Consider the following 144,179-nt stretch of genomic DNA (forward strand, 5'->3'; position numbering starts at 1 on the left):
GCCCTGGCCTCTACCCCTGGCCGGCCCCTGTTTCTTCCCTTCCTTGACTCCATCCTGCAGCATGAGGGGCCATGCATATGTGCATGGGGACAATACAGCCAGGAAATTCAAGCTCCATCTGCTCACCCGGCACTTCCCACAAACAGCTGCAGTTTGGTCACTGCCCAGACCTAGGGGTGTGCACACCACCAATGTCATTGTGTGTGGGAGAATAGACCCTGGGAAGACACTAGAGCAGGCTCAGGAAAAAGAGCTGGGCTATTTGGATGGTGAATTCTGGTTCTCAGGTACCTAGCATAGTCTAAAAGGGGGGCGGGCATATCCCTTTGCCCTCCCAAACATCTTATCCATAAGGAAGGACATGGCTAGAGTGGGTCAGACTGGGAGCCTCTAAAGCAAGGCTCTTTCTTACATGGGGCTAAGGGTCATACTCCTCAGAAACAAGCTTCAGAATCCTCTACTACCCTTTCCCCTCTGTCTGCTCTTTGTGTCCTATACTTGGACACAAAAACAACTCAAAATTCTTTTTCTCTCATCATCTCTAATGTTACCACAAGCACTTCATGCTTTGGGTTTCGCACCTGTCTTCTAGCTGCTCTTCTTACTTTAGTCCCTTTACCTCTCCCGTCTTCCCTGAACATCATTACCAAATTAATCTTCCTAAAACACAGCATTCCTCACATCTACCCATGTATCAAAGATTGCAATGGCTCATTGAAGCCAGCATCCTCAGTTTCAAAGTCATAGCCTTTTGTTAAGTCTTTCCATTGTAACTTTCTTGCCACATTTACCACACTACTTCAGCCAGAGTCTTTGAAGTGCCCTGATTATCATCAAGGTCAAACGGAAGTGTGTTAGATGGAGTTTTAATGTTGAGTGTGTATTAACCCTTCCAAAACTGATGAACCATGTACCAGATGGATCATAAAGTCCCTATTAATCAAAACCTTTAATTAGCTAGCATTTTCTGTCTCACAATTGTGCTGAATAAAATAAGACTGGCCATTTCTTTGGACCAAGGTCTTGGTTGCTCATATCACGTGGGGGGTAAGACTGTGTTCCCCTTCCACAGAGCCTTTTGACACCCCTCTCTGAAGAAGATGCCACTCACATGCTTCTACCCCCAGAAAACCTGCATTTAACAAGTCCTCGTTGCAGACCGTGTTCAAGGCATAGAGGACACAAGACGAAGAAGTCCCTGTCCTCACAGAGCTCTGTTCCTGAGGAAGCTTACATTTTTCTGGATGCTACCTAGAGGAATTTAACTGGAGGAGCAAATATCCCTACAGTTTCTGCTGCTACTGGAATTCTGGGTTGGAGTGACAGTTGTGAGGACAGGAATACCTTCCAGAGACACTCACATCTGAACATGTAGGATGAAGCTGCTCAAGTCCATATGGCACCCGAGTCATTTTCTCCCCCTATTTCCTGTTCTTCTGAGATGCAATAACTCCCACACAGAGATGAAGGAAAGTAGAAAAAATAGAAAAATAATTCAGTGAGTGGCACTCGAAGGACACTGTGAAACCTAGAGTTAAAAGGTGTCAGCGACTGCAAGGTGATGCCCACACCTCCTATCCAGAGACCAGCAATGGAGCCCATACTCTCTTTCTCTCTGGGCCATGTTGCTACAGCGTGGTGCGTGCTGAGAGTTTGCACACAGGATAACAGGTCTGGGAATGACCAACTTAATTAGATATTGGTGGCATCTTTTTTTTTTTTTTTAACGGTGTTAATTACTTGAGAGAGAGTGAACACGGGCTGGCACATGGGTTGGTGGGGGATGGGCAGAGGGAAAGGGGAAAGCAGACTCCCCACTGATCAGGGAGCACTGAGATCAGGATACAACCTGAAGGAAGATGCTTAACTGACTGAGCCACCTGGGTGCCCGGGTGACATCTTTTCAAATGAATAAAAATATTAATAAATATAAGATAGTTTTCCGCATCCCATAAATAACTAGTGGTGCTAAGGAGACAGGAATAGAAGAGGCATTTGAGAGGGGAGAATCATCAGGGAAAATTTCTTAGAAGAAACCAGTTTTGAAGCCAGTCTAGAACGGAAGGAAACTGAGTCCCATCTGTTTTGGCCAAAGGAAAGGCTGAAGGCCACATCTTCCTCTACCCCCTTTATCCCTAAGGCTCATCTGGCTTTGGGTATCCCGAAGGATACATCAACAATTTAACATCAAGGTTTTACATAACTCCTGAGATTCTCTTCTCCTCAGATATTTCTGGGAGGCTGCTTCTCGGGCCAAGCCTCAGCAAGCCTGCTCTGGGGCTCACCAGCCCGCAGGGCTCCTCAGGGTGAATTCTACCCTTCTCTGGGCCATGCTGCCTGGTGTTCTCCCAAAGCTGGAAGGGCCACATGAGTGTCCCCAGTGTCTCTACTGAAAGGGGAAGACTGCCTCTTCATAGAGCTCCCAGTCTTAGAGTAGAGCGAAGGAGTGACTCTTCTACTGTCTTCTCAGTGATCCTACTGAAATTCTCATTTTAGCTCCAAGCCTCCACTCCAAAAACCAGCCCCCCGCTCCTCGAGGCAGATCGCCTCTCAGTCTGTCTGGACTACTGGTTGCAGCCTCGCCTGCTCCATCTTGGGTAGATTCCTAAGAAGTGAATTGCTGCATCCTATGGTATATTTGTGTCTAATTTTTTAGGACGCTACCAAACCTTTTGCCAAAGTGGGTCTAGCATTTTACATTCCCACCAGCAATGCAAAAGAGTCTTAATTTATCTGCATCCTTGATAATACTTGGTATTGTCTTCTAAATTTTTATTTATTGTAAAAAATATTTTATTTATTTAGTTAGTTAGTTAGTTACTTACCTAGAGAGCAAATGAGCAGGGGGAGGGGCAGAGAGGGAGGGAGAGAATCTCAAGCAGACTTCCCGCTGAGCAGGAAGCTTGGCTCCCAGGCTCAAAGGCATGATCCTGAGGTCATGACCTGAGCTGAAACCATGAGTAGGTCACTGAACTGACTGAGCCACCCAGGTGCCCCAAGAATTCTTTATATACTTTGGATACAAGCCTTTTATCATATATATGATCGGTAAATATTTTTCCCAGTTTGTGGCTTATCTTTTCATTTTTAATGATGTCTTTTGTAGTGCAAATTTTAAAATTTCAATGAATTCTAATTTACTGATTTTTTTCCTTTTTATGGATTGAAAGCTATAAATTTCCCACTATAGCCTTAGCTATCTCCGATATATTTTGATCTGTTGTGCTTTCATGGTCACATGATTCAAAAAATTTTCTAAGTTCCCTTGTGATTTCTTCTTTGATCTATAGGCTATTTATTAATGTGTTGTTCAATTCTTAAATATTCAAGGACTGCTCAAATTTCTTTCTGTTGTGACTTTATTTATTTATTTGACAGAGAGAGAGATCACAAGCAGGGGGAGCAGCAGGCAGAAGAAGAGGAAGAAGCAGGCTTCCCGCCCAGCAGGGAGCCCAGTGCGGGGGTCCATACCAGGCCCCTGGGATCATGACCCAAGACGAAGGCATACGCTTAACCAACTGAGCCACCCAGCTGCCCCTCTGTTGCTGATTTCTAATTTAAGTCTACAGTGGTCAGAGAATATACTTTACATAATTCTAATCCTTTTTATTTATTGAGACTTTTATAGCATAGAATGTGTTCTATCTTGGAACTATTCCATGAGTGCTTGAAAAGAATGTGTCTTCTCCAGTCATTGTGTGGAGTGTTCTGTATATGTTAATTAGGGTGCCTTGGTTGAGAGTACTGTTAAAGTTTTCCTAATTTTAACTATTTAAAATTGGATTTTGTATTTTTTAAGTAAACTCTACCCCTATTGTGGGGCTTGAACTCATACCCCAAGATTAAGAGTTGCATGTTCTACTGACTGAGCCATCCAGGAACCCCAAAACTGGGTTTTGAAATCTACAACTATACGTGTATATTTCTCCTTTTAATTCTTTTGGTTTTATTTTCATGTATTTTGTAAGGTCCACTTACACTTACAGTTGTTACATTTTATGACATAGATGTAAGGGCCTGGTTGGCCAGAGGGAGTCATTTTGTGTTTATGCAGTAAACTTAGATTGACCCTATGCAGTAAACTTAGATTGACCCTGCCCCTCCCAGAGGAACTTACTTGCAAAGCCTAGATACAAGGGTGGGTCAGGCCAGGTGAAGACATCCAATCAGTGGAGCGCGCATATATCTACTAGGGTAAGTTGAAATTCAATTGGCCACCCGTATATTACCTAGCAGTTTTTTCTGTGTGTGGCAGACCTAGCATGACTGTGCAGTTTTCTCTGTGTATTGCAATCTCATTGGCCACCTGTGTATAGCCCGGCTAAACTATCTCTATAAAAGTATGTCTGTGAGGCTGGGAGGGGTCGCCTCTTTGAAAGAGACAGCCCTGACCGGTCAGTTTCATTCTCGATGCTTGGCGGGAAATAAAGCTTTGCTTGACCTTTGCTTTGTATCAGTCTCTCTCCTTTGATTATGGACCCTAACAATAGAGACCCTTTTTATCATTTGAAATGTCTCTTTTCGTCTAACAATATTTTTGTCTTAAAGACTACTTTAAGACAGTAACAGAGGTGTGTATATTCAAATTTTTTTAAGGCTGCTAACAAAATGGGTGGCTTAAAACAACAGAAACTGATTCTCTCACAGTTCTAAAGCTGGAAGTCTGAAATTAAAGTATCATCAGGCCATGCTTTCTCTCAAGGCTCTAGGAAGGAATCCTTCCCTGTCTCATCCTAGCATCTGGTAATCGTTAGCAGTCCCTGGTGCTTTCGGCTTATCTCTTTCCAATTTCTGCCTCCACCATCCCATGGCATTCTGTCTCTCTGTCCTAATTTCTCTCCTCTTCTAAGGACATCAGTTATTGAATTAGGGCCTACTCTAATCTAGGATGACCTTATCTTAACTTGATTACATTTTTCAAAGATCTTGTTTTTAAATAAAGATGCTTTTGTAGATTCTGGGTAGAGATGAATTTTGGAAGGACACTGTTCAAACCAGTAAAGCACTTACTCTCTTTTGGTTCCTGTCTGTGAGGCATAGCTTAAACCCATCACTTTACTTCCCACCCATTTGTGTTTTTGAATCAAGTCTGTGTCTCTTGTAGATAGAATTGGGTCTTGCCTTTTTTTTTTTAAGGTTTATTTATTTATTTCAGAGAGAGAGAGAGCACAAGTGTGAGTGGCAGAGAGAGGACGAGAGACTCTCAAGCTGATTCCCCTCTGAGCGTGGAGCCCAAGGTGGGGCTGGATCTCACAACCCTGAGGTGATGACCTGAGCTGAAATCAAGAGTCAGTTACTTAACTGACTGAGCCACCCAGGTGCCCCTGGATGTTGCTTTTTTATGCTGTCAATCTCTGTGTTTAGATCAGGGTATGTAGAGAATTCAGATTTAATATAATTATTGATATTAGCTATACATTTGTCATTTTTCTATTTGTTTTCTATCTTCTCCTTGATTGCCTTCTTTTATGTAAAATAAATGTTTTTAGTATGCTATTTTATTTTACTTTTTAAATTAAGCTCTCTACCCAACATAAGGCTTGAACTCATGACCGTGAGTAGACATGCTCCTCTGCCTGAGCTAGTCAGGTGCCCCTAGTGTGCAATTTTAATTAATTTTTGGTTAACTTTACTGTTTTTAAAAATATTTTATTTTGTGGGGAGTGCCTGGGCGGCTCAGTCAGTTAAGTGTCCAACTCTTGGTTCTGGCTCGTGTCTTGATCTCAGGGTTGTGAGATCAAGCCCCGTTTCAGGCTCTTACTCTCTACACTCAAGGTGGGGCTTGAACCTACAACTCCAAGATCAAGAGTTACATGCTCCACCACCTGAGCTAGCCAGGTGCCCCTTTTATTGTTTTTTCAGTTATCTTCTTGGTGTTTGCAATTGGAATTATAATGTGCATGTTAACTTTGAAAAAAAAATCTGCTGCAAGTTAATACTATTTTAATTCTGGTAAAATAATGAAAATTTGCTTTAATGTAATTCTATTCTCTCTCTCTCCTCCTTCATGCTCTTTTTCTTGTAAATCCAACAATACAGTGTTATAGTTATTTTACATAATCTTATATTTTTAAATCTGTTAAGAGAAAAGAGAAAAATGTGTGTATGGTTTTGATAATAACTTATGTAAGTAACTTTATAGGACTTCTTCATTGCTTTCTGTTGGTTTGAGTTAACATCCAGTGCCATTGCCCTATAGGCTGCAGGATAGTTTGACTTGTGATAAACATAGACTCTCCTGCCTCGGGGAAGTCGCTTTCAATGGTAGTGATCCTGGGTGTCATCATCCACCGCTCCAAACTGAGGGAATCCCTTTCAATGGCAAGAGAGAAACTACTGGTTCTTCTGGACCTCCGTCTCTAGCTGAACCCCTTGTTGATGGCTTAGATGGAATCAGCCCCAGACTGGAATGCCATAGAGCTCCACAACGTCCAGCAAATGCTCATGCATAACCACTCCTCAGATTGTTTTTTTGCCTTTGGTCAACTTCCAGAGTGCTGAAATGGTTGTTTTAGGGCCATTTCGTCCATCTTTGGAGTTGCTTCTGGGGAAGAGGATTTGACCGTCTCCTCACTCAGCTGTTACCAGAAGTCCTGCCTCAGTCACCATCCTTCCCAGCGCTGTTGTCATTAATTCCTTGAACCAAATTCCCTCTATTTTAAATACCTAAAGTGGTCTCTGTTTTCCTGACCAGACACAACTCAAACATAGTAATTTCTAGGAACTTACTAAAAGTCCAGTAATTTGAATAGGAAATAATTCTCAGAAACTTGGTACTATTCATATGCCCCAGTCTTTAGTTTCTTCACTCATAAAGTGAACTTAATAATACTTACCTAATTAAATTATTCTATGGAATAAGTGAACTGATATGTGGAAAACACCTGGGACACAATACAAATTAATATAAATTAAAGTCTATTTTTCCTCTAGTTTAAGCCCCAATTCCTTTTTTGTTCCAAGAAATAGCCAGAATATTCCCTCAGCAAATTCTTGTGAAAATCCACACGAAGGAACTAGAAAGAAGCCAAGTTAATTCAACTGCTCAGTGATTCATCATCTGCCTTTTATTAGCCCTAGTGCCAAATTTCCTTTTTGTTGCCCACAACAAAACTGTCCAAAGACTCATAGTTGAGTTTTATTTTTATGACTGGATTGACTAAAACAAGTTAGCTTTTTTCTCATACTTGAACCTCGTTCTTATTCTTGTGGATAAGCAGGACTTTTAATACTGCAGAAACAGCAGACCCTCTCTAGCTGCATGCATAAATTATGATGTTTGCTTCTTAGCAATTCTGCCTGTGACGTCAGTGGCAGAGTCAGCTAACAGTTGCTGGGCAATGCCACAGTCTTGAACTGTACTGTGGATGTAAATAGATTCCTGTTGCTGAATTAAATAAAAAAAAAAAAAAGACTCAAACTGGGTTTCTTACATTTAGAGTGAATTCGGGGGTCTTCTCTTTGGCTTAGAGAGTGGAAAGTATCTTCTTATCAAGGTAAGCAAAAATGTCCATGTTTTTCTCCCTTGTTGGCTCCCTATGCGTGGCTACACTCTTGTAATTATTGATCAAAAACATTTCAGTACTGGAATTTGTCCATTTGCCCACACGATGCTTGAAATTTCTATATACTATCCTCAAGTTGTCATTCAGCCTTGTGTACTGCCAGGGAAAGGAAGTTTATTTACCTCCAAGTAATAGGACTCGTAGGGTCTTTGAGAATTTTTATTTGAGATGTCCATTCAATCTAAGTGAGAACTTTCTCTTGCCATATGACTTTCATCCCTTGTTCTGAGAAGCTCCATAGAATAAAAGTCAGGCAAAATTTCTTTCTTTGAGGGATCCCTGGGTGGCTTAATCAGTTGGGTGTCTGTCTTTGGCTTGGGTTGTGATCCCAAGATCCTGGGATTGAGTCCTGAGTTGGGCACTTTGCTCAGTGGGGAGGCTGCTTCTCCCTCTGCCTGCAACTCCCTCTGCTTGTGCTCTCTTTCTCAAATAAGTAAATAAAAATCTTGAAAAAATTTCTTTCTTCTATTGTATGTAGTTCTCCAAATAATGAAGACCTCGGTCATGTCTTCTTAATCAGATTAACCACTGCTTAAACTGGTCTTTTTGTCATACAGTTTGCATGAGTGACTCCGTTTTCCTTCCTATTTGCTCTGAACCTGTCTCAGGTGTCCTTCTTTTACTTTTTTTTAGCATGTTGTTGCTAAGCTACAATATATTCTATACTTGTAGGGTCCTGAAAATTACCTCCACTTAGCCCTTTAATACTTTGTAGATTTCTTTCCCACTGTAGAGGTAAAATTAGATGAACATCAAGTCGGAGAAATATTTATACATGTCAGTCAGCATGGGCTCAGATCACGTCATACTTCTGTTCACAGACTGGAAGAGATGGAATCTTTCCTCTTGGAAGACATTGGATCCATGATACAGAACAGGGCCATTGAGAGAATCATCTCCCCAATGACTGTCCAACTTTGCCATCTGATCATTTCGATGGAGAGGAAAGATATGGAAAATGAAGTATTCGCCTCTTTGGAGAAGATGGCAGAGGAATTGGCTCAAGCTAGTGAAGACTTTGTGCAAGTTGCCAAAAGGTAATAATTTCAAGGAACTCCAGCCTTTTTCCCTGACAGGATTGCCAAAGAAGAGGAGTGTTAACTAGAGCCTGTTATAGTCTCCTTAAATGCTTTGGAAAGAAGTCAGTTGGGAAAATAAATCAGTATAACATAAAGCAAACCTAGTTAATATATTGTTACTTATTAGTTGGGGTATACTTTTTTAAAAAAAATTATTTATTTGAGAGAGAGAAGGGAGGGACAGAGGAAGAGGGAGAGAGAGAACCTCAGGATGGAGCCTGATGCGGGGCCCAATCACATGACCCTGAGGTCATGACCTGAGCCAAAACCAAGAGTCAGACACTTAACTGACTGAGCCACCCACGCATTCTGGGGGATACTTTCAATATACAGTCATTTCAGGATTAGTTCCGTTTTGCACTAAGAAGCCATTTAATGTTCTATCAAGAGGTTTCTTGATTCTTTCTTTTTTACAGGTTATTCTGTATGGTAGAGATAAGAATTTTCAGAGTTGTCTCAACAGGATTTTCATTATCTATTGTTTATTATCTGCCTGATATTAGCAAACCTGAATGCAAATTATTTCCATATTAAATTTAGTTCCAGGGTCCACATAAAAAGAGCCAGTTATAACAGCAAAACTAAATTCTATAAATGAAACAGAGGTAAATACTGCAACAAAAGATTTACATTTCACTGTCCCAATCAACATACGCACAGCAGCTAGACTGCCTGTGTTTGAATGCCAGCCCCAACCTCTTGCTGCTTGTCTAGCCGTGGTTAACATCTGAAATCTCTGGGTGCCTCATCTGGGTAGGTAGAGGAAATAACCAAATCTCCCTCACAGGACCGTCATCAGTGTACGAGAGTGGACTGCCCAAGTCACTGAGCACAGTTCCCAACATACGGTGGCTGATGACCAATTGCTTCATATAGATCTTTACAATAAAAAGAGGCATCATAAATATTTCTCGCTCTCTCTCTCTTTTAAGATTTTATTTATTTATTTAAAAGAGAGACAGAGTGGGTAAGAGAGGGAGACAAAGGGAGAGAATCCCAAGCAGGCTCCCAGGCATGGGGCTGGACGCCACAACCCTGAGATCATGACCTGAGCAGAAACCAAGAGTCGGTCACTTAACTGACTAAGCCACTCGGGTGTCCCAGTATTCTTCTCCCTCATCCAGTAAGTATTTATTCACCACGTGGGAAGGGGGCAGGTCCTATCCTAAGTGCTGAAATGAGTAAGTGAATAGGACGTTCACAGTTCCTGCCTTCAGGAGCAGGGGAGCAAACAGAAAAGAAAAACATACAAACACGTAACTAGGGGTGCCTGGGTAGCTCAGTCAGTTAAGCATCTGCCTTCGGCTCAGGTCATGATCCTGAGGTCCTGGGATCAGGCCCTGCCTCGGGCTTCCAGCTTGGCGAGAAGCCTGCTTCTCCCTCTCCCCCCTACCCCCCCGCTTGTGTTCCCTCTCTTGCTATCTCTCTCTCTGTCAAATAAATAAATAAAATCTTTTACTTTACTTTTTTTCTTTGAAAGATTTTATTTATTTATTTGACAGAGATCACAAGTAGGCAGAGAGAAGGAAGCAGGCTCCTTGCTGAGCAGAGAGCCCAATGCAGGGCTCAATCCCAGGACCCTGGGATCATGACCTGAGCCGAAGGCAGAGGCTTTAACCCACTGAGCCACCCAGGCACCCCAAATAAAATCTTTTTAAAAAAGCACATAACTACATCAAGAAGGAAAGAACAAATATATAAATAGAAAAATGGGAAAAAGGTATTTCACTGAAGAAGAAATTAAAATGAATTTTTTAAATGAAAAATATATTCAATCTTAGACTCAGTAATTCTATTTATTTATTTATTTATTTATTTTGAAAGAAAAAGAGAGAGATAGAAAGAGAATCTTAAGCAGGCTCCATGCCCAGCACAGAACCCAACATGGAGCTCGATCTCCTGACCCTGAGATCATGACCTGGGCTGAAACCAAGAGTCAGACTCTTAACCAGCTGAGCCACACATGCGCCCCAGACTCAGTAATTCTTTTACCAAACAGTTTAGCAAACAACAAAATGCAAATTACAATGGTAAGATACTATTTCTCTGACCCCACATAATTAAAAACTGTGACCAAGCAGAAACAAGCTAAATGCCCTTGTCCAGTTAAGCATGATACAGCTTTATGATGAAACCTAAAACACAAAACAGATGCTAAAATTGTTGATGAACATTAGCTAATTAGGGGCAATCCGTAGCATTGCTTTATGTGGAGAAGCTGGCTACCAAAGAAAAATGTTAAGCTAATAGAACTAGAATTGATACTGACAGAGCGTGCAACTGTCATAACAACTCTTCCAGGCAAGGGTCACCTGCGGATGTTGAATTGGTGGGCAAAGGTTTAAGAGGAGCAAGATATGTTTATTGTCTCAAGATGTCTTCTGGCAAAGGTTTTTATTAACTACAAAGGGGACAGTAGTGGTTTTAAGGAAGAGAAGCCTGGCAGGTGTAATCAAAGTTAACATCACTATATTGGGAGAAAAACACAATGTACCTGCTGATGTGGTGCCCGGCACCATTGTTTGGAATCAATTCCCAAATTGTATAACGAGAATCTATTCGTGAAACGGACAATAACTACGAATAACTGGCTTGTACTCGTCATAAAATGTCAGGAGTCAAGACAAAAAGCCTCAGGAACTGTTCCAGAGTAAAGGAGACTGAGGGGACCTGAATTAGTTTCCTGCAGGGTTCTCACAAGGGACCACCAGCTTAGGGACCTAAAACAACACCAATGTGTTGTCTCACAGTTTTGCAGGTTGGAAATCGGTGGGCTTGGCTGGTTCCTCTGTTTGGGGTCTCACAAGCCAAAATTGAGGACTCTTATGTAGAGGATCTGGGAAGAATCCACCTCCAGGCTATTCAGGGCATTGGCCAAAGCCAGTTGCTTGTGGTGATGAGAGTGAGGAATCCATTTCCTTGCTGGCTGTCAGCCCGAAGCTGACAGTCTTTGCCCTTCAAGTCTGCCTACATTCCATGTGTCCCCTCCAGTGATGGCAGGTCAAGTTCCTCTCATACTTCAAACTTCTCTGACTTCTCCATCTGCCTTCTTCTATTTTTAAGGGCTCATGCGAGTACACTGGACCCACCTGGGTAGTTCAGGATACTCTCCCTGTTTTGAGTTCAGGTGGTTATTAACATTAGTTACTTTCCCAAAGCCTCTTCACCGCAGTACCAGATTAACACATGATTGACTAGCTGGGGGATGGGAATTTGGGGGTGGGGGAGTGCATTTAGAATTGCCCACCACAGGGGGCGCATGGGGGGCTCACTGGGTGGTTCGGCTCAGCAGGGAGCCTGCTTCCTCCTCTCTGCCTGCCTCTCTGCCTACTTGTGATCTCTGTCAAATAAATAAATAAAATCTTAAAAAAAAAAAAAAAAAAAAGAATTGCCCACCGCAGGACTTGACGGTTAAATTTCATGCATGTTCTCAGACTGGGGACAACTAGCAAAATTTGAATATTGATTTTGGATTAGATAAGAACATTGTACCAATGTTTAATTTCCTGATTTTGATGATAGTTTTGAAAGTTAATGTCCTTGTTCTTAGGGAACACGCATTGAATCATTTTGGGCTAAAGGAGCATGGTATCTGGAACTTTCTCTACACACACGCACACATGCACACAGACACAAAGAGAAGAGAGAATGATAAATGTGGCAAAATGAGAACAGTGAGTGAATCTGGTTGAAGGAAATATTAGAGTTCGTCATATAATTTTTGCAACTTTTTTGGAAGTTTGAAACTATACAAAAATTAAAAATTACAAAAATATTGTTGAAAAATGTCCATGCTCAAAAGTCAACTGAATTAGAAACAAAGAGGATTCAAAGTGGTACATGAGCCCTCAATAAATTAAAAAGGGAATTACCATGTGGTCTAGCAACTCCACTTCAGGGTATATATGCAAAAGAATTGAAATAGCTAACAGATATTTGTACACCTGTGTACAAATATCTTTTTTTTTTTTAAGATTTTATTTATTTATTACACAGAGAGAAAGAGTATGAGAGGGTCAGGAGGAGAAGCAGACTCCCCGCTGAGCAGGGAGCCTGATGTGGGACTCGATCCCAGGACCCTATGATTGTGACCTGAGCTGAAGGCAGACACTTAACCAACTGAGCCACCCAGGCGCCCTAGCATGATTTTCAATAGCCAACAGGTGGAAGCAACCCACGTGTCCATCAACAGATGAAAGCATAAACAAAATGTGGTGTACATATCCAGCGGAATATTATTCATCTTACAAAGGAAGGAAATTCTGACAGCTGGGATGAACCTTGAGGACTTTATGATAAGTGACATAAGCCGTTCACAAAAAGACAAATACTGTGTGATTCCACTAAGATGAGCCACCCACAGTAGTCACATTCACTGAGACAGAAAGAATGATGGTTGCCAGGGAAATAAGCAAGAATAGGGGGGATGGGGAGTTAGTGTTGAATGGGTACAGAGTTTCAGTTTGGGAAGATGAAAAAAGTTCTGGAGAAGGTTGGTGGGGATGTTTGCACAGCAATGTGAATGTACTTAATGTCACTCTAATGGTACACTTAAAAATGGGTAAGCTGGCGAATTTTGTTAAATTTGTTATATATTTATATACATTTGTCATACGTATTTCAAATAGATACATATATTATATATATTTTAACACACATATACAAAAAATACAGAGCCGAAGACTGCATATATGGGATTGGACTCCAAATACGTAAAAAGAGAAACATTCACAGAAAGAAACTTGCTGGAATATTTATAATAATGTACCTAAGTGTTTTATAGTAATTTAGTACTCTTTGGTACATTTCAAGTTTTTTTTTTTAATGCAATGCATTTATAACTCCCCCAAAAAAGCACACAAAATTTTGGGAGTAGGTAAGCTTTTTTGTCTGTTTCAGTATGAATGTCTTTGTTGTATGCTCTGTTTTGAGCAAATAAATTATTTATAAAGAGAATTATCCATGCTCATGACCATGGGAAATGGTCCAGCTCACCCATCAGGACAGTACTGCAAATAATTCATATTCTGACTTGGGTTTGGCTCCATTGGCTTTCAGGGCAGCTCCTTAAGCACTGCTCAAGATAGGCCAAAAGGAGACAGTCAGCACAAAACGTGGTTAAGTGTTTGGCTGGCAAGTTCCTCTGTCTCTGTCTGCCAGGTAAGCTCTCAGGAAGCCAAAAGAACTTGCCACATCAGTGGACTGGTGTTGGCAGGAAGCTAGGGCTTCAGAGAAGACCCCACAAGAAGAGGTCAATACAAGTATATGTTTCCTTTTGCTTAAAAATGTATTTTATGAGGAATATTTAGAAAATATGAGTGCAATGAGGAAAAAAGTAATTGCCCATAAGCCTCCTACCCAAAGATAACCACTGAGAACATCTTGGTACATATTGTTTGCAGGGAGTTTCCCTTTCTCTCTCTCCTTTGCACTTCCTCTTCCCATCCTGTTTTCTTTCCCCATCTCTCCCTCATCCTGTGTAAGTCAGTCTGTCTGTCTGACTATCTATCTCATACTCATATGAGATATAAGACAGATATGAATCCTGACTCCCTGTCTCCACAATATGTCCACTTACCTGTTCAACCCAGGAGTACTCCTATGTAACCGTAGGAGAAATAAACTGACTAACTAGAGAGCAGTATTCCTGTGTAGTTCTTACTGTCTTTAACCTGCCCCTAGCCAGGAAAAATACTGTTCTCCAAAGTTACTTAGGTTAGTTCTTCCCCATCCCTCTTGGAGTTGTTATGTTACCCATCTGTATTCATATTAGTTTTGTACTGTTGCATTACAAATTGCCACAGTCCAGGGGTGCCTGGGTGGCTCGGTGGGTTAAAGCCTCTGCCTTCGGCTCAGGTCATGATCTCAGGGTCCTGGGATCAAGCCCCGAATCAGGCTCTCTGCTCAGCGGGGAGCCTGCTTCCCCCTCTCTCTCTGCCTGCCTCTCTGCCTGCTTGTGAGCTCTCTGTCAAATAAATAAAATCTTTTTTAAAAAAATTGCCACAGTCTAAAATAACACATATCTATTATCTCCCAGTGTCTGTGGGTCAGGATTTGGTCCACTGCTTTGAGTCTCAGCAGACGGGGTGAGCTGTGTGATGGAGGTGGTGGCTGGGGCTGCAGTATCTGGGGCTTGGATCCCTTTTCTAAGCTCACTGGTTGTTGATAGAATTGTTCCTTAGGGCTGCAAAACGGAGGCCCTGACATATGGTCCTCTCCACAATGTGGCAGCTTGTTTCTTCAAGGCCAACCGGAGAGTGTTCTTGCTGCCTCAAATCTGTCTCTTCAAGAAGGACCCGCACACCCTCTTTTGAATGCTCACCTGATTTTGTCAGGCCCACCTAAGATATTCCCCTTTTGATTAACCAAAGCGAACTGATTAGAGACCCTAATTACACCCCCCCAAAATTCTCCTTTTCCATATAGCATAACTTGATCATAGAATAACATCCCATCCTATTTTTAAGTCCCACCCACATGTAAGGGGAGGCCATTATACAGGTGTGCGCACCATGGAATTAGAATTTTGGGGCCATCTTAGAATTCTGACAACTTTATTAATAGTTAGATTCCTTTTCATATTTCATTTTGGGGTTTCCCCCCACATGCCAGTTAATTTTAACACGTGTATTTTCTCAGGGGCTCATGGGTGGCTCATTCAGTCATCAAACTTTTGTTCTCAGCTCAGGTCTTGATCTCAGGGTTGTGAGTTCAAGCCCCATGTTGGGCTCCACACTGGGAACAAAAGGTAGCATACTGTAGACATTGTTTGCACTCTAATTATTTTTTTTAAGATTTTATTTATTTATTTGACAGACAGAGATCAGAAGTAGGCAGAGAGGCAGGCAGAGAGGATGGGAAACAGGATCCCTGCTGAGCAGAGAGCCCGACGCGGGGCTCGATCCCAATCACGACCCAAGCCAAAGGCAGTGGCTTTAACCCACTGAGCCACCCAGGCACCCCTCTAATTATTTTACTTAAGAATATATCGTGGAGATCACACATATCACTTCATAGAAATTTTCTTTGCTTTTTTATATAATAGCATACCACTCCGTTGTGTGTATGAGTATACCATAATTTATTTAACCACTTTCCTATGAATGGGCATTTAGGTTCCCAATATTTGAAGTTACAAACAATGTGGCAACAAATAACTTTGTGCACATTTACTTTCATATTGTTGGAGGTGGTAGTTTCCTGGTAGTGACATTGCTGGATTAAAATATATCACATATTATATATTGAATATATTGAAATCTATAATATGGGTTTTAAAAAATTATTTATTTATTTGCCAGAGAGAGAGAGAGAGAGAGCACAAGCAGGGAGAGCAACAGGCAGAGGGAGAAGCAAGGAACTGAGCAAGGAACCAGATGTGGGACTTGATCCCAGGACCCTGGGATCATGACCTGAGCCAAAGGCAGACACTTAACCAACTGACTGTCCAGGCATCCCTATATAATAGGTTTTTGTAACATATTTTGGGACTGTATTATTAACCCAATACTCACATACAGTATTAAGTGGTAAAAGCAAAGTGTACAATGCAAAGCTATATTACCAGGTTTATAAACATTGGTTATATTATATAATCTAAAGTTATTACTGTCATATATACTGAAAATATCTTTTCCCGGCTTGCCATGTCATTTGACTTAAAAAAATTATTTTGCTATGCAAATTAAAAAAAATTTATGTAGTTAAATTTATCAACCAATTTTTATTGCCTTTGAATTTTTGAATCATAGTAACAAAGGTGCCCTATACCAAGATTAAAGAGGCATTCATTGGTGTTTTCTTCTAGTACTTGTATGGTTTTGACTTTACATTAGATTCCTTAATCCACTCAGAGTTCAATCTTGAATGTATATTTTTTAAAAAAGATTTTATTTATTTATTTGACAAAGATCACAAGTAGGCAGAGAGGCAGGCAGAGAGAGAGGAGGAAGCAGGCTCCCTGCCTAGCAGAGAGCTCGATGTGGGGCTCTATCCCAGGACCCTGGGATCATGACCTGAGCTGAAGGCAGAGGCTTTAACCCACTGAGCCACCCATGCGCTCCTTGAATTATCTTAAAATAATAATCTGACTATGTTTTTCTGATGGCTATTCAGTTTTCCCACTATTTATTATAAATTTATTTGCCCACTATTTATTATAAAGTCTATGTTCACCCAAATAACTTGAGCCACCTTTATTTTTTGATGTGGGGGATAATTTTGAAAAATTAGCTACAGTACATTATGAATGAAAAATTTTAGCTCTTCTATGAAGTATTGTCTCCTTCTAGAGAAAGTTCAATTTATTCTGGTGGGCAATTAACATAGGGAAATGTCACACCCAATCAAAGCCTTGAGACGATTCAGGACTAATTTCACTCTTTGTACGAAGATAATTATTTCTGACTTGTTCTTATTCCCAAGGTGTAGCCTTTTGGGGTCTCAGCTAAAATCCTGGGGGTGTTCATCAGGTTCCCTTCACAACAAGACCCAAACTCAAATTTTTGTTTTCTCAGAATTGTGTTACAGCTGCCATTTTGTAATGGCTTTTCTGTCTTTTGGCCTGTGTTACTCAGGGATAAGTCCTGGTTATCTTGGCTGTTCTCTGGGTTTAGTATACTGTTTTATTCATCTTTTATAACTGTTCTTGATGAGCAGGTTACTCTGATACTCTCATGACTTGACACAAAAGCTTGAGAATGTTTATAGTTATCCCTTCAATCATGATCTGAAGGATTGCCAATAATACAATTCAAACCAGAGAGCAAAAGCAGAAAGATAGAAGTCATGCATGAAGAAACAGTAGAACTGGAGGACAGATCCAGGAGACCCAGCTTGCAAATAATGGAGCTTCTAGAAAGAGAAAAATGAAGACATTGAGGAGAAGCAAAACTTCAATAATAGAAGAAAATTTCTCTGAGCCTGTTAATGACCCAAATCTGTCCACAGAAACTGCTCCCTCGGTTCTCGGTGAGACTGTGGAGAAAAGATATATCTAAAGCATAGGTGGTAAAATTCCTGAACTCTAAGTACATTCAGACACAGGAAACAAGAATTACTCACAAAGGAGAATCAACTAGACTGGTATCATATAGACTGGCCTCAGATTTCTGACCTGTACCTCTAGAGGCCAGAAGGTGCTGGAATCGAGTCTATGGGCTACTTGGAGGAAAGGATCACCACAAAGAATGGTCACTTACCATTATATTTCCTGCACCCCCCACCCCCAATGCAAGAAGGACATAAACAGTGCAGATGTGCAAAGACGTGGTGACTATTACCACCATGTACTCCAATTCCAGAAACCATGAAAATCAAGAAAAATAATGATTAACAACACTACACAGAAACCCACAAACAGAAACCACAAACAGAGACTTCAAGGTAAGGGAAGATGAAAAAGCCAAGAACTTTGTACAGGACAGTAGGATCGTATCTTGGAATGCCTTGATGATCAAAATTCTTGGAAGAGAAAATGCAATGCTAAGCGAAATTCCAACTGTAGCTTCAAATGAATAACATTAAACTATCTCAGCCGAATCTGAAAGTAGGGATAGGAGTTCGGGCTGAGGGGAAGAGAGGAGCATGTTCCCCAGGTCTCAAGGAAAAGGGAGGCGCGCAGGGAAATCTGACAGGTCATGACAGGTGTCTACTGACCTCTGTGTGAAGCACTTTGGACTCAAGCTTATATTGGGATATAGCCATTGAAATTTCCTTAACACAGTGCTCCACAGCCTCAATTAACATTGACAGGCCTGATGTTCGATAGCTTTGTTTCTCTCCTCTCCTTTTGACATTGGGAAGTGAGAAAGGCCAGGAGGCCAGGCTGCATTGGGGAAGGTCCCAGCTCTGCAACTGAACAGCTGACAGGATGTGGCGAGTCCTATTTACGGGCTGAGCGGACTGCATGTCAAGTGCAGCTGAGGAGTATGTTCTCCAAAAGGAGTGAAAAGTAAAATAAGGGAAGGAGACGGCTGTCACACATTCCTCGCCCTTAACGTTTCAGCATTTCGACATGCTGGGTTGTTTGGCTTATCCTAGTCTGCACGAGGGGAACTCAAGGGTTGCTGGGATGTTTGGAACAGGCTGGGATGAAGGGGCTTTGAAATCAGCTGCCACTATGTAAGGGACCAAAAGCAGAGAGGAGATTCTCAGTGACTACCCCAGCTGGCACTCCTGTGTTCTCTCAGCCTACATTTCCAAAGGCACAGAGCTCAGCTTCATTTACAAAGAATAATCACAAGGGGGCCAGAAGACTTGTTCTGCTCTGTGTAATCAGGGATTACTGTTGAAAGGGAAATGTTTGCATCACATGAAAACAGTTGCTGTGGACATCTGTGTTCATGGAAATTGATTTTTGTTATGTAAAACCTTTCCTCTTGATAACATGGATTGAAATGAGATTCTAGAGATTCTTTCTTACAAAAAGAGGCTTTGGGTTTTTGTGTAATTATACATGTTCAGTGCAGAGAAAATGAGGACAATTCAAAAAGGAATGAAGCATATTTTTATTTTAAAGATTTTATTAATTTATTTGTCAGATAGAGAGAGAGAGAGAGGGCACAAGCCGGGGAAGAGGCAGGCAGAGGGAGAAGCAGGCTCCCAGCTGAGCAGGGAGCTTGATGCGAGACTGGATCTCAGAACCCTGGGATCATGACCTGAGCCAAAGGCAGATGCTCAACTGGCTGAGACACCCAGGCATCCCAATGAATGCCTGGCTATAATGCCAAGCTATAACCACAGTTTGATGATTATCCATCTAGATAGATAGTTCTTTATGTAGATATGTACATAGCTGAAAACTCATGAGATCTTGCCATACATGCTATTTTATAATTTGCTTTTATTTACTTAACAATATGTCTTGGAGAGGCTTTTATCACCATTAATATACACCTACCTTACCATTTTAAGAGCTCCATAGTACTCTGTAAATTCTATGTATCATAATCTGCTTATGGGTATGTTTCTTTTTTGTATCATTCCATTCATGGACATGTCTGTATTGCTGCCTGAAAACATGTCTGTCCAGGCTGGCAGAAGACCCTGCAGAGGAGTGGCTCTGGGAGGAAATGGGGCCTACTGCTGAGTCTCTGAACCTGTCTGGGAGGACCATCATGCTGGTAGCTCAGAAGCTCCATCTTCAGCCTGAATGTCACAGCCACCAGGAGGAGCTAGTGACTACAGCTCAGCAGATCTTGGTGGATACTACCAAGGTGAGGCTCATATCAGACCTGGTTAGCTGGTTAGTGGGACATAGCTCATTGCAATGAACCATGGGATGCGCACTTCATTCCCACAGTGGATGACCTTTGCAGAGAAATCCCCTACCCAAGCTTCCAGTAAGATCACAGCACGACTTCATTACCAATTTAATAAATGCTAAATGTGGAAGATGCCATAGAGAGCCAGTAGACCTACTAAATTAGGGTCTATGGTCTTTTTTTTTTTTTTTTTAAAGATTTACTTATTTATTTGACAGAGAGAGACACAGTGAGAGAGGGAATACAAGCAGGGGGAGTGGGAGAGGGAGGTGCAGGCTTCCCACTGAGCAGGGAGCCCAATATGGGGCTTGATCCCAGAACGCTGGGATAATGACCTGAGCTGAAGGCAGACAGTTAACAACTGAGCCACCCAGGAACCCTGGGGTCTATGGTCTTAAACACATATGTACCTCCTTACCCCCCACACTTGGTTTATCAACCTCTAATAAAAAGGTGTCACTGAGGGGTTCATTTTTCACCTGGCTCATGGCCAGGAGCTCTGCGGGGAGAGCCTGCTGAAACCTCTGTGAGTCTTAACCTATTTGGCAAATGTGGCTCCAAAATGAAAGCTTTCCTGGAAGGATCTTGGGGGCGGAGGGCAGGATAACCTCTTGGCTTCCAAATACTCCCCATTTTCCTGACATTCCACTGTATGGCACAACTCTTGTAAGGTGGGGCATTGTTCCTGAGTAGGATCTCTATGTCTTAAACATTACAATATTAACATTCATCGTTAAACCTTTAATGATGGGGGTAATTCCTTGGGGACGGCATTGGCAACTTAACAGACCCTCATTAAAGTGAGACTGGAAATGGGGCGATGTGAGAGGCAAAGCCATAAGGCTTTTGGGCGCCTGCTGATGGGAGGAGCATAGGGGAAGAAGGGCCGTCTGTTGGAAGTGTTTGGGTACCTGCTCTGTCACTTCCTAGACAGGCCATTTCTCCAGCCCCCATCATCCTCATCCAAATAGTAAGTCTCTCCTATAGTCCCTCTTATAGTCCTCCCAACAGTAGGTCCCTCCTAAACACTTGCCCCTTAGTTAGGTGTCAGTTACCACATAGACAGTTGACTGCTCCTCTTCTAACCTAGAGATGCCCACTCCAAACCCAAGTTTGACCTCCCATTAAATGGAGCTCAAATTTAGGAAGCCTCACATTTTCAGCCAAGCCAAGTATTTACTTTAAAGGTCACTCCTAGATACCTCGCGTTGTTTTGTTTTGGCCCTGAGATTCTATACTCTGCAGCCTTGGGATGTTGGGGGGAACGTCTATTCGTAAAACTGGGGCGGGGTGGGGGTAGGGAAGCAGCTGCCGCTGTCTGCTGTCGCTCCTGGAACGTGCCAGCGTTTTTAAGCACACCACCCCCACCATCTGTCCGAACAGGTCCTGCTCCTTGAAGACGCGGTGATGGCGAGGAAGATGGTGCAGGCGGCGGGGTGGTGCCTGACCTGCCTGGATGCGCTGGAGTACGGGGAGGACGCGGCCTCGCTGCGCGGCCCCTTCGCGGACCTGGCCTCGGCGCTGCTCCGCCTGGGCGGCCTGACAGCGCGCCGGCTTGGGGAGCACCTGGGCCGCGCTGGCCACCTGCTGCGAGGCTGTGTCCTCGCGCTGCTTGAGGCCGCCCGCGGCCACTTGCAGCGTCCGCGCGACCCGCAGCTGGCCGCTTCCCAGCGCCACACTTTGGCCCAGACCAGGAAGATCCTCGGCGAGCTCCTGGCGCAGCTGGAGCCCCGAGCAGCGGCCCCAGCGGCCGGTGCGCTCACCTGGCGCCTGCGGCGACTGCGCGAGCTCTTGGCGGCGCCCGCGCCGGAGCGCATGCGCGGCGGCCCAGAGGACGCGCTGCTGGCCGCAGTGTTGTGGCACTGCATGCGCCTGGCCGCCTGCTCAGCGCCACCCGAGAGGCTGCGCCTGGTGGCCCCCTGCGGCCAGCTGCTGGAGCTGCTGGGCGCCCGGCGCCTGGGTCGGATCCAGGGGCCTCCCGGGAACCCGGAGCCAGGGCGGGAGTGCGCGGCGCTGCAGGCCGCGACCGAGGCCCTTGCCCAGGGAGTCCGGGCTGGGCTGCTGCACCAGATCCTGGACACGTTCACTGACACGCGAAGTGCCCTTCAAAGACTAGTCCAGACCGCCTTGGCTGCTCGTCCATTCGGATCCCCGTTCCATGCTGAGGCCTTGTCGAAGAAACTCCAGCTTTTCCATGTTGCTTTCCATGACCAGGCCAAGCAGATGCTCAGAGTGGCTCACTTGGTTTTGGTTTGCTGCCCCCGACAACAAACCGGCAAAGACATGGAGGTCGCCATGGCAGGACTTTGGGGGCTTGTGGTCAGAGCACAACAACTTTTTTCACAAAGCCCCCAAGGGTCTGGTCTGGACTGGAGCCCTGCTGCCTTGCAGGCCCTGCTTCATGCATGGACCAAGGCCTCGGAAGGCCTGTTGGCATGTTTCGATGACGTTCTCCGTATTCCTGAGTTCCTGAGTGTGTCCATTCAGGAAATGACCAACCACTTGGACTTGTTTACATGGGCTTTGAGGAGTGGAGATTCCAAAGAGTTTCCCGGCCTTGTGGCATATTTACAGGGTCGAGCCACACACATAGTGCAGGTGATGAGCAGGTATGTGGACCAACATCGAGATCCCATTTTCCGGAATGGCCTGAGAGTCCTGATCCAGCAGCTGGAGCAGTCTTCCCTGTTCTTGAGTGCAGCTGCTGAGTGCTGTTCAGGTGCGCACAACGCTCAGAGCACAGATGCGTTTCTAACCATGGCAAAACATCTGATCTCTTCAGCCCAGAGCATCCAAGAGGGGCTGGATGGGACTAACCACCCAGATATCCTCAGCCCTCTCCGGAACCAGGTCCAAAGGTTTGACCCCACTAAGAAACGACCTTACTTTTTTCTCCCCAGCCTTCAGGACTCTACAGATCCTGCACCCAAACACCAGGAGGAACCTCAGTTGGAGAAAAGCAACTCAGGCACTTCCTATCCACCGAGGGACAATCTTTCTTGCTCCCTGATTCCTGACACCCATCCACAGAGGAGGGAATCTCTGTTACCAGCCATCAGCAAACTCATCCTTGATGTAGAGAGCCAGGGCCACCAGGCAGTGACCTCAGCTAGCACCAGCTTGCAGGAGCAGGAGGCAGCTGTGGATGTACCTCAAGAGGCCCTGGCTGGGGAGGGACCAGTGGGGTCAGAGACGATGCTTGGATTCCAAGAAACCCCAACACTAGCACCTTCTGTTACTGACCTAGCAAAGGAGCTAGCACACTGCACAACTGCTAGAAGTGATGGGCTTCTGGAGAGACCCAGGGAAACTGGGCAGGATTTGGTGGCCAGGGCTGGTGACTGGTACCTTTTGTGTCAACAGCTACTTTGTCGCAACCCAGCAGCTGATCTTCCAGGGAACATGGCAGTGTTCATGGAGCTTCAGCAGAATTTAGCCTCAATGGTTCAACTAGCAGCCAAAAGTGGGCCTGTGGGCTTGAGGAAGAAGGACCATGCCTCGACTGGGCATCCAGAAACACTTTTACAAATGCAAGGCAGATTCGAGGAGGTAGAGACCCAAGCTAAACAGCTGTTGGACAAGATTCTGGCTTCTGATGGTCTTCAGACCCCTAAGTCATACAAGGAGAGCATGGACGATGGGTGCCTTCTATGGTCAGTGGCTGTCCAAGACCTACTCCAGTGCATGGAGAGACTCAGCAGGAGACAAGGCCTGTTCTTATTGCCCCTGCGACAGGCCGTGAAGGACCAGCAGGGACTGCAGGAAGGGTTGGCCCAGGCAGCAGATGGTTCTCAGAGGCTACAAGAGGCTGCCAGGCTGTCTAGCCTCCTGTGTGGGGATGTGCATGTAAAAGGTGAGGTCTCCTTTTTGCTCAGGGAAATTCACGTGCTCACAGATGCTGTGCTGGATGTGGCCAAGATCCTGGTCTCCTCCCCCAAACCATCTCCCAGCCTGTCAACACGCTTTGAACTTCTCTGCTTGGAGCTATCCTTTCAAGCCAAGGCCCTGACAGGCCACCTCAGCATCATCAATGCCAACTATGAACATGCCTTCCAAGATGCTGTCTGTCCAAGCCTCCCTATCTGTGAAGAACCTCAGACCAGACCAGAAAGCTCCCTGGAAAGAATGGTGTCTGCTATCCAAGCTGCACAGGGAATCGTGGCAGGAAGTCAGGAGTCTGGGCCCGGCCAGGAAGATCTTTTTATGGCTCTGGAGAGCATTCTCATCCTTACCAAGGAGGTGGCCCAGAGGGTCCCAGTACTCCAAGAACTCCCAGAAGAGTGGAGAATGCACACCCTGGACTGGCTTCAATGGGAGTGGGCAGCCAAGGCCCATTGTGCTGTAGCCCAGCTCCAGGCCTGGAAGGGTGGTCACACGGAGGCCTGGAGACTCCTGGCCCAGTGCCTGAAGCCCATTGAGGAGACAACAGTGATGAAACCCAGGGAAGAACAGGACGCTGCCCAGCCCCAGCTCCGCTGTGACGAGGGTGCATCAGGAGCTTTTGCAGTGGGTAGTGTGGATTCTCAGGGTGCTGCCCCCCAAAATACCCCAGGGATATCAGCAGGGACCTGGGCTGCCGATCCAGCCATCCCTGGGACAATCGCGGCAGAGCCGGAAAAGGTAGGGTAGCCAGCATCTTTCTTTCTCCCCCACCACAGCCCTCCTTCTAGTAACCACAGGCCACTGCCAGGTTCCAGAAAAAGCTGTCTTGGTGCCCACTTGTGTAATTCACATCTGGCAGGCAGTAGAGAGTAGCGCAGCCTTTGGAATCTGAGATCAGGAGTCTCACTGCCCGGGGCTCTGCCTGCCTCCAGCATTTCATAGCTCTGAGACCTCACCGAAGCTTCTGAGCTGGGTTGGGAACATTGATGTTCTTCTGGCAGAGGGTTAACGAAAGCTTCCATGTAAAATCCTCACACTTGCCTGGAGGGACATAGAAAGTGTCCTTCCTCTACAAAGTGGCTGTGATTGTGGACCTCTGTGAAGCTTTTCCCCATTGCCCCGACTGGAAGTGGTTCCCCTCGCTGTGACCGATAGCACCCCTCCTGTGGGTCAGACTGCCTTGTGCCGCCTTGGCCTCTGAGATCTTACCTCCCCGCCCCAGTCGAGGTTCTTCTGTTGGCAAATGGTAGGGACCCAACTTGATGCAGCCTAGGCAGAAAGTTTGTCGGAAGGGTGCTGGGTCTGTTGGACACCTTCCACACGGAGACATTTCCAGACAGGACATTCTAGGGCACCAGACAGAACATTCAGCCACTGGGGAGCCCAGATGTTTGATTTACTTAGACCTGCTGTGACCAAAGTCAGTGGTAGGTACAGTAGGTTGGTGATGGCCAAAAAATCCCCTAGCAGGTGTGCTCAGCCCGGCGTTTTATGCACAACTCGATCCATACCCTTCATGACCTTATGCTTAGCTGCGTGGGGCCTTCCAAGCCCTTCCCAGGGCCTTCTCCCAAGGAAAAGCTGACCAGACCATGTGCCTCCACCCCCTTTCTCTTTAATTCCTTTCTCTCCCTGAAGGGTCATTACCATGAGAGGGGACCCTCTTCCCAAAGTAGCTGGGAGGAGAGCAGGCACAGTGCCTTTTCCTCTACAGCCTAAGGCCTCTCGCCTCGGATTCCAGCTGTCTTTTAGGCCTACCTTGCTCCATAGCTGTTTGTCTCATGAAATCAGTAGCCTGCAGTCTCCTCCTTATCTGTTTCTGCATGACGCTTACTTGTTGCCACTGGCTTCAAGAACATTCTATTTCTCTCCATTCCCCTGATGCATCCCCTTTTGGTCAAAACCTCCTGTCAGGAGCCTTTCGCACAATTGCAGCAGGGCAGGTGAGGCCTGCCACCCAGGTCTGACACCCCGGTGAAGAGAACCCTTCAGCCTTCATCACCACTCCTGTCCACGAAGGGGCGTCATCTTTCCTGTTGGAGGCTGGTTTCCCCCGTGCAAGGAGCAAGGCCTCATGTTCCAAGGTTCCTATCCCAGAGGAAGCACGGTCCTATACACATCACTCCAATAGGGACAGTGGCTCTGCCTTTAGCGCCCTCCCCTCCCGCCCCACCATGCGAGAGCCTGCAGAAAAGGGAGAATCACCATGCATAGTATCTGTCTGGGCCACTGTCCCACCCCTGGGGGGCAGAGACACACCCGCTGTCTAGCCCAGATCAACACCTCAAACAGTGAGCCCGAGAGAACCTGCTGAGGAAGGACGTGGGTTTGGGAAGCGGTTCTGTGTCTTCTGGGCACTTGGAAGTCACAAGTGGAAATTCTTCATTCCAGGTAAGGGGATCTTACACACAGTGCTAGGCCTTTTCCCTTATTGCAGAGCCTGGAGACTCTTCAAAGCCAGATATCTGGCTTTGGGTGCTTAAAGTCCCTGGCAGTTGAATATGAGACACGAGTTGAAAAGAATTATTTTCTGCTTTCTTAACCTTTGACTCAAGGACCACAGATCGCACATTTGCCATTTTTGCCCTTGTTTGCAGTCACTGTGGTTGAGTCTTGGTCTAGGGTGGATTCTCTCCCTTTCTCTCTCTTCTTCTCACCTACTCCAGGGCCCCATCTGGGTAAGCTGAGGACCTCAGTGTAATTTGGTCCTTCTCCAGAAAAGCTCACACCTCCCAGCATTCAGGGGACATCCCAGTCTGTCTAAAAGAAGGCTGACAAACAGTTTTCAGAAGGCAGGGGACTATTTAACTGAAGAAGCGGCATGAAACAATAACGAACCAGATGATTCCTCCATGTGCACAGACACAGAAGACCTCAGATAGATCTGTTACTAGCGTTCAGGCCTCAGTCTTACTCCTTCAGATCCTTCAAAGCAAGCACAGATGCTGCTGCTTTGCAGGGCCCACTAAGTGATTTTACCTCTTTGTAAGGATGCTAAAGACAGACTACAAGTGTGGAAGGGGCTCAAGTTCAGGGCAAAGTGGTCGTGGAAGGAATGAAACAGGAGTTCTAGAGGTCTCCTAAGAGGAAGGCAGTCTCCAGTTGAGTTTTAGAGGAAGCAGGGGATCTGTCTTGTCCGCAAGTGTGGCGAGGACTCTCCAAGCAATAAAAGCTCTAAGGAGAGCTCGTAGCCGGAGGGCCTCCCAGTGCCTGTGCTGAGATGTGCTCCTGGTGTGAAAGGGAATACTTGATGGCTGGAGAGAAAAGCAGCTTGAACATAAGTCTTCACTACGGAACTCTGTACCACCTTCAGCCACGCGGCTGGCTGGTTGCTGTTTTCCTCACCTGGACAGCTTCTGAGTCGAGCCTGAGTCGAGACATTAGGATGCTTCCCACAGCCTTAACAGCTGTTACCTCTGCTTCCTCCTGGGCCAAGCTTGGCACCAAATGCACGGCTTTGGAACACCCAGATCCCAGGGTGGGTCCTCTGGATCTTGTCCGCTGCCGTCTCCTGGCCGCAGACTCATGCCCCCTCGTCTGTCGCAAGGCAACTTCTGTACCCGCCTGAGCTCTGTAGCAGCAGCCAAATGGACACAGTTCACCCCATGCCTTCCTGGGATGGCTGGTCTCCTGGTTCCACACCATTAGCTGTAGACCCCTTCCTGTGTGCTTAGCAGTGGGGGAGCATGACAAAGACAGAACGTAGCCACCTACCAAGGCGGGAGTGGAAGGGACACGGGGAGGTCTCTCCACAGGACTGGAACGCTTAACCTTTGATTTCTATTCCTCTTTTGCCCAATCATTTGTTACGTTAACAGCCTGCGACCAAACAGAATCAGGAACTTCTATCTCCCAATTTAGATAGAATTTATCATGCTCAGGACCTCATACTTTTCCAAAAGCGACATCTAATAGTTCTATCCCTTCTGAGGCATTAGGATGCTACTCCGGGGTATTGGGGAAGAACAGGTATTGGGGGCAGGCCTGGAGGTCCCTCCCACCCTGTTCCCTGCCCACCTATACCCTTGCCCTCAGTAGCTCAGGATCTGGTGGGTGGGGTGGAGAGACATCAAGGCCAGTCCTGATCCTCTGCTCTTGGATTTGGCTCGAAGCCAGAACAACTTGTCTCAATTCCAGAGTCTGGAAAAGGCTAAGGAGAGGCTCCACGAAGTATCCAATAAAAAAAATTACCTGGCCTAGCTATGCATGTCTGCTCACTTCTGGGTGCCAGTGGTAACTCTTTTTCTCACTTGAAAAAATAACACGTCCATAGGAGAATATTCCTAATTATTCATATCAGAACTTCAAAGTCCTTTCACGTGGAGTGATTGGTGAGAAAGTGTCTGGGTCCCCAAAGAATACTCAAGGCTTCCCAAATTTCCTCTAGGAGCTATAGAGTCTCTCTTCTCCCATGTAAGGCCTGACACTTCACAGAAGGAAGGAAAAGGGGATATTGGAACCATACTGGGATCTGAGTATACCAGGTTCCGGTTTATGAAAGTTCTGGATGAATGGAGCATCTAGTAATAGGGATTCATGGTTTTCCTATGTACTTAGAGAAAACCACCTCGAGCTGCTGGCATGCGGAGAATCAGGAAGCCGTCTTGACTCCCATTCTTCCTTAAAAAGTGGTGAGAGGGCGATCCACCCGGTAGTTGAAGGCCTGGGCATCTGGAGTCTCATTAGGTGTACCTGTCCTCTTGCAGGAGCAGCCCGGCAGCCCCACATCCAGCTCCCTGAGTGCCCTGGCCTGGCTGAACCCTGAGCTGGACCAGCCCCTCCTGGAGGATGGCGGCGCAGACGGGGGGAGCAGAATCATCCAGATTACCCGCGAGATGGCTGCAGAGGTCCTCCTGATGGCTGAGAGTCTGAGGAGGAGAGGACCCATCTTGGTACTTGGCCTTTTGCCGAGGTGGAGGGGCTGGGCACCATGGGGGCAGTGCACCCCCAATGGCTGATGTGGGAGCTGGGACAGACCAGGCCGGGCAGCTCCCAGAAAAGAAAGGCCAGGCTCTGGGCTGATGGGCACATAATGCTCTACCGTGCTCTCTTCTTTCTCTATCTGGGTGTGTCCTAGAGTTCACTGCTCTCTGCCCCTCATCTTTTGGGCTCAATCATGAAGTCTAGGTTTTACTGCACCAGGAAAAGATCATTTGTCAGAAACTGCAACTTACTAAAATCAAGGACTCGTTCGTATCCCCAAAGGATGAACTGAAGGGGGCTATTTACATCTTTAAAAAATTCCCCCAAATAGGGGCGACTGAGTGGCTCAGTGGATTAAAGCGTCTGCTTTCAGCTCAGGTCATGATTCCAGGGTCCTGGGAATGAACCCCGCGTTGGGCTTCCTGCTCAGCGGAGAGCTTGTTTCTCCCTCTCCCTCTGCTGCTCCCCCTGTTTGTTCTTTCCTGCTTTCTTTCTCTCAAATAAATACATAAAATCTTAAACGAAATTCTCTCAGAAGTAACAGAGCTGTCACCTTCCGACGGATAGCCATTCGGGGCCAGCACAGCCTGAAGAGGAAGGGGCTGCTTTCCACTGGCGTTTGGAGGCCAAGTTCAATCACGTGCGGCTGTTCTAGTTCTCTTTATCCCTCGTCTTGCAATCCCAGCAGCCCCACACCACACCCAAGACTCAGACTTTTCATTGCCCTGCTCAGTTCAACCAGCTTCTTTCTCACTGACTACCCAGGGGTCATTCCCTCAGAAGGGGAAGTGGTTACTTTTCACTGACTCCCATTTTCTTTCCAAACATCTCAGACAGTCTCATTTATATAGGACTTGGGTGCTGGCCATGCCGTGTGGCTGAGGGACCAGGAATATGCTTGACCTTCCACCTCGTGGAGTTCCCTGGGGAAATGTACACATAAGGGGAAATGACAGAACAGTCAAATGATGGTCTTTACGGGCGCCTGGGTGGCTCAGTTGGTTGGACGACTGCCTTCGGCTCAGGTCATGATTCTGGAGTCCCAGGATCGAGTCCCACATCAGGCTCCCAGCTCCACGGGGAGTCTGCTTCTCCCTCTGACCTTCTCCTCGCTCATGTTCTCTCTCACTGTCTCTCTCTCAAATAAATAAAAAAAAATCTTTAAAAAAAAAAAAATGATGGTCTTTACTAGTGAGCCCAGTGCCTGGGAAGATGGAGTCCCTCTGCAGAATTCTCCCACAAACCTCCCAAATCTGTGTTAATACCTTCCAGATTTTAACCACCAAACTCAGTAAGAGAAAACAGTTTAAAATAGCTGGTGAGGGGGATACCGGCAGCCCCAGAGTGGGGGACCTAGGGTTTCCTGAAGCAGAATGTTAGACCCGTGACACTAACCTAGAACCAGCCATGTCAGCCACGCTTCAGCCCAGAGGCTGGGGTGGAGGTAGAGGGAACAAGGAGGAAGATGGGGTCCACTGGAAAGACAGAAAAAGGACGCACCTCCTTTCATGGTGGGGGTCTACACAAGGTTATTCTCATGCGGTTCGTGGTTGCTTCAGCATTCACTGTGATGTCTAAGATTTTATTTGCATTAAAGGTTCTGTTTTCTGTCTCTAGCCCATTAGTGATTGTTTCCCAGCTCGGAAGCTCTACACGGGACTGTAGTCCTTTGCACCTTTGCTCCAGCCGAGATCCCCTTCAGCCTGGATGTTCCCCATACCTGACTGACCCTTCTTAGCGGCCTCATCTCTGCCCTGGGTCTGCTGAAAGTACCCCGAGCCAGTGCAGGCCATGGCTCCTGTGGGAAAAGGGCTGCCTTCCCTACAGCGGTTTCCCCCCAGGAGCCTGGGTGCGGACTGCTTCATTCCGGGGCTTTCAGGAGAGTGAGCTTCTGCATGGCTGGTCCTGAAGCCTTTGGAGGAGGTTCTGGAGATCATGGATTTAGACCAAGCTAAAATGTGTTCATTCTGGGGCTGACGTACCTTGCGGACAAACAAGTTTTGGATGCTATATAGGCTATATAAAAAAATAAAATATTTTTATTTGTTTTCATTTAGAGAGAGAACGTGCAAGTGAGTGTGGACAGGGGAAAGGGCAGAGGGAGAGGGAGAGAGAATCCCAAGTAGACCCTGTGCTAAGCGTGGAGCTTGACTCAGGGCTTGATCTCATGACCCTGAGGTCCTGGCCTGAGCCGAAACCAAGAGTTAGTCGCTTAACTGACTGAGACACTCAGGCGCCCTGCTGGATGCTTTCTAATTCGCCACCGATTTCTTAGGGAAAACCTTCGAGGGCGCTGTTGATCGACTTCTAACCCTCCCATTCCTTTGATATAGACCAAAGATCAGCTCATTACCTCTGCCAGGAAAATTGCAACTTCTGGAGAAAACTTCGCCAGACTTATCCGCATCATTGCTAAGAACTGCATCGATCAAAGATGTTCGCAGGAGCTTTTGTGTGTGGTAGAGCAGATTCAGATGATGAGCAACCAGCTCCGCATCATCTCCAGGTAGGAAATGGTTTTGGGGGCCACGGCTGTGCTCTGCCTTCTCGAGAACCAGAAGAAGAGCTTAGGAAGGGGGGAGATTTTCTTTTGCTTTTGGGGTTTTTTTGTATACTTTTAAAAATGTTTCCTCCAAGAGTCTACATTTATGATGAAAATGCTAAACAGAAGTTGAAAATACAGAGAATTATTACAGAGGACCAAAAAATATATTTTAAGTCACGGTCATTTCTCCTTTTATCCCCAAAATAGTATATCTGGCAATATACTTAAGAAAAAAAAAGAAGAAGATTTAACATGCCAAGCTAGATCCCGAGGAGGTGTGAACATAAAGTAGCTAAAAGGAATGTTTAAAAATCAGACACATCAGAACATCTGCTCCCCTGCAAGGATCCCCCTCCGGTCACGGCACCGTGCACCTGCTCCAGCCGTCCGCCCTTGCTCACATGGCGTCAGAGTTCCTCCAGAAACAGAAATGACTCATCTCTACTTTGTAATCATGTTTACGTTTTGAGCATTCGTTCTCTATTTGTTTTTATACCAATCATATCTAATAAAAAAACCGGTTGTCTAAAAATGCCTTAATTACAAAGTGAAAGCACTGTGGATGTCATCAGCCTAAGGAAAACTGTAGCAGTACAACACTTACGTTAAGATCTATTCATTAGTCAGCATAATCTCTTCCACTCCCGTCCATGTTGCTACAAAAGTTGGGTATTCATCCTTTCTGATGGAGGCATAATACTCTATCCCCAGGGGTAGAGGTCTGTGAATCACCAGGTTTACACACTTCACAGCACTCACCAAAGCACATACCCTCCCCAATGTCCATAATCCCACCTCCTTCTCCCAAACCCCCTCCCCCCAGCAACCCGAATACTGTTATGCTGGAAAAAAAAAAAAAAAAAAAAAAAAAAAAAAAAAAAAAAAAAGAAACGGTAAGATAACAAATGCTTATTGTCTTAGGCAAGTAAGTTTTGAAGTAATTTTTATGCAGAAATATATATGATATAGCAAGTCCCAGTAAGATATAAATTATATATCATGACTCAATATACACATATATATGTATGTAAAAATACAATAAATTTTATGAAACTGAAAAAAAAAAAAAAAGATCTATTCATTAGGGCACGAGGGTGGCTCCGTCTATTGAGCATCTGCCTTTGGCGCAGGTCATGATCCCAGGGCCCTGGGATCGAGCCTGCTGCTCTCCCTGCTTGTGCTCTTTCTCTCTCTCTCTGACAAGTAAATAAATAAAATCTTAAAAAAAAAAAAAAAACCCAAACATCCTAATGTAAGCATGGGACGGTTTCCTTCCAGCCCAAGTCTTCCAACACCCGCATTGGCATATTTGTCAGTACCAGACCCATACTCGTAATATTCTTATATTATGGGAAAGCTTGATAGTTAAAATTATTATCAGTCGCTAGGAAGCATAAAAATAACATTGCCAAGAACAGGGTATGTGAATTTTTTTAGACAATTCTTTAAAAATAAAACGTGGCTCCTGTTCTCTGGGAAATACTATTTCAGGTACACAGTCATTTCAAGGATAGCTACCCAACCCTTTGTACTTAGGGTACAGGAACTGCAGTTAATTTCAGCATTTCAGTTATGGGTACTGTTACAAGGGTACTTGGGATTTGTTTCTATCAGGTACGGTAAGATGTGGAAATGTGGAAAAGACTGGCTTGGAAGAAGAAGGTCCCTAGAAACAGGAGGCATGGCACACCAGGCAGGGCCGCACAGGGAAGCACCATGGTTGGTCAGAAAGCAGCGGGAGCCAGGGAGAAACAGGATGAAAGCCTGTACTGGGGTTTTCGTGGGAAGAAATAGGCAAGGCAGGGAAAGGAAGCAAACAGGTTTAAGACAGGTTAGATTGAGTATTTTCAAGGGGTCCCAGGAATGTAGAGATGATCTCTAATCGGTACCTGGCCCTGGGGTGATAGGGGCTGCAGCCTCCAGGGAGAGAGCGCCAAAAAGGCGGTGTTAAGGGCATGGGCTGGTTTGCCTGTGTCCGGGTCAATGGGTCGTTTACTCTCTCTGGCCAGTGGCAAACCCTGGGAGGGGCGGTCGTTCCAACGTCAGCAGGGCTCTAAGAGTCAATGCATCTGAAATACGGAAAGTCCACAGGCATGATGAATACAGATGTATTTATCAAGCTCCCAGTCTTCCAAAGCACGTAGGTCTCGAGATTTTACCAAAGTTAAATGAACGTCCATTTCACATCTGTATTTGCCTTTGTGGAAAGCCAGCTTGTCTAACTCAACCCAGTTACACGCAATTTAAACAAAAGTCATCGAGGTGTGTAATGGAATTCGTGTGATCTTGGAGAACATTGAAGTCCTGAATGCAATCCAGTGCGAAATCTCTTGTTCTGCTCAGCATCTAGAGATGTTGCCACGCACTCTGCTGCTTTTCTTCCATTATTTTCTAGAAAAACACGCTTATTGAACTGTAGGTACTATACGGTTCATGCTTTTTAGTGTTAACATATAAATTTTATTGTAACACGTGAAATTTTGCCTTTGGGGTATTTTCTTCTCAGAGTCCCAATAAAAAGGCATCCCAGCTTTCCAGAAGAGGCTCCCATGGTAGAACCTTCTGGTATGGGTGTATTTGAGATCGCTCCTCTTACCTGGTGTAACGTTGTCTGCTTCCCTCCCCTAAACGCTCCAGCGTGAAGGCCTCGCTGGCGAGAAGCAGGTCCTCTGAAGAGCTCCTGCTGGAAAACGCAGAGCAGCTCCTGCGGGCTGTCTCCAAGACCGTGAGGACCACGGAAGCTGCGAGTCTCCGGGTAGGTGCTGACCCCAAAAGCTGGCATTGGCAGAGACTGCACGCGCACGGCACCGGGGCTTAGGCTCACCGGTTGAAGGGAACATTTATTAAAATGTAAACTGCATGTGTCCTTGTGATGAGCCCTGGAGATGGATGGAAGTGTTGGATCACTCTACTGTCCCCCTGCAACTGAAATTTTTTAAAAAGTTGACTCCATGAAGCCACTGACCTAGAATTGTGGGCTGCTGCATGGAGGCTAACTAAATCGAAGGAGAATGTTCATGTCAAGTTGAAGGAAACCTAGTACCCGTTAAGCACAAAGAGCACGTAGGATATGCACACCCAATGAAAAACATTTGAAAAATGTGCCTATTTTAGCTATAGGCTCCAGTCTCTTGGATATAAAGAATGCTGGCAGAAAAGCTCAGGCCTGGCCCCTCGGGGAGCAGTGTCTGTCCCTCCCTGCTGGGTTGGCCACAGTCCCAGCCCCACAACAGCACCCCACAGCCCAGCCCTCAGGCTGCTTGAGTGCTGGAGAACTTGAGAGTGGGACTGGGTCCTGGCAGCGTGCGCCTGTGTCCCAGTTCCGCTTAGGCCACGGGCCCAAGACCCACGGATAATTCGCATAAAGCAAAATGAATAAAGCAAAATCCCAAAGGAGGCAGAATTTGGGGTAGAGAGAGAAATCTTTAATTGGCTACGTTCTCAGAACCTTTGATGGTGACCAACATAGGATCCTTTGCTCTGTTGTACTTCTTTCCCGAGTGAGAGAACAAGTGGGCTCTAATTCAGAAGACCTCTTCAAACACAGTTCCTTGACCTTTAAAAAAATTTTTTTTTAAATTTTATTTAGTTACTTGACAGAGAGAGAGAGAGTGTGTGTGTGAGCACAAGCTGGGGGAGTAGCAGGCAGAGGGAGAGGGAGAAACAGGCTGCCCACTGAGCAGGGAGCCCGACATGGGGCTTGATCCCAGGACACTGGGATCATGGTCTGAGTCGAAGGCAGTCGCTTAACCAGCTGGGCCACCCGGGTGACCCAACCTTGATCTCTTTTAAATTAGGGCCAGTGGTGCCTGGCCTGGCTCAGTTGAAGAACATGTGACTTTTGATCTTGGGGCCATGAGTTTGAGCCCCATGTTGGGTGTAAAGTTTAATAAATAAATTAATTAATTAACTGGAAAAAAAATTAGGGTTAGAATGTCAGAAAATCAGCTCCACCCTCTCTCAGCGGAGTCCTGTAACCAAGCCAGAGCTCCAGTGAGTGTGCACGGTGCCCCCTAGTACCCAAAGTTACCTCTCTCTCCTCCAGGGCTTGAGACCACCTTCCTCAGACCCAGAAGAATTGGAAGTTGCCGCCTTCTGCGTGCAGTGGAGAAGAAAACTGCTGAGGCACTGACTTCGAGAAACTTCAAAGCTGGACTGTGATGAGCTAGGCCTGTGGAAAACTGGTGCGCGAGGGCCCCTGTCACTGGCAGCCCTGGCTCAGGAAGGCTTATAAAGGCTGAGAAGTATTCCCTGAGTCAGACCCTCTGTAGATGTGGACCTCAACCCTGAGATGAGGCGCCCACAGTGGGGAGTGCCTTTTAGGCGGAATCAGCCTGCGGGGTCACAGGGTGACATGGTGGGTTGGGCAAGGGCCAGGTGACGGGGGCCGGGCTTCGCAGAGAGTTGCCCTGGCTGCGTTCCTGGTTCAGGGGGACTGTCCCTGGGCCTTTCGTGAGGCCGATCGCCTCCTGGGCAGAATGCTGTTTCTGGGCTTAGAGGGAACATCATGTATAGACTGTGGAAAGAGGGGGAAAACATCCAGGCCGCATCAGCTTGAGCCCTTATTAAGGCATTGCAGAGTGAGAAGAGTCCCAGTTATACGGAAGCGGGGTACGGGAAGATACATAGGCTAGATTGGGGAGGTCGGTCGAGTTCAAGGTACGGGAAAGCTGAGGTGGTCTTAGCCTGGGATGGGGTCCCTACAAGGGCTGCTGGCATTGTTGTGTGAAGATCAGTTAGCATTCTCTAGGATTTTTTTTTTTTTAACAGATTATTTATTTATTTATTTGACAGAGAGAGATCACAAGTAGGCAGAGAGGCAGGCGGTGGGAGGGAGGGCGGGGGGAGCAGGGAGCCCAATGCAGGGCTGGATCCCAGAACCCTGGGATCATGACCCAAGCCGAAGGCAGAGGCTTGACCCACTGAGCCACCCAGGTGCCCCACATTCTCTAGTAGTAACATTCTTTCTTTCCCCTCTGGCTTCTTTCCTTCAGCATGATGACTGTGATGTAACTCTTTCCAGCTCCCAAGGGCTCTTTGCAGCACCTAGGTCATAAGATTTCCTCTGATGTTTTCTTCTGAAAGATTGATGTAGAGATTTCTCCATTTTATGTGCGTTTTTAAATATCCAATTTTTAGTTTTAATGACTTTCTCTCTTAGATTTCTGTTTTCTACTTCATGGATTCCTTCTGTTTAATATTTCTTTTCTTATCATGACTTTGGGCTTAACCTGTTCTCCTTTTCAAGTTTCTGAATGTGGAAGGGGGGATTGTGGTTCTGTAGTGTTCTTTTCTTTTTTGAAGATTTTATTTATTTGAGAGAGAGAGAGAGAGCAGGAGCTGAGGGAGGGGCAGTAGGAGAGGGATAAGCAGATTGCCTGCTGGCGCCGAGCCTGATGCACGGCTCTATCCCACAGCCCTGAGATCATGACCTGAGCAGAAATCAAGAGTTGGACTCCTAACCGACTGCCCCACCCAGGCGCCTCTGTTCTTTTCTAACATAAGCTTTTAGTGCTCTAATTTCTAAGCATGACTTTAGGATTATCCTCCAACTTTTATTGTTTTCTTTTTCATTATGCATTCTAATTTCCCTTCTGAATTCTTTGTGGATTATTTGCAATTGTGTTGTTTAGTTTCAAAGTATTTGACGGGGGGTGGGATTCCAATATTTTTGTTTTGACTTCTGATTTGATTCCTTCGTGGTCAGAAAACATTCTTTCTTTATTTCTTTTAAAGATTTTTTAATTTATTTATTGGACAGAGAGAGATCACAAGTGGGCAGAGAGGCAGGCAGAGAGAGAGAGAGAGCAGGAAGCAGGCTCCCTGCTGAGCAGAGAGCCAGATGCAGGACTCGATCCCAGGACCCTGGGACCATGACCTGAGCCAAAGACAGAGGATTTAACCCACTGAGCCACCCAGGCACCCCGGTCAGAAACATTCTTTGTGTTATTCGAATCCTTTTAAGTTTTTTTTTAAACTTTGTTTTGTGGCCTGGCTTAGAATCTATCTTGATAAACGTTCCATGTGTTCTAGGTAAGAATGTCCTCCCTGATGTTCCCTCTACTTTTTCCATTGATTTTGGGAGGGGGTTGTTGAAACTGGCAACCAGGAGTGTGAATTTGCCTGTTGGGTTTGTTTCTTAGGGACCACTGTTCTGTGCTGCCTGGGGTCCAAGGCTGAGGCTACTGGTTTTGTACATTTTCATCTGGTGGTTTTGTGCCTCCAGATGGGGTGTGTGTGCACAGACTTGGTCTCTGATACTCCATCTCGGCCAGCAGAAGTACTCACTTCTCTTTCTGAACTACCTTTTCTCTGGCTCATGTTCACGTCTCCTTTTTTTTCAGAAACATTCCCTGGATGTTCTCCTGCTATTCAGAACCAAGTTCCTATAAATATTAGTCTCCCTCCTGTTTTGTTTCTGTACCATCCACTAATTCTTCAAAAATCTGGCTTCGTTTTTCATTGTTTTTCCGATGTGCCAGATGCAGTGGGCTCTTCCCAGAACTCAGTCTCCCGGAGTTGTTGACTTCACACTCTCTCCTCTGTGGGCCTCCTCTCTGTAGTTTTCCCCTTGGTTGGCTGGGCCTTTTTATGACTTTTGTCCCACCCCACCTCCCCCTATTCTCTACCCCGCACTGTTGCCATTTTATTTTATTTTATTATTTTAAGTAGCTGTGTGGAGCTCCACACAGGGCTTGAACGCATAACCCTGAGATCAAGGCCTGAGCTGAGATCAAGCACTCCTGGCACCAGGCCACTCCAGGCTCCCCCTTGTTGCCATTTCACCTCTCTGATTTGCAGCGTCAAATCTCTTTCTGAGGACAGGACAGAGCAAGAAGGAGTCGTCAGCCTGCAGCCCGCCCTTTAGTCCCTGCTGAAGAAGCAGCAGCCCTGGGAGGCCAGGCTTGTCTCCTCCGGGAAACCCCTCAGGGTCACAGTGAGGAGGCAGAGGGCCCTTCCCCGGGGGCCTCCAGACACTCGGGAAGGAGTGGCTTTTGGAAAGGCGTGTGAGGGAGTTACCAACTTGGGGGTGGGGTGAAGCCGGGGTGAATCTTGCCGCAGGCTGGGATCTGTCTGGTGTGGGTCTAATCAGTTCACCCCTAAGACCAAGCCCAGAGCCCAGAGCCTTCCCTGTTGCGGAAGACGGGGGAGGGGATGGATTTGGTACTGGCTCCGTGAGCCGTTACTCGGCATGGCCTCCAGATGGCGGGCAGACTCAGCTGTCCGGCCCTGAAGGGGCTGAAACAAGTGCAGGCCAAGTTCCTCCCGGGAAGAGAAGGAGGCTAGCCGCTGTGTCCTTCCCCCAGCACCCTTGGGCGCAGCAGCCCTGAGAGATGGCACTCAGAGCCCTGGAACTCCATGCTTACTGCGCGTCAGGCTCCTCCGTTCCTCTGTGAACTCCAGGCCCATCTGCCCCATTTCAGTCTGACTCCCCAGGGCCCACTGCTGAGCCTGACAAACAAGGCGCTTCCTATTCGCTGCATGAATACATAAAGCATGTGTAGTTCTTTACAACGAGCTAAAATATCTTACTGTTCAATAGGCTATGCACAAAGCACAGAAAGCTGTGCAGATAGACGCACCATTTTTCTTGCTGATGCAGATATATAATTAACCCTAGTGAAGATCCAGGTTTATAGAATAAGCCCAGTTTCCTCCCTTCCAGGATATTCCTTGGTTTTCAATTCTGGATTGGAAGCAGGGCCCCATGTTGACCTCTAAGTACTCTCATTTCTTAAGAACTCACTCTAGCGTCATCAGAGCACCCATCTTCCTTCCACACTGTGTGTGTGCGTACATACATTTATGGATGTGCTTATACGTATGTGTAAAATAGATACTTGTATAATTATTCATTATAAACATGAAAATATTTGATAACTTTGCTTTCAAAATTAAACATTTCACTTTTACAGTTTCTTACAGCATTTTGAAACTGAAATTCTTTTTCAAGTCTCAAACATTTCTGTAGACTTGTGAAAACGCTGTGTGACCTGGGAGTGTGCCACCTATATGGATAAAGGCCTCTGATTTGGAATCCTGGTCTGTTTTGTTCCCAGCGATTACTGACGGAGCTCCTCCTGGGGAACAGAGCCTGTGTGTCATCCCTTGTCCCAGGGAGACAGAGGCAAATAGAAAAAGAGCTCACGGTGCAACAGAGGACAAACTTCCAGCTCATTCACGGAGAGGACAATTCGTCCTCTGCTGACCCAGCGTTGTGACAACGAGAGGAGGGAAGGCATCAGGAAAAGAGCCTGGACTGCCAAGCCACCGAGTTTGGACTTTTTGGGGCAGATGAGGGAAATCCTGGAGGGTTTTTAAGGCAGTGAGTGGCAACGTGATAGCTAAATTTTACAATGAGAAGGTTGCCATTGTGGGGGGAGGGATTTAGATGAGGGCTCTCACAGGCGTTCCTGTTCCTTTGAGGTGATGTGCATGTTGGATCCAGCATGCCACCCCAACTTCAGCCAGAATGTCTCCACTTGTATTCATTTTGCAGACTGGGTTTCCATTACATTTTTCTCTGGGGAAATGTAGGCTATAAAAGCAGTCCATCCTACCCATATCTGTAACCCAACACCTAATAGCATATGCTACGTGTTCAAACAGTCTTTCTTCAATGAGTGATGGATCCCGATTTTGTCGATGAGGAAAGTGAAGCTCAGGGAAGTCCTCACTTGCCCAGGGTTCGACGCTCAGGGTAGTGTGTGCCAGGACCAGACGGCCAGCTCTCAAAAAAGACCTTTCCATGGAGTTGCTCAATAACTAAATCCGGGAATCTGCTAGGCCTCCTTATTCGAGATAATGTTTCCTTGACCATCGAATGTTCTAGAACAGAAACTAGAAAACCTCTTTTGATGAGGCTTCCAGACCTTTGAGGGATGCAAGATCAGTGAGTTCTTTGTTGCTCCTGATCTGGAAGGGAAGGGCAAACCCCATTCCTTCCTCTGCAATGAGATTTGTTCTACTCTGGTCCCGAAGAGCTCCTGCTCTGCTCTAAGCAGACCATTTGCCAGCAACCTCTCGGAGGTTTATTTTCCTTTAGCTGAAAATTAATGTAAGCTAACGTACGAGCTGCTTACATATCAGAATGAAGGCAGCATCAGGAAATAGGACTTTAGATATTATTAATCTGTGTGGCTAAGTGAAGCATAATCTTTGTGTACTAACGGTACGTTGAAGGACTGCCATCCCGTTTTTAGGAAGGCCTGCAATAGGCCCCATTTCTAGGTTCTTATATGAGTACATGCTCCCCTGTATTCTGTATCTTTTATTATTTTTTAAAGATTTTATTTGAGAGAGAGAGAGAGAGAGAGAGAGAGAGAAAGAGCACAAGTGGGAGGGGAGAGGAAGAGGGAGAAGCAGACTCCCTACTAAGCAGGGAGCCTGATGCGGGGCTCAATCCCAGGACCTCAGGATCCTGACGTGAGCTGAAGGCATATGCTTAACCAACTGAGCCACCCAGGTTCCCTGAGATTTATTTATTTTAGAGAGCGAGAGACAGCAAGAGCATGCATGAGCTGGAGGGGAGGGGGGATTCTCAAGCAGACTCCTGGCTGAGCACAGAGCTGACATGGGGTTTGATCTCAGGACCCTGAGATCATGACCTGAGCCAAAGTCAAGAATCAAACGCTCATTCAGCTGAGCCACCCAGGTGCCCCTGTATTCTGTCTTTAAATGATAAAGATTTGTTAAAGAAAAGCAACACAGTGCCAGACAGATATTATCAGAAACATTTTTATTTAAAGTCAGACGATAGAAAGGTGTCACAGAAAAAAATTACAGAAACTTGCAACAACAGAACGTAACTTGGAAAGTTATTAGTAAATGAAAAGAAATAATATTCCTGATTTTACCAAATGATTTCTTAGTTCTTAAGTAGAATAATTTATCAATTCAGCAAAATATACCCTGCTGGTATCTTTTGAACAGGGAGGAGATTGACAGTTCAGTTAATTTACTAAATTGGTATCTACTAAAACCTTGCAAAGTGAAACAGTCAAGGCAGCATTTCCCCAACATTTGAGATACAACTTGGGGAATTGAAATAATACCACTAAAAATTTTTGCTTTGTTTTAAAATCCCACCTCATTCTCAATAGGTTTAACCTGCATTTTAGCCCACAGATGGTGCTTGTGGGTCTGACAGAAAATGGATGGTCCTAAGCCTGGACATAGAACATCCTCCCCCCGCCCCCTGGCACACACTGCATCCTAGGACACAAGTGCCACCCATGCCTTTGCCAAGTGCAGGCATAGAAGCCCTGGACTAAAACCAAAATTACCTGGGCCCTGGAAACCTGGATCTATGCTGAGCCCTTTCTGAATACTGGGTGGGGGAGCAGGGGATTTAGGGTCAGGAATGTAAAAACCTTTTTAAAACTTTGGCAAGTAAGTATACAAATGACTACTACTTGATTGTCACTTTTATAAGGAAATATCATTCCACCTCTTGAAAAGATATTCTCCTCTCTTATTTGACTTCCTCTCAAACAACTGGAGGGCAAACGTCTGTAAAACAGAGGTGGACAAAAACCTCTTGTAATAATGATTAGTTTATAATTTTTCACTTTCTCTATTTAAAAAGCATATAAAATGTATAGTCTATCACTGACAACTAACACTAAAATATTGCTCATAATGGAGGTTTGGGAACATGGCTAGATTTTTTTATTTGGGTCTCTATATATTTAATTCTTTTACAATAAACTATGTATTAGACCTCTGACAAAATAATAATAGCTAATGCAAATTCTACTGCTCCTCTTAACCTTAATACCCTCACAGAGGTATTAAAATCAGTAATGAACCAGGAAGTATGGGGCCTGGTAATTCACAGAGCTAATATTTTTCTAAAATGCTCTAGTTAGCTATATATTAACTCTTTCCTAACAAATTCAAAGTCTTAAAAACAAGAGATTCAAGGATAAACAAGACTATAAAATACTAGTCTAAGAACTCACAATCTTGTTTGAAGAAATAGATTTTTCTCTGTGCCCACAATGATTTTGCCCACTGTAACACGTGACAGTTCTATTCCAAAGGCTAACGAATGGTATTAAGGAACACACAAGACCCAATGTAGAGTCCAAGTCATGACTTTAAAGGGTAAATTACCATTCAAGGTGTTGGGATTTTAAAAAAAATTAAATGCTATTGGAAATTCACTAGGGTAGGCATAACTTCATAATTGTGGCTGATATTTTGAGAATGGGAAGAGAGAAATTAGATAAATATATTTTAAAATAAAAATATGGCTCTGATTATGCAGTTCTTTCTGGCTGCAGAAAGAATCCTTCATAGATCTACAGGAAGAAATTACCAATCAATTCAAACTTCCACCATGAAGGAGTAAAGTTACCTTGTAAGTCTGGAGAATTCTTAGAGTTATGAATTATTGTAGAAACTTTTAACTCCTAATTAAAGCTGCCATAACCCTACCTTCTCATTGTTTGGTTGGGAGAGGGGAGGGGAGACAAAGAGAGAGAGAGAGAAGGTAGGTTCCTGTGTCTACTGCAAGAGGTATACTTTATGAATTGTACTCTTGGATACAATCATGGAATGGCTGTGCCACATCAAAATCTAAACTTCGGATGGATGTTGGGAAGCAGTTAACAAGCAATTAATAAAGCACCCACCCTGTGCCTAGAACCAGGCTTGTTGCTGTGGGGAAGCAGCAGAGCAAGGAGGCACATACTGTCCTGCCTCCAAAAGCATAAAATACCATTTAAAATGTGCTTTTTATTTCTTATTTAAAAATTAGAAATTCTAAATATTATGTTGATATTAACCTAAAGTCCCTTCTCAGGTCTGCATCCTTTCCAAGGAAAGCAGGTTAATTTGGGCTCTGCTACAGCTGGCAGATACTGCTGATAAAGAACATACTCAAAAACAAAACCCCAGCAACTTGGTGATCAGTAGCTACTGAGACTGGTTCTATAAATCACATTAAACTCCTTGGAGGAAAGGCATTACCCAAATGCCAAATCTCAACACAGATGTGAGGAAAACAGCTTTAAACCGTCAAGCCCTGTTCGGTTACATTTTGTTAAAGCTTACATTTCCTAACTAAGCCTTATTTAAACTAATTATTTACTAGTGACTTACATACCCTACTAGATTTAATTTTGACCATAAATATGATCAAGAGCTGCCAACCTACTTCTGAAAAGATAATTTACAACTCTTCATTTTAGATATCCACAAAAGCCCAGTTCCTGAAGTTTGCAGGGGCCCTATCAATGGACCACTTGCCTGCAGACCATGCCCAAGTCTGCGTCTTCCACACAGACCACCTCTCTGAGATGTAGCCCTCAAGCCCAGAAGGGTAAACTCAGGAAGAGCATCTCTACCTTGACTTTGTGTTGTGCAATTGGGAAGATTTTGACAAGACCTCACATCTAGGTCCCTAGGAACTTTCAGACTTTAAGTTGCCATGAACCAAAGGAAAACAATACCTTTATCAAAACAAGTAGTCACTCCAAAAGATCTCCATGTCATGTGCTAGCAGAAATGTACACTAAGAAGTGGGAGTAAACATCTCTAATGTTTCTAAGAGCTAATGGCTTTTATAATGAATACACTGGCCACTCTGCCTATACGATACATGCTATAATTGAAGCAAATACACCATGCAATATGGACTGTCATAGCATTTTTAACCCTCCATCAATATCCAACTTGAATAAAATGGGCAGTCAGATCTTGCACAGACGCTACAAGTCCATACAGCTATAAATTACGAAAGTCCTATGTCTTACTAACAACACACAAAATGTTAAAGGGAATTGCTAACTTGATGGGTTCGTATTCTCTAAAACAACTTCTCACGCAATCCTATTGTGTCTTCAATATATATCATCTGAAACAACATAAAATTGGCAAACCACACAAATTATGTTATTTGGAATTTGTACAGCTTAATGCACCCTAGTGGAAGTGTAATGTTTATGTCCATAAAAGTTATAAACCAATTTTACATTTAAAAACACTTTTATAATTCATTCACTCCTTACAGCAAGTCTGTGAGCAGTCAAAATTATACCCATTTCACAGATAAGGAACTGGACATTGAGAAAAAACACCTACAAATCACTTCAGAACAAGAATATGAATTTATTATGTTTAGGCCACCAGCCCTCCTGAGTTCTCCTCTTTTCCTCTATTTCTTCCAATTAATTGAGTGAAGTGGCTTATATGTACACTTATACAGGATTTCTTTACTAATCAACTGTTCTTCCACTCTAAAAATAAGCAGGACAAGCAAGGAAAACTAGTCCTTATGGTAGGGTAAAAGACACACAGAAACTGAAGCAAACATCATCCCATCATTAGGCTACTTCAGTTGCAACCTAATTCTGGGGTTTGGCACACGCAGCTGGGTAACACCAGGGTCCCTACAGAAGCAGACATAATTGCTGAAGCAGAATTTGAAATCACTCCAGTATTTGGTTTACTTTTAGGTTCAGAATGAGGTCCTAACTGGGAAAGCTCCAGAGACAGGAGTTTGGAGCAAAAACTAAATATAAAATGTGGGAAAGTAGTTGCCCAAACTAAATTGTGGTCACCTGGGTATCCAATTCAACACACTGATATATCCCACTCTACTTGACAGCACAGTAAACAGGTATAAACCTTATGTCATAAATCAGTATGAATAGTTAAGTTACACCTCAATCGATGAATCTCATCAAGACTCTTCTAGAGCACAAGTTATTTCTGTTACCTGTAAATGTTTGGCTTATAAAAACAGGGACACAAAGTATTTTCCAGTGTGCTAGTGTGAATCAACTTACATGGATTCTAACAAATACCGATTCATCTTAAAGAAGACCTCATTCATCAGGAAAAAGGGCTACTTATTAAATTTTGGTGAGAAAAAGAAAAAAAGAAGATTAAAATAATCGAAACTGACAGGATACAATAGATTACCTCCTAAGCTAAAGTTATCTCAATTAAAAAAGACCACAAATTAAAATCATTATTTTAAACATAAATAACACATTTTCATATAAAATATATTGTTAAATTTGAAACCATGCCTACACTTTCTTATAAAATAGCCTCTAGGACACTAGCTGACATAATAGAGACTCAAGAATATTGAACAAATGGACATGATAATTTGCATTCATTTTTAAACCTTATTTTTTAATAATCTTTCAACATCTCTCTTAAGTAAAAAGGATCTTCTGTTAAGGATTTGGATTCTATTTGGATCTTTAACAAGCCAAATTATCTTTTTGTATGATATTTAAAATATGAACATTATTACTTAATGTAATTATAAAATATACGGGGGAATTAAAGATTCGCTAAAAAATTTCAATTTAATTACTATAATTCAGCAATTTTACTGATTTTTTTCCTGATAAATATTATATATTTGTATGCATAGAAGTGTATGTGTGTATATACACACACACACAACTTTTTTCTGTCAGTTTTACCATTTATTTACTTTTCAATTAACAATAAAAGTTCATGTGGACAGTAAATCAGAAAATACTTTCTATGGTGGCTTTAAAGTACATTTTTTAAACCCAAAAATGTTATCCAGAGCCATTTTAGGCAACAATGTAACCAAAGTATAAAGTATAAATTCGCATCCCCTTGAACAACTGTCCTTCCACTTAGAACACAACGAACTCCTTAGTTCATTGTGAGCAGAGTTCCTGTTCACTTAGCTGCAACATCATTTAAGTATGGAATCAAAGCAAAAAAAAAAAAAAAAGGGAATAGAAAAATATGTATTAATATTAAATCATATGCTAGCTGAATGTTAGGTTCCCACAGAAATATTTTGCCGTAAATTTCTAAAATCACTTCTCAAGCATAGCTATTTTCATCCAAGGACCAATTTCCTTTACTTCCATTATCTTTTATAGTGAAATGCTCCATCTCAACTTACTTATCGGAGCCATTACCAGCAAACATGGTCACACACATCTAGTTCAAGATATGAATATGAGTGTAATACTTACTTTCCGTTATAAATTTGTATAAAACAAATAGGGCTGCCATTACTTATATACTGCACAAAAGACACAAGAATGAATACAAATTATTTTTCATAAAAATGAAATTTCTAATCAATTTAAGAGATTTCCAACTATGAGGACATTAAATACTTAAAATACCAGGCAGTCTCTTCTGTTACAGAATGCCAGTCAGGAGAGATCTGAAAGAGATTCTTTATTGGTAGCCATATACAGTTGATTATACCATCTCTGTGTTTTCTTGCTATTTAAAATATAGAACCTGGACATTTAAAACATTACCAATGCAATAATCACTACAGACTGTCACTGGATCTTTTAAAAGTTTGTTAAAAATTACCAAAGTCATGATGAATACAATTATCGCAGCTATATCATTTGAAAACGTAATATAAATTATGCTGCTAACGACAAAAACATTGAGACACATAAACATCACAATGTAACACAGCAAGAACTCATAACTATTTAATATGAAAATTAAATTTAAAAAGTTATGTTAGAGAACTTGGGGAATATTTCATTTTAGCAAAAACAATCTATGTATCTCCAACTTCTATGATACAGTATGCAGTAAAATACTTTTAAAAGATATGACATTCAAATGCTTCATTTACACAATATTGCCAATACTAATAAAAGTGATGCCCTTAAACACAAACTGCTCTGCTGATTGTGATTTTAAAAATGTTTTCTTTACTTCATTTTACATTTTAGTTAGCAGTTAGCATTACATATTAATCAGTTCTGTTGACAAACAGAGAAGATCCTAGTCAAAATACTGTTGCTCAAAAGTAATGTACATCATATTGCTTGAAACTAACAACCATATAAAAGTGGTAATCATTTATCTAAACATTGATTATGAAAGACGACTGGCATATATTTGGGCAGAGTGTCAAGTTCATGATGGGTTATTTACGATAAAAGTACTTTTACCGAAGCTAACATGATATATAGGTTTCTATGTCAATTACTACAGTCTCTTAAAGTTATAAAAATATTATATAAAATACCACAGGCTTTAGAGGATATAACTTCATGTGGTTCTGATACTAGCAGCTGAAAAGTATTTATAATTTAAAAATAAATAAACTATAGAGGTAAACCAGTTACAAAACAGCAGAGGACTGCAATAGTCACAGAGTGAAAAGAATTGCTTAATTACACTATAGCTAACAAAATGGTGAAGCAGTCGGATCAAAAGTTTTAAAAACCTCTTTCAGAGATTTGTCATCTGGTTCTCTACTGGGATCACTTTCCGGGGTGGGACTTGTATGCCCTGGCTGCCTGGACTGCCTTGGATCGCTGTACTGTGGTCTAATTAAGCCTGTTAATGCCTGAATAGGAAGACTGTGCACTGCTGGGACCTGAACTGTACCAGGACTCTTGAGGGTGTCTGCCTGTGGGTCAGCCGGCCCATCCACGGCGACTTCCACATTTGCACTGGTTTTCTGTGGCAGGACTGCTTCTCCAGGAGAAGGCTCATTTTTGTCACTACTTTTTAAACCACCACTTTTTTTTGGGTTCTCTGTATTTTCTGCTGCTAGCTCTGACGCAGATGATGAAGCATGCTCCCTAGGGTCATACAAACTAATGCCACTAAGAACTGAACTTGGGGTTCCCAGGGGAAGGCCAGCTGAAGAGGAGAGTTTAGGGGCATATGGAGGCAAGGCCCCCGGCCCGGAACTGCTAGTCACAGCCCCTGAGGGCTGCGACGAAGCAAGGTTAGATCTGGCTAAGTGAGGGGTGCCCTTTAATGTATGTGAGTCCTTCATAACCGCTGGGTGAGACTCTGTACTGTGCAGTCTATGAAGTCTAGGATCAAAATTTTTTTGCAGCCTAGGATCTCCTAATTTACTTCCTGAACTATGTAAGTCTCCAAATTGTTCTAGGTAGCCTTCTCTGTTTGCGGTGTTCACTTTGGCTTTGGCTGCTGATTTTGAATCAGTGGGCACTGTATTCTGATGAAGATCGCTTTTTGTATTCCACAACCTACTGAGCCTCTGGTCAGCTATAAGAGGGGGCAGAGGTAAATTGATTGAAGATACTGGGTCAGGTTTAGGTAAAGGGACTGGAAGTAAGTCTTCTGGAGCCCACACGATGTGTTTTGCGAAGTTGGGTTTGGTTAGGATAATATCCATTTTAATGTGACTGAACTGCCTCAGCTGTGACCTCGGATCCTGGAGCATTATGCCAGGGGAAGAATCCAAAGGTATTAAGAAAGCTTTTTCTCTCAATTCTCTTTCTGTATCTTCATCATCATCATCTCCTCTTTTGTGTTTGACAGAGCTGGGATTTGCATGATGCGAATCAAATTTTGTTCCACCAACAGACGATCCTATGTGACCACTTCCATTCCCCCTCAATTTCCTGGGATCCCATGCTAGTCTAAGATCCAGTGGGGCAGACTCAGAGGATTTTCTCACGTCTTGCCTTGGGATAGTCCTAAGTCTAGGGTCAACAACTTGGTTTCCTTTGCTTTTCTCTTTAGCGAGTCTTGGGTCAGTAGGAGTGCTGAGGTCTGTGGAAGGCTGTTGCTGATTCCTTAAAGTTTCTGTTTGTTTCTGTAATGTTTTCAGTATTGACTTCACACTGCTTCCTTCTTCCTCTTCACTACTGGAATACCAGTTAACAGTATCATCTAAATGCAGATAAAAACTTATTGTAAAGAATGAAGCATTCATATTTTACCTTAATTAAGATAATCGAAAAACATGCAATATTTCTAGAAAAAGTGTAGTCTAACTTCAAGAAAATGCATCAGAGAAATGCCAGAGTTTCAACACTGGAATAAAATTAGATGCGGAATGACAATAATCAATTCAGTCATCATACTCTATAGAGAAAGAGGTGTGATATTAGAATACGTGTAGCGTCCTTCTGGTCAGGGAGAAGTCAGGACCTTTTATTCGGATTGGCCAAAAGGGAACTTAGAGTATGTGTGGCATGACAGAGTTGGGGAAGGAGGGAAAATACTCTTGGAAAAGAATACTAAAATGTTTTGGATCTCTTTAATTTAAGTAATACTTAAGCTTCGTAGCTCTGCATTTATTGAGATAATAAGGATGCAATGTTTTTTAAAAATCTGCAAAGAAAACAAAACAATGAAGTACAGGTTAAGGGAGCATTGGGAAACAAGCAAATGAGAGATGAGGTAGAGATTTTTCATCTATAGCTTATTATATTTCTAGAAGTTTGACATATGTGAATATATTAGCTATTTAAACATTTTAAAGTAAAAATAACAAAACTAACAACCTGAAATTTATATACTTTAACTTTATGGGAACACTTTGGGCCGTATTCCTAAAGGCTTATATTTAACCCTAGTGTGTTAGACACCCTGTTAAGAAGCTTAACTGTCAGAGGTGTTCTTTCTAGTAGTACAGCAGGGATTATGAACTGATGCTACAGGAGACAGTCCTTCCTTTCCATTAAAACATACACATGTTAAAAAAAAATACATATGTTGACTCTGACTTGGTAACACACACACACACACACACACACACACACACACACGTATGTGTCCTAGAATGTCATGGATTAATAGAATTTTGGGCATATTCTCATTTAACTCATCTCACTGCTCACTAACACGTTTCTACTACACATAATTTCAGTGTTACACATATAGTTTGAACAGAGTTACAAAACAGGCATTGATATTTAGGGTGGAATTATGGCTTAAAATCATACAGACTATATACCACAGTGGAAAAAAGTTTTGGCTTGTTTTTAAAGTTTTCTTTTTAAGGAATCTCTCCATCCAAAGTGGGACTTGAACTCACAACCCCAAGCATCAAGAGTCTTACGCTCCACTGACTCAGGCAGCCAGGTACCCCAACCCAATGGAAAAAAGTTGCACTCATATTTCGATGTCAGTGTCAGAAAAAACTACTTCTAGACACTAGATCTCTTTTCTTCCTCTCTTTGACCTTGGGAAGACCAAAGCTGAACTAGTGATTCACTTTAACCTGCTGCCATTATTTTAAATATTTCTGCATAGCAATTCATTTCTCACAGAATTTGTTACTTGATCCAAATATGTAAGATGATCCAAATCTGACCTACAAAAGGAAGATGCTATTTTAGTTTGCCTTTCTTATCAATATATTTCCTAAGCCATCTTCAATCATTTCTGGAATGAGAAGGAAAGCAGACCAATGGGTAGGCCAATGAAAAGGAGATATTAGATAAGAAATGACAGTTAACAACTTTTTCAGCTTTTTATCAAAGGAGAGATTAAAATTATAAGGGCATTACAATTTATAAAAATGAACATGAACACACACACAAAAATCTAGCTGTTCACTACTAGGTATTTACCCAAAGATACAAATGTAGTGATCCAAAGGGGCACCTGCACCCCAATGTTTATAGCAGCATGTCCACAATAGCCAAGCTGTGGAAAGAGCCCAGATGTCCATTGACAGATGAATGGATAAAGAGGAAATGGCATGCGCACACGCGCACACGCGCGCGCACACACACACACACACACACACCATGGACTATTAGCCATCAAAAAGAATGAAATCTTACCATTTATAATGATGTGGACGGAACTACAGGGTATTATACTAAGTTAAATAAATCAATCAGCTAAAGACAATTATCATATAATCTCACTCATATGTGGAATTTAAGAAACAAAACAGAGGAGCACAGGAGAAGGGTGGGAAAAATAAAACAAGATGAAATCAGAGAGATAAACCGTAAGAGACTCTTAGTCAGGGTAACAGGCATTAAGGAGGGCACATGATATAATGAGCACTGGGTGTTATATACAACTGATGAATCACTGAACTCTACCTCTGAAACTAATAATACACTATATGTTAATTAACTGAATTTAAATTCTTAAAGAAACCTAGCCATTCAAGATTTTTTCTGGACACAGAGAAAAAACCTTCATAAAACATCACCAATTATATTACTATAGTACAAAATTTTATATCCAGAAAAACTGTAAATTTTCTTATTTATGAAAATGTAAATCTAAGACTTTATAGAAAGATAATCATCAAAATTTTTTTTTAAGTTTAAGCACTTTAAGAAGCAAACATAAATTGTATAGAAAACTAACTTATTAGGAATCCCTAATTTCCCTGTGATGTTAAATAAATGAAGTGTTAATGCTACCTTCTTTGAAAAGGTAACAGATGTTTATATAATAGCTTGTAGCTACCTAATGTTACCCAGTTTTACATATTTATAAATTTTATGCTTAAGAGTAGGTCAATGGGCACCTGGCTGGCTTAGCTGGAGGAGCATGAGACTCCTGGCCTTGGGTCGTGGGTTTGAGCCCCATGTCGGCCATGCAATTTGCTTAATTTAAAAAAAAATACACACACACCAGAAAGTGGGCAAACATATCAATTCTGTAATTCATAAGAAGAACTGGATGTGTTAAGCTTTCTCTCCTCAACTGAATTAAGTAACTGTTATATACTTATCAATATCAAAAATACTAAGGTAAACTTGAGGTTTCCACATAATCTTTTATGTTAAAAATAATATTCCTTCATAATATAGTAGAATACAACCTATGCCCATAAAAACTCTAATAACTGAATCATTTTAAACTTAGGCTAGAAGTCAAAATTTCTGCACTGGAAGATGTCTGGTTCCTGTTTTATTTCCTTCTTCCATAAAAGGCTTCAGCCAGGCCTCACACTATAGCTTCCGATCTACTCACTGCTTCAGGTAAAATTCTTTGCAATTATAAAGCATTAGTGACTCTGGAAACCATGACCAATTCCAAGCAGATAGAAGCTACAAGATAAGCTGGAAGTAGAATAGATAGTTCAAAGGAACTTATTTTTCAAATTTTAACCTATTCAAGGGCATTTCAGGAACTGGGTAATTCCAAAGTAAGATACTACCATAACAACTGACACACCTTCGTCCTTGCTTGGTGCCCTTTGAGGTTGGGTGCTGCTTGGTTCATCTTCTTCTTGGTACTTCTGAGTAAGTCTGACAAAAAGAGCTCTCTGCACTGCAGGGAGGAGGCCTGGAGCAGGCAGGGGGCCGTGGCCTGCCGTGTTGCTGCTGCCATCAGATCCACTCCCACGGTTAGGGGAGGCTTGAACAATGGGAGGCTGATGCTGGGCAAAGTCAACATGCCACATCCCATCTATACACATAACACAGAAAACACAGATACAGAGTGCCACGGTCAGTTACAAGAAATTGAAGCTTTAATAGTAACTACATTTGATTACCGTATTACTATGTGATTGTAAATGTTTTTTTAAAGATATTATTTTATTTATTTTAAAGATTTTATTTATTTATTTGACAGAGAGAGATCACAGGTAGAAGGAGAGGCAGGCAGAGAGAGAGAGAGGGAAGCAGGCTCCCTGCTGAGCAGAGAGCCCGATGTGGGACTCGATCCCAGGACCCTGAGATCATGACCTGAGCCGAAGGCAGCGGCTTAACCCACTGAGCCACCCAGGCGCCCAGGATATTATTTTATTTATTTTAGAGAAAGAGAGCATTGAGGGGAGAGGCAGGGGCAAGCAGACTCCATGTTGAGCGTGGAGCTGGATGCAGGGCTCGTTTCATGACCCGGAGCTTATGACCTGAGCTGAAATGAAAACTTGGGACTCTTAACTGACTGAGCCACGTGGGCACCCAATTGTAAATATTTTTTTTAAAGCTATCTAAAGTTCTGGTGTAGCAAATGTTTGGTTAAATTTAAAATATATTTTATGGCTTCAATTTCATTACATTTCACTTAGCTTTATTAAAAACACACATTCTTATCATGTTTTCAATGAAAAATAGAGAACGCCAAAGATTTTAAATTAAAAATGAGTTGGGGCGCCTTGGTGGCTCAGTCGCTAAGCGTATGCCTTCGGCTCAGGTCATGATCCCAGGGTCCTGGGATCAAGCCCCGCATCAGGCTCCCTGCTCAGCGGAAAGCCTGCTTCTCCCTCTCCCACTCCCCCTGCTTATGTTCCCTCTCTTGCTGTGTCTCTGTCAAATAAATAAATATAATCTTTAAAAAAAAAAAAAGAAAAGCTAAGCTTAAAAACAATTAAAAATGAGTTATTTGAAAAGGTAAACTCACCACCAGAGTTACTAGGTGGCTGAAAATTAGGTACAGCATGCTGTGAATAGTAATTATCATAAAATTCAGCTGGGTTTTGTAGGGACTCATAACTGGTGTTGAGCTGCATTTCACCAGGACTTTGCAGGTATGAGGATCCTGGAGAACAGTGATTCTCTCTGGGTACTTTCATCATGTGTTCTGGAAAGCCCGAGCAATGGTAAGCACCACTCATATTCTGTGGTGTCAAAGGTGCATCTGGTTGAACAAGTACTCCAGCTTGACTGTGAGGACCTAAAATCCCAGGCGGAGCAGGCGGCAAAGGTGGGCTGTGTGGCACTGCGGCGCATGGATGATGTCCGGGGGAGCCCGGGTGCATCACAGGACTACTGTGTCCCTGAGACATATTAGGTCCAGGACCCGGACTTGATCCAGAACTATAGATATGCTGAGGATGTGGGCTGCTTTCCTGAAACTGTGGTCCTGGTGGTGAGGCACTGTTATAAAATGCTGGTGGCCTGTAGACAGAAAGAAGAGTATTTCTTAGTTCAAAGAAAAGAGGCAAACAAGAATGTTATATTTTAAATATGTGTGGTTAAGTGTGTTTTTCTGTATCAGAATGTGTTTTTAAGAAGCAGTTTATTCTACATTATCTCCAAATAAAAATGCAAATAAATGCATCTTGCCTTCATTTTAGCCCACAGTCTTAATCAATTGACACTATTAGCTGTTCTAAAGCTTACAACTATTTTGAAAAATACAGAAAAGGGCAAAGATAAGTAAGAATCACCTCTAATCCTGCCACCCACAGAAATATTTTTTGGTTAGTTATTATTTTTTGGTTAGACTTTTTTCTAGGTATACATGGACCTTTCCTAAAATATAACAAAGTAGAATTTTACTATACAAACACACACCTTTTCAATTTCTAACGGATTACTGCCGGCATATAAAAAGACCTTTAGGTTTTGAGTGTTGTTCTTCTTTCTGGACATCTTACTAATTTAATTACTATTTCTAATAGTTTTGTCAGTTGATTCCTTCAGGTCTATTGAGGGAGACCACCCCAAAAATGAGCTCCCTCTCCATTTCTTTCTTTCTTTCTTTCTTTTTTTTTTTTTTTTTGCCTCTCCATTTCTATCTTTATATCTATTATGTCTTTCTCTTTTTGCATTGGCTCGCATCTGATCTACAGTATTAGAGTATTAGCCAAACAATCGACATACTTACATTCTTCTTGACCTTAAGAGAAATAATTTTAATGGTTCACATTTCCTGTCAATTTCTTGTTCCTCATTTACTGAGATCTCACTGATTTTCTGAGTGTTCAGGGTTAAAATAATCAACAGTGGGACTTGCAGCCCAGGTGCAAAGACTCTGGGAAAGGGCAGCAGGAATGGAATGGTGTTGTTAGAAAATGCAAATCTGGATCCAGCTTACCAAAGGTTTTCCTCTAATAGCCTAAGGAAATATTTCTCTAAAAGAATCAAATATTCTGGAGACATGCTAATGCCACTATCTGAAGATGTTATCAATGCTGAATGTAGCCTCCTAATGAATTGGGAGACATACCAATTCTAGCCACCGGGCAGTGTCTCTCAGGGTTACTCTGTGGAGAGATTTTTAAAGCTGTTAAGGATTCCACAGAGAGAAACACTGATGGCATGCAGCAGGGGACAGAGACAAAGGAAAGCAGGAAGAGCATTTGGGGTGAATGCCGGATATCTGCTATCTCTACCTAAGTTTAATTACATGATTAACATGGAATACAAGTTATTTTCTCAGTAGGAAATTTTAGAGGGAAAATGATGCCATTTTTGAAGATTTTAACTTACTTCTTCCCAATCTTATGTGCTAAATCCACAGTAGGTTTTACAACTATTTCAAAAAGAGATGGGATTTTCTTGAAATCATCAGAGAGATCTGTCTGAAAATCATCTTCAGGATCAGAAAAGGGAAAATGCTCTGGTGGAGTTGGCAGAAGCCCAACTCCTGGAGGTGGTTTGGGAAGAGGAGTTATGCCCCGTTTTCGAAGTTCTTCTAATTCTCGTTCATCTTCATTTGTGGCTTCTTCTTCAGTGTTCAACACCTAAAAATGATTGGCAAAGATTACTATTCCAAAACAATCTTTCTTCCTTACATTTAAAAACTGTGAAGACTTCAATAAACCAGTTTTGTTATGAGAAAAATATCATTCTGAAGTCAAAATGGGTCAGAGAGAGCTAACTCATTTTTGATAAAAAGGTTCAAAGTGGTAAAAGATATTTCTCAAAGTACATTAGCTTTTTAATGGCAAAACAAGGCTAAGAATGAAAGATTTTAATTCCTAGTCCAATACTTCTGCTTTTCTAACATACTACACTCATAGATTAAAACATAAAATAACAAATCCTTGATTTCTCAGGAGACTTTTCTGAAATATGATTTATAAAATATGATTCAAGACAAATGACTCTGGTGAGACCTAAGAAATAACTGAAGTACAAAAATATTACTTACTTTGTCCAAAAGTTTCCTTGTTTCTTTAGTCAGATCATCATGTGAAAATTTACAGTTGTCTCCTTGATAACATTTTGCTCCACTATGGTAGAACTTACACGGAAATTCATGTAAACAAAAATATTAAGGAACAGACCAAGTGACATCAAACTCTAATATTTTGAAATCCAAAAACATATCGGTGCTGAGTCAGTAAGACTGCATTACTATATATTGCACTGAATTTTTTACACACGTCATATTAGACAATTTTTAAGATGAAATATTTCAATTATGCAGCAAAACATCCAAAGATTTTAATCTTCCTTACTATATTAAGCTAGAAAATATTTTAAAGAAAAAATAATTGTTATAGCAAATACAACAGTATTTCAATTATGTAAGTTCTGTTACTTTCCACAATAAAAATTGTAGACAGAGCAAATAAATTTTGTAGCAAGAGCTTTTATCTATAAAGGAAACAAAGGGGCTTGATATGTCATATTAAAGTCAAATATCCCAACATGAAAACTATAAGCTAAGCTACCTCATGATTTGGGAAACAAATTTTAAACTTCTAAAGAAAATTTTAAATCCAGAAGTTTATTGAAAAATATGCCATTTTCAGGTGGCTTACATTCAGGGAATTTCTGAGGGGTTTTAGGAAATTTATTATTGTAATCAACACTTTGACAAGATCAAGAGGAAAAAGTCATATGACCATAGCAGATGCTATTTTAAATTTAAAACCAAAGTAGGTTTTCTAGGGATTTTGAAAAACTTCAGTAATGTTTTATAATCTCAATATTTTGGTTAACATCTTTTTAATAAAGGATATTATGCATATAAATGCAGTTCTCTCCTTTGGTACAATATCCTTGTAAATAAAACTTGCAGATCTCCTTTCTCTTCTCCAACTCTGCATCATGATCAAATTTACACTGATCTCCCTGTCACAAAAGAGAAAAAAAGAAACAATTGAATTTTCTCTATGGTGTTTCATGGTGGAACTACGGCCATATCTTCAGTGTTTAAATCATGATCTAATAATAATTCAAACAATCTCTTGGAAGTCTTGCCCAAGTCAGTGGGTGTGGCTATGCACAGAGGCAGAGGCAGCACGGAGAGCATGGCCTCAGAGCCTACTGCCCAGGTTCCACCAGCACTCACCGTTTCTAGCTGAGCCACTAGGGACACTTATTTAACCTCTTGGTTTGGCCATGTTTAAAATGGGGCTATTAACAGTACCTACTTCATAGGTTTGCTGTAAAGATTAAAACATTTAATATTAATAATCCACTTTAAACAGTACTTGCCACACAGTCAGCATTTTGTGTTTGTTAAATAAAATCTGGGTTCAACAAATTATATTACTGCCCCAGAACAGAATTAAGTATGCTCCGATGTACAGTATTTCCATAGACACACTTTGAAGATACACTTTGAAGAACCAGCTTTATAATTACAAGTATATGAGAAATCAAAAAAAAAAAAACCCTAACCACCCCCTAAAAAGACTTTACATGTTAATATTTACCTTAATACATCTCCCTTCCAGAAAGTATTTACAGATTTGTTTTCCTTTGTGTTCCACTGTGTGCTGATTAATGAATTCCTGAGTCATAACCTTCCATTTTTTCCCTGGTTTACTATACTGTAAGAAAGAAAAATTCATTTAAATACAACATATAAAATATTAAATATGTACTAAAATGGACAGTCAAATGGATTAGGAAAGCAGTACAAATGACTATTTAAAGTGGTCAAGAGTGGACATTCAGATACTATTCATTTACTTGCAGAGACAGGCTTCTAATACACTGTTCATTGCTACTAGTGGTTGCAAAGAACCTATTTCTATTTTAATGAGGAAGTACAACTACTTTTTAAAAATAAAATTATGAAAAGCCTGAAAATTAACAATAATACTCTGTTGGCAAAGATGTTAAATATGCTTTCTTGTGATTTGCTGATAGCTATGTTATAAAAGATTAATAATACCCATACTGTTTGACAAAATTTGTACTTTTCAGGAGTATTCTGAAGGAATTATCAGGGAGGCACATATACTTTATTCACGAAAATAATTACTGCAGAATTACTTTGCATGATAAAACAGACAGACAGACACCTAGAAATTACACATCCCAAATGATGAGACTAGTCAAATACATTAAGATATAGGTCAGTGATAGATTAGTATGTAATCATTACAAACCGAAGAGATGGAGTGACAATTTAGGAACATAAGAAAATGTTCACGATACTTTAAGTATCGTATTATCGTATCGTAAGTAAGTATCGTAAGTATTAAATGTTCACGATACTTAAGTGGAAAACTGATCTGATTTTATAATAATAAAGACAAAAGATAAAAGACTCAAAGAATATATCCCCACATTTAAGAGTGTATGTCTCTAGATGGATCTCCAAAAAATCAGAGATTTTTTGCATGTGTGGTTATTCTGTACTTCCTTTAGGAAAGAAAAAAAAAAAAGGAGGGAGGATGTATTTCCTTAAACTTTTAAAAAATAACAAAAAGAAGTATATGGTAGAAAATCTCACAGCCCTACCTGTTTTCCTTACTTCTCCTTAGACCCCTGTTCAACTTTTGCTGAGTACAAGAAAATTGAGTAACATGAGTATGATGCTTAGCCAGGCTAAGGACTTACATTCATGAGCTCTATAAAATAGCACTGTTTTTCAAACACCCGGTATGCATCATACTTTATATATAGCAGGAGTTCACAATAACTATTTGCTCTTCTAATCTGATTTGTTTCCCTTTCCTTCAGTTTGCTAGGAGATGGAGAACAAAACACAACCTACTGAAAATAGGAAACTGCCTCACAGCAACCACTTGAGGCAAAAGATGGCTAGACTTAAATCTGATCCTCAGTGCTCGCATTTGAAATATATGTTTTACTGTAAGAATTCTGGGGAAAAAGTACAAAAATACCAAGAACACAGATAATCCTATAGGTTTTTAAAAAATATATAAGTATACCGAAATTGCCCCAGGAAAAATACAATAAAATTGTTTATGCTATTCTCTAATCAGATCATTTAAAATGTCTTAAATTTATGTAAATTTGGCTCACAAACATTTTCTATTTCCAGGCTCATTTAGAGCAAGAAGATATAAGAAAATAGGAAATCCAGGAGAATGCATTATACAAAATCAACAGGCCAAATAGAATATAACAGAAATTAAAAAGTAAAATATTAGGTAATCACCAAAAAAATCCAAAACCACCCTGAAAAATGCACCAAGTTGTACCTATATTTCATCAATAATTCATTCTATGACTAATGATGTGCCTCACTGTTTTAATAGAGGGTTATGGGTTTTTCTGTTTTGTTTTTTAGTTTAGTTTAGTTCAAATGAGTAGAAAGTGTATCAGTATTTATAACCATGAGAAACCTAATTATAATGAAGATACTCTAAAAAAATCTAAAGAAACTTTAACAAAATTTTAGGAGAAAATAACATGCCTAGAAGATCTGATCTTTCAAGTCTAAGCCTATAGAAGCAACGTGAATGTCCTCTACCGTTAAGATCTCTTGTAATAAAGGAGTTGGAAGAACCACAGAAATCATTTAGTTCATCACCCTCACTAGACAAATGTGAAAAGTGAAGATTAGAGAAATTAGTGACTTGCTAAGGGTCATATGGCGAGTCAGCAGTCAGGGTAAATAGAACTCTTTGCACTGTATTATACTACCTCTAAGAAAACACAATTCAGGGCTCCTGGATGGCTCAGTTGGTTAAACAACTGCCTTGGCTCAGGTCATGATCCTGGAGTTCTGGGATCAAGTTCCACATCGGGCTCCCTGCTTGGCATGGAGTCTGCTTCTCCCTCTGACCCTGCCCCTTCTCATGTTCTCTCTCTCTCTCATTCTCTCTCTCCCTGCCTCTCAAATAAATAAATAAATAAAATAAATAAAAAGAAAATAAAATTCAAGAAAGAGGGAGGGGGGAGAAAAGAGGGAGAGAAAGGAAAGACGAAGATAGGGAAAACTAAATTATCTACTTGGTTATTTCAAAATGTACTTCCTCTAGAAGATGTATTATACTGGCATAAGAAACAAGAGCACAAAATTTTTTTTGAAATATATAAGGAAGAGGGAATGAAAAGATTTGCTGGCAAAATAATATGTATTTACAGAAAATGTAACAGGTGTTATAAATACAAAAAAAAAGTTAAGAGGTTTTATGGCCAAAAGACTAAATAAGTTCTTAAAACCTATCAAACATTTTCTTGTTCTGTGACCACCCTGGAGTTTTCAAGACAGTTCATGTGAACATGCAGATTATCTGCGAATTTATCTGGCTTTTAGAGGATCTCATACTCCCTGGAAAAGATGAAAATAGATGTATGTTGGCCACTCTAGCATGTTCACTGTACCCTCGACAGGTTTGCTCCAGACCACTCCTAAATATAAGCTACTTGCTTGGGCTCTGGCACTCTGTTTGAATCATAACAAGAAATCTCTCTTGACAGCCAATAAACTGACACAGTTGATAACATTTTAATCTTTTTTTTTTTTTAAGATTTTATTTAATTATTTGACAGAGAGATCACAAGTAGGCAGAGAGGCAGGCAGAGAGAGGAGAAAGCAGGCTCCTCGCTGAGCAGAGAGCCCGATGCGGGGCTTGATCCCAGGATCCTGAGACCATGACCTGAGCCGAAGGCAGAGGCTTTAACCCACTGAGCCACCCAGGCACGCCAGTAACATTTTAATCTTAATAAGCTAAAGGAAAAATATTCTAAATCTAATGAGTGCAAAAGAAATAATTTATTCTGATTTTCTATAACATGATAAAGAATTTTTTAGTTGCAACCCGGATTTTTAAACATGTTAGTGCTTGACAATCTCCTTAGAGTTAATTAAACACCATACTTTCATTTTATAGATTAAGCAAACTGAAACTCAGAGACAGGTAGTAACTTGTTCAAAGCTACACTTTGTTGGAAGCTAATTTTTTTTTCCAAGCATAGTATGTACCTATTGGCTATAGGAGAGAGCTTACTTTCAGACAGCATTCATACTAATATGGTCTAGGGAAAGCAATATACTCTAGAGGAATATAGGAAAATGGACAGGCAGGTTACAATCACTCAGAAATTCTAAATTTGTCTCCAAAGCTGCTATTCCATGGAACAGTGAGTGGCTCAATCAATGTTAATAGATTGGGCAGGGGTTGGGAGAAGTTCAGGGTCAAGTACAATATAAAAACAATTGAGGGGCGCCTGGGTGGCTCAGTGGGTTGACCCTCTGCTTTTGGCTCAGGTCAGGGTCTCAGGGTCCTGGGATCAAGCCCTGCATCAGGCTCTCTGCTCACCAGGGAGCCTGCTTCCCCCTCTCTCTGCCTGCCTCTCTTCCTACTTGTGATCTCTCTCTGTCAAATAAATAAATAAAATCTTTAAAAAAAAATACAACAACAACAAAAACAATGGATTGAACAAAGTAAAATAGGCTTTTTTATACCTAACTTGCAAGAAGCCTTTAATACATTAATGTCAACTTAGAATCCCCAAGAGTAGACTGGCATGTGCTGGGTTTCACAAATTTATTTGGACCTGAACTTCTTTTTTTAGGTCATACCTATTAACATCTCCTTAAATAGTATACTTAGAGTACATATTAAGAAATCTTTGCTCCTTGGGGCGCCTGGGTGGTGCAGTTGTGAAGCGTCTGCCTTCGGCTCAGGTCATGATCACAGGGTCCTAGATCTAACCCCACATTGGGCTCCCTGCTCAGTGGGGAGTCTGCCTCCCCCTCTCTGCCTGCCTCTCTGCCTATTTGTGATCTCTCTGTGTCAAATAAATAAATAAAATCTTAAAAAAAAATTTGTCCCTTATTTAAACCCAGACATCAGAAAATCAGGCATTTTCAAATTACAATATATAGCTATCCCTTTGCTTTCACTTAAGGTTGTAGCTTTTAATACCCTACTCTTGCTCTGCATAATTTAATCAGTCTTGCTGGAACAGTGTCAGAATACTAGATTTGGACTACTTTAATCCCAAGAGTCTGTACAACAAGGCTGAAATGTACATGTTCAGAATTCAATTCAATATATATTTATTCAATATTTACTATACATAAGGTACACAAATTCATCTTTCCAACCATTTATATTGCCTTTTCTTCTCTTTCAATGTTTTCGGTTCTAGTAAGCTAATTTACCACTATAGTATCTCCCTTCTTATTAGCCATGCTTCATATTGAGCTATTAGCATTTTATTGCCCTTTGCATCTGGGATGACTCCTAGCAAAGGAAAGTACAATGAAGAACTACTAGGGTCACATTTTTGCTTTCCAACATACCAGTTTTACTTGAGGTGCTTTCAAACACATTAATTTTATTTCGAGGTCACCTAAATTTGCATCTTTATACTAGTATCTTGACTAATTAAAACCATAATTCCTTTAATTCTTTTTTTTAGAATCTATCTACACTCATTTTATCTTAGCTGGAAATTTTTCATTTACTAGGAAAGTAGCATTAAAATCACAATGCTTTCTTTGCAGCCAAATAGGTTAAAAGATGGAAAAGCTCTCCTCATTATCTATAAATTCTCAGTACCTCTTGATAGTCATCCATTCCTGAAAAAATATTAGGCCCTTTATTGGTTCTTCCCCCACGGTCTTTGCGTTTGATTTTCTTCGGCAAACCACGTCCACGACCAACATTAAAACTTTTAACCCTCTGTTCAATACCTAAAAGAGTTAAAATGTACTTCAAATATTATAGAAAAACAACATACCTGTAATCTATTAGTTTATAGGGAACAGCATATTTTAAATAGTCTATAATATACAGTGCATTTTTTTTTCCTCTCTAGATTCAATGAAAAAAATTAATTAAATCTTTACATTTTACTTTCCAGGTAGTGCTTCTCATTCTTTTTTTTTTTTTTTTTTTATGGGATGTTAACAATAATAAGGAGGGCAAGGCACAAGAATACATATGGCTACAGAAGTCAAAGGTAGTTTTGTTCTTTCCAGTTTTCCTTAGAATAAGAAATAACAAGGCTTTCTGTTTTTAAGGGAATTAAATTTTATATTCATCCTTAAGGAAGACATTGTAGGTATTAGTGGTTAATTTGACCAAATTGAGTTTCTAGTGATAATTTTGAGTAGTACTATGTATATTTCTAAGTAAAATTTATACCTATCTTTTACTTTTTAAAACCTTGGCTTAAATTTAAAAGTATCTGAAATTGCAAAAATTATGTATTAGGTTATAAGTTACTATATAGAGTCATTTCTCATTTTACCAAATTCACATTGAACATTTTCTTACATATTAAGTGATCTTAAACCTACAAACAGCAAATAAATATATGAAAAAATGTTTACTTCATTAAAAGATATTAAAGAAGTTAAAAATTTTTAAATAACATACAAATTTTTACCTCAAAGAATAGCGTTGGTAGGGAGTTGAGTAATTGGTATTTTCACATACTGGCGGGGTGTTATAAATTGGCCTATCAACTTTTTGGAAATCAACTTGGTGAGTGGATCAAAAATCTTCAAATGTGTGGCTATAGTTTTTGATTCAATTCTGCATTTCAGAATTTATTCTTAAGGAAAAATATTCGTGAAGATGTTCTCTGAGACATGTATAAATATACAGGGTTAATCACAGAGTTAAGAAAAAACTTGGTGTCAAAAAAAAAAATCTGGGTGCAACTTAAATATCAAGTGATTATGATCACCCAAACCTAAGAATCTATTAGGCAAGCTACGGTATGTCTGTTTAATTGAACAGAATGTTGTTGGCATTAAAAGCTACTCATTAACGTAAGAATGACTGAGATTCAATTCACAGTTAAGGGAAAAAACAAGTTAAACAGTATGCATAGTTTTTTGTTAAAAATAATTGTCAGAAAAATTCTGGAAGAATGTACACCAAAAATATTAATAGTAATTATTTCTGAGTGTAGGGATTCAAATTATTTTTGTTTTATCTTTGATCTTGGTTAGGTTATTGTTTCCACACATAGAAAAAGTCTTCTCCATTTGGCCATATATTACTTTCATAACTGAGGGAGTAAAATGAATGTCAAAAATAAAAGAATACTCAGTTATTTAACAGAACAAACAGGAAAAGATGAAAGGGAAAACCCCAGGTGGGAATGGATGAGCAAAACCTCTCTATGTTCCCTTATTCCCCAAGTGGAATGATTCCTGACACCACTATGTCTAGACTTCAGGAACAAACTTACTAATTACAATAGCATATGTACAGACAAATTCCTTTCCATTTTAGGTCAGCAAAGCCTGGATTCATATTTTTCAAAGGAATTTTGCTAGGAAATCAATAAAAAATAAAGTCGTAAAAACAATCACATTTACGCATAACTGGTTCCTTTTTTCAACAATATAGAAAGTACAGTGACATTGGGTTTGGGGCTCACTCCTTCACCTCAGCCTCATCTTAGTCCAGTTTTCTTGAAGCAGACATTGAATGGACAATTCAAAAGGTTGATGTGACTTTTATGTGATCTATAGTTTCTATGGCAACTTGCCCTGGTCTCTCCAGGGATTACGTCCCTCAATACAGCGGATGAAGTGATGATCACTCCAGAAATTTCTTTAGTTTATGTTCTTATTTACAATCTTGAAGGATATCCATATTTCCAATCTTGAAGGATATCCATAATCCTAAGTATAAGTACATTTGCACAGCAAAGATGATCATCATCTTTTCAAGTCTAATAAAAGAAAAGCTACCCAGAATTCTGTCTGTATGGGTCTAAAATAGGCAATGTTTAGAGTAACAGAAACAACTGAAAAATGTAAGCCATTTTTTTCCAGTATACAGATATTATACAAGGAAAGGGAAAATATGTAATGGGAAAGTTGTTTTTTAAAAATTTTTATATACTCTAAAAATATTAGCATATCTTTCTAATTCAAATATTAAGTTATCATGCAGCCTGAAATATTTGTAGATGTTTGTCCTCAAAATCTATAAAATAAAGAAAAACAAATGCAGGAACCATGGGAATAAGCTGATCTTGAGAAGGGACTAAGAAATTTAAGTTGTTACTCCACAGTTAACTGCTCAAAAACACTGACAATTTCACACTTACCTTGCTGAACTTTCATTCTTTGTTTTTTCCCTGGTTCTTTAGAAAATGATGATCCTAAAGCAGTAGTTGAGGTTTCTTTAGCTTGTCTGTATTGTTTCAGCTGACTGGCAAAATCTTCCTCTGTTTCCTGACTGTAGGTACCGAAGTTGTCATCGCTGTACGTACTGTACTCATCATATTCTTTACTTTTAAATTTTTTGTTATGCTGACTCCTCTTTGATGTCATGTAGCTTCCTGATAAGTGTCCATGCTAAGTGAAAATGGACAATCATTATAAGAACTTTTCAGTTAAATAAATGAATTGACAGTAACACAGGATATCTTTTTTCCCTCAGAAATTTGGAGAAAGAAAGGGTAGATTGTTGTAGTTCTGAGTCTTGGTTAGTATCTGCCTATGATGGTATTTAAAATTAAGTTCAAAAAACTAACTGCTACTCTGGGGCACCTGGGTGGCTCAGTGGGTTGGGCCTCTGCCTTCGGCTCAGGTCATGATCTCAGGGTCCTGGGCTCGAGCTCCGCATCAGGCTCTCTGCTCAGCGGGGAGCCTGCTTCCCCCTCTTTCTATCTGCCAGCCTCTCTGCCTACTTGTGATCTCTCTCTCTCTGTCAAATAAATAAATAAAATCTTAAAAAAAAAAACAAAACTAACTGCTACTCTGGTATTATTAAATATTATAAAGTTCACAGATCTTGCTGGTGAGTGTGTTCTGTTCAATTTTTATTTTCCACCCGTGTCTCAATATTTGTACATAAAAGTATACTTAGAAATCCACACCATTATACATGAATTCCTTCTCCAAAATATCTAGTCTTTTTGAAAATATGGAAAATACAGTAAAATAGCTTGAAGTGGAAGAAAATATATATTCTCCTAATATTGTCCCAAATGAAAAATTTAAACATATTATACTTAATAAACAGAAATATGTGTGGAAATTTTAGAAAGAAGAAATATTTATATCAGAGGTCTAACAAGGACTTCCCTAAAAGTTAAAAACATCTAGTGGAAACATTGCTTGTTAGGAAATATTTATTATAATACACATTATTAATTTTATTAATAATTTATTTTACTAAGGCATATGAAAACTTAGAATATACTTTAGTCCTCCAATTTTTTGTAAAGTAGCATGGAACCTAATGTGGGGCTTGAACTCATAACCCTGAGATTAAGACCCAGATACTTAACCAACTGAGCCACCCAGGTACCCCTAGTCCTACAATTTTATTTAATGATAGTATTCAATTCTATCTGTACTCACTAAAATATTTGTATTAGTTCAGTCATATCTTCTGTCCAATGCTTTTAAAAGGAAGAAAAAATGTACCTAATTAAAGTTTGAAGATCTAGTAAAACCCAGACCATGACTCATCTTCAGCTTAGCACATTTAAAATATAATATAAAAAATACTGTCTGCACTGGCAGATTACCAACATGAAACTTTGATTTTAATAAAATGCAGGGAAATATTAAGATCATTTCAGTAATTATAAGATAGAGAAAAAAAAACTTAACTAAACATACCAAGAAAATCAATTAGCTCAACAATTTTAAATTTTAGAGATATTTTATTAGGTATCTGACTTATTTTAAGCAGTGTTTTCAAAATTTTTTTTGTTTGTTGTTTTTAAAAATCAACTGTTCTCATCTAGCACTTTCAAAATTCAGAAGGGGATTTATAATTGTAGCCAAAAGGCAATGTTTCTGAAATTTTTAATAAAAACACTATTAAAGTAAAATAAAAATAATTCTTAGATTAAGGTGAAGATTAATTAATTAGTTGAATGATGCCGACTTTTCTTTTTATTAAAAAATGTGATTCTATGACACACTAGATTTAACAGATACATTCAGAACATTCCACCCTAAAACAGAATACATATTCTTTTCAAGTGTACGTGGAACACTCTTCAGAGTAGATCATGTATTACATCACAAAACAAGTATCAAAAATTCAAAAGACCAGTTATACCATGCATCTTTTCCCACCATAATGTAAACTAGAAATCTAGAAATCAATCACAAGAAAAAAATCTAGGGACGCCTGGGTGGCTCAGTGGGTTAAGCTGCTGCCTTCGGCTCAGGTCAGGATCCCAGGGTCCTGGGATCGAGTCCCGCATCAGGCTCCTTGCTCAGCGGGGAGCCTGCCTCTCTCTCCACCTCTGCCTGCCTCTCTGCCTCCTTGTGTGCTTTCTCTCTCTCTCTTTCTGACAAATAAATAAATAAAATCTTTAAAAAAAAATCTAGAAAGAGCGCAAATAGGAAATTAAATAACATGCTACTAAACAATGAATGGGTCAACCAAGAAATCAAATTAGAAATCAAAAAATAAATGGAGACACTTGAAAATGAAAACACAATGGTCCAAAATCTTTGGGATGCAACAAGAGCAGTTTTAAGAGGGAACTTTATAGCAATACAAGTCTAACTCAAGAAGCAAAATCAATCATGAATCAATCAATCAATCAATCAATCTCAATAACCTCATCTTATACCTAAAGGAGTTAGAAAAATAACAAAACCAAAAATCAGCAGAATGAAAGAAATAATAAAGATTAGAGAAGAAATAAATGATATAGGGAACTAAAAATGCAACAGAACAGAACCAGGAATTGGTTCTGTGAAAAGACAACAAAACTGATTAAATCTCTAGTCAAACTCATTAAAAAAAAAACCAAAAACACAGGACTCAAATAAACAAAATAAGAAACAAAAGAGAAGAAATAACCAATACCACAGAAACACAAGAGACTGTAAGAGAATATTACGAAAAATATGCCAACTAACTGGACAACCTAGAAGAAATGGATAAATTCCTAGAAACACATAACGTACCAAAACTGATCAGGAAGAAATAGAAAATTTGAACAGACTGATTACCAGAAATTAAATTGATTCAGTAATCAAAAAACTCCGAATAAACAAAAGCACAGGACCCAGATGGTTTCACAGGTGAATTCTACCAAACATTTAAAGAAGAGTTAATACCTGTTCTTCTCAAACTTTTCCAAAAAATAGAAGAGGAAGAAAAACTTCCAAATTCATTCTATGAGGCCAGCATTATCCTGATTCCAAAATCAGATAAAAATACCACCAAAAAAGTGAACTACAGGCCAGTATCTCTCATGAACATTTTTGCAAAAATCCTCAACAAAATATTAGCAAACTGAATCTAACAATACATTAACAACGACATTCAAGTGGGATTTATTCTTGGGCTGCAAGCGTGATTCAATATTCATAAATCAATGTAATACATCATATCAATAAAAGAAAGGATAAAAGCCATATGATTATTTCAATAGAAGAAGAAAAGCATTTAACAAAGTACAACATCCATTTCATGATTAAAATCCTCAACAAAGTAGGTTTATAAAGAACATACCTCAACATAATAAAGGCCTTATATGAAAAACCCATAGCTAACATCATACTCAATGGGGGGAAAAAAAAACAGAGCTTTCCCCGTAAGGTCAGGAACAAGACAAGGATGTTGACTCTCACCTCTTTTATTCAACATAGTACCAGAAGTCCTAGACACAATAATCAGACAAGAGAAAAGAATAAAAGGCATCCAAATTGGTAAGGAAGAAGGAAAATTTTCACTATTTGCAGGTGACATAATACTATATACAGAAAACCTTAATGTTCTACCAAAAAACTACTAGAATTAATAAATGAACTCAATAAAGTCAGAGAGCCTACAAAATCAAAGTATAGAAAATATTTTCATTTCTATACACTAATAATGAATCAGTTGAAAGAGAAATTAAGAAAACAATCCTATTTTGGGTTATACCAAAAATAATAAAATACCTAGGAATAAACTTAACCATAGAGGTGAAAAACCTGTACTGAAAACTATAAAACACCGATGAAAGAAATTGGAAGATAAGGGGGGCCTGGGTGGCTCAGTCAGTTAAGGATCTTGTCTTAGGCTCAGGTCAGATCCCAGTGTACTGGGATCAAGCCCCACATTGGGCTCCCTGTTCGGCGTGGAATCTGCTTCCCCTCTCCCCTGACTCATGCTTGCACTTTCTCTCTCTCTCTCCCCCTCTCACCCATCTCTGAAATAAATAAACAAATAAATAAATAAATAAAATCTTAAAAAAAAAAAAAAGAAATTGAAGATGACATAAACAAATGGAAAGACATTCCATGCTCATGGATTGGAAGAACAAATATTACTAAAGTATCTATACTACCCAAAGCAATCTATAGATTTAATGCAATCCCTATCAAAACACCAACAGCATTTTTTACAGAACTATAATAAACAATCCTAAAATTTGTATGGAATCACAAAAGACTTTGAGTAGGCCCAAATAATCTGATGTGATTCTATTAATTCTTCAATGATATATTTCAATAGTCTATGACTAAAGAGTACTCTTTAAAGAGTATGAATTTTTCTTTGAAGATTAGATGCTTATTATCAAAACTTCTAATTCTTTTTTTTTTTTTTTTAAGCAAGCTCCATGCCCAGCATAGAGCCCAATGGAGGGCTTGAACTCACAACCCTGAGGATTGAGACCTGAGCTGAGATCAAGAGTTAGATGCTTAACCAACTGAGACACCCAGATACCCCCCACAAAACTTCTTTTTTTTAGCAGGCTCCATGCCCAGCATAGAGCCCAATGGGGGCTTAAACTCATAATCCTGAGGATTGAGACCTGAGTTGAGATCAAGAGTTGGATGCTTGACTGAACCACCCACAAGCCCCCAAAACTTTTTTTTTTTAAGATTTTATTTATTTATTTGATAGAGAGCACAAGTAGGTAGCAGTAGGCAGAAGGAGAGGGAGAAGCAGGCTCCCAGCCAAGCAGAGAGCCCGATGCGGAGCTCCATCCCAGGACCCTGAGATCAAAACTGAGCAAGAGGCTTAACCCACTGAGCCACCCAGGCGTTCCAAAACTTTTAATTCTTAGTTTTAATTTAATTCTCTGATTTTTCACAGCTTTTACAAAAATAATCTCCACATTCTTACTTTTCAAAATAGAATTATCCCTAAATGTTCTATTAATCCCCCTAGCCAGCTTTCCCAATTGCAAGTATTCCTAATAGCCCTCTAATGGTGTAAACCTCCCCACATCCCAGGGCTCCTTCTGCAGTGAGACTCTAATGTTTGGGTCTGGGCATCACCCATGCAGTGCTAGTGCTCCACAAAGCACTAAAACGATGACATTACAGGAGCAGCCCCAGGTCTCTAGGAGACTATCTCCTTATACTTCAAATGTTCATCATTTGGAATGAACAAAATACATCCATCACCAAGGATCTAGCAAGTATTTCTTAGTCTTCCTGCAAGACTTAGACTTCCTCTTAGACTTCCTGCAAGAAGATAACAAAAACGCAAAAGTCTGTTAAGTTCTTCCAAAGGATACAGTTTCCCCAATTACTTCACTGACTGACTACTGGGCTATACTCTTGGTTAGAATGTCTGCAGGGCAGACTGGCTTTCTGTAAAATGAAACTGGTCCCATGACAATAACTGTAAACATGAAATAAGGGAATGGGAGGCCTTGAACAAGGATGAGGAAAAGGGAAGATACACTGACTCAAGTTTAAAAGCTAGATGTTAATACGATATTCTATTTTTGGCCTAAACTATAGAATTTATACATCAGACATTTGTTAAGTAGGAAAACAGAATTTTTAGGATGTACTTAGGGTATTTTCTAATCTCAGTGAGTCAACTCTAAAACAGATGTGGAGGAAATGGTACTGAACTTTCTTTCTCCTAGCAGACTAAATAAATTCAGATCAGTTCTCCTCCTAAAAACTGCAGTAAAGATAGACACCATATTTTTTAGATCCACTATAAACATCAGAGAGCTATCAAATGTGTGAGGGATTACTAGACCATTAATATTTGTGGAGTAGATGAAAATCGTGAGAAATGAACAGCATCTGGAGTAGTTTTTGTTCTCAAAGCATTAGTCTGACATGAAAAATCAGCTGAAAGGTTCAAGAGAGCACTCGTAACTACCCCTTTAATCTATGGGAACAAAAGAAGAAATTCAGAGTCCAGAAAAAGTAGAAGCCTTTGTAATCCCCATTTTGGGTCAATCTCAAAATGTGGATTGGAGGCTACAGTCCAACCTGTCATCTGGGTGGCCAAGAAGAGTTTCAAACACTCGAGTTAGAGTTAAGTTTGTAAGGGTCACTAAAAATTTGTCACAGCAAGTAAGAATCTTCTCTGGAGGAAATGAATATCATCCCAGGCTTCAAATTATTTCTACAAAATGCACCATATTTTGCAAACACAATGCTCAGTACACAATACAAAAGCAAACAAAAAATGCAGTCGTATGAGGAGACAAGATCAGCAACAAGAACAGTGAAAAGCAACCAGTAAAAGAAACAGACTCCAGGGGTGCCTGGGTGGCTCACTCAGTTAAGCGTCTGCCTTTGGCTCAGGTCATGATCCCAGGGTTCTAGAATCGAGCCCTGCGTTGGGCTCCCTGCTCAGCACAGGGAGTCTGCTTCTCTCTCTCCCTCTATCTGCTACTCAGCCTACTTGTGCTTTCTCTCTCTCTGTCTCTCTGTCTCTCTGTCAAATAAATAAATAAAATCTTAGAAAAACAAACAAACAAATAGGCTCCAGATACTGAAATTCATGTGACACCGATGTTAAAATATCTGTGCTTGTTATTTTCAAGTAAACGACATGAGAATTTTAGCAGCAAACTGGGAACTATGAAATTACCCTGATGATTTGAAAAAAAAAAAAATCAAATTTCTAGATTTGAAAATACAAACACTGGAATTAAGAACTTAATGGATGGGCTTAAGGGCAAATTAGAGCCTCTAATGAGAAGAGAAAAGAAGAGAAGAAAGGTAAAGGATAAAACAAAGCATATGCAGTAAAATGTTAATATTCTGGAAATCTGGGTGAAAGATACACAGGAGTTCTTTGCACCATTCTTGGAACTTTTTTACAAGTCATTATGACAAAATTAAAAGTTATTAAAAATAACAGTAAAACAATTTCCCCACATATAAGAGCTAAGAGATTTTATTGATAGTGAAACTGCTCCACAAACAATGCTAAATAAAGACTAAGTTTTTACATTTAAAAAAATTGATACCAGATTGAAATTCAGATCTACACAAAGGAACAAAGAGCACTGGAAGTGAAATGTGGGTAAATATAAAATACCATCCTTTTTCTTTTCTTGATTTCTTTAGCTGAATTTTTGAAACAAAAATAATCACACTATATTTGTAGGGATATATAATAATATAATGACAATAAGTAACTATAACGTTTGAGGAAATACGAGTCAGTTAAAACAAATGTAATGTTGTTTATACATACAAATTGATTTTATCCTCCAGAGTAGCCCCCATAGAAGGCTATATATTTATTAAAATACTTGTGCCACTGTTTTAAAATATTCTATACTTCCTTTTCCGGAATAATTTTTAGTGACAGCTTATGAATCAAGAACTTATACATCTCACTATTTGATACTTTCAAATGCTTTGCTATCTGAAACAGTAACAATCATTCTGAGCATTTTTTCATTGTTTGGAATAGTCTCTAAACAAGTTTTGATTATTTCTAAAAAAATAAGTCTACCTGCAAATGATGAAATTTAGGTATCAAATCAGTGTTTGATACACTTAAAAATTTTGTCATTAGCGATAAAAATAATTCTAATGACTGTTACACTGTTCTGAGAAATGGAAGCTCCATTTACTCCAGAATCAGCAGACACTGAATATACAGATACATTCACCTAACTTGATAAAATTATTAACTAGAGTAGAATTCTTTTCAAATTTTAAAAGATATTAAAATAATCATTTATTCAATAAATACTTACTGAGCAACTTCAACTATAAAGAAGGGAATAGAGAAACAGAAGGCAATGAAAGAACTCTAACACACACAGTATTTTGTTTTCTAAGCTCATAAGAGATTAGGAACATCAAATTAGGAAAAAGAGGGGCGCGTGGGTGGCTCAGTGGGTTAAGCCGCTGCCTTCGGCTCAGGTCATGATCTCAGAGTCCTGGGATCGAGTCCCACATCGGGCTCTCTGCTCAGCAGGGAGCCTGCTTCCTCCTCTCTCTCTGCCTGCCTCTCTGCCTACTTGTGATCTCTCTCTGTCAAATAAATAAATAAAATCTTAAAAAAAAAATTAGGAAAAAGAATAGAACTCTGTAGACAAGCATATTGACAGATTGGCAGAAATCAGAACTCAGAAAATCTGTGCTTTTCAAATAAGTGCACATTGATCTGAATATTCCCCAGTGTTCCTGAGAGCATCCTGATTTTTCTAGCACAAAATACTATTTATATTGAAGACTGTTCATACAGGACAACATGCCTGACAAAGATATAAAGTATATCATGTTCTTTTCTATTTAAAACACTTCAAATAATTTTTGCACTTAAAGAGATAGATGTCACAAAATTCATGTGAAAGCCCTAACCCCTCCATACCTCAGAATGGATTTGGAGGTAGGGCCTTTAAAGAGGTGATTAAGTTAAAATGAGGTTGCTAGAGTGGGCCCTGATCTAATCTGACTCATGTCCTTATAAGAGGAAATTTGACACACAAAGACCCTAAGGGTGTGCATGCACAGCAGAATGACCATTTAAGGACAAAGGAGAAAGATAGTTGCCATCTACAAGCCAGGGAGAAAGGACTAACAGATCTTTCCCTTGTGGTCCTCAGAGGACACTATCCCTGCTAGAGTCTTGATCTGGCACTTCCATCCTCCAGAGTACTAGAAAATAAACTTTGTTGTTTAAACCACTAGTCTGTAGATTTTGTTATGATAGACCTAGCAATCTAATATATTATGAATGATTTCCAAAGATTTAAAATTTATAGCATCCATCTGCATGTTTCTTTTTCTATATTGAAAAATATAAAACATTTTTTCAAAATATCAGAAGGCAAAGAATAAAACTGAAAATTTTATTTTTCCCCTTAAAAGGCAATACCTCAGGGGTGCATGGGTTGCTCAGTTGGTTAAGTGTTTGCCTTCAGCTCAGGTCATGATCCCAGGGTCTTGGGATCAGTGCTGAGTTGGGCTCCCTGCTCAGTGGGGAGTCTGTTTCTCCTTCTACCTTTCACCCCTGCTCATGCTCTCTCTCTCTAAAATAAATAAATAAATAAAATCTTTTTAAAAAAAGGCAATACCTCAAAATCACAACGAGAGGTCATTTCACACACATTAGGAAGACCATTATAAAAAAAATTAAAATAAAATAAAATAAAACCAAAGCAACACAAAGCAAAAATAAAAACAAAAACAATCACCACCCAGAAAATAACAAGTTTGGCAAGGATGTGGAGAAACTGGAAAACCTCATGTATTCTGGTGGTAGGAATGAAAATGGTGCAGTTGTTATGAGAAACATTTTGGTGGTTCCTCAGAAAATTAAACACAGAATTACTATATGATCCAGCAATTCCACTCTTAGGTGTTTGTTCCAAGGCACTGAAAGCAGGGTCTCGAAGAAATATCATCCACCCATGTTCATAAAGCAGCATTATTCACAACAGCCAAAGGGTGGAAGCCATCCATCTGTCCAACAATAGAGGAACACACAAAATATGGCATATACATACAATGGAATATTATCTGGCCTTAAAAAAGGAATGAAATTCTGATACATGTTAGACAAACCTTCAAAAAGTCATGCTAAATGAAATAGGCCAGACAGAAAAAGACAAATACAGTATTATCCCACCTATATGACTATAGAGTAGACAAATTCATAGAGACAAAGTAGAATAGTGGTAACCAGGGGCTGGTCGGGAGGGGGAAGTGAGGTGTTATCGTTTCATGGGTACACAGCTTCTATAGAGGATGATGAAATGGAGAGTGGTTACAGTTACACAACAATGTGAATACACTTAGTGAACTGTATGTTAAAAAATGGTTAAAATGGTATGTATATTTGATCACAATTTTTAAAAAAAGGCAATACCTGAGAAAATGGAATGTCATAATCCCTGTAGAAACCAGCTCTTTTTTTGTGGGAACTTTCTGTATGTTCAACATCTGAATCAAGGCTGTAGTCTGAACTATCATCACTAGATGGAGAATTATGCTAAAAGAAAGGAAAAAACAAATAGTTATATTTGCAAAAGGAAAAAAATTTAACTAGTAACTAGATAGGCTTGTTTCAGCCCGAAATGCCAACCATAGATTATATTATCCTCTAGTAGGTTCTAAAGTATTAACCCAAAAATCCTTGTTCCGGGGGCACCAGGGTGGCTCAGTCAGTTAAGCGGCTGCCTTCAGCTCAGGTCATGATCCTTCTCCCTCTCCTCTCTGTTCCTGTTCCCTCATTGTCTCTGTCTCTCTCAACTGAATTAAAAATATATATATTTTTTTTAAAGTAGAGTAATTATTAACCTGAAATTAGCAGTTGGACTATATTAAAAATAGCTAGTAAATAGAATAGGTATAGATATGGTATATCACTTCTGAGATTAGGTTATAAAAGAGCCTAGAGCTTTCATCTTGGGTGCTTTCTCTTGTTCTCTTTCACTCACGGTTCACCTGCTTTGGGGGAAGCCAGATAACATAATGAGGACATTGACGCAGTCTGTAGAGAGGTCCACACGGTGAGGAGCTGACACCTGCCAAGAGCCACGTGAGTGAGCATGGAAAAGGACCCTGCCTTAGTCAAGCCTTGAGATGACTGCAACCCCATGAGAAAAGCTGAGCCAGAAGCACCTGGTTAAAGCTGCACCCAGATTCCTGACCCACAGAAACTGGGAAATAAATTTCTGTTCTTTTAAGATTCTAAGTTTGGGGGGCGCCTGGGTGGCTCAGTGGGTTAGGCCGCTGCCTTCGGCTCGGGTCATGATCTCAGGGTCCTGGGATCGAGTCCCACATCGGGCTCTCTGCTTGGCAGGGGGCCTGCTTCCCTCTCTCTCTCTCTATGCCTGCCTCTCTGACTACTTGTGATTTCTCTCTGTCAAATAAATAAATAAAATCTTTAAAAAAAAAAAAAAAAAAAAGATTCTAAGTTTGGGGTAATGCTGTGCAGCAACAGTTAACTAATAAGATTTTGGTGTCTGGAAATGCTGTTTTTCCATAAGAAATATCTAAAAAGTAGGAGGGATCTTGGAAACAGGCAGTGGATAGAAACTGGAAGGACTTTCAGGACAGTATTAGTGAAAGTCTAAACTGCCTCTAGTGAGAGCACCTGGTTAGCTCAGTTGGTGGAGTATGCAACTCTTAATCTCCAGATCATGAGTTCAAGCCTCACACTGGGTCTAGAGATACAAAAAACAGTAATAATAATTTTAAAAAATGGGTTGGGCAACCAACTCTTGGTTTCCTCTTGGATTATAATTTCTTAGGTCATGAGACTGAGCCCTGCGTCAGGCTCCATGCTTAGCAGTGAGTCGGCTTGGGATTCTCTCTCTCCCTCTGCCCCTCCCACAACTCGTGCACATGTGTGCGCTCTCTTTCTCTCAAATACACAAATCTCTAAATAGATAAATAAATTGCCTTGAATGATTGTTAGTAAAATTCTGAACTTTAGGGCAACTTGAAGTGGGATATCTTATTGAAATCAGAAGAATAGGGGCGCCTGGGTGGCTCAGTGGGTTAAAGCCTCTGCCTTTGGCTCGGGTCATGGTCTCAGAGTCCTGGGATCGAGCCCCGCATCATGGGGCTCTCTGCACAGCGGGGGGCCTGCTTCCTCCTCTCTCTCTGCCTGACTCTCTGCTTACTTGTGATCTCTGTCTGTCAAATAGATAAATAAATCTTTTAAAAAATTTAAAAAAATAAAAATAAATTTAAAAAAAAGGATTCAAAGTAGATTCTAACTAACCTTATGTTTTTCACGTTTTCTCCTTTTGGATTTTTTCTTCTCTCTTTCTTTCTTGTGTTTTTTCCTTGATTTTCTATAGGCTTTTTCATTTTTCTGTTTTTCATCCTCTTTTGCTTCCTGTTCTTGTGTTTCTTCAAGTCCTGCATCATCTATTTCACCATCTTCTAATTCGCCATCTTCTCTGTAGAAAACAATGACATTTTTATTTTTAAATGTTATTCAAAAACGAATCTTATAGGAACATTTCCAAAAGAAAAAAAAAGCAGATGTCAAGAATTTAAGTTACATTCATTTAGATCAGGAATGGCAAACTTTTCCTGTAAAGGGGCCCAATAGTATATTTATAGGTCAAATACTATTTCTGTTGCACATTCTTCCCCCTTTCTGGGGAGCAATCCTTCAAAAATGTTAGAACCAGTCTTAGCGGCAAAAATTTGCCAACCTCTGATTTGGATTAAGATCACGGACTCTTACCAAATGAATGAATGCATGCATAAATGCGGTGGTATTCCATTGTATTACAGTAGTTATCATCTATTAAACATTACCTTTTAAAAAAAGGCTGAACTAAAACATTTCAGTAAGTAAACATTCTTACTACAGGAAGGGGTTTTTAACTTAGCGTCACATAAACAACTATAATTAGCTTTAAAATAAAATAATCTGTATTAATTCTCACCATCAAACGTCAATAAGAAAATAAATTTCAATAAGTAGATAAGGAACAAAATCTGAGCTACAGAAGAATCATAAATTAAACTTGAAAAAAAATTAAACTTGAATCTGCAAAAAATAATGGTAGTAAAATCATGAACGGAATTCCACTTCCCAAATACTAATATGTTTGCTATAATGGAGACCAAACTAGAAACAAACTTTTATATTGCTTATGACCTTTTTATACTTATAGAAGCCAAAATATTAATAGTATTTTAAAGACAAATTAAACAATGACCTATCTACATAAGTATATAAAATAAGTTTAGCATTTAAAGTTTCCATACAGTTTGAAAAAATGCAAACTTCTATAAATAGTACAGAAAAACAAATGTCTGTATGACTGGAAAAAAATGAGACGCAACTAAACGATGGTGTGTGCATTGTAAAGATACTTTTAAGTTGCTAGGGTGATTGCCTGGGTGGCTCAGTTGTTAAGTGCCTGCCTTTGGCTCAGGTCATGATTGCAGGGTCCTGGGATCAGCCCTGCATTGGGCTCCCTGCTCCGCAGGAAGCCTGCTTCTCTCTCCCTCATTCCCACTGCTTGTGTTCCCTCTCTCTCGTTGTGTCTCTGTCAAGCAAATAAATAAAATCTTTAAGAAAAATAGTTACTAGAGATACGTGATTTCTAAAATGCAAAACTGATGATGTCATTCTCCTGCTCAAAATCCTCAATGATGATGTGATGTCTCAAATTTGCTTCAGAACTATCCACTGGGGGAGAAAGGAAGTGGTATCAACAAGATTGGTCATGAGTTGGTAATTGCTCAGATTGTGGGATGTGTAGGTGTTTGGTTTTCCATAATAAAAGGACGATACCAGTGATTCCCTTCTGACCTGAGGATGACATCAGAACTCCATGATATTACCAAAAGGCACTTTATAATTGAGTCCCTGTTTGAGTCCCTATTCCCCAGCTACTTTCAATTTCTCATGGCTGTAAGCTTTAAACATCACCTTAAAAACTCTTATTGCCCTGCTCCTCTCAACACCTATCCTCCACTTCCTTTATCTGGCTAACTCCAGCTCATTCTACTGGACCCAGTTCAGCTGTCATTTCCTCTGAGATGCTTCCACTGATGACCCAGGTTTAGGTGAAGTTTTACCCGAAGAACACTCCTAAGAATTCTCATTTCTTTATCACTACACTCTATGCATTATGTTCAAATAATGTGAACATATTGGTTGAGGAAAGTAGGACGCAATTGAGTCTTTCATAGCTGTATCTCTAATCCCTAGGATGGTTCCCTGCGGTTCACTGAATGAATGAATGTATACTATCCATAACTCCTACTTTGAAGAATAGGCACATGATACCACCCAAAACTGGTTGTGAAGTCAATGTTGTTTTCCCCCAGTTTCTATTACAAAATCAAAGAGGTATATATATCCATTCAGGCAGACTAGAAAATTTCTTGTGAGGCCGGGTTGGCATTCTGGCTGTTTTAACAAAAAACATTCTGAACTTTTATAACACTATAAAACCTGAAGTTCCAAGAAAAATGAGTACATATATTCATCAAAAGATAAGCACAAGAATGTTCTCTGCAGCTTTAGTCATAATAGTAAAAAACTGTTAACAACCCAAATCATCATCAACAGGTGAATGGATAAATTTGCTTTATTTATATAATGAAATGCTATAAGGCAAAAAATAATTAGCCACTGTTACACGCAATATGGACAAATCTTATAGACACAATTATGAGTAAAAGAAGTTAGACATGAGGGTATTGTTTGATTCCATTTATATGCATTTCAGGAAAAGGCAAAACTAACCTATTGTGACAGAAGTCAAAATACTAATTACCTCTTGGAGGGTTGTAACTGACAATAAAGGGGTACTAAGGAATATTCCGGGGTGTTGAAATATTCTGCACATTGATCTGTGTGGTGATCATTATATATACATACATATTTATGTGTAAAAATTCATCAAGTTGCATATTTTCAAACAGCGTACTTTCAAACTGCGTACTTTACTGCCTATACTCACACCATAACAAAATTTAAACAGCACCAAAAAAACCTATGGACATTCACCCTTTATTTTACCACCCTTCTCCTCCAACATGAGCTCCTTAAAGCATAAATCTTTTTATATCTTAAAATCACTAATTCATACTTATCACTTTGACTGGAGCTATTTAAATACCTAAGTATTCAAGCTAAAAATGCCGCATATGAATTTATGTCCTACTTTACATAAATTCTTTAACTGTGAAATATGGGGTGTTTATATTTGTCATTCGACAAAAAGCAATGAAAGATATTTTACATTTCTTTCTTCCCCCTTAGCCTATTAACCATTTCAGCATTCACACAATAACAAATTTAAACTTGGGAATTTATGTTTGGTTACAAATAAGAAGATAGAAAAAGCAAATAAAGAACACTGATCCCCATTTCCATGAACTGTTTATAAATGCTTTACAAAAATCAGCTTTGGGGGCACCTGGGTGGCTCAGTTGGTTAAGCAATTGCCTTCAGCTCAGGTCATGATCATGGAGTCCAGGAATCAAGTCCCGCATCGGGCTCCCTGCTCCAGGGAGAGTCTGCTTCTTCCTCTGAAGCTCCCCCTTCTCATGCTCTCTCTCCCTCTCTCTCTCTCTCTCTCCCTCACTCATTCTCTCTCAAATAAATAAATAAAATCTTTTTTTAAAAACCCCAAAACCAAAAATCAGCTTTGGGCACAAATGGAAAGCATGTATGGCATGCTGGAAGAGGAGACTTCCAGGGAGGATAGCTGGCTTCTAATTCCAATTCCGCCACCAAAACAAAATAAAGCTATCTTGATTGAGCACCTACAAATGTATCACACTCTAATCTAGGTCTGTGAAAAATAAAAAACAGAAGAGATAATATAAGTAAGAGTGTTTAGCATTCTCTAGATTCTGAATTAGTTCAACACCATTATGAAAGCTGTTTTGTTTACTAAACCCAAGAAACTTGTTTAAATTTAATAAATCAAAAAGAGAAGTTCCCAGTTCAATTCCATATGGAGACTTTTCATTAGTGTAGAATAATAGAGTGATTATGTCTTTTTTAGAAAGAGGCCTATTCATGTTTATGAACATGTAAATAACTGTTCAGTTAACCAACAAAATTATTCTTAAAAGAATTTATCTCTTAGGCAAATTCATAGAGACGGAAAGTAGATTAGGGATTGACAAATAGATCAGAGGGAGGAATGTGGAGTGACTGTCAATGGCCAAAGAGGGTTTTCTTCTTGGAGTGATGAAAATGTTCTAAAATTTAAAAAAAAAAAAAAAAAGGTTCTAAAATGAGATAGTGGTAATGATGGCACAACTCTGAATTTCCTAAAAACCAGTGAGTTGTACAATGCCCTCACTGATCAGGACATGTTCTTATTCTGAGGTAAATTTCACTAGACCCTTATAAACTGATTTGTTTCATAAAGGACGCTACTTTTTCCCCCATTCTGATATTGTTGCTATTAAAACAATTTAACCTGAACCATTCAGTCTTACCTCCACAAGTAGTTTCTGCTTTTTCTTTATGCTTGCCTAAACGCTCCTGCTACAAGCTACAGATCAGAAACTGAGTCTTCTGGAAGAAACACAAAAGCCTCAATAAAAGACTATACAAGTACTCCTAATAGTTGATATTACAAAGATGTTACTCATAAATACAAGCATCCTGGGAAAAGCTGACATGATCACCAGAAAAAAGACATTGCTCAGAAGGTATCAAGTGAAGGTCAAAGATGTCTTCACATCCCAGAAGCAGATGACTTCATAGAAGTAGACTGCTTATCCTAAGACCAACAGAACACAAATTTCCTAGATACTTGAAACTACTGCTTGTAACACTTTTCTTTTCATGCTTTTGTTCTAAATCACCCTGTCATTTCTCCTGTACTGTGGATAATGGAGAAGAACTACTCTGAACTGATGCGCTGGTAACCAGCTCATCATCCACCTAGCTCACCACCGGCAAGGCTCAACCGCAGGCTGGCCTCAGACCTGGCAGAATGCCTCATGAGCCTCCAGAATACGGAAATAGAGGCAGTCTTGGGAGGTGCTGCTACATAGCTATTTTTAACCTACCTCTATATATCTCCTTGTATGGTCGCTGTTCCTCAGTCACAGGGTACCCTACCACTCATGCTGCCTGTGACTATTTGGCCTCTTTGGTTTCAGTGTTACCCAGTAAGACGATGGACACGAGGAGCTGACACCATGGTGATCCTACATTTGTTGTCAATATAAATAATAAACTGAATTTTACTGGCTGAATTTGTCAGCATGCACTTGCTTGGGTCTAGGCTTGCCCATGCCTACTCTGATCTTTTCCCTCACCATATATAGCTTATGTATGATCCTCTTGATAAAGCCTTGACCTAACTCCCTACATTATACCTCCCAAACTCGTTATTTCTTCTCAAGGAAAATGCTGTCCAGTCATGGAAGAGCTACCTGACATGAGTTTTTGTGATTTTATGTTTATCCCCAAACTGAACCTTGCGCTAGATGGCTTGCTAGGTGGCTCATCTTACCTGTTTCAGCAAACGTTTCTTTTACAAACTACCAGTGGTAAAATCTGACAGATATCTACAACTCTCAAAGTGTTTTTCTCTTTATCCTTTATCCAACACATTCTTACACCCTCTGGAATGTATTTGGTTTGCAAAAATTAGGGTTATCCCTTTTTGACTATCTACAGCTATAGCAAGTTTCACTCTCAAGCCAATCTCAGAATTTGCAAAAGCCTCAACTCAAAACAATTCCTTCAAGAATGAGACTTGGGGGCGCCTGGGTGGCTCAATGGGTTAAGCCGCTGCCTTTGGCTCAGGTCATGATCTCGGGGTCCTGGGATCGAGTCCCGCATCGGGCTCTCTGCTCAGCAGGGATCCTGCTTCCCTCTCTCTCTCTCTCTCTCTGCCTGCCTCTCCATCTACTTGTGATTTCTCTCTGTCAATAAATAAATTTAAAAAAAAATCTTTTAAAAAAAAAAAAAAAGAATGAGACTTGGTACAAATTCATGGGCAAAATTATAAATTTTAATTAGCCTAACATCCTCCATAGTTTTATGACAACACTTCCAAATTTTCCTTAACTCTATGTAAGTTATCAGGATCCCAGAGATAACAAAGAATCCCTTTCTCACTTTTTTTTTTAACAAGTAATTCTACTTCTGTTTTTACATATGTAACCCTTCGAATCTACATTTCCTGAATCAACATGTTTATTCATGTTTGTCTAATCAAAACCTAACTTGCATATGCACATAACTATATATAAAAATATAATAATGAGTCAATTTGAGATTATTTCCTTCCCATGTCCTTCAGGAGACTATGCTTCTGTGGGAGTGTCTGAAGGGACACTGATCTCCCCAGAGCAAAAAACAGATATTCTTTTTACTAGAATCATTTGGGATCTATTTTCAACTAAACAGGTCACATAACTTGAAAACGTTATCCAAAATATGTTATTAACATTGACTGAAAAGATAAATAATACCGCAAAGCCCCAGAGTTACAACAAACCAAAGTCATTGATCTAAGTGGTTGTAGATAATAGCATAAGCCCTAGATTTCTCGCTGGCAAGCCAAGAAAAATTATGAATTACTGCTAATACTTCCTTCTACCCATGAAGTAATATCACAGGGAAAGTTGACCAATCTATATTCAAATAAAAGACAAGACAACTTGGCTATCAAAAGTGGACACAGGGGCACCTGGGTGGCTCAGTGCGTTTAAAGCCTCTGCCTTCAGCTCAGGTCGTGGTCCCAGGGTCCTGGGATCGAGTTCCACATCAGGCTCTCTGCTCAGCAGGGAACCTGCTTCCCTCTAACTCTGCCTGTCTCTTTGCCTACTTGTGATCTGCCTGTCAAATAAATAAGTAAAATCTTAAAAAAAAAAAAAAAAGTGGATGCAGGAGGCACCTGGGAGGCTCTGTCAGTTAAGCTTCTGCCTTTGGCTCAAGTCATGAATCCAGGGTCCTTGCTTGTCTCTCTCCCTCTGCCTCTCCCTCTCACGCACTCTCTCCTCACTCAAATAATTAAAATCTTAAAAAAAAAAAAAAAAAAAAGCAGACTCAGAAGTAAGTAAGATTCCCTTACTTTGGTCATCCCTCTAAAGAGCCTTCTAGTCTCTTCTTATAATTCAGTCATGGCTATTCTTGTCTCACAGTTTTTCAGTGCCTGGTCTCCAGAGTCATATATGCTTCTGCACAGCTCTTATTTCATCAGATGGTACAAATACTCATTTGGTAACAGAAGGAAAACAAAAGGACTCTGATATTCAGTCAGGCTAAATACTAAGGCCTTTGATCATAATTCCTACAAAGATCATAACCCATACAGCAGTGAATACATAGCACGCTGTTCTATAAGGGTAGGACTAAGGCGGTACTGTTAAAATAAAACTCTACCAAGTTCTCAGCATGTGCATATAAAAGTGCTGATCTAAAAAGAAAAAAACAAAAGTGCTGACCTTATATCTCTGAATCTAACAGACACTTTCATATCCCACCTCAGAACTCTTTATAAAGCAATCTCTATGCTTTTTGTGACAGAACAAAATCAAAAGGAAGAATTTCTGGTTCCCAAATGATCCAATCAGAACATAAAACCTAGAATTTCTAATATATAATAAACCTTCTATTTTCCTCTTTATCTTTCCCACTTTCAGCATGGAGAGAGAGAGTGAACTCATTTCTTACCCAGCAAGCAGATTAACTAAGCTTCAAAAAAAAAAAAAAAAAAATCTTGAGTGAATTATATTATTCCTTGAATGCTATTTATAGAGCCTTTTGTTGATCAATATATAAACTATGTTAAAATTCTTAAGATTGAGGTGAAGCTAGGACCAAGATTAATTTACACAGGGGTGTGCCAGAAATCCTTTACTAATTTTTATGTGTGAGCTGCAAATTTGGCTCTGAGCTTCAGGGAACAAGGATTAGGTTTAAGACAATAGTGCTTCCAAGACAAAAACAGACCAGTTGCTCAAGAGAGATTTAGTTTTTTCTAGTAGTGAGATGAGAAAGAAATTTCTCTTGAGTCCTCACAGAGACAATATTATCTGATAAAATTGTCAGTTCTTGACACAATGGACACGACTTTCAATAGTGTCCATACAACAAATGCAATAGTTTATCACCTACAGCATGCCCCAATTTGAACCAGGGCTTGCTGCCAAAATCCAATTGTGAAAAAGCAATTATATAAGAAAAAAATAATATTGTCCAAGTATGCAATTATCTGATGTTCTGACTTTTTTTAAGATTCTATTAATCTCTTTACCCAGCTTGGGGCTTGAACTCACAACCCCAAGACCAAGGGTTACAAGCTCAACCAACTGAGCCAGCCAGCCAGCCACTCCTCTGATATCCTGATTTAATCTAGGGATAAAATCTACAACATCAAGAGCAGAGAGCCTGGGCGGCTCAGTGGGTTAAAGCCTCTGCCTTTGGCTCAGGTCATGATCCCAGTATCCTGGGATCGAGCCCCTCATTGGTCTCTCTGCTCAGAGGGGAGCCTGCCTCCCTTCCTCTCTCTCTGCCTGCTTGTGATCTCTATCAAATAAATAAATAAAATCTTAAAAAAAAAAAAAGAGCAGAGATTCTCAAAAACTATACATATATTAGAATTTTCTGTCCTCCTAACAAAAAAAGGGGAGGCATTCATTCACTTAACATGTATTTATTCACCACCTTCTCAGTGGGCATACAATGACAAACAAGACATGGTCTCTTCTTTCAAGAAGTTTTGAATCTAGTGATGAGGGAGATAGACATCAATGAAAAAAACATATAAATAAAGTAACAACCATACAAGTAGTGCTATGAGAGCACCCAATAGGAGAAAGTCATCTGTCAGAGGCACCTGGAAGGCTTTCCCTGAGGAAGTCATGAAGTGACTAGTTCTAGTGAGGAGTTCTAGCCTAAGAGATAAAGGGTTGCAGAGGGATCTGTGGCAGGCAGAGATAATAGGATAAGCAAAATTTCTGTGTAGAAGAACTGAGACAGAAACTGAGACAATGCCAAGGTCACTGGATTATAAATAAAATGGGAAAGCTGGTTTAAAATTATGCTGGAGTGACGGGTGGTTCTAGATCATGCAGAGCTTTGACCATGTCTGGGGTTTATTTAATATAAATGAGAAAGCACTGAAGTGTTTCCAGGTGAGGAGCTGATGTAATTAGATCTCCATTCTGAAAGATAACTTTGAGAGTAAAAAAACAAGACCTAAAGGGGAAATAAAACAGATAGCAGGAAAGCAGTTAGGATGCCACTGCAATAAACAAGCAAGAATCTAGGGGCACCTGGGTGGCTCAATGGGTTAAGCCTCTGCTTTCAGCTCAGCTCATGGTCTCAGGGTCCTAGGATCAAGCCCCGCATTGGGTTCTCTGCTTGGCGGGGAGCCTGCTTCCCCTCTCTCTCTGCCTGCCTCTCTGCCTACTTGCGATCTCTCTCTCTCTCTCTCTGTCAAATAAATGAATAAAACCTTAAAAAAAAAAAAAAGCAAGAGTCTAGAAGAAGAATGGAACATATTTGGAGAACCTAATAACTTGACATTGCTCCCTCAAATACACACAGTATGAATGGGAATGTTTTTTCTACAACAGCGTTGAAGCAAAAAAAAAAAGGCTGAAAACTATCAATTCAAGAAATTAGTAATTATTATCATTCAGGCGACCCTCCATGAATATTATAAACATTCTCATGATTGATATGTTTTTTTAAAAGATTTTATTTATTTATTTGACAGAGAGAAAGAGAGAGATCACAAGTTGGCAGACAGGCAGGCAAAGAGAGAAGAGGAAGCAGTCTCCTTGCTAAGCAGAGAGCCCCATGTGGGGCTTAATCCCAGGACCCTGAGATCATGACCTGAGCCAAAGGCAGAGGCTTAACCCACTAAGCCACCCAGTCGCCCCAGATTTGTATGTTTTAAATGTCACCTCCTTATTCCTTAGGTCGTTCCTTTGAACAGGATCAACATTTTTCTTAAAAGTAGTAAGGATATGAATGAATAATGTGTAAATATTCTATATCACAGGAGCACACAATCCCCATCATTTCAGCCTCAAAATGTTCAGAGCAGGCATTATAATGATCTGATGCAGGTAATGAATATATCAGTAACATAATAATGGAACATATAAATTCAAGCAATTTAACTTCCTGGTGAACCTCCCAGTAACATAATAATGGAACATATAAATTCAAGCAATTTAACTTCCTGGTGAACCTCCCAGTATAAATTTAGTAGAGAATACACCATGAAGTTATTAATTAAAAGACTTAAACAAAGAAAAGGAGTCCTTAGAAGGAGATCTATGTGGGACGCCTGGGTGGCTCAGTTGGTTAAGCAGCTGCCTTCGGCCCAGGTCATGATCCCAGAGTCCTGGGATCTAGTCCCACATCGGGCTCCTTGCTTGGCAGGGAGCCTGCTTCTCCCTCTGCCTCTACCTGCCACTCTGTCTGCCTGTGCTCACTCTCGCTCCTCTCTCTCTCTCTGACAAATAAATAAATAAATAAATAAAATCTTAAAAAAAAAGAAGGAGATCTATGCTTTTATTTAAACACGTTTTTTCAGGAAATAAAAGGTTAGAAATAAGTGAGCTATACATTCAACTAAAGAACTCAGAAATGGGTAAACCCAGGAGAAGAATGAAAATAATAAATATAAGGGAAGAAATCAACAAAATACAGAAAACAAAAGAGAACATAAATAAAATTAAAGGCTCTTCTTTAAGGAAAGCATTAATATTTAAGGAAAGCACTATAATATTCATTATAGTGCCAGTTTGTCTTCATAGTCCTGCAATCAATCTCTCACATCTAGATATTAACAAATAAAAAAGGCAAATAATTCCATTTTAGCTGTTCCTTTTCTAAAAAAGGGTAAACTAACTTTGTTATTTTCCCCAGAAAGGCCATAATACTGCCTAGAACAGAACCTTTAAAAAACTGGGGGTCATCAGAGGATTACGGATATGTGACTTTAACAAATACTTTGAAATATAATTCTCAGCACTTTTTTGTCTATACTTTTTATTATCTAATTCTTTTACTATTTAAGGTTATCTTCAATTCTAGCAAATGTGTTTATGATCAAGTAACAGTAACTCTGAAGTAAAATAACATCTTAAATCAAATTTACAGTAAAAAAAACCCAACATGATAGTTAACAATTACCAAATAATTACTATGCTACAGAGATGTTCAATCAGTTCACTTCATTTTCATGTTAACTATGAAATATGTTGTTATCCTCATTAAACAGGTGAAGAAAAGGGACAAAGTGCTTAACTGATTCTGCTAGTAGATGACAGAGCTAGAGCCCAAACTCTGTCTGATTCCCAGATCCATAATTCTTTACCATGTTGCTATAACAGCTACACACATTTGGTGTTAGGAGGAAACTGCAAATAGCCAAACCACTTAATAGCCACTAATGTAAAGAAGATTATTTAAGAAGCTCACCTACTGGTGGGTAGGATATCGGGGTGTTTACTGTAAACTTTTTTCAACATCTTTGCATATTTGAACCTTTTTGTAATAAATGTTGAAAAAAAGAAACTTCATCAACACACATTTAAGTGATATTTTAAGAGATGACAGAGAAACTGTTAACGTCTAAGAGTTGCATTTCTCACATGCAAAAGTAAATATGAATTACTTCAATTCCACAGAAGCTATTTTATGTTATTTTTTTTAAGATTTTACTTATTTGACAGAGAAAGAGAGAGAAGGAGAGCACAAGGAAGCAGAGCGGCAGGCAGAGGGAGAGGGAGAAGCGGGCTCCCCACCTAGCATGGCGCGCAATGGGGGACTCCATCCCAGGACCCCAGGATCATGACCCGAGCTGAAGGCAACATGTAACCGACTAAGCCACCAAGATGCCCCCCACTGAAGTTCTTTTAATGTTTATAAGGAAATGGCAGCCACCAGGCTAGATCAGTTGGACTGATAATATGGGACTTAGAGTTATAAGGTACTATGGGGCTTTCTTTTTACTGAACAGTATTTTTTTAGGGGCTCAAAGGAAATTGGTCAAAAATTTTAATTGTATAGATATTTTAAAAAGTAAAAATAATCAAATCACATAGAGGTGGAAAATGGATTTCCTGTTCATTTCAGGGTCCCAGACAAGCAGATAAAGTAGTGGTCCAGTTTAGTTGGAATGTAGATCGGTGCATCCACTGTGCAAAACAGTATGTAGGGTCCTCAAAAAACTGAATATAGAAATACAATCCACTAATTCCACTACTGGGTATCTATTCAAAGAAAATGAAAACAGTAATTTGAAAAGATATATGCACCCCAGTGTTTACTGCAGCATAATTTAAAAAAGACAAGATAGGGAAGCAACCTAAATGTCTATTACTAGATAAATGGATAAAGAAGATGTGATGTATAACACACACACACAGGAATATCACATATATGTGATACATATATATATGTGTGTATATACACGTACATATACACATACATACAGAGTAGAATATTATGTGATACACACACACATGCACACACACGCACGGTGGAATATTATTCAGCCCTAAAAAGAGAAAAAGATCTTGCCATTTGTGACAACAGGGATGGGCACAGAGGGTATTATGCTAAGTGAAATAAGACAGACAAAAACAAATGTCATATGATTTCATGTAAACATGAAGAATCTAAAAAATAAAACAAGCAAGCAAGCAAACAAAAAAACAGAAATAGATTCATTCAGAGAACAAACCAGTGGGTGCTAGGGTGGAGGGCATTAAAGGAGAGGTCAAAATAGGTGAAGGGAATAAAAGGTATAAATTTCCAGATATAAAATAAATAAGTCATGGGGATGAAAAGTACAGCATAAAGAATATAGTCAATAATATTGTGTAATAACATTCTATGGTGACTACACTTACTGTGATGACCAATGAGTAATGTACAGAATTGTTGAATCACTATGTTGTACACTAATCTAACATAGTATGTCAACTGTATTTTAATAAAAATTTTTTTTTAAATATATATTATCAGGGCACCTGGGTGGCTCAGTGGGTTAAAGCCTCTGCCTTCGGCTTGGGTCATGATCCCAGGGTCCTGGGATCAAGCACTGCATCAGGCTCTCTGCTCAGCGGGGAGCCTGCTTCCCGTCCCCTCTCTCTGCCTGCTTCTCTGCTGACTTGTCATCTCTGTCTGTCAAATAAATAAATAAAATCTTAAAAAAAATAATATATATATATATATATATATATATATATATATATATATATATACATATATACACACACACATGTATTATCCCACTGTTTTCTGGCTTCCAGGGTTTCTGATGAGAAGTACTGTTTAATTCTATTTAAAAGTCACTTATATGACTTGGAAAAAAAGAAAGTGGTGCAGTTTAGATTAACAGCTCTCATAAGATGAAAGCCTCCACATCAAAGTCAGAAGAAGGGAAAAAAAAAAGAGAGGAATGCTGGAAGTAATGGAAACTGCTATGTTATCACTAAAGGTTCACCATTTAATAAAAACAAAAAGGAGCTAAGCACCAATATCCAGAAAAGAGAGTCAAATACTAATGAGGTAGTTGGCTGCCAGAAGAGTAATTTTCACCTAAATCTAAAGAAGACCCAAACCAAAATCAAACAAACAAACACCTTATTTAATGAGGACCCAGGATTCTGGCAAAGTGAGCTCACCTGAACCTGGAAATTAGAGCAGGAATGTTAAATAACCAAGTTTGTGACTGACATGTTAAAACCAATTACTTAAAAAGGCATTGTGTAGGGGGCGCCTGGGTGGCTCAGTGGGTTAAAGCCTCTGCCTTTGGCTCTGGTCATGATTTCAGGGTCCTGGAATCAAGCCCTGCATGGGGCTCTCTGCTCAGCAGGAAGCATGCCTCCCCCGCACCCCCTGACTGCCTCTCTGCCTACTTGTGACCTCTCTCTGTGTCAAATAAATAAAATCTTAAAAAAAAAAAAAAAGCATCATGTAAGGTAGAAGAACAAAAGCTCTAGAGCCAGAAAGATATGCACTCAGATTCTGCTTCCCAGTCATGTATTACCAATACTGACTTGAACCAATTATCCTTCACCTTAACACTCAGTTTCCTTATCTGCAGATAGGATCAATCAATCTACCATCACAAAGTTGTTTAATGATTAAGTGAGATAAAGTTAGTTAATTACGTAGCACTGTTCACAATAGATAGCCCCCAACTGAAGTTTCCTCTTCTCTTGTGATTTACCTGAAATATGTGCGTTTTAATAGAATGGGTATGGAAGATGACAGATACTTTCACAGAACCTGGGCAACGTTACAAATCCCAAAAGCATGGACTTCAAAGGGGAAATTTCTTTTATTCTTCCTTCAGAGAATAACAATGAAAAATTATTTCAAATAAGTAAATGCAGAAAAGAAACTGTGGTGGACCAAATCTGGAGTCTGTTCCTGAGGCTTTTCTCCTTTATCCTATCACTAAGCAATACTCAGCAAAAGTCTGTGTGAAAGCCTCCTATATTTCCGAAGTCTCCTGGACCCAACAAGAAAACACAAGATGGAACATAATACCTAGGGTTCATAGTAATTATAGTGACAATAGATATTCATGATGATCCAAAGTAATTAAGGAAAAAAATAACATTAATTAGTAAGAGAGGAAGGTATGCCACAAATTTTATTTACAAAGCGATCCTTTGGAAATATTTATAATAAAATTATAGTTTCTGATAATAAAATATCTATTGATGCTAAATTTCCTACCCAGTGCCAGATAGAAGAGACATTGCTGTATATTAATCTCGGGAAATGAAGAGTTGTTGTTGTTTTTTAAGATCTTATCTATTTGACAGAGAGAGACAGTGAGATCAGGAACACAAGCAGTGGGAGTGGGAGAGGGAGAAGCAGGCTTCCCGCCGAGCAGGGAGCCCCATGTGGGACTCGATCCCAGGACTCCAGGATCATGACCCAAGTCAAAAACAGATGTTTAAAGATTGAGACACCAAGGCGCCCCTTGGGAAATGAAGAATTTTTCAAATATATCCTTGAGCTTGTATGGTTGACATCATGAAAGAAAACTGTATTACTCCTCAAACATTCTTTATGCCATAAACTGAGATAGATTATTACGGGAATAAAACAATATTGTGTGTTAGGTTGCCATATGCTTTTTTGAGATTACATTTTTAAAAATTATTTTTTATATTTCATTTGCTATCTTGTTAACTCACTAAGCTAAAATTCATTTACCTTCATTTCCTTTCAATTTATCCTCTTGACTTAGGCTCTCCAGTATAAGCTGGGGAAACTAGAAACTCAATAGAAACCAATCTCAGCAAATAAAATACACAGAATTTGAAAGCTAGAAAGTAATCTTCTAGGGGTCATGACATCATAACAAAAGTTGAAAAAGTTGGGGCGCCTGGGTGGTTCAGTGGGTTAAGCCTCTGCCTTCGGCTCAGGTCATGATCTCAGGGTCCTGGGATCGAGCCCCATATGGGGCTCTCTGCTCATCAGGGAGCCTGCTTCCCCCCTCTCTCTCTGCCTGCTGCTCCGCCTACTTGTGATCTCTCTCTGTCAAATAAATAAATAAAATCTTAAAAAAAAGTTGGAAAAGTTTTGTTGGATGAATCTAGAGTAAACTGGGTAAAATTACCTACAACCCAATAATATTCAAAAAAATCCCACTTGGTCGGTTAAAGTTCCCAATATGCCAAATTACTTGCTATCATATTACCTATGATATGAGGTATCAGGGCTCTAGGTTTTGGGGAGTGTTCCTGGAGTTATTTTTTTTTTTTTTAACATGTCAAAATTAGGCTTTGGTCTAAGTATCCAGCTAAAGCATGTTTCTCCATTCTGCCTTGGTCTGCTTCAAGTCATTTCTGGATCCCTGAATATGACAAGACTAGAAATTACATGACCCTTAGGTTAGTTACTATTATATCTAATCAGCGTAATAGGTCATATATACTAAAAAAACTACGTCATCTGGATTTACTATTATTATCTGAATATCCATTTTCCAGGTTAAGACAGTATTTTAGGTATAGCTTACAAGAATCTCCTTGTGTGCTTTATATGCTGAAATTTTATCAATTCGATGAAGTACAAATGAACATTAAGGTAAGAGAAAAATGTGCAATTAATGATTACGAAAACCATTTTATGTACAAAAGAAACTAACAATCTTCAAATAGCCAAGTAGAAAATAGGAGTAATAATATTGAGAGAGTAATCAAACCCCACGCACAAGAACCAGCGATCTAGTACTTTATAGTCAAGTGCCAGTCATCAAGAAAATCCAAGCAAAAGAGGTGTTGGTTCTTCTGATCTCTATGCATTTTTAATAAATTCTCTTAATAGGTTAAAACCTGTACACAATAGAATTCTTGTTTTCTATAGCTAAAAATGTGCAGACGTAGGTAGATTTAACTGATCTCATACTCTTTTAAAAATGTGATAATATTCTTTATACACTCAATTTTTAATGTTTTAGGATTTAGAAAAACTGTCATATAAGATGAATTTGTAACAAAGTAGGTCGAAATTGCCTGGGATCAAGTAACAGCTAAAAGGAAAAAAAACCCAAACCCCTTTATGGATCCAATATCCCAATCCAGCATCTGGTGTAAGATTTTTTTTTTTCTTTTAAATCCTAGTTTCTTTATTATGGAAAATCATCAACTGGGTGTTGGGACTGGTGTTAGATTTAGTACCATCAAGAGGCAACAGTGGCAAGTATGAAATCAAATGCTACAAGACACAAACTGTCATAGTTATTTACTCTCTAAATCAGTTTCCTGAACTATAAAATGAAGATATTGCTATCTGTTCTGTCTACATGAATCATATGGATTAAAGTATATGAATTATAGGGGTACCTGGGTGGCTGAGTCAATTAGGCATCTGCCTTTGGCTCAGGTCATGGTCTCAGGGTCCTGGGATCCAGTCCCGCATATGGCTCCCTGCTTCTCCCTCTGCCCCTCCCCCGACTCGTGCTTTCTCTCTCTCTCTCTCTCTCTCAAATAAATAAAATCTTAAAAAAATAAAGTGTGTGAATTGTAAATAACAATATATGTAAAATATTGAGTATCACAAGTTCTAAACCTAGAACAAGTTCTAAACCTAGTTTTCTATCACTTTTGTAAATAGATTGTTAATAATTATTACATGGTTTTATAATTTTAATGATAATTAACTTAGGATTCCCTTTAAACACTCCTTGGGACTTGCTTTGGCTATTTGCCACTCAAAAATGTGGGTATGATTTATAAAAGCTGATATATTATAAGAGTTCATTTGAAGTAGTAATATTAAGACATTAACTCACATTAAAAACAAAGCAAAGCATGGGGTGCCTGGGTGGCTTAGTCAGTAAGTGTTATGACCCCATCTCAGCTCGGGTCTTGGTCTCAGGGTTGTGAGTTCAAGCCCTGAACTGGGCTCTGAGCCTACTAAAAAAAAAAAAGAAAGAAAGAGAGACAGAAAAGAAAAGAAATATAAAGCTATTTTACACTAGAGAAAGGTTGTTCTTTGCCAAGAGTAATAATAATCTGCTGAAACTGCTTTTGCAAAGGTCATCCAATGACTGCTATTTAGGTTGGTAAATGGGATCAGCAGTTAAGCAATACCTCCCAGGACCCAAACACCTCAAAAAAGACACTAGAAATAGTATTTCCTCAGAATAGTATCATCTCAGAAAGTTCAACCATAAAATCAAGATAAGGTGAACCAAAACAGAGATGAGGAAGTCAGATACACAGGACCAAGTAAAAGATGACTAACTAAATTTAAGATATGAACATGCAATGAAAAGAAATGTACCTATCAGAAAGGTGGGCTGGTTAGCAACAGAAATGATGAAAAAGGAAACACAGAGAGAGAGACAAATGTGGCCAGTGCTGACGTAAAGAGTGCCCAGGGGAGAAGATATTTTATAAGGGTGATAAATGCAAGTAAGTGCTTGGTAGATACATTACAAAGATGGAAAGATCACTCTATCTGAGCACGAAGCCATTTAAACTTCTAGTCATTTACAATCAACTCCCTCATTCTAATCCCATCCTCTTATTCATTAGGCAATATTTGGTAATTTGGTTTTCCATATAGCATTCTACATGGAAAGAATACCCTCCCTGATGCAAATATCTAATTCTCATTTTACATTACTGAATTGGTATTCTGATACACACACACAAATACACATATTCTCTTGTGATAGGGATTTCTATCCTTGAATAAAAATGCAGGTTCTAGAATCAGATTACTTGAGTTCCCACTGATGTACTCTGCAACCTTGGGAAATTCATCAATCCCTTAGTGTCTATTTCCTCATTTGTAAAATGAGGGCTCCTGTGTAGGGCTGTCATGAAGATTAAATGCAATAATTCATTGTAAAGCACTTAAAACAGAACCTGGCATATAGCAAGCACCATGTAAGTGTTAGCCACGTTTACTACTTTTTAGGATGAATTAACATCTCCAAGTCTGATCAGCTGAGACCTATGTGTTTCTGAATCTGAAAAACTGAAACAAGGCCACTGGGGGCATCGATGCACAAAAGAATACTGGGATAGCCCTAGACTGACTTGAGGCTTGATGTGATAAATTCAAAGCCACCCATTTCTGTGAGATTTTTTTGGAAACAAGATCACCCGTCTGTCCAGGTGAAAACTTCACTCATAAAACAAAGGGTCACAAACTCAACTGCCTACATGATCGGGCAAGTCACCTAATGAGCAGACCTTGGGTGCTGAGTTTGCAAAGAAAAGTATCCCTGAAAAGACAGTGGAGGATGAAGAACACAAATCACATCTAATAGCATTCAAACACAAACATTTTTAAACATCCTGTTAGGCAAACTACAATGTAGACAGATTTTAGGTGTGAAGGCCAGATGCTTGCAAGCCCTGAAGCACTCTTTCATTCATCCTTTTAAAGGTCCTAACTTAGGATATCCTGTGGCCAATTTCTAACCCTTACCTTTATCTGCTCTGTGATCATCCCTTCTTTGAAACTTTCTCCTCCCTTGGCTTCCAGAAAACTTGTCTTCTTTTTTTTTTTTTTTTTAAATTTTATTTATTTATTGGACAGAGAGAAATTACAAGTACACTGAGAGGCAGGCAGAGAGAGAGAGAGAAGGAAGCAGGCTCCCTGCTGAGCAGAGAGCCCGATGCGGGACTCGATCCCAGGACCCTGAGATCATGACCTGAGCCGAAGGCAGCGGCTTAACCCACTGAGCCACCCAGGCGCCCCAAAACTTGTCTTCTTTATTGTCTACCACATAGCTCGTCATTTTGACTGACATCTTTGCTAAAAACTCTTCGACTTTATCTCCAGTTTTATCAACTCTAAGAAATATCTCATGAATGTTGCCTTTTGTCTGCTTTCTCATTGACAATGCTTTTGATCAGGTCCTTGTTACCCAATTTCTAGACTTTTACAGTAGCTTTGACTCATTCCTTTCTTTCATATACCGCATCCATTGGCAAATCTTGTTGGTTCTATCTCTGAACCATATCCAAAATCCAACCATCTTCTCCTCAGTGGCCTAAAACCATTATTACTCCTCACTTAACATTACCATAAGCAACTTATTTTTTACCATTCCTTTACCACAGCCTGACTCTGTTCCTCCTCTGTTCAAATCCTCCTGTGGCTCCTTTACCACTCAGAGTGAAACCCAAGTTCTTTATAGATTTTATTTATTTTTATTTATTTGACAGAGAGAGATCACAAGTAGGGGGGGGGGGGGGAGAAGGCTCCCCGCTGAGCAGAGAGCCTGACTCAGGGCTTGATCCTAGAACTCTGGGATCGTGACCTGAGCAGAAGGCAGAGGCTTTAACCCACTGAGCCACCCAGGTGCCCCGAAACCCAAGTTCTTTAAAGTGGCTTTACAAGGCCCTACACAATTGCCCCTGTTGCCCATCTTATTTCATCTCTTACTTCTCTCCCCCTTGCTCACTGTTTTCTCTAACCACACTCCTCCCTTGTTCTTTCTTTAATTACACTAGGCTCATTCCAGGTTCTGGGCTTTTTTCACCTTCTGTTCCCTTTATCTAAAGTGCTTTTCCCCCAGACATACTAGGCCTGGATTCCTCTCTTATTCCAGGGCTTTACTCAAATGTTACCTTTTCAGCTGAATGTTTCTCTAAACACCTATTTAAAATGGGAATGCCCTTCCTACACCCAAAGGGTACCCCACCTCCCTTTCTACCTTATCAGCATTGACATTTGTTTTTCATATTTATCGCCTCTTTCTCCAAATAACATGTAAGCTCCATTAGGCAAAGGATTTTTTCTTTACTGATGTCTTCCCCAAGTCCAAAACAATATATACTGAATATTAGGTACTTAAGATTCAATGGAAAGTATTGAAAAGTTCCCTAAATTGTCTTCCTTCTACTAATCTTCCCTTTCTATAATCTGCCTCCTCCTAGCCCTGAGGTATCATGCCAGAATGGCATGATCATGTGAGTTTGAGCCCCGTTGGGTATAGAGATTACTTAAGTAAATAAATAAATAAACTTTAAAACAAACTTTGAGGAGATCTTTACACCACTCAGGGTCAGATCCCTAATTCACTGAAGACTTTTCCTCATTCCTGAAAATGTTGTACACGCTTCACATACTAACATTTTATCATCTCTGAACCTACCATGCCAGTTCACTTCTTCACGCTTTTGACTCTGCGTGGCCAAATTTTACTCATCTTCCAGATGTAGCTACTTCCATGATGCCTCCCTGAAGCCCCCACCTATGCCCCCACGGCACTCAATTTATATCATCTTCCCCTCATTGGCCTAAAACTATCATCACCCGTCACTTAGATTACCATAAGTAACTTCTTTTTTACCACTCCTTTACCACAGCATGACCCTGCTCCTCTTCTGTTCAAATCCTCCTGTGGCTCCTTTACTATTACAGGACTTTACTGTAATAGGACTAGTGCTATAACTATGTATTTACCAATCTGTTTCCCCTACTACATTGTAAGATCCCAGAGAGCAAGTCTGGTGATACTGTATTGAGATTTGCTTCCCCAGTGCTTAACACTATATACTTGGCATAGCAATCTGTTGAATGAAAATTTAAAAGTAAATGAAATAGTTTATGAAGGGCTAGGAAAGGAAAAATAGAATCTAAGAGTCGAAGTGCTTTCCAAAGTCAAACCGTTTGAGTTTTTTACATTTGCTAAAGAAAAGCTCATTTTGATAGTTTTAACAATAAATTAGTAGACTCAGGAGTAAATGATAAACTAATGATAGAATTTAAGTTTTGCAAGATGAAACAGTTCTGAAGCTTGGTTGTACAACAATGTGAAGGTACTTAACACTACTGAACTATCCACTTACAAATGGTTAAGATGTAAAGTTTACATGTGTATTTTACCATTAAAAATAAATTAATTAGTAGCCCAGTGAAGGGGGGCATTTGCTCAAGTACACATAGGTATTTTACAGAACATTAAGTGAACTCTCACGTGAAATAAGGCTTTGCAATTTTTTGATTAAAATTACTGACTTATTAAAGTAGGAAGGAAGATTCAATATCACCTAGTTCAACTACCTTATTTCACAAATAAGAAAAATAATCATGGAAAATAGAAAAATATTAACTAAGAAAAAAAAAAACGGAATCAAAATCCAGGTTTTACTGAGAATGGAGGGCTCTTAATTGTACACATTACAATCCCCGACAATTTAGAAAATAAAGTCTATGGGCACCTGGGTGGCTCACTTGGTTAGGCAACTGCCTTTGGCTCAGGTCATGATCCTGGAGTCCTGGGATCAAGTCCCACATCAGGTTCTCTGCCCAGCAGGGAGTCTGCTTCTCCCTCTGACCCTCCCCTTCTTGTGTTCTCTCTCTCTTTCAAATAATAAAATAAAATATTAAAAAAAGAAAGAAAGGCTAGAACTTCTTTTATTCCATCCCCATGCAAAGATAATGAAGAGTGAAAATAATACTGCAGGCAGGAGTTTGCATACCTAGGCTCTATCTAGCCCCTATCTGTGGGATCTCGTAGATAGGTTACTGAGCATTGTAATACTATACTGCCTCATAGGACTAATCTGAGAATCAAATGAAAACCCTGTAACACATGGAAAGTATAATCATCAGCTCTATCACCAATCCCTTCAGATTCTCCAGTGTAGTCTCTTAGCAATGTTTTAATCATTATGTGTCAGGGGAGACAGAGCAGGGAGAAAATATAACCTACTACAATTCTGACTAGTTGGGAGTTTGGTTCTTGTTTTACATGAGGAAGGAAAATGGGGGAGAGGAGGGAAAGAAGGTAGGAAGGTTGTTCATAATGGGCAAAGAATAACCTCTTCCCAAAGGAAGGTTACACAAAGTCTTATTAATTAAAGACTCTCAAAAGCATAAGCTCTATTACTCATGCTGAAATTAACATTCTTCACAGTTCAGATCCTGTAAAACTTTTTACTTTTAGCATATTTCAGAAAATTATGTAATAGTTTTATAGGTATATATTTATCTTTCCTACTCTACTGTACATGTGTCCAAACAGGCACTCATAGTATTTAGCCTTTAAAAGTTATTTGTGGGGGCGCCTGGGTGGCTCAGTGGGTTAGGCCACTGCCTTCAGCTCGGGTCATGATCTCGGGGTCCTGGGATCGAGTCCTGCATCGGGCTCTCTGCTCAGCGGGGAGCCTGCTTCCCTCTCTCTCTCTGCCTGCCTCTCCATCTACTTGTGATTTCTCTGTCAAATAAATAAATAAAATCTTAAAAAAAAATCTTTTAAAAGTTATTTGTGTTTTATTTTAACTGGGTCAACATCCAGTGAAATATAAAGCTAGATGGCTGAAGTTGTGCCTAGAGAACTGGAAGAAAGGGAAGAACTGAATGAAAAGACAAGAATTTGATCTCCCTTTGGCTTCCCCCAACTCCACCTCTATTCTTGATTTCTCAGATCCTATGCAGAAGTTCTCTCTACTAATATTCTATATATCCACAAATTTATTTATGCATATTGTTACATTAGTGACACATATAAATATATTGAGTTTCACTCACTATAGTGAAATACCAAATTGGTATTTTTTAAATAAGCAACCTCATTTGGCAAACAAATCTTGTGCAAAACGTTCACCATATAAACCATGTCCAAGAAAATTACCATTTCTCAAAAGAAAAAAAATTGCACCTTCTGTGAAATTCCATTTCCATTTAAAGTCTCATTCTCATGAAAATTATAGTAGCAATATTTTAATTTATATAAAGCAGTTGTAAGTAAAAGTCATATATTCAACTTTCATCCTTGTACTCACAATAAGCCTTAACTTTCAAAAACGTTAGAAAAAGGATATCCTTGAAACAATGCCTAGCACCAAATACCAGAATTCATATATCTTCTCCAATAATTCACAGAAACTTGTATTACAGTATAGAATAGCTATCATATGGAAGCACCGAATATTTCGGAATTTCACAGACTAGTCCATTTTCCCCCACATTTCTTAAGAATCACCTGGGCAGGCTATTAAAAACAGATTACCACAGTCCTCCCTAGAGATTCTGATTCAGTTGCTCGGGCAAGACAAAAATCTTCATTCCTTAAAGTGATTTTGAGGTTCAGCTAAGATTGTAAAACATTAATCCAGTAGAGTCGTTCTCAATTTGGCACATAATAGAATTACCTGAGGAGCTTTAAAAAATTTTCAAACCCAGGCTGAAGCTCAGACCAATAGAAATGAAAGAAATACTTTTTAAAAAGCTTCCCACAGGAGGCTGAAAAACACTGACCTTGTAAGAACTTGAAAAATTCTTGTAGAACCCTCTTATCAATAAAGAAAGTAGGCTTGCTCAAGTTCCCAAAACTCAGGGGTAGCATACTGGAGTTAGACCATTTCCTGACTCACAATTCACTTTGTTTTTTGATGTAATTGTTTGTTTTCCACACAGGTTGACAGAAGAAAATGTGAAAAAGTTAAACTGTCTCTTCTTGCCTCAAGATAATACTGTCATTTAATAACTGAGTAAGTTAAAATGAAGCTTACCTTTTTATTTCAGTAATCACTAGAACACATTATTTTTAGTCCTAATATAAAACAAAAAAAGACTAAATATCACTATTATTTAATCTTCAGTTCTTAGTACTAAGCTGTTAATAAATCTTACAAAAACTTCTTCAAACTCTTTTTAACTTCTAATTCGATATTTCAAAATTCCAAATTCTTTTTAAAGCCTGGCATGACAGTTCCTTACTGGCAAAGTTATTTCAATACTTGAATTTGGTGACAAGGTTTCTTCATTATATAGAATACATACTTCTACATATTGAAGCTGCTTTATGAACAAAGAACACATTTCCTTCCTCCATACAAAAATAATGAACTTTAGGGTTTGTTCACAGATATTCTGAGTGGGAAATTCAGAATGGAAAATTTCTCAAAATATTAGTTAACCCATTCCAAGAATTCTATCATTTTAATGACAAAATAATGTAACATAATCATGAAAAATATACCAAGTGCAAGCTTACATTGCCATAATTTTTAAGTGTTTTTTACTTTCTAAACATTACTGTTTGTTTAATTGACCTGTCTTCTGGAGCTCCACTTTCATCACTAGGATATCAAAGTTTTTGAAATATTTTTACCACTCTAAAGGGTGCCAAACGTTTAGATATTTCAAATTTCAGTGATTGTTATTTCTGCTTGTGGGGTTTAAAAAAAAAAAAAAAAGCGTGTGGACTGCTTCACAAAAAGCTTATCACATTACTTCACAGGTAAAACTTAGGCAATCTGCATCTAGTTTAGACTAGAGTACAATGTATAATTTTGATTACTTCTATTGACAAAGGAGTAATTGCCAGGTTTCATATTTTTAAATATTCTAAATAAGAATTAGATGCAACAGATTTTATTGCAGTAATTTAATAAATTAAACTCTTTGTTTTTACAAGGTAGGTAGCATAGTAAATTAAAAACCTAACCCAAACCTAAGTATGCTATTTGCGCTTTTTAAAATATGAAAATACCCCCAAAGCACTAAAAGGAACCAAGAACGAGCCCTTAAAGCAAAAATAAAATATCAGAATCTCCATTAAATGTTCAAATTATACACAGTACTTAGAAAATGCAGTTAGAGGGGATAATCCGGGGAGTTTTTACTTTAGGAGAAAGCTGTGCTACACTAAGGTCTGAGAAGCCTCCGTACTTTGTGTTAGCATTTTTAACTTGAAACTCAAATTCTGAGGAGTAAGACTATAAATACATGGCCTTTGGGGGTTGTTTAAAATTTTCCTTAAAAAAAAAAAAAAAAAAAAGTTTATTTTTAGGAGTGTGCTAGGGCAGCAAAGAGAACACCCGCTATTACAGATTCCTGGCTGGTCCCATCTGGAAGCGCACAGCGGACCCTGGGCTCGGAGAGGCTTCGTTTCAGCCCAGGCTGGACCGCAGCACCGAGCCAGCACGCGGGAGGCGCCGGGCGCAGACCGAGCGGCAGACGGAGCCGCCCGGGGGCGGGGGGCTCGCACGTGCCGGCCGGGGGCGGGGCCGGCCGGAAAGGACCCCGGCGCGGGGAGGCGGGCGCGGCCGGGCCGACCTCCCCCGCGGCCGCCAGCCTGGGCTTTACATAAGGGCGCACGTCATGGAACTGATGGAGCCACACAGAGACGTCTAAGTCATGCAGGAGGCGCGCGGCCCCGGCCCGCTCCCGCCGCCCCAGACCCCTCCTCTCATCCGACAGAAAGACAGACAAGAAGGGTTCCCGACCTGTCGTGCCCTGCATGTTCAGAGTCTGTCATGTTTGGTCAAGAACGGGGCGGGGCTGGAGGACAGGTCTGCGAGGCCGGCGGCGGCGGGGCGCGGGGAGGACCCCTGCGCCGCCTGCGGGTACCTGCTCCCGGCCGCCGCCGAGAGGTGACGAAGTGGTAAAAACTCACGGTTACTAGTGAGCGACACAGACACAGACTTTCCAGTCTATTAACAACCACGCCAGAGAGATGGGGCTCTAACTGCAAACACTGGGCAACGGCCCCGCGCTGCCGGCGCTGCCGCTTTAGTCTCTATTCGCCGCCGGTGGCTGAGGCTTGGGAGCGGGCGGGCGGGCGGCGTGCAGCGACGCGGGGATTTGGACACTGGCCGTAACGGTGATTTCTCCTCACCAACATGGCGGCACCCGAGACAGGCGGCTCGATAAAATGGCGCCTGCCGCAACACCTAGCCCGGGACTAAAGGGCAGGAGAGATTCCTCCGCGTGCCGCGGCCCTTGCCCGGCCCGTCGGGGCCGAGCGCGTTGGCCATTGGAGGAGGAAGCCCGTCAATCACTCCCAGGGGCGGGTTCCCATCCTTCTCTGTGAAGCGGCGGAGGCGGCAGTCTGCTGGTGAGGCCAGGCGGCGCCTTGGGTAGCACTGGGCGGGGGAGGAGGCCTGCGAGCCCCGTGCTGTTGATCCGCGCCTCTGGGCCCAGCTCGTGCTGGCCCCCTGGGAAACGGGCGCGGGGGCTCAAGACGCGCCCTAAAAAAGGGCCCCTAAAGCCATGCTGCCGCGTGGTTTGGGATGGGTTGATGAAGCAGAGGCGGGTGTTGAGTCATTTTAAAAAATCACTTCTTTCGCTTAAATAATGGGAAAATGTGCTTGCTCTACAAGTTAGCGCCTTTTTTTGGTAATGTCTGGTGCTGATAATTGCGTTTTGAAGAAAATAGCATGGCATGTGACTTTTTCTGATACTAAATTTACTTACTTAATTATTGAATAATAATATTAATAAGAGTAAAAGGAAAATCAGATTTGTTTAGTTGAAACAATATTTCATATGTGAAATATACACGAATATTTTGTAAATAAAAACTAGCCATCAGATGTCTTTATACTTGTGAACCTGACCTTTGGCGATAATTTTTTAACGACAAGTCAATGTTTTGGCCTATTTAGTAAATAAACTTCTGAAGCAAAGTTCCTTGTTTTGTAATGGAATGATGAACTAAATGGTAAATTCTGTCAGATATCTTTGTGGTGAATGCATTTGACTAACGTAATAAATGCAGTCCATTCAGAAGCAATCGCAATTAGTAAATTAAATTTAAAAATAAAAAATTTGGATATGTACATGGAAAAAGAAAAGAAATCAAGCTTTTTTTCTTTTTTTTGCTGTTAAATTGAATGCAGCCATTGACAAGACCTGCACACTGATAGATACTGCACACTGATAGATAATTCTGCAGGCGTTTGCCACATTTTGACATAATACATTACTAGGAAACTTCCAGAAAGCAGATCTATTTTGTCTGGAATAACAATAATTAGCATTTGGAGTTAAGATTAGAATCTCTAGGTCTTTGTCTATTGTAACTTTTACTTAATTTAGGTCTTAGGTTAGCTAATTCAGATACCCCGCTTCTTATTCTCCCACACTCAAGGACTGAGCCATCCTGGTGCTCCCTCCCTTTATATATATATTTTTAAATAGCTCTATTGATAGAAAAGCATGTACCTGAAAATTTACCCATTTTAAGCGTACAGTTTAATGACTTTTAGTAGATTTTCCAAGTAATGCAGCTATCACCAACATTCAGTTTCAGAACATTCCATCCCCCAAGTGTCTTGCCACCCCTGCCTCAAGCAACGGATAATCTACTTTTGTTTCTATAGATTTGCCTTTTGAACATTTCCTGTAAATCGAATTATATGTTATTTGATTCTCCCTTTAAAAGACCCAGTCATGGGGCGCCTGGGAGGCTTTAAGCCTCTGCCTTCGCTCAGGTCATGATTTCAGGGTCCTGGGATGGAGCCCCGTGGCAGGCTCTCTGTTCAGCAGGGAGCCTGGTTCCTCCTCTCTCTCTGCCTGCCTCTCTGCCTACTTGTGATCTCTCTCTCTTTCTGTCGAATAAATAAATAAAATCTTAAAAAAAAAAAGAAGAAGACCCAGTCATCTCTACGTAATTTGAATGGAGCTCAGCCTTTTACCCTCAGTCAATAGTTTCTGAATAAAATGAGTCTTTGCTACTTTAATGTCTGGCTTTGTTTATCTTTGACAGTCATCCCACCCTTAATGCACACAAAAATTGTAATCACTATAAGGGTGCCAACGGGGGAAGGAGTGCTACTGGCATCTAGTGGGGAGAGGCCAGGGATGCTGCTAAACATCCTTTTACACACATGACTGTCAATTACTCAGCCCCAAATGTCAAAATGCTGACGTTGAAAAACGCTGGTCTTGACAAGCAGAACTCAAAGTTTTGAAGATTAGAAGCAAGAATTTAAAAAAAATAAAAAAGCAAAACTTCTACTAGGGTGTCACAGGGATAATAAAGGAAGGGTCGACTCTTATTTCCATGGTTTGATTCCCATGCCCATGAATCCTGACTATGGGAGAAACAGCACCATTTTTTTTTTTTTGAAGATTTTATTTACTTATTTGAGAGAGCGAGAGAATGAGATAGAGAGAGGATGAGTGGAGAAAGGTCAGCGGGAGAAGCAGACTCCCTGCTGAGCAGGGAGCCCTGTGTGGGACTCCTCAATCCGGGGACTCCAAGATCATGACCTGACCCAAAGGCAGTCACTCAACCAACTGAGCCACCACGTGCCCCACAGCACCATATTATTGGTGGCTGATTTATAGCATATGTTCACAAAACATGTGCTTTGGATCTAGCTAGTACAGAAACTGGTACTCAAGAGACCATTCCACCCTCTTATTATGCCAGTTGCTTTTTTGTGCGGTAAATTATATATAATATAAAATTTGCCAATTTAACCATTTTGATGTGACAATTCAGTGGCATTAACTACAGTCACACTGCTGTGCAACTATCACGGTCTACTTCCAAAATTTTTCATTGCCCGTAACAGAAACTGTAACCATCAGGCAATAACTCCCTCCCATCTCCCAGTCTCCCAGCACTTTTGAAAGCCTCTAATCTATTATCTGTCTCTCTGATTTGCCCATTCCAAATACCTCATATAAGCGGAAATGCAGTATTTATGTTTTTGAGCCCAGCTTATTTCACTTAGCATACTGTGTTCAAGGTTCATCATGTTGTAGCATGTGTCTGAATTTCATTCCTGTCTATGACTGAATAATATTCTATTGTATGTATCTACTACATTTGATTTATCCAATACTTGGGATGTTTCCACGTACTGGCTCTTGTGACTAATGCTGCAATGAATAGGAGTATGCACATATCTGTCTCAATTCCAGTTTTCAATTCTCTAGGGTATATACCCAGGAGTAGAATTGCTGGGTCATGTGATAATTCTATGCTTAGGCCAGCTGCTTTATAATGATAGGGGCATCACTTATCTATTGCATAGCAAATTATCCCTAAACTTTGTGGTTTAAAACATAAATGAGGGGTACCTGGGTGGTTTCAGGCAGTTGAGCGTTTGCCTTTGACTCAGGTCATGATCTCAGGGTCTTGGGATCAAGCCCCACGTTGGGCTCCCTGCCCAGCAAGGAGTCTGCTTCTCCCTATCTCTCTCTCCTGTGTGTGCGCTTTCTCTCTCTCTCTCTCTCTCTCTCTCTCTATCTCTATCTCATAAATAAATAAAATCTTAAAAAACAAAACAAAACAAAACAGTAAATGAGACGACCTTGAGAAGAAGCCCCTAGGTACCTGGGACTCTCCTGGGTGGCTGTTAGTACTTCTCTTGCAGACCAACCTGTAGGATGTTACTGCTTTTTCCTGCAGAACAAAGGACCGTTAAAAGAAACAAGCCTAAACCAGCTTCAGACTAGCCTGAGATAAAATTGGCAGTGAACTTTCCTTTCACTGATTTTTTTCCCTTATTATTATGCTAAAACACACACCCAGAGGTGGAGAAAACATGCAAATGAAACATAGGATAGAGGAAGAAGCACAGTTTTGTCAACTGGGCCCCTGTCCCCAATTCTCTGGAATTCCCTGTCCCTACGTGCTTAAACATCACTCCTTTCCCGCCTTAGCCCCTTTAAAAGTTTCCCTGGTTATTATTCAGAGAGCAAGAGACCATTTTATTTGACCCCTTTGTCATGACTGTGTCTCCCTTCAGCTGCAGCTGTTGCCCTTATAGTAAAGCCTTGCCTGTGTTTTTCAATTTTGGGTCCAGCCTCATTTCTACCGTTGCTGGGTCCAAAGAACCGAGTCCAGTAACATAAACATTTATCTTCTTATTTATTTATTATGGATCAGGAATCCCGGAGCTACTTATCTGAGTGGTTCTGTCCCAGAGTCTCTTATGAGGCTGGAGTGGTGCTGGCGCATCAGCTTCCAAGGTGGCCCACTCAAACGGTCGAATTTTCCCAGGCTGCAGGAGTGTTTTCTGAGATGGAACTGACTTCTCTTCGGGTAGGCGATTCAAGAGAGGAAGGCAGAAACTGCAGTGCTTTTTACCACCTAGTCTCAGAAGTTGGACACCATCTAACACTGTGTATTTTGGAAGTCACCGGATCTAATTCACATTTAAGGAGAGGGGAATACGCTCCATCTTTTGATGGGGTAAAGAATTTGTTAAAGAATTGTGAATACATTTTAAGAGTACCATACCATCTATTGAATTTTTAATGTCATATCATATTTTTAACTTCTGAAAGCTCTACTTGGCTCTTTTCCACTCCTTTTTATTTTTTTTTTCTTTTAAAGATTTTATTTATTTATTTGACAGACAAGAGATCACAAGTCGGCAGAGAGGCAGGCAGAAAGAGAGGGGAAGCAGGGTCCCTGCTGAGCAGAGAGCCCAAGGTGGGGCTCGATTCCAGAACCCTGAGATCATGACCTGAGCCAAGGGCAGAGGCTTAACCCACTGAACCACCTAGGCGCCCGTCTTTTCCACTCCTTAATGTCACTTTTTATAGTTCCTCTTTTATCAGGTTTTGGTGTATAATAAGCTTCTTTTAAAACATGGTAGCTTAAAACAACTATTTAGCTTACAATGTTGGTCACCAGTTTGGACTGGGATCATCTGGGAGGTTCTTCAGTTCTTCACTGGTCTCCATTGTGTATCTGTGGTCAGCTGCGGGTTGACTTGGCAGCTTTGCTTTTAGGGCTTTGCTAGCTGTAGACTGGGTGCTGCTGTACTCCTCCGTTTGTCTTATCCTCCACATGTCTCTCCCTTCTGTTCAGCAAGGTGGCCTGGGCTTGTTGTTCTGGAGAAGGCAGGAGTTCAAGAGAGAGCAGACACACACACGGCCTCTTAGGGCCCCAGCTTGGCATTGGCAAGGCTTTTCTGCTCCATTCTATTAGCAAAAGTAGGTTATGAATTCAACTCGGATGAAAGAGGTGGTGAAATAGATCCCACCACTTGTTGGGAAGAGCTACAAAGTCATATTGCAAAGGATGTGAGTATAGGAAAAGGTAGAGAATTGGGCCCATTTTTTGAGATTTTATTTATTTATTTATTTTTAACACAGAGAGACACACAGAGAGAGAGAACAGAAGCAGGGGGACTGGGAGAGGGAGAAACAGGCTTCCTGTTGAGCAGGGAGCCCAATTCAGGGCTCTATCCCAGGAGCCTGGGGTCATGACCTGAGCTGAAGGCAGCCGCTTAACGACTGAGCCACCCAGGCACCCAGGGACCATTTTTTAGAATCTATCTGTAAAAGCACTGTAATGGTCTTAAGCGTACCTTGCTTCAAGCCTATCCACTCCTTGCTTGCTGATTTAAGTCCCTTGGTCTATAGCAGAACCAGCCTTTCCTTGAGATTTGCAGATGGTTGACAGATGTTTCAAAGACCATCTTCCCTGTCCAGGTGAAGCTGGAGGGCTTTAATGGGGAAGGCATGGCAAAGAGAGAGGAGCACCTGCAGAAGCAGGTGCCCAGGTGCTTAGTCATATGTTGAAATGACCCTGAATAGAACTGGGGGCATCAGCGGCACCTGGGTGGCTCAGTGGGTTAAAGCCTCTGCCTTCAGCTCGGGTCATGATCCCAGGGTCCTGGGATTGAGCCCTATATCGGGCTCTCTGCTCTGCGGGGAGCCTGCTTCCTCCTCTCTCTCTCTCTGCCTGCCTCTCTGCCTACTTGTGATCTCTGTCAAATAAATAAATAAAATTAAAAAAAAAAAAAAAAGAACTGGGGGCATCAGCAGCAGCTATTTTCAAATATAGTAGGCCTTATCTTCTAGGAAAGTTTGGAAGACCAGTGATCTGTCCTGTAAAAAATCTATCACAAACATACTTTGCCTTTTATAGTCTTTATCTAAAAAGGATAGTATCTGATGCCTTTGCAGGTCAGTTTTTCTTGCTACATTTGCTGCTTTTTACCTACCATTTTAATTTTTCCCCACAGACTGGTTATCTTTTGCTGTATACTGGACTTTTAAAAAATGAAAACGTATGTATGATAATAATCTGAGTTCTGTAGTATAGTACTTTCCTCCAAATGAGGTAATACCTTAATTCATTTCAATTTTCAGTAATGACTGATGTACAAGAAAGGATTGCCTATAATATAAACAACAGTAGAAAGTACAACTTCTCTTCGCTTGTCTGGGAAGTGGACCCTGATTCGTGCCGGGAATCAAACAGTCGTTCACTAGTAGAAGCCCGTCGGGTTCGATGTCTAGCGTTTGAGGCTTTCATGATTCCCACAACTTCCACTCTTCCACAGGCCTTAGAATAAGCAAAACTCAACGCTTCCTTTTCCCAAATGCGTGCTCTGTTTTCCGGCCTTGATACTATTCTCTCCACATGGAATGCCCACTTACCCCTAATGAAAGTGAAAGAACTCCCAAGGACTGACTCCCAAGGATTCAGGTTAAAAATTCCAACTAGTATGTTAGCTAACATCAAAATGCACACCAAAAAAACACAAACAATCAACAAAAACCCCAATTACCCTGGCGCCTGCGCAGAGCCACGGGGAAGGAGAGAGCAGACGTGCGCGGGGGCGGGGCGGCGCATGCGCGAGGCGACCTGCCGCCGGGGTCCGGAGCTGGGTCCCTCCTCCTCATGCGGTGGTTGTTACTCTAGCTGCGGGGCCCTCGCGAGGGTGATGGATTTTGAGAATCTTTTCTCCAAACCCCCCAACCCGGCCCTGGGTAAAAAACCGACCACGGACTTTGATGAAAGGTGATTCCCCCCATCTTTTCATGCTTTGATCGCAGGGGCCCCAGTCGGATTCCGCCTTTTGGTTCCATTCGGAGGCAGCCCGGGCCGCGTGTGGGCCACGCCGCTGGGTCGTGCGGGGAGTGCGTGGGCGAGCGTGTGGGGTCAGCCTGGCTGGCGCGGGGGTCGGACGTGGAGAGGTCGCTCTGGAGCCGCGGGAACGGTAGCCGGCAATGGGGCTCGGTTCGTAAGACGCCAAGGCCAGAGGTGCCGGGACCCTGCTTCAGGGGACCAGCGGGGTCCAGGGAGCGATCGCAGGAGGCTGCCCTTTCCCTGCGCTCCTGACCCTGGAGACTCGGTTGGAAACCTCCATGTGTTCCCACATTACTCTTCCTTCCACCGGACCGTCAGCTCGTAGGGGACAGATCATTTGTCATTTCTCACTGACACATGTTAAACACCTTTGTTTGTTTGTTCAAGAAAAACCCGAAACCCTAAGTTTATTAAGCAATGAGGGTAAATAGTAAATAATTTGCCTTTAGTTCATTTTGCATCAGAAGACCCCTAAAGACCACAGTAAAGCAGCAAACATCGTTTGGATGTAACGTTTCCTTTAGGTTGAGAAAGGGACTGACTCTACTAGCCAAATGGTGCTAATTTATTAATCTCATTTAGAGAGGTGTATAGTGTAATTTATTTACACCCAGATATTCATTTATTTTTTTTCTGTTTGAAGTGCTAAAAACCAACTTCTAAACCTGTGTGTTTTCCCCAGTTTCCTTAAGCTGAAACGGAGACACACAGCCTTTTGTTCCTTTATTTCATTTATTCTCTTAATCTGGTTGATTTTTACTTCCTGATATCGCTCAGATTTGTTCACTTATACCTTAATTGAAACTGTTACCTTAATTCAGGCTGCCATCAAAAGTTTTACTAAGTGCTTTACGTGAAATATGTCATTTAATCTTAACCTTGAAGTAAAGGTACTGTCCTTGTTTTTGCAGATGAGAAAATTGAGGCACAGAGAGGAACATAACTTGCCAAGATCGCACAATTTAAGTGGCAAAGCTAGGACCAAGTTACCCATGATTTGATTTCTTTGTTTCTAAAGCAAGATAACTAACATAAAATAAGATCTATAAATACTAAAAAGAGAGAAAGACATTAATAACTTACAGATGATATGATCCACCTACAAAGGACAACAAGAGGAACGTTAATAAACTATTAAAATCCATAGGAGAATTCAGCAAGGTGAATGAATCATCACAAGACAATAGCCGCATGTTAGAAAACAATAGCATCTATCAATTTGAAAATGGGTGGGACAGAACATTCTATTCATAAAAACTGTACTAAACTACATAAAAGACACTTCTGAATTTTTGCCCAAATGTTAGATGTGGAATGGTATTGAAGTATGAAGAGCATCTGTGAACAGTTCCTTGTTCATATCCTTTTGCTGTTTTTCTCTCCATTGGTCCTTCTCTTTAAAATTTTAGGAACTCTTATCAGCAGATATTTTACTTCGTATTTGTTATTTGCCTTTTGACTGTGTTTATGGCATTATTTTCATTGCATAAAGGATTTTTTTGTTTGTTTTAAATAAGGTTACAGGAATCAATCTTTTATGGTTTTGAGTTTTTTCTTAGTAATTTTATGAGGGGATTACTTATTTTTTTTTTTTAAAGATTTTATTTATTTATTTGACAGACAGAGATCACAAGTAGGCAGAGAAGCAGGCAGAGGGAGAAGAGGAAGCAGGCTCCCTGCTGAGCAGAGAGCCCGTCGTGGGGCTCAAACCCAGGACCCTGGGATCATGACCTGAGCCGAAGGCAGAGGCTTTAACCCACTGAGCCACCCAGGCGCCCCGGGGATTACTTATTTCTTGAGCACCTGCCATTATCCTAGGCCCTGGGGCTATAGCAATAAATAAACAAAAGAGATAAAAATCTCCATATTCATGAGATTTTATACCCCCCTCCCTCAGACAATGCATAAATAGATAGTATTTTGGGTGATAATAAATACCATGGAGAAAATGAAAGCTGGGTAGCAGGGAAGGAAGAGAGGATGGGATGGCAGGGAGAATGTAGATATTTTATTTTTTAAAAGATTTTATTTCTTTGACAGAGAAAGACTTCACAAGTAGGCAGAGCAGCAGGCAGAGAGAGGGGGAAGCAGACTCTCTGCTGAGCAGAGAGCCCAGTGCGGAGCTTGATCCCAGGACCCTGAGATCATGACCTGAGCCCAAGGCAGAGGCTTAGCCCACTGCCATTGGCACTTATACCTACATTCAGGATACCTGGGTGGTATCCTGAATGTAGGTATTTTAAAGAAGGTAGTTAAAGCCTTTGTAATATCACTGGTAAGTAATACTTGAGTAGGGGAGTGAGGCAGGTTGGTTTCTAGCAGAGAGAATATAAAGGTCCATATAAAGGTCTTGAGGTGGAGTGAGTGTGGGTGTGATTGGGTGATGGGAACAAAGTGGCCAGAGTGACAGCTGGAGTGGAGTTCAAGGAGCAGGACTTGAAGAGAAGTAGGACTTAAGAGGTACTGGGGGATATGGTCAGGGAGGCAGATCATGTAGGGACTTGTAGGTGCCGTCAGGACTTCCGCTTTTACCCTGAATGAGATGAAAGGCTGTTAGAAGGTTTGCAACAAGAGTGACATTTTAGCAGGGTCATTGTGGTTGTGTTGAGAGTAGAATGTAACAGGGCAAGAGTAGTTTGGATCATAGTATTAGTAATAAGAAGTGGTCAAATAAGGATATATATATATATATATTTTTTAAAGATTTTATTTATTTATTTGACAAGAGATCACAAGTAGGCAGAGAGGCAGGCAGAGAGAGAGAGGAGGAAGCAGACTCCCTGCTGAGCAGAGAGCCCGATGTGGGACTCGATCCCAGGACCCTGAGATCATGACCTGAGCCGAAGGCAGCGGCTTAACCCACTGAGCCACCCAGGCACCCAAATAAGGATATATTTTGAAGGTAAACTGGACTTTTCACAGATTGGATGGGGATATGGAAGGAGTAGACATTACTACAAGGCTTGGGGTCAGTATCATTAGAAGGACGATTTGCTATTTAAAATAACAGGAGAGGGGCACCCGGGTGGCTCAGTTGGTTGAGCGTCTGCCTTTGACTCAGGTCATGATCCCAGGATGAGTCCCGGGTCCTGAGTCCCGTGTCCAGAGTCTGATGTCAGGCTCCCTGCTCAGCAGGGACTCTGCTTCTCCCTCTCCCTCTGCCATTCCCCCCACTCATGCATGTATATATATACACATATACATATATACACACGTGCACACACACACACACACACATATATATATATATATATATTTTTTTTTTGGCAGGGTAGGAGGCTTTCTTTTTTCCTTTTTCTTACATATATTTAAAGGTTAGAAGATCCTTGACCAGTTTAGTGTTCCTCATGTATGTACCTATGCTTAACATACTATATTAAAATCGCTTTATTTTTTTTCTCCCAAGCACATAGAAAGTTCTCAGAAGGCAGGGACCAGGTCTTTTTCATTGTTGTATCCCAGGATTTAAGGCCTACAGCCTGGTATATGGTGGATACTCAGTATCTGTTGAATGAATGCAGTGATGAATGAATGGTGGTTTATGTAGCTCCTGTTACTAGACCATGAAGGTTATGTAATCTAAAATTTCAGCTTTCTGATTTACTTAGAAGCACATGTTGACATGTACTGCTCATCCTAAATTTGTATATTATTCCTTGGAGTATTTAGAGTAGAATTTGAGTTTGGAATTTCTTTGAGGGCAAGTAAAAGATAAGCCAAAGCCATTCATTTTAATGCTATGGTATGAACCATTTTCAGATTGAAAAAACTTCTTATGTTTATTTGATATTTTTGCTGCAGAATCGATGATGGAATAGATGATGCAGAAGTTGAGGAAACACAAGAAGAGAAAAGAAAAACACAAGAAGAGAAGATAAAATGGGAAGTAAAACTGGAATGTGAGCAAATACCCAAAAAAGTAAGATTAAGTTAGCATATTGAAAAAAATGGAGAGGAGTAGGTGTGAGAAATTTGTTAGGGGTCCTGTTTGTCCCAGTTTAGTCAGTATTGGAGACCTAGTTGGCTTATATCAAGGAAACCTGATAACACTTCAGAAAATTTATCATTCAGTCATTTAACATGAACTGTTTCAGTGTATTGCTTTTATTTTGATTTCCCCTGTTTCTGAAATGGGTTGTAAATGGTTTCAATAACGTCTCTTTGCAAATTAGGTTGTAATTTTTAAGGATTTTGATTTGGTAATAACTTAACTAACCTTACTGATTTATAGCTTAAAGCTTATGTTACTTTGTTAGGACTGCTCTAACAAAGGACTGCAAATTGGTGACTTATACAACAGAAGTTGTCTTGCGTTTCTGGAGACTGGAAGCCTAAGATCAAAGTGTTGGCAGAGTTGGCTTCTTCTGAGGGCTGTGAGGGAGAATCTGTTTCATGCTCCTCCGGGAGTTTCTGGTGGTTTGCTGGCAATCTTTGGTGTTCCTTGGCATGGCTTCCAGAAGCATCACCTTGATCTTTACCTTCATATTTGAATTGTGTTCTCTCTATGTTCATATGTCTGTGTCTAAATATACCTTTTTTATAAGGACACCGGTCATAATGGATTACAGCTTACCCTAATGACCTCATCTTAACCAACTACACATGTAATGGCCCTATTTCCAGATAAGGCCACATAGTAAGGTAATGACTGTTATGAGTTCATCAGGAGAATTTGGGGAGGACACAGTCAACCCATAACAGCCAATATCTGCTCCTCTCTTGCCTCTCTTTGAACTTTTTTTTAATTGTGAAAAAAAAATTTTTTTAAGATTTTATTTATTTGTCAGAGAGAGAGAGCGCGCGCACAAGTGTGGGGGAGCAGCAGGCAGAGGGAGAAGCAGACTTCCTCCTGAGCAAGGAGCCCCGATGCGGAACTCGATCCCAGGACTCTGGGATCGTGATCTGAGCCAGAGGCAGCCACTTAACCAAGTGAGCCACCCAGGCGCCCCTTTTATTGTGGATTTTAACACACCACAAAATGATGGGTTTGAATTGGCAGTGAGACTCAAAAGACACAAATAGGCTTTAATGTGATCCTCTTACACTTAGCTTCATAAAAGTGTACAGGACAGAAAGTACAGGAGATATGGCATCCTCATCTCCTCAGCAAGCCTCTCAGCTACCCAAGTATATCACTTCTTTCACCCTTTGGGGCATGTATGGCTGTTGTGGATCAGAGCCAGGGTCTCAACCCTGAAAATCTGTGGCCTGGATTTTCCTCCATTTTTTTTTAAAGATTTATTTATTTGTGAGAAAGAGCACATACATGTGTGAGAGAGCATATGAGTGGGGAAAGGGGCAGAGAGAGAAAACTCAAACAGGCTCTACGTTCAGCACAGAGCCCTACTCGGAGCTTGATCTCACGACCCCGAGATCATGACCCAAGCCGAAAACAAGAGCCTGATACTCAACCGACTAAGCCACCCATGCGTATTTTTTTTTATACTGTTTTAGTCTCATAGACCCCAGTCCTTCATGCCCAGTTAAAGGTCCCTAATCCATGTATATCCGAATATAGGAGATAGGTAGGCGGAACACGCTACGGTTACTTAAAATAGATTCCAATAAACAGTTCTGTGACTAGGTGGACACCTGCATTATTCCTAAGTAGGCTTGCTTTGGCCCAGGCTCTTTACTCACAAGTTGTAAAACATCAATGTGCCGTATCACAGCTGACTAAAAAGAGAACACCCAGGGAGAGACTTCACTAATTCAAGAAAGAGCATTGCCCGCAAAGCCTCTAATGCCTTCTTTCTCAGTTATTATTCCTTTGTTTCCTCCTAGAAGTAACTAGAATCCTAACTTGCATGCTAATCACTTCCTTGCCCTTCTTTACAGTTTTAGTTTTACTACAAATCCTGTCAGCCTTAAAAATACAGTTCTTCCTTGCCAATTTTTACACTTTATAGAAATAGAATAGTATTGTATGTGTTCTTTCTGTTGACTTTTTCCCAACATTATAAGATTCATAGATGTATACTTGTATGTTTATTTTCTAAGCTGGATAGTATTCCATTATTGAATATACTAGATTTCGGTGTTGGTCGACATCTGGTCTGATTTCCATTTTTGGAGGTTATGGGTAGTGCTGCTGCGTTCTTTCGCTTGTATCCTGTTGCCCATGCACTCTATAGTTACCGAAGTGTAAAACTGCTGGGTCTTAGAGTATAAGCATCTTTACCTTTACCTTAATGCCAAACTGTCCTCCAATCCAAAGTGGTTCTACCAATTTTATTCCCAGAGTTGGTGTATGAGGGACTATATTTCTGCTGCTCCTCACTTGGTATTGTCATCCATCGTATTTTTCACCATCTGATGAAGTAGCTCATTGTAACTAAGTTTGCATTTTCTTGATTACTGTTGGGATGAAGCATCTTTTCATATGCTGGTCCATTTGGATTTCCCTTTTTTAAGTGCCTGTTCAGATGTTTTTGTCTTATAATTATTGGTTTGTCTGTGTTTTTTCTTTCCTCGATTTGTAGTTCTTTATTTTGGATCATAAGGGGTTTTTTTCCTTTTATTGTGGGTTATGTGTTGCAAATATCTGCTCATTTTGTGGCTTTACACAATGGTATATTTTTTCATTAAAAGTTCATAATGTTCTTATATTCAAATTTATTTATTTATTTATTTATTTATTAAAGATTTTATTTATTTATCAGAGAGAGAGGGGGAGAGAGCGAGCACAGGCAGACAGAATGGCAGGCAGAGGTAGAGGGAGAAGCAGGCTCCCTGCTGAGCAAGGAGCCCGATGTGGGACTCGATCCCAGGACGCTGGGATCATGACCTGAGCCGAAGGCAGCTGCTTAACCAACTGAGCCACCCAGGCGTCCCTGCAAATTTATTAATGTTCTTTATGGTTAGTGTTTTATTCAAATATCCCAAGGTAATAAAAATCTTTTACTATGATGTCTTCCAAAAGATTTATTGTTTTGCTTTTCACATTTAAGTTTGCAGCCATCTGTGATTGATTTTTCCATTTGTAACTGTGAAGTAGGGGTGACAAATTTTGTTTTATTTTATTCCATTTTTTTCATGTTATCATATCCAGTTGTTCCAGCACCATTCACTGGGGGAAAGAATTGTCTTTCCCCACACTGGTCTGCAGTGTCACCATTGTAAAATCAAGTGCTCACGTTTGATGGGTTTGTTTCTGGAATCAGTTTGCTTTTTTTTTTTTTTTTAATTAATTAATTAATTAATTAATTAGACAGAGATCACAAGTGGGCAGAGAGGTAGGCAGACAGAGAGGGGGAAGCAGGCTCCCTGCCAAGCAGAGAGCACAATTTGAGCAGAGAGCACCATGTGGGGCTTGATCCCAGGACCCTGGAATCATGACCTGAGCTGAAGGCAGAGGCTTTAACCCACTGAACCACCCAGGTACCCCAGGGACTCCATTTGCTTCTGCTGGTTTATCTGTTTAGCTCTCCCCCAAGACCTCACCATGTTAATTATTACAGCTTTATAATAAGTTTGGATGTCAGGCAACCAAATCCTCTCCCCTTGTTTTTCTTCCTTAAATGTCTTGGGTATTTTTTTAACCCTTTGTATTTCTTTTTTTTTTCCCCCCTCTTTTTATTTTTATTTGCATTTATTCCATGCAGAATTTTCTCCCTGGCCATAAGTTTTTGTTTCTTTAGTCTCTTCTGGAATATCTTTTTCTTCTGTGCAAACTTCTCTTCTGGTTTAGGAACAATGTGCTCTTTTTCAGTAAGGATCATCTCGATGAGGCAGGGAGAGCTCATTATACAGGTTAATCCGACTGTGAGCCCTCTACGCCACCGCGTCTTGGGGGCTTTGCTCACCTGGCTGTACTCAATGACCAGAGAGGGAATCGATATATAAACCCTTAAGTTCAGCATTACTCTCTGCATTTTTTTTTTTTAAGATTTTACTTATTTATTTGACAGACAGAGATCACAGGTAGGCAGAGAAGCAGGCAGAGAGGAGGAAGCAGGTTCCCTGCTGAGCAGAGAGCCCAATGCGGGGCTCAATCCCAGGACTTTGGGATCATGACCTGAGCTGAAGGCAGAGGCTTTAACCCACGGAGCCATCCATGCGCCCCAACTCTCTGAGTTTTTAAGCAGTAAAAATTCAGCACTCTTCTTGGGCTGTCGACCTTGTGTCCAGCCCCGCTGTTCGGCCTGAGTACACCTCCCAACTCCACCACTGTAGTGATGGAATGCTACACACTGCTTATGCAAAGTGATATCTTTTAGATAGTTGGTGACTTTTCAGATATGCATGCTCTGGATGGCCTGGGCAGTTTCATGTGCGTTCTTAAAGTGAACAGAAAGATATGAACCTCTTGATTTGCATGATTTTTTGGGGTTTTCTAGGTCAAACAAAGAGCGAACCATTTTCAGAGGTCACCTCAGGCCAGTTGGGGAAGAGAGGCCTTTAGCATTTTTTTTTTTTTAAAGATTTTATTTATTTATTTGACAGAGAGAGAGATCACAAGCAGACAGAGAGGCAGGCAGAGAGAGGAGGAAGCAGGCTCTCCGCAGAGCAGAGAGCCCAATGTGGGGCTCGATCCCATGATCCTGGGATCATGACCTGAGCCGAAGGCAGAGGCTTTAACCCACTGAGCCACCCAGGCGCCCCGGCCTTTTGCATTTCTATATGAATTTTATAATCAGTTTGTCAAGTTCCTTGGAAAATCCTGGTCAGATCTTCATTGGGAATACATTTAATCTACAGATCATTCGGAAGAGAATTGACATCTTTAGAATATTGAATTGTCTAATCTTTCTCTCAACAGTGTTTCGTAATTTTCTTTGTAGATATTTTACATCTTCTATACTTTTTGTTAGGCTTATTGCTAGGTGTTTGATGAGGTTATTATAAATTACATCTTTTTTTAAGCATCATTTTCTAATTGTGGGTTTCTCATAATTTAACTATTCAAGAGTTCTTTCTTGTTCTTTGTTTTAATGTTAGAGATTTCTGGCATCTTTTTCATATATAATGTCTTGAATGTCTTTATGGTCTGTTTTGCAGCTACTCCACTCTGCTTTCGTAATGTGAAAGCAGCTAGTACAGTATGTAAATGAATGAGTATGGCTGTGTTCCATTAAATTTTCTTTATGGATGCTGAAATTTGAATTTTGTATAACTTTCATTGTCATGAAATGTTATTCTCTTTGTGTTTTTTCCTCCAACCATTTAAAAAAATCTGAGGACCATTCTTAGCTTGCTGACCATTATAGAAACAGGTGGTAAGATGGATTTGGCCTTGGGATCATAGTTTAATGACACCTGCTCTAAAGTTTTGTGATGTGTTTTTGTGTTCCCTCATTGTCCCTTGATTTAAGAAAGGCTGGAAGAGTTGATGGATGGCCTTTGCTTATGTGTTAGTGGGTCTGTGTCTATAGGCTTTTCCTCCAGATGGGAAGCCTGATTGGGCATTCAGTACATGGGTGGGCTGTGTGGATAGGATAGGTAAGTTTCCTCCAGCATAGTAGTTCTTTTTTTTTTCCCCAGTATAATAGTTCTTAACCTTCATTGTGCTCTGTACTCCTTTTGGTAGCCTAGTGAAGCCCATGGATCCCTTCTGAAAATCATGTTTTTTTTACTGAATAAAATGAAATACATTGGATTACAAAGAAAATTTAATTTATTGAAATACAGTTATCAAAAAAAAAGTAGAAAGAATAATATGTTCTTCATTAATACTAAGTAATTAGAAGTTCCAGCAGTAGGTCTAATTGTAACATTGACATAGTGGTGAACATAAAAGATATTTTGAGATTTGCAACAACTGTCATGTGATATATGAAAGTACTAGTGACAGTGGCAGATACTGTTGATACTACCGTTTGTTCCCTATGTTCAGGACAGCAGAATGCTAAATGTCAACTTAGAGGTTGATGTAAATAATGTGTGGGTTTTACCCTCATTCATTGTTCATTGAATTTTGCCCAGAGACCCATGTGAGGAATTTCTTCTTCAAAGCAGGGTAGAACTTCTGTTGTACATTGAGGGGATAGAGTATATTTCTGGTAGGGGTTGCTCCCAAGTGCCGGAATGTGGAGGACTTCACGGTGGGGTCTTAGTACCCACACAAGAAGATCTGGCTTTATCAGACATTTTATTCAATTTCTTTATTTTCTTTTTTGCCTGGGATAAATTTCTCTTTGAATGTATTCTGGTGAGGGATGGGAAAGAATTTGTTATAATAGCTTTGTCTATTTTTATTGTAGCATCTTCATCCATCCTAGTTTGTAGGCCATTTCTCACACTCCAACTGAAGTCCAACATCCCAATTATAACTTGCTTTTTGTTTTTCAAAAACTTGCCAAGAATTTGTTAGACTTTTCTTAATTACTGATTAATGTACTTCATGTGCTCTCCCACCCCCACTAATATTATGGAACTATTTTTATATTTCTGTACTTTTATTTCTGTGGAGTCTCAGGAGGCCATACTATTCAATAAATTCTCCTGAATTAGAAATCTTTTCCTTAAAAAAGAACTTTATTTAGTCTCCTTCATTAAAGGGAAAAAAGTTTAGTAAATTTATATGTTTTCTAAATTTTATAGAGAACAACAAATATCAAAGTAATGAGTTTAGGGCTAGCTGCATGAAGAAAAGTATTAAAGCAGTCATTTGTATTTTGTGTCTTCATTGCCCTCTGAAAAGAATAATATCAATTTGTAATACTCATGTCTACTGTATAATAAAACAACATAGTTGATGATTGTCCTGGTTTTGTTTATGTTGCCATGTCATCTCATCTCTTCATTTATACAAATCAGACACGTTATCACCTCTCAAAGGGGTGTCTGCTTTGGTACGTATTTTGTGTGTAAGGGAGCACCTACTCATTTGGATCATTGTGATATTGTGATTCAGATGTACTGAATAGAATTTCATCTCTGTATTTTCCTAAGCCAAACTTTGTGGGAGCTGTTGCATAATTGAGTGATTCTCCCTGTGCCCACTAAATAAAATCAAAGGCCAGAAACAGGGTAAACATAATAATCATCACAGGAATTAGCCAACTTTTTCATAAAGGACCAGGTATCTTTCATAAAAGACCAGTGCATCTTGTTGACTTTGTGAGCTGTATTGACTCTGTCACGACTAAACAGGTATAGATAACAGGGACGTGAATGAGTGGGTGTGACTGTATTCCAGCAAAACTTTGATTAACAAAAACAGGAGGCCAGGCTGACATCTGCAGACCCCTGGCCAGATGTTATGTTTACAAGTTTGTTCTATGGTATTGGTTTTAAAAGGTGCCCTTTTGGGGTGCCTGGGTGGCTCAGTGGGTTAAGCTTCTGCCTTGAGCTCAGGTCATAGTCTCAGGATCCTGGGATTAAGCCCCACATCGGGCTCTTTGCTCAGTGGGGAGTCTGCTTCCCCCTTTCCCTCTGCCTGCCTCTCTGCCTACTTGAGCGCTCGCTCTCTCTCTCTCTCTCTCTCTGTCAAATAAATAATTAAAATCTTAAAAACAAAACAAAACAAAAAAACAGTGCTCTTTCTTGAAAACTTAATTAGACAGGGAACTTGGTGGCCTGGTATTTTTGGATTGGTTAAAAGTCTTGTCTGATATAATGAAGATGAGGTAGTATACATTGGGGCCCTTGTCAGGTTAGGAAACTATCTCCATTTATCTCAGACAGGGAGCAAATTCTTTTCATAGGTCTATGATCAGTCCTCTGGTGTACAACTCCTAGCTTTGAAGTTAACATCAAAAGTAAGCCATAAAATTGGACCACCTGGTATATTTTATAATAGTGATTCTTCTGGTTTGTTTTTTGTTTGTTTTGAGTCTACTGCCTTCATCAGTTAAGTGGAAGTAGATAAGAGTCCAGACCCCAGAGTACAGTCTGGAGCAGGATCATTGGCCAGTTTAATGGTAGACATGTTATCTCTTCCTGACATCAAAATAGGAGCCTTGTAGCACTTGGACGTTTCTTTATAAGCCTTTTAATAAGATGTGTCATACATACTAACTGTAATTATACAACTTGATACACTTGTGACACCAGGTGTAGACCTGTATACCAGTGTTTGGACGTTCTTGTACACAAAATACTTTGTCTGCTGTGATCATCTCAGGCAGACTCAGGGTCAGCCGCCATACCCAGCTTCCTGTTCCTGTGGGCACCTGTGCTCGCTTCTGTTGCCTTGGGGTTGCTGCACCAAAAGAGTTAGAAAACTCTTTCTGAAAGTAAAGTTAACTTGATTACAGAGAACTGGGCAGTTCTTTGTTCCTTGTCATCCGTGTGAGCCACCAATGCTGTGAGTTACAGGAAAAATAATGGGCTTTGCTATCAGTGATGTATTTTAGTATAGTGGATTTTCAGTTGGGCCATTAGAGTTTACTTACTCTTTTATGAAGTGTCGAGTTATTGAATTAAACCATTTGAAAGCATAGTTGATACAGAGGGAGAAATAAAACATGAAGTATAATACTGTAGTTCAGTCAAATATATTATATTAAATAATTAAGATTTGGGGGTTTACTCTTTTAATTCGGTAAAGCATTACTGAATTCAGAATCTTCCATCAAATTTTTTTCAAGGATGGATATGTTCTGTTGGTTTTTGTTTTGTTTTTAGTTCTCGAACATTTTAAAAATGTAAGAGTGGAAAGAATAGTATACGAACCCCTATATATCATCACCCAACCTCAGCAATGATCAGTTCATGGCCAGTCTTTATTTCTTCTTTATAACCAAATTGTTTTGAATCATGCCAGCTTTTTAAAATTGGAAATTTGATTTTTACTTAGTTTAGGCACTTTGGGAACTCCACAACATCTCCAAAGAATTTGCAATATAGAAAATCAAGAAGTAAGGACTATGATGTGTATAGTGATAATGAAACCTGCAGTCAGGAATCAGAAGATAATTTTGCTAAAGAACTTCAGCAGTATATACAAGCTAAAGAAATGGCAAATGCTGCTCAATCCTTACCATTTCCTGAAGAATCAATGAAGAAAGAGGGAGTGAAGGATACCCAGAAAGGTAAGGGTGAAACTATTTTGTCATTTGAAGTTTATATAGACAGTCAGTCACAGTTGTCCGTAAGTGGACTGGGGTTTGGGGAGGGGGAGAGTTTCTTCTGCATTTTATTTCAAAGTAAGATCATGCTTTCCTTAGGTATTTACGCCAGATATGAGCTTGCACGGCCTGAGATGCCCACTCCACCCCCCAAGCCTGGCCGTTCAGTGTACAAATGCAGAGTTTACAGGAGGGTTATCAAAGCCCATGACTGCTTTGAAAGGGAGAAGGCTAAATCCGTGGCCTCTGCATATATGAAGGACAAGATGTGCCTGTTTATATTGCTCTCAGTTTAGAGAGGAATTGACTTAATGTCTGATACTGTGGTGTGTCAGACTATATATTCTTTTAGATTACTAAAATAAAATATATTCTTTTAGATGACTAAAATGAAATTTAGTCGTAGGTATGAGGACAAATGACAGCTACGGAAGACATTAATCTCCGTTTTACTGCCTTTTTTTTTTTTTTTTTTTTTGGATTCTCTTATTTTATTTTCTAACGTAATCTGTGCACTCAGTGTGGGGCTTAAACTCACAATCCCTGGATCGAGAGTTGCACGCTCTACTGACTGAGCCAGCTGGGCTAAATCCGTGGCCTCTGCATATATGAGAACATTGTATGTAGAAGGTTTTCAGTGAAAACCCTGACAGTAGTATATAAGGTAATTTTAAACATTTGAAGCTTTTGCTGCTAGAGTGCTATGGCAATTCCTAGTTAGCTCCATAACACTCTGAACCCTTCAAAAGGATCTGGCTTATGGCAAGCAAGAGTCAGACGCTTAAGCAACTAAGCCACCCAGGCGCCCCTATAGAGTGTACCTTAGAGTAACCTGCTGTTGTGCCTTCATGTTCTCATAAATTAAAATTAAACTTTTAACACTTAGTGTCTAAGATTTAAACACATAAGATTAATTTTCTTGTTTTCAGCTGTTAAACAAAAAAATAAAAACCCAAAAGCTGCCCAGAAGAATGGTAAACAGAAGAAAATGAAGCGAAAACGGGCTGGCGCGGGCCAGAAAGGATCCAACGCTTCCTTGCGGAACAGAAGCTCACAGGAACAGGTCAGTACAAGAGTGCAGGCGTGCAGGAGGACACTTACTTGCTGCAGAATTTTTAATCTTACACCACCATGACGAGCCACAGAACAAGGGTTCTCTGATGGTGAAAAATCTCCTCACCGTCAGTGGGCTCTCCCATGTTCTTCGCTGTCACTGTCACAGCTGCCTTCCCTCTCGCTCACCCTGGGTTAAGCCTTGGTGTTGTCCCTGTTTACTTCAGTACGTGCATATGATTCCCTTGATTTTGGACTGTTGTACTGTCAATGACTGGAAAAACAGGGGAAGCAGGGAGAGGATAAAGAGCCCAAGGGAGCACTTCAAAAGTCACAGAGTCTTATAGAGTTTCTACTGTTGCGGTCCCTGTGGACATGAAAAAGGAGTATTTCTGAGCGTTGACCTTATAAAACACCCCAACCCTCCTGGTATTTTGATTTTGTTCTTTAGAACTTCCTCTTCCTTATGTGGTCCATATACACTATGGAGTATTATGCCTCCATCGGAAAGGATGAATACCCAGCTTTTGTAGCAACATGGAAGGGACTGGAAGAGATTATGCTGAGTGAAATAAGTCAAGCAGAGAGAGTCAATTATCATACGGTTTCACTTATTTGTGGAGCATAACAAATAACATCGAGGACAAGGGGAGATGGAGAGAAGGGAGTTGAGGGAAATTAGAAGGGGAGGTGAATCATGAGAGACTATGGACTCTGAAAAACAACCTGAGGGTCTTGAAGGGGCCGGGGGTGGGAGGTTGGGGGAACCAGGTGGTGGGTATTAGGGAGGGCACGGATTGCATGGAGCACTGGGTGTGGTGCAAAAACAATGAATACTGTTACGCTGAAAAGAAATAAAAAATTAAAAAAAAAAAAAAAGAACTTCCTCTATCTTGGTCTGCGGATGTTTTCAGGATAGGACAATAAGGACTCTGCTTTTCTGAGAGCTCCTAAACTAACCTTTTTTCTTAGGCTTGGTCCAGAAGACAAGAGTTAGGGGTGATAAAATATTAGATCAAATATAATAGAAAAACATATTTATGTAAAAATCTTGCCTTGCTTCCATATTTTACAAATGAGGAATCTGAAGTCCTAGGAGTTCAGGTAACTGCTCAGAGTCACACAGGGCCAGGCCACAGCTGGAACTTTATTTCCTGACCCCATCAGTATTCCCTGTGATTCTTTTGGTTTACATTGACTCAAATGATCATTCAGCAGACAGCTTTCCTACATGAGGAATGAATTATAAGCATGGTTAGAATTTAATAACATAGTCAGATAAAACCAAGGATTTACACTGACCTATCTTTATTAGACACAATTTTGATGGTGTTAAGTGGAAATTTGACTTTATTACAAAGCAGATCACATAAATGTAGTTGGGTTCCTTCTTTGCACATACTAAATTCGTAAAACCATTCAGAAATTTGGTATTGCAAGAGCTATAAGCTACACACAAGTTAACACACTAAAAATAGTTTATATTTCTGAAAAGCTAGAATGTATTATGAAATTCCCCTTTTTTTATATAAAAGTCACCTTTTGTTTTTATATCTCTTTTGCCATCTTTGAGGTTTTATTTTTAGTAATGTTTGTTAACTTGAGCTGGTTATTATTCCCTCCTCTCACTCAGAGATCATCTCATTGGAATTAAAGAGCACGCTGCTTTTGGTTCACCTTACAGTTTCCAGTTTTGTCTCCATTGTTAAGAGCCTTATTCCTAGACTTCGTTAAATTTTTTTATCTGATTTTTTAAAAAGATTTTATTTATTTATTTGAGAGAATGAGAGAGAGAAAAGAGAGAGGGTTAGGGGGAGAAGCAGACTCCCTGCTGAGCAGGGAGCCCAGTGGAGGACTCGATTCTGGGACTCCAGGATCATGACCTGAGCTGAAGGCAGTCCCTTTACCAACTGAGCCACCCAGGCGCCCTTTTTTTAATCTGATTTTTAAAAATGAGGGCGGGGCATCTGGGTGGCTCAGTGGGTTAAGCCTTTGCCTTCGGCTCAGGGCATGGTCTCAGGGTCCTGGGATTGAGCCCCACATCGGGGTCTGTGCTCAGGAGGGAGCCTGCTTCCCCCTTTCTCTCTGCCTGCCTCTCTGCCTTCTTGTGATCTCGCTCTCTCTTTCTGTCTGTCAAATAAATAAATAAAATCTTTAAAAAAAATAAGGGCAGAGTATAATAAAATATTTGAATTGCACACACACTAATATTCAGTGCTGGAATGCTGTTATAATTGGCAGAATATTTATTTTTCAACTGATGTGTAAAACTTCAAATCTTTCAAATAAAGGCCAATTTAGAAGAGTCACTTTGTAATGTTTTAAAGGTGGTTAAAATGATTTTGTGCAATGGAATAAAATATTTAAATTTCTATTTCTCACATTTAGTTGTTTGTTTTTGTTTTCAAAGGATGATAAACCTAAGGAGAAGCAGCCACGTGTGAGAATGAGTCAGGGATTCATCAACCAACATACAGTGGAACGGAAGGGGAAACAAATTTGTAAATATTTTCTTGAAAGAAAATGTATTAAGGTATAAAAAACTATGTAAGCAAAAATATACTAAAATGTGAAGTATAACAAAAATGTGCTAAAGCCAACTCCCATTTCCATTGGATAGTTTAAAAGCATACCTGTACATTTTTATAACTGTTTCCTTCTGGAAGATTCAACTAGAATACTTTATTGAAATATTCCTCTATGTTTTAGAAAGATACTTTTTAAAAAATGCTTTGGGTTAAAAATGTTTAGGTCTTAAGATTTTAAGCAGGTATGTGTGGTATGGTTATAAGATAGCTCTTTACGAATTAGACTGTAGTAAAAAAAACAGTTTTATACTTTAGTGTTTCTGAGACTTTCTGGAATCATTTGCTTATCTTAAGCTTAGTAATAATTGAATGACTTAACTTTGAGAATGTTAATGGCTTTTCCTTGTTCTGTTTTGGCTCAGGGAGACCAGTGTAAATTTGATCATGATGCCGAGATAGAGAAGAAAAAGGAAATGTGTAAATTTTATGTACAAGGATATTGTACCAGAGGTGAAAACTGCCTATATTTGCATAATATCCTTTATCACAAAATATAATAACTACTTTTTCTAAATATTTACATGAACATTTTAAATATATGTAATTTTCAATGAAACCCATGTTTTAGCTATGGTAAAATTATGTTATCCAAGCCCAACTCAGTATCAGGGTGGTTAATTGTGTAGGTTGTTTTTTTTTCCCCAAAGAAAAAAAAGATGGATTCTTTAGCAATTCTCTCAAATCAAGATCATTCACCTGGGTATAGGATAACAGTAGGTTCATGAGACCTATTCAGCCCCCAGAAAGACTGTCAGAATTTCTGCTGTGACATTAACTAATTGTATTTATATTCATGTAAGTTACCTTGTTGTTGTTGTTGTTCTTTAATGATTTTATTTTTAAGTAGTCTCTGCAACCAATGTGGTACTCAAATTTACAACTCTGCAATCAAGGGTTGCATGCTCTATGACTGAGCCTGCTAGGTGCCCTCATCTAAACTACTTCAAAAAAAGGAGGAGGAGGAATTACATAATTTGGGAGTACTTATTTTCTACATATTCTATACCAAATAGAGGTTAATTGTCTCTTAGTTTGGAAAATAACCCTAACTCTCAGTGCAAATGGTACAGACATGTTGTGAAAACATGGAACATAAACCTTTTAGGGTAATAGCACCCTTGGGCACCACAAAAGTTGTTTTCCGTCAGTCATTCAATAGAAGGAATCTCAATTCTAACTTGAGCGTTTTTTCCTAGAAAATAATATTGAAGTTGTTGAATTGATCCTATTTTAAACAAGCCTTATATCTGAAGGATTCAGATTTGTGAGACCTATCATTGTTATTGACTTTATTTTATTTTTTTTTTAAAGATTTTATTTATTTATTTGACAGAGAGAAATCACAAGTAGTCAGAGAGGCAGGCAGAGAGAGAGAGAGGGAAGCAGGCTCCCCGCTGAGCAGAGAGCCCGATGTGGGACTCGATCCCAGGACCCTGAGATCATGACCTGAGCCGAAGGCAGCGGCTTAACCCACTGAGCCACCCAGGCGCCCCTGTTATTGACTTTAATTTCCCCACCCCAAAAGAATGCTTTAAAGTATTTGAAATACACAGCCTTTTCTTAAATCAGTGAAATATGCTGGTAGTTTATTGTGAAAATGGATATGAAGGAAAAGCATCCTTTGATAGCCATTAAACTGAATTTATATAGTTATTCTAAAATTAGATGTTTCATGTAATTCAGTTAGTATTCTACTGTCTCATATTTTAAATAGAGATTTTAGTGTTTCTACTATTAGGAAAGACCTTTATAGAGGGCAAATAAAGTCAGTAAATTAATAACAAAATATTTTAATTGGATTAAACATGTTCTCTTCCTTAACATTTGGATTACATGAATATCCTTGCAAGTTTTACCATACAGGAACAAAGTGTTATCAGGGTGAATATTGCAAGTTTTCACATTCTCCACTGACTCCTGAAACACAAGAATTGTTGGCCAAAGTAAGTACAATTTTAATTTTTGTTTTTCTTTTTTAAAGAGAATGTTTGAACTAAAGACTAACTTTGAACTAAGAATTTTGAAAATACACTCTTCTTTAAGGTTACCATATGGGATGTATTAGGACTGACAGTCTTAGAATTTAATTCCATATAGAAAATTAATATTCATATATATATATTTTTTGTAGCTTAAAGGAAAATTTATACTTACTGCTGGTGAGAACATTCCAGTTTATACTAATACAAGCAAAAAGTATAAATTGAATGTTCTTAAAACCTTCAATGTAGTTAGCAACCTTGGTAGCCAAGCTAACCAAAGGAAAACAAAATAAATAGGAGAACTAGTACTCCTGTTACAATCTTAGAAAGAAAGCAAAGAATCACTGGATGGTAAATATTTCTAGAGTTACACATACTCAAGTAGTTATTTCAAAAGTTTTCTTTACCAGGCGCCTGGGTGGCTCAGTCGGTTTGGCATCTGCCTTCAGCTTGCCGTGATCCCACAGTCCTGGAATTGTTGGGCTCTGTGCTCAGTGTGGGAGCCTGCCACTTCTTTCTTTGCCCACCTCTCATGCTCGCTCTCTCTGTCTCTCTCTATCTCTCACTCATATACATAAAATCGTTAAAAATTTCTTTTTCTTGAAATACTCTTTCAGGGCACCTGGGTGTCTCAGTGGGTTAAGCCTCTGCCTTCGGCTCAGGTCATGATCTCAGGTTCCTGGGATTGAGTCCCTCATTGGGCTCTCTGCTCAGCAGGAAGCCTGCTTCCCCACCCCCTCTCTCTCTACCTGCCTCTCTGCCTACCTGTGATCTGTCTCTGTCAAATAAATAAATAAAATCTTTAAACAAACAAAAAAACCTTTTTCAATGAGGAAAGATAACTGAAAAATAAGTCATTTATATTCTTTCATTTGCTATGTGTTAATTGGAATTAGTGTCTTCAAAATTAAATTGAAATATAGGGGAAAATAAAAGATTCTCCTAGAACCGAGCCATACCATCTTGTCGCAGAAAGTTCTCTTGAGTAATACAAATATTAGAAAGTCAAATGTACTTATTTCTGGATATTTTTAGGTTGTAAAAATGAAGGCTTACCCTGGAATTAAAAGTCATACCAAATATTTTGTTGTTACTATGAAATATATATGAAAAAAAGATAGATATAAAAGTTGTCTTTCAGGCCTCATTGTGAACATTAAGTGATTACTAGGATAAATAGTGTTGGACTCACTAGACAGTTCTAAGAGCATTATGATGTACCTGAATTAGACATTGATGCATAAAAATGATTGTGTGATTTTTTTTTTCATATTAGGTTTTGGATACTGAAAAGAAGTCGTCATGAAATAAGAGGCATAAAAAAGGTAAAATTAGCTTTTAGCACATTTCCTTTTTGTTCTCTGAAACATCTGTAGAAATTGGCTTGGAAACATAGGACTTTTCAATTTTCTAAAATAGAAATCTTTTTCTTTATCTTCCCCTGCTAACAAATTATAAAATATTTGCTACCTATGCATGGATATATATGTCCATGTCCTTGGGCCTACTTCCCTCTCTTAGTTTGTCACTATCTTTTGTAGTTTTATCCTCCTCTTTTGTTTCTCTGTAGACTTAGCAAGTGTGTGTGATCCGTGAAATAGTGTATTTGGTTTTGTGTTTGGATTTTATTTAAATAGCTTGGATTTTATTTTAACAATAAATATTCTATGTACTCATTTATGTATTTATGTGACTTGCTATTTTCACTCATCATTACACTTCTTTTTTGGTGGGGGTGGAGAGAGAGAGAGGGAGGGCAAGCCAGGGAGCAGCGGAGAGGGGCAGAGGAAGAGGGAGAGAGAATCTCAAGCAGGCTCCATGCCCAACTTGGAGCCAGATACAGGGCTTGATCTCATGACCCTGAGATTATGACCTGAGGTGAAATCAAGAGTCAGATGGAACCAGCCGAGCCACCTAGGTGCCCCTCAACATTATGTTTCTAGATTCATACATGTGGATACACATAGCTCTTATTCATTAATTTATACTTTCATATAGCATTTCATTCTATGAATATGTTAAAATTTATTTGGTCATTCATCTACTGATGGACACTTAGGTTATTTTCAACTTTTTAAATATAAGGTATTATTTTGTTTTTTGTTTTTTGTTTTTTTTAAGATTTTATTTATTTATTTATTTGACAGACAGAGATCACTAGTAGGCAGAGAGGCAGGCAGAGAGAGAGAGGAAGGGAAACAGGCTCCCTGCTGAGTGGAGAGCCCGATGCGGGGCTCGATCTCAGTACCCTAGGATCATGACCTGAGCTGAAGGCAGAGGCTTTAACCCACTGAGCCACCCAGGTGCCCCAAATATAAGGTATTGTTAAAAATAATTATATGTATGTCTTTTGATGTAGTTGTATGTGCGTTATCCTGGATATAAACCAAGGAAAATGTAAAATTTAAGATAATACCAGTCTTTTCTAAAGTAGTTAGAACAGTTTATACTCCCACCAACTGTGTAAAAGAACTCCTGTGGCTCTATACTTGCTGATACTTTTATTGTCAAGACTTTAGTTTAGTGGACATAAAAGTGATGTCACATAGCTTATTTTCATGAAATTCAGCATCTTTTCTTAAGCTTACTAGCTTTTGAGTTTCATTTTTGGTGAAATTCCTGTTGTTTTTGCTTGTGTCTCAATTGGGCTGATTGTACTTTATAAATTGATTTTATATATTCCTGATATAATTCTTCATGGGATATGTATGGCAGGTCTTCTCCCATTTTGTGCATTGTCTTCAGTTTTTCTGAGAAGGCTCAATGAGCAGAACTACTTCCTTTGGCAATCTTTTAAGTTTTGTTTTTTATATTTCTTTTTTACTCCTTTGGAAAATGTATCAGTTAACAGTTGCTACCATAATGGTGTTAACAACCATAGAAGCCGCTCACTGGTATATAAAAATAAACATTTCTTTTTCCATACATCCGCATATTGGCTGGGAATAGGCTGATCTAGGCTGGCTTTGGCTGGGTTGGCTCTCCTTCATTAAGCAGGTTGACTGGGATGGTTCTGCTCCACGTACATCTCAGTCTCCTGCTACACCCAGTAGGCTAGCTGGGCTGTGTACCTCTCATGGTGTTGGCAGAAGCTCAGGGCTGTTTTCATCATGTTTACTCATAAGCCGTTGGCCTAAGTAAGTGACACAGCCAAGCCCAAAATCAAGAAGTAGGGAAGTACACTCTACTTAGACTTTCCACGTGGGAGGAGCTGCTAAATTACACGAAAAAAGAGGGTGGTTGTGGCTATAGGGAGAAAAGACTGAAAACTAATTGATTATTATTATTGTTATTTTTTTGAATGGTATGTAGTAGGGACCTGTTTTTCCCTTTCCTTATACTGACAAGCAGCCTCCCTGCACCATTCAACTGAAAAGACTGCCTTTTCCCCACTGGTCTGTAATGCCTGCCCCCTGTGCTATATATAAAGTTTCCTCCAAACAAAGATTGGTTTCTGGGGTTTCTTTTCTGCTTCATTTCTCTCGTTCTCACTCTGTCTTAGTTGGGAGCTTTTTTGGGTTTTACCTGTTTGATAGTTTATCTAATGCTGTTCTTCACAAATCCCTTGGATATTTTGGGCCCTTATTTTGAAAAATTCTTTGGTAACATTTTATTTGTTTGAGAGAGAGAGCACAGATTGGGGGAGAGGCAGAGGAAGAGGGAGGGGAACATGTAGACTCTCTGCTGAGTGGGGAGTCTGATGCGGGGCTCAATCCCAGGACTCCAGGATCATGACTTGAGTTGAACTCAGATGCTTACCCAACTGAGCCACCAGGTGCCCTTATTTTGGGCCGTTTTACTTTGAGATAGTTTTCACCTGCTTTCAGCGTAAAGCTTAATACTTTTTGGTAAATTTACAAAGTTGTGTGACATCACCATATCCAATTTTAGGATGTTTTTGACACCCACAAAAAGATTCCTTGTACCTCTTTTCATTCACTCTCGAATCTCACCTCCAGTTATAGGCAACCACTGATCTCCTTACTGTCTCTAGATTGCCTTTTCTGGGCATTTTGTATAAATTTCAATATGTGGTCTTCTACTTCTGGCTCTTCATGTAGTATGATATTTTTGAGATTTATTCATGCCTTATCATAGATCACTTGTTTTTAAAAAAATTTTATTTATTTATTTGACAGAAAGAGAGATCACAAGTAGGCAGAGAGGCAGGCAGAGAGTGAGAAGCAGGCTCCCTGCAGAGCAGAGAGCCCTATGCTGGGCTCGATCCCAGGACCCTGAGACCATGAACTGAGCCGAAGGCAGAGGCTTAACCTGCTGAGCCACCCAGGAGCCCTGTTCACTTTTTTTTAAAATAATTGCCCCATTGGGCGCCTGGGTGGCTCAGTGGGTTAAGCCGCTGCCTTCGGCTCAGGTCATGATCTCAGGGTCCTGGGATCGAGTCCCGCGTCGGGCTCTCTGCTCAGCAGGGAGCCTGCTTCCCCCTCTTTCTCTCTGCCTGCCTCTCTGCCTACTTGTGATCTTTGTCTGTCAAATAAACAAATAAAATCTTAAAAAAAAAAAAAATAATTGCCCCATTATACCATTGTATGATTAGGGATTTCTGGATACTATGGTAATTATATGTTCAACTTCTTAAGAACTGGAAAATTGTTTTCCAAAGTGATCGTATCATTTTGCATTCTAGACAGCAAAGTCAGAAGATTTTAGTTTCTCCACATCCTCACCCACACTCATTATTTTCGGTTGTTTTGATTATAGCTTTTCTAGTAGGGGTGAAGTGGTATCTCACTATAGCTGTAATTTGCATTTTTCAAATGATTAATGGTGTTAAGCATCTTTTCATGTGCCATTGGTCAGTTCAGATCTTTACCTATTCTGCAATTGGATTATCATCTTACTATTGAGTTGTAAGAGTTCTTTGCTGGGTATAAGTCCATTACACATATATGATTTAGAAGTATTTTGTCCCTATATATGGCTTTATCTTTTTGTCCTAATTTGTGCCTGTGTTTTTAAAACAGTGTCATTGGGAAGGGTATGTGTTGTGGTGAGTGCTGTGTGTTATGTAAGACTGATGAATCGCAGACCTCTAGCCCTGAAATAATACATTATATGTTAATATTGATATTAATATGATTCTTTTGAGTTAATTCTTGGGAAAAGTATGAGCTAAGGATCTAAATTTTTCTTTTTGCATGTAGATACCCAGTTGTCCCAGCACTATATTAAAAAAAGACTGCCCTTTATCCACTGAGTTACCTTGGCACCTTTGTCAGAAATCAATTGTCTATAAATATAAGAATTTCTTTCTAGACTTTCAGTTGTGTTCTGTTGCTTTGTATGGTTTTCCTTGTATGCTATCACACTGTCTTGTGATAGTGTCTTGTGATCACTCTAGCTTTATTCTAAGCTTTAAAATAAGAAAATATAAACTGTCCAGTTTTATTCACCTTTTCAAAGATTATTTTGGCTATTTGGTGTCTTTTGCTTTTTCATATAAATTTTAGGATCAGCTTGCAAATTTCTGCACAACACCTATGCTGGAATTTTGACAGTTTGCATTGACCTGTAGAGAATGGCGATATTCTAAGAGTATGGAATGTATCTCACTTTATTTAGATCTTTAATTTCTCTCAGTTTTGTAGTTTTCAGCATACAAGTGTGTTAATTTACACTTATTTTGTTAAATTTATTTACACACTTTTTTTCCTCTTTGATGCTGTTGATAAATGGAATATTTTTTAAACTTAATATTTGGATCATATATTCCTAGCATAAAGAAATAGAACTTACTTTTGCATTTTCATCTTTTTTTCCTGAGTCCTTTATGAACTCATTTATTACCTCTGTAGTTTTGTGTGTGTGTATGTGTGTGTTCCTTAGGAATTTCTACATATTATCTGAGAATAAAGACAGTTTTACTTCTTCCTTTCTAATCTGGATGCCTTTTATTTCTGTGATTTCACTGCCTCAAACCTCCCATGCAATGTTAAATAGAAGGGACAGCAGACATCATTGACTTTTTCCTAATGTTAGGAAAAAAGCATTCAGTCCTTTACCACTGTGTATGATTTCAGCTGTAGATTTTTCAAAGATATGCTTCATTGGTTTGAGAAAGTTCCCTTCTATTCATACTTTGTCAAGAGCTTTTATCATGGATGGATGTTGGATTTTGTCAAATGCGTTTTCTCTATCTGCTGAGATGCTCATATCATTTTTCCCTTTAATCCTATTAATATAATACACTACATTATTATGATATATTCAGATGTTAAACCAGTATTGCATTCTTTTTTTTTTTAAGATTTTATTTATTTATTTGACAGACAGAGGTCACAAGTAGGCAGAGAGGCAGGCAGAGAGAGGAGGAAGCAGGCTCCCTGCTGAGCAGAGAGCCTGAAGCGGGGCTCGATCCCAGGACCCTGGGATCATGACCTGAGCCGAAGGCAGAGGCCTTAAGCCACTCAGGTGCCCCAAACCAGTGTTGCATTCTTGAGATAAGTCCCACTTGGTCATGGTATATAACCTATTTTGAATATTTTTGGATTTGATTTGCTAATATTTTATGAAAGATTTTTATTCTATTCATATATAGCTTTCTTTTCTTATCATATCTTTTTCTAGCTTTGGTATTAGGGTAATACTGGTTTCCTTAAGTGAATTGACAGATGTTCCTTCTTCCTTTATTTTCTGGAAAAGTTTTTGAAGGATTGGTATTATTTCTTCTTTAAATATGTGGTAGCATTCACCACTGAGGACACCTGAGCCTGAGCTTTTCTTCAACAGAAGATTTTACATACTGATTCAATTTCTTTCCTTTTTATAGGTTTATTCAAGTTTTTTTCCTTGAATTCTGTTTTGGTAACTTGTATTTTCCTATTAATTTTGCCATTTCATCTAAGTTGTCTACTTTGTTGGCATAAGTTTGTCCAATAGTACTGTTTTATAACTCTTTTGATTTCTGTATCAAGACTTTTGTATCAAGAAGAGATTTCTGTGCCAACAGTTTTGAGTTCTGTATGATAGTGATATCCCCTCTTTTGTACCTCATTTTGGTACTTTTGAGTCTACTCTTTTTTTTTTCTTGGTTAGTGTAACTAAATGTTTTGTTGATCTTTCAAAGAACCAACTTGGTCTATTGATTATTCTCTCTCTTTTTTTTTTTTTTTAATTTCCACTCAATTTTTCTTATTTCCTTCCTTCTGCTTGCTTTGTGTTTCGTTTGCTCCTATGTAGATTTTAGAGTCAGTTTGCCAAACCCCTCCTCGCCAGCAAAACAAAACAGGAACAGTTTGGGGTTCTTTTAATTGGAATTTGTTTAGCTGTGTGCATTAGTTTGGAAACAGTTGACAGCTTTTTTGAGTGAGTTCTTCAGTCCATGAATATATTGCCTATAGTCTTTTTAAGTGTTTTTTTAATAAAGTTATCATTGTCCCCAGTGGGCCTACACATTCTTGTTAATTTTTTTAAGTACTTTATAATTTTGGATGTTATTCATATTTTTAAAGATACTTATTTATTTATTTGTCGGAGAGAGAGAGTGTGCACAAGCAGGCAGAGTGGCAGGCAGAGGTGGAGAGAGAAGCAGGCTTCCTGCCAAGCAAGAAGCCTGATACGGGACTTGAACCCAGGACCCTGGGATCATGACCTGAGCTGAAGGCAGTGGCCTAACCGACTGAGCCACCCAGGCGTCCCATCTCATTCATATTTTTAAACTTGATTTTTCTATATGAATAAAAAACTTTGCTAATTTCTCTTTTAAAGTTGATAATCTGAGTAAGGTTTTCTGGATTTTTTTGTAGACATACATCTGCATATAATGATTTTTATTCCTTCTGCGGTTCTTATTTATTTTTATTTTTCTTGTCTTGTTGACTAGGCCTTATAGTATAAGATTTAAGAACAGCTGTGTTGAAGTCTACATTATATATAATGCACTCATTTTAAGTGTACACCTCAGTTATGTTAAGTATATTCACACTGTTTTGCATCCAGTCTTCAGAACCTTTTCATCTTGCAAATGAAATTCTGAACCCATTTAACAGTAACTACCCATTCCCTCCCTCCCTCAAGCCCTTGGCAACCACCATTCTTCTTTATGTCTCTGATTTTGATGACACCAGATACGTCATGTAAGTGGGATCCTAGAATACTTGTCTTTTTGTGACTGGCTCATTTCACTTAACATAGTATCTTCAAGGTTCATTAATGCAGCATGTGTCAGGATGTCCATCCTTTTTCAGGCTGAGTAATATTCCATTACTCAGTAATATATTATTCCTATTACTCATATTGCATACTGAGTAATATTCCATATTTAAAATGTATCTCCACATTTTGCTGAACCATTCATCTGTTGATGGTTACTTGGAGTGCTTCCGTGTTTTAACTATTGTGAATAATGCTGTTATGAACATGATGTACAAATACCTTTTTGAAACTCTCCTTTCAATTTTGGGTATACGTGCGGAAGTAGAATTGTTGGGCCATGTGATAATTCTGTTCTTAATTTTTTTGAGGAACCACCATACTGTTTCCCGTAGTAGCTGTACCATTTACATTCCCACCACAAGTCCACAGGATTCCGATTTCCCCACGTTCTCACCAACACTTGTTACTTTCTTTTTCTTTTTTTATTTGATAGTAGCCATCCTAATGGGTATGAGGTAGTAGGCATCTCATTGTAGTTACAATTTGCATTTTCCTAATGATTAATGATGTTGAGCATCTTTTCATGTGCTTATTGGCCATTTGTGTATCATCTTTGGAGAAATTCAAAGACTGTTCAAGTCCTTTGCACAATTTTGAATAGGGTTTTTGTTGTTTTAGAGAGTTCTCTAAATATTCGGGATTTTAATCACTTACAATAATATGACTTGCAAATATTTTCTCCCATTTTGTAGGTTGCCTTTTCACTCTGTTGATAGTGTTTTTTGATGTACAAGATTTTAAAATTTTCATGAAATCCAGTTTGTCTTTTTTTCCCTTGTGCTGTTTCTGCCTTTGGTCTCATATTCAGGAAATCACTGCTGAACCCAATGTTGTCAAACTTTTATCCTGTCTCTTTTTCCTAAGAGTTTTATAGTTCTAGCTCTTAGTTTAAGTCTTTAATTTATTTTGAGTTATTGGATGAAGAGATATAGGAGATCGAAGAGAGAAAACTTTTTAAGTCTTTGATTTTTAAGTCTTTAATTCATTTTGGGTTTGGGAAGGGTTACAACTTCATTCTTTTGCATTTAGATATTCAGTTTTGCCAGTCTCATTTGTTGAAAAGACTGCCATTTCCCCATTGAATGACTTTGGCATCCTTGTCAAAAATTATTTGACTGTGTGTGGGAAGGTTTATTTCTGAGCTCTGTATTCTATTCCATTGGTTTTATATATGTTTGTCTTTATGCCAGTACCATATTATTTGATTATTGTAGATTTATAGTCAGTTTTGAAATTTAGAAGTGTGAACCTCAACTTTGTTCTTTTTCAAGATTATTTTTGGCTCTTTGAGGCCTGTTGAGATTCCATATGAATTTTAGGGTGGACTTTTGTTTCTGCCAAAAGTGTTACGATTTTGATAGTGAAGGCACTGACGCCATAGATCACTTTGGGCACTATTGACAACTATATTAAGTCTTTCCGATTCATGAACATGGGGTGCCTTTGCATTTATTTATGTTTTTATCTTCTTTCAGAAATGTTTTGTAGTTTTCATTGTACAAGCCTTTCACCATCTTGGTTAAATTTCCTAAGAATTTTATTCTCTTTGAGGTATAGTGAATGGAATTGTCTTCTTGACTTCCTTTTCAGATTGTGTGTAATTTGTGTACAGAAATAGAACTGATTCTTATGTGTTGACTTTATATCCTCCTGGTTTGTTGAATTTGTTTATTAGTTCCTTTTTTTTTTAAGATTTTATTTATTTATTTGACAGACAGATCACAAGTGGACAGAGAAAGAGGAGGAAGCAGGCTCCCTGCTGAGCAGAGAGCCTGATGTGGGACTCGATCCCAGAACCCTGGGATCCTGACCTGAGCCAAAGGCAGAGGCTTTTACCCACTGAGCTACCCAGGCACCTCTCGTTTATTAGTTCTAACAAAAAGTATTTTTGTGGAAGCTTTAAGGTTTACTACTTATAGATCATAGATTATACATGTAAATTATAGATATATAGATAAATGTTTTCTTAACATGATAAAATATATTACACCTTAATAAGAAAGTAAGCGTCATATTTAATGGGGAAACAATGGAGGCATTTCTACTAGAAGTGTTTATGTCCAGTGGGACTCTCTAGTTTCTGAAAGTTGAATAGAATTTCCCTCTGAAAACATCTATATGTGGTGCTCGTTTCATTTAAGAATGTCCTTGATGAAACAGTAAAGATTATTAATGTTAAACCTCAATTCTTGGTATGTCTTGTCGATATTATGTATAGTGAAATGGAAAGACGTATAAAGTATTTCTGCCTACTCAGTGGTATTCTCAAGGAAAAACATTTGTGTGCTTTTATCTTAATTGCAAGCTGAATTAGCTGTATTTTTTCATGAATACTCAAAATCAACTAAGGGGCAGACTTTTTTTTTTTTCAGACGTAGACGTTCAGCAGGTACTTTTTCACAAATGAATGCAGTTACCCCATTACTTCAAGGAAAGTAACTGAAAATATTCGTTATCAATCATAGAATTCTTGCTTTTGAGCAAAAATTATAATTTGGAACATTCGATCTGTCTCTCTGAGCGTGATTGCTTTCCTATACTTTTTGTCAGATTGGTTGGTAATATTAAAGACTATGATATTTTAAAATGTGGTGTTTTAAATAATGTATAATGAAACATTTGAAAGGTATGCATAAATTAGTAAGCTAATATTTCCAAATAAATAATGCACGGTGTTTCAAAATTATGCATGGGTTAAACATCCATCCAACCTACAATATAAATTAATTGTGTTTTAATAACAGTACAAAAATTTCCTTCTTGGGGCGCCTGGGTGGCTCAGTGGGTCAAAGCCTTTGCCTTCGGTTCAGGTCATGATCCCAGGGTCCTGGGATCGAGCCCTGCATCGGGCTCTCTGCTTGGCAAGGAGCCTGCTTTCTCCTCTCTCTCTGCTTGCCTCTCTACCTACTTGTGATCTCTGTCAAATAAATAAATAAAATCTTTAAAAAATAATAATAATAGAATACCACCTTTAAAAAAAATTTCCTTCTTGTGGTTTCAGATTTATATTGTAACTGGAAATTTGGTTGCATTTGCTTTTAGTAAGTGCTCACCACTTTATTTTTTAGCTTTTCTGAATAAGTTTTAGCTTTTCTCATGTGGAGTATATAATATGGTTGGGTTTTGTTCTGTGAGCCAAATGTAAAATCCTTTACTTCTTTTGATAAGTGAATAATTCACATTTATTGAAATGACTGAACGTTTGGGTTCGTATCTCACATTTTATAGTATAGTTGCTGTGTAAATTATGTTACATTTGTGTGTTTTCCCGCTATGATGCATTTTCTTGTTTTTCTCTTTTATATATTTTGCTTTTCTTCATCTCCTTTTTATCCTTTTGTTCTTTTTCCACTTTTATCCAATAAATCTTACTAAGTTTCCATTAAAATCTCTGCTGTCTTGTAATATAGTTTACATTTTTGATATGATCTCTTTTTTGTATCATTTCTGAGGTCAGTCAACTCTTGTTTCATTACTGGCATTTTTTTGTTCAATTTTTGTCTTAGTTTTTGAATTTTAATTCAGGATATTTAATTCAGTTTGGATTTTGTGTTACAGTTTACTGCTGCTGCATGGCTGCATGGGGAAGGGAGTAGGGGTGGATAAGTTGGCAATTTTCACTGGCTGATGTGTTTTGTTGTTGGTTTTTTTTTTTTTTTTTCCTGTAGTTTTGTATAGATGAAGAATACTTATGCCTACACCCGTTCAAGACTGTTGATTTGGAGTGGTTTACAAGAGTCCTCATTTAAAGCGCCCTCTTGTGTCGGTATGATGTTGTGCACCTTCTTTAATGGACGGTGTGGAGGGGACAGAATCTAGTGTACGAGTGAGGGAATTAGTCTTCACCAAGATACTCCAGCCGGTGGAACAAGAGGGGAGCATATATGGCAGAGATGCTGGCTGGTAGGTCAACTTTGTGGTACTGAATTGCAGAAGTCTTTTCTGATTGAGTTTTGTCAATAAAATAGAAGGAAAGGTTAACCTGAGTGAGGATGGATGAAGAGATACAGGAGATCGAAGAGAGAAAACTGTTAAGTTTCTCTAAGAAGACACTGGGATAATAGGTAGATGATGACTATAGTTAGATCTTTTCATGTCATTAAATACATTTGCAACATATTTTTAATGGTTGCTCATAATTTTGTTTTATGGCTTAAATTATGGTTTTGTGATTATTTTTTAAACCACTTTCCTGTTTTTTCCAGTATCTTACTATTGTAAATAAAATGGAACAATGCCTCTTGCTATGCCATTCCTATACTTGGAGTTCTTAACTTTTTTTTTGTTAAGGCATGAGAATGGTTATATTTTTCATTGGTTCATAAACTGTAGTGAAATTGTACACTTGTGTAAAATGTAAATTTTAGAAGTGTGATGATATGTTTAACGTGATAGTCAAAAGCAAAATTCTCCAAGCACAAATCACGAGATCCTAAATATGCACTTTTATATAGTGGTAGTGATTATTATTAGAACAATACTGGAAGACTGAAACTGTCATCATCATATTGTTTTATTGGTGGGAAGACTAATAGCGTCACTGACTTGCTGTAGATAGAGTATACCAAAGGTAGCAAATTTTTAGCAAAGATCTATTTGAAAATATGAGTCAGTTACTTTGCTTGTAACGTAATCCTGCTAAAGCAGGAAAGAGAATTGTGGGTACTTCCAGCAGAGGTTTATCAGACAAGGCCTAGGAAAGGAAGAAACCAGGATAGTTCTTGGGCCATTAGCATTGGCAGTCTATGAGCTAGGAGAGAGCCATCTCTTCATGCCCCAAGATTGCTTGGTTCACTCCCTGGCAGCGGCTAGGGAGAAGGTAAGATGATGCACTAGAAGCTGCCAGAGGAAGTGACAGAGGAGAGAGGCTGAGTTGATATTTCAGAAGGATCCGTTACAAAAGTCTTCAGTAATTTAATGAAATTGTGCAAAGGAGCGATTATATTACTTGTAGAATTGATACTTTCTAGTTTTTAAACATCACATACAATTCAGAGGATTTCCAGATCCTGTCATAGCTCACAATTTTAGAAGGGCAATTTTATAGCAAACCTGTATGTAAATTAACATTGGTCAGCAATAAGCTAGCACTTGTGCACACGTATCATCTGTGGGCACTGTGCTATTTTATTTAAACTGTTTAACTTTCTTATTTAAGCCATATTACTCTATGAGATAGATAATGGGATCAAAGGCATAGAAAAGAGAATAAATAGGAACATTTACCTTCTATTTTTTCTATTTCCATGAACCTTGAAAATACTTATGTTTGATCTTCTATGACAGTTTAACAATTTATTTCTGTTAGGGTCCGTAATCAAAGGAGCAAGACTGATACAAAGCAAAGGTCAAGCAAAGCTTTATTTTGTGCCAAGCATCGAGAATCTAACCAACTGGTCAGGGCCATCTCTTACATAGAGGCGACCCCTCCCAGCCTCACAGACTAACTTTTATAGAAGTGGTTGAGCCTGACTATACAGAGGTGGCTGTTAGGGTCCGTAATCAAAGGAGCGAGACTGATACAAAGTGAAGGTCAAGCAAAGCTTTATTTCGTGCCAAGCATCGAGAATCATACTGACCGGTCAGGGCTGTCTCTTGCAAAGAGGCGACCCCTCCCAGCCTCACAGACTAACTTTTCTAGAGGTAGTTTAGCCGGGCTATACACAGGTGGCCAATTGAATTTCAATTAACCCTAGTGGATATATGCGCCCCCACTGATTGGATGTCTTTATCCGGCCTGCCCCACCCACACACAGGTAGCCAATTGAGTTTCAATTCACCCTAGTGGATATATGCACGCCCCACTGATTGGATGTCTTTTATCCGGCCTGCCCTGCCCACACTCAGGTGGCCAATTGAGTTTCAATTCACCCTAGTGGATATACATGTACCCCACTGATTGGATGTCTTTTATCCCACCTGCCCCGCCCTTGTATCTAGGCTTTGCAAGCAAATTCCTCTGGGAGGGGCAGGGTCAGTACAAGTTCACCGCAACAAAATGGCTCCCTCTGGCCAACCAGGCCCTTACAGTGGCCAATGAGATTGAAATAGAGAAAACTGCACAGTCATGCTAGGTCAGCAACACACAGAGAAAAGTGCACAGTCATGCCAGGTCACACACGGGTGGCCAATTGAATTTCAATTTACCCTGGTAGATATATGCGTGCCTCCCTGATTGAATGTCTCCACCTGGCCTGACCCACCCTTGTATCTGGGCTTTGCAAGTAAGTTCCTCTCGGAGGGGCAGGGCCAATCTAAGTTCACTGCATAAACACAAAATGGCTCCCTCTGGCTAAGTAGGCCCGTACAATTTCCTTATAATGTTACCTCATGTACAGTTCAATACTGGTGAGGTATAAATGTTTACCTGTAAAGTTCATATATGAGAAAAAGATAATTTTATATTCCAAGTGACACTACCCATCTCACTTGTAAATTTAGGAGACCAAGCAGAGGTTTGAGGGATTGAGAAGTCAGAGAAGTTAAAAAAAGCTCTTATTTTACAACTCCTTGATGAGGCAAACATATTTGTGTCAGTGAAATCTCTTAACTTCGTTAAATCAAGTTGAGGAGAGACCTCAATGTGTTCTCCCCAGTGTGCCCTTCATAGCTAAGGCAGCCAATAGGCTGTGAGTGTCTTACATCTGGGTTATCATTGCATCCTAAGGCGCATTCTCCTGCCTCCATTTTCCACTTTTGGCTCTCCAGTTCACTCTCTTTTCCTCAGTGAGAGCCCATTTCCCAGTGTCCTGCTTCAACCATGTCCCCCCGCCCCGAGCAGTACCCAATCAAGATCCATTTGTCCACCAGTCTTCAGTGCCCTGCGGTATGTCCATCTCAGTCGTACCATGTTTAGTTCGTGCTACCTTGTGCTCCTCGCTGCTGCTCCTCTTGGTTTCTTTCTATGAGTGAAATGTCCCTGACCCTTGATGCAGCTCCAGGCGGTTACATGAGCACTAAAACCAGAATCACTAAAAAAAAAAAAAAAAAATCTGGACCAGAAGAAATATAAGACCATTGTGATAGGAAAATCTGTACATGGATTTCTGCATCATTTGGCCAGCGTGGTTATCTTGACTATATTAAATTTATCTCTGATCTTTTTTAGAGCCAAAACAAAAAGGATGACGTGGTTATCTCTTTAACTTCTCATTATCAGAAAGGAGGTGGGATATAAAACACCTCTCCTTAACAATTCATGTAAACAGTTCTTATGTGGGTCTATTTCATGAGTAGAATGAACACAATTTTCATTTCTAAGATTCTGGGTGGCAGGTTTCATATAACTTTTTTTTTGTGGTCAGTTGCTGAAAGCCACAAGACAGTAAAACTCAATTTTTTTCAGTTGGTAAGATAATAGAAGTCGAGTTTGTAGTCTTTTGGTGTTTTGATTTGATCTCATTGTAGAACTTAAGGAATTCAGACCCAGAGGTATTAAATGACTTGCTGGTTGTCTCAGTAGGCTTCCTGACTTCCAGCACAAGTGTCTCACTCCATTGACTGGTTTTGCTAAGCATAGCCACTGGAGGATTGCTTTCAAAGATTTCTTCTGAGCTCTTGCTTGTTGAGGTCAAAATACTATGACTTGGTGATCTGGCCTACGGAATATGGGGCTCATACTGACAATTAGAAGCGTAAATGCCACATTTGGGGTTTAAGGAGATCAGAATATCTCAGGTTAAACACCTGCTGAATGCTAGGATTATACATGTGAAATCTTTTTTAATAACTTATAATCCTGTACTGGGGATTATTATAGCAATAGTCATTGTTATTATTATTTACAGACAGGAAACCATATTTGTAATAAGGCATTATCTGCCTTGAGTCTCCATAGCTTATCTGCTTAGTTGCATACCATCACCTATGTTTTCTCC

The 144,179-nt window shown here is 39.9% G+C and overlaps 3 protein-coding genes across 3 annotated transcripts; 2 read left to right on the plus strand and 1 right to left on the minus strand.

Moving 5' to 3' along the window:
* Window positions 1-19,590: 19,590 nt before the first annotated feature.
* On the plus strand, window positions 19,591-34,076 carry LOC116596399. Its single transcript, XM_032353701.1, has 6 exons — window positions 19,591-19,860; window positions 21,292-24,528; window positions 28,497-28,682; window positions 31,047-31,219; window positions 31,466-31,546; window positions 33,896-34,076. Exons 1-6 carry the CDS (start codon window positions 19,717-19,719, stop codon window positions 34,074-34,076), a joined length of 4,002 nt encoding a protein of 1,333 aa, XP_032209592.1. The 5' UTR covers window positions 19,591-19,716.
* A 12,338-nt stretch (window positions 34,077-46,414) lies between these two features.
* Window positions 46,415-102,618, minus strand: ZC3H6 (zinc finger CCCH-type containing 6). Its single transcript, XM_032352759.1, has 12 exons — window positions 102,152-102,618; window positions 76,722-76,902; window positions 74,859-74,981; window positions 64,906-65,155; window positions 62,391-62,524; window positions 57,333-57,449; window positions 56,634-56,745; window positions 55,817-55,926; window positions 55,153-55,406; window positions 53,339-53,835; window positions 52,166-52,399; window positions 46,415-48,901 (listed from the first exon to the last, which is right to left on the minus strand). Exons 1-12 carry the CDS (start codon window positions 102,181-102,183, stop codon window positions 47,433-47,435), a joined length of 3,513 nt encoding a protein of 1,170 aa, XP_032208650.1. The 5' UTR covers window positions 102,184-102,618; the 3' UTR covers window positions 46,415-47,432.
* Window positions 102,619-109,267: 6,649 nt separating this feature from the next.
* On the plus strand, window positions 109,268-129,438 carry ZC3H8 (zinc finger CCCH-type containing 8). The gene is made up of 8 exons (XM_032352760.1): window positions 109,268-109,425; window positions 113,296-113,413; window positions 122,237-122,471; window positions 123,437-123,570; window positions 125,971-126,093; window positions 126,511-126,622; window positions 127,982-128,091; window positions 129,407-129,438. Exons 1-8 carry the CDS (start codon window positions 109,349-109,351, stop codon window positions 129,434-129,436), a joined length of 939 nt encoding a protein of 312 aa, XP_032208651.1. The 5' UTR covers window positions 109,268-109,348; the 3' UTR covers window positions 129,437-129,438.
* The last annotated feature ends 14,741 nt before the right edge of the window (window positions 129,439-144,179 follow it).

Source organism: Mustela erminea, chromosome 7 (genome assembly GCF_009829155.1).
Source record: "Mustela erminea isolate mMusErm1 chromosome 7, mMusErm1.Pri, whole genome shotgun sequence".
Classification (NCBI taxonomy): Eukaryota; Metazoa; Chordata; class Mammalia; order Carnivora; family Mustelidae; genus Mustela; species Mustela erminea.

Coding starts and splice junctions, on each gene's coding strand:
- LOC116596399 (XM_032353701.1), top strand. CDS start 19,717: ATGGGGCCTACTGCTGAGTCTCTGAACCTGTCTGGGAGGACCATCATG. Junction 28,683..31,046: donor GGAGGAGAGGACCCATCTTG/GTACTTGGCCTT, acceptor CCTTTGATATAG/ACCAAAGATCAGCTCATTAC. Junction 31,220..31,465: donor CAGCTCCGCATCATCTCCAG/GTAGGAAATGGT, acceptor TCCCCAAAATAG/TATATCTGGCAATATACTTA.
- ZC3H8 (XM_032352760.1), top strand. CDS start 109,349: ATGGATTTTGAGAATCTTTTCTCCAAACCCCCCAACCCGGCCCTGGGT. Junction 126,094..126,510: donor TTGAAAGAAAATGTATTAAG/GTATAAAAAACT, acceptor GTTTTGGCTCAG/GGAGACCAGTGTAAATTTGA. Junction 126,623..127,981: donor AAACTGCCTATATTTGCATA/ATATCCTTTATC, acceptor CATTTGGATTAC/ATGAATATCCTTGCAAGTTT.
- ZC3H6 (XM_032352759.1), bottom strand. CDS start 102,183: ATGACAGACTCTGAACATGCAGGGCACGACAG. Junction 65,156..74,858: donor ATGACATTCCATTTTCTCAG/GTATTGCCTTTT, acceptor ATTTTCACTTAG/CATGGACACTTATCAGGAAG. Junction 56,746..57,332: donor TGGAAGGGAGATGTATTAAG/GTAAATATTAAC, acceptor CTTTTGTGACAG/GGAGATCAGTGTAAATTTGA.